This window comes from Amblyomma maculatum, chromosome 2, assembly GCF_055883805.1.
Source record: "Amblyomma maculatum isolate TAMU_Amacu chromosome 2, ASM5588380v1, whole genome shotgun sequence".
NCBI classification, from domain to species: Eukaryota; Metazoa; Arthropoda; class Arachnida; order Ixodida; family Ixodidae; genus Amblyomma; species Amblyomma maculatum.
This window is the reverse complement of record NC_139345.1, coordinates 15,319,677-15,463,855: the sequence shown is the minus strand read 5'-3', so window position 1 is coordinate 15,463,855 and position 144,179 is coordinate 15,319,677. Positions and strand designations below refer to the sequence as shown.

Genomic DNA, 144,179 nt, shown 5'->3' with positions numbered 1-144,179 from the left:
GCTCGTGTCGCAGAAAAGCCGGTGTCGTCGGCGTCCAGTGAGCGATAAATCCCGGCATGCACTTCATAAATAAACATGCACTTCATAAAAAAAGCAAGTTCCAATAATGGTAAAACTCGCAACAACCAGACTTCGGCTGTCACGAAAGGTTTAAAATTTTTTGAGGACAGCCAGTTCATCGAGCACACTGATCCAGTCAGGTGGATCAGAAAGCACCCGATACGTTTCTCTAAGGAGCAGCACACTCTCGATAAAGTTCTCGCGTACAGAACGCGTATTGACATCTGCATGTTGCACTTGCATCCTTGTTTTCCACAGGCTGTGGAGGCCCAAGACCATGACTAAATCCAAAGGAATACCCTCACTCTCGACTGGAAGGAACCGTATGCCATACGGATCTAACGGAAGGTCTTTCTTTAGTGTTCTCTGGAGAACATCCCAGTGAAAGACTGGGTCCCAGCAATCCAGAAAGACGTGCTCGATTGTCTCTGGTTTTTTGCAAAGGAGACAGTCTGTTGTCCAGGGAACGAATAAGCCTCTTTCATGTAACCAGGTTTTAACAGGTAACGTGTTGGAATGTAGCTTAAAGAAGAACGTTTTAACTGAAGGCCTAACTGGCATCTTTTTCACACGCTTTAAGACATCCTGTCCGGGGCCTCCACGGTGTGGTGCACGGTAAATCGGCAACGGTATCATCACATCCAGAAGATCTTTGTACAGCTTCTTCTTACACACTTTGCTCAAGTATTCCATTGAAAAACGCGCATGCAACATTCTGAAAGACAAGACAACTTCGCGCATGTACCCTTTTAAAGCGCCACTCATATTCTCACCAGAACAGACAACGTATTCTGGAAGCATTTTACACAGTCGTACTTGCATGACCGTCCTCAAGAATTTGTCGTTTTGATCGCGAAGGAACAAAAAACGCGAGACAACCTGTCGCAAAAAGAGATGCACAAGGCCCAAGCCCCCCGCCTTAACAGGAAGAAAGAGGTTGGTTCTGCTGCATTTTTCCCATGTTGATGCCCACATGAAAACGGCAGAGACACGATGAATTTTTTGAATGCTAACACGCGTCGCCGAAAGCACATTCATTACGTACCATATCTTTGCCACAAGGAAAACATTGCACACATAAGCGCGTGAGAACATTGACAACGGCTTGCCCTGCCATGAATCAGCTTTCTCTCTCGCTCTCTCTGCTTGGCCAGCCCAGAAAGGGGTGGGATCTCGGTACGATTCAAGCGGCACGCCTAAATACTGGGTCGGCAATTTTGACCATTGCAAACAAGAAAAGTATTCAGGCGTAACATCCCAGTCTCCATGCCAGAAACCGGCACTTTTTTCCCAATTTACTTCACAGCCTGTCTGTCGGCAGAATTTTTCAACAAGGGCAGTAACTTCTTGAATGCTTTCTCTGCTTGAACAGAATACAGCGATGTCATCTTCATATGCCAGCATTTTGACCTGTGCTGACTGCAGCATAAAACCAGTTATACGTTCATTGTTTATGATAGACCGGCAGAGAGGCTCGAGATAGGCCGCAAACAGTAGGGGTGACAGGGGGCAGCCTTGCCTCACTGACGACAGCACACGAATGCTGTCAGTGAGCTCTCCATTCACAATTATCCGTGTCGTGCAGTTCGCATACACCATTCGAACACCTTCCTCAATCACTCGCCCTATGTTTGAGTGTGTCAATACTTCGAACAAGGCATCGTGCGAAACGCGATCGAATGCTTTGGCGAGATCCAGCTGTATCATTGCCACTCGAGATCCAATCGCGTCACAACACTCCAAAACAGTTCGTACCACGTGCACATTAGTTGCGATGCTTCGACCTTTAATGCCGCACGTCTGGTGTGGCCCAACCAGACTCGGTATTACACTTTGAAGCCTTTTCGCCAGCACTTTCATGTATATTTTGTAATCCACGTTGGTGAGGCTTATCGGCCGATAAGAACCCACCAACAGGCGTTTTCCTGGCTCATCATACTTCGGAATCAAAACAATGTGCGAGGTAGAAAACGAAGGTGGGACCTGCTTACGTTCGTATGACTCATCTAGCACTTTAAGCAAAATCTGGGCTGTGTAATCTTTAAATGCTTTGTAGAAAGCAGCGCCAAGCCCGTCAGGTCCTGGCGACTTTCCCATTGGAAGGTCGTCTATCGCACTTTCTATTTCTGTCAAACTTATGAGTCGTTCTAGACGCGTTTTAACATCCTCATCGAGCTTTGGCATTTGGCGCAAAAATTCTGCCTGAAAGCCATTTTTGACTTCGCGTTTACGGCCAAGCAATTCATTGTAGTGTTCTATAAAGGTATTTTTGATAGTAGCAGGGTCACTAGTTACAGCACCTCGGTTGTCAATTTGCCGTATTTCCTTTTGATACGCGTGCCGTTTCTCATCTGACAGCGCTCGCTTAGTTGGCGTCTCCCCCGCCCAAAATTTTTCCGACCTTGCTCTTATCACTGCTGCCTTATACTTTTCAGTGTCAATGTTTTCAAGTTGTCGTTTCAAGGCTTTTGTTTCTTGTGCATATCTTCCCGGCTGGACGCTATCCATGCTAAGCAAAAACTCAAGCTCCTCGTGCATTTCTTTCTCTTTTCTTTTTTCCTCATATCGAATTGCGCTTGCAGTTTTGATAGCTAAAAGCTTTACTCTCTGCTTTAGCTCCTCCCACTCAACTATATAGCTTTCGGCCTGCGTCGAAAGTAATTTATCGAGTTCTTTCGTTGTCTCTCTTACAAAACTGTCGTCCTCTAAAAGCTTCACGTTAAATTTCCACAGGTGCCAGTTAAATCGTGACTTCCGCTGTTTCCTGCCAAATGTTCCAATTACTAGGCAATGGTCACTGAAGCTTAAGGGCTTAACGTCATACTATGTGCACAATGAAGCCAGTTCAACAGAGACATAAATTCGATCTAATCTGGCGTGGCTATCCCTTTGAAAATGCGTGTATTTAGGGTGTGCGTCGTAAGAGAACAAATAGCCAACGTCTTCGAGATTACACTCATTAATTAAAGAGTGTAGCAACTGAGCACTCTTATCCCTCACTGGCAAATTTTTTGCGCGGTCCTCAGCGAAACAAACACAGTTGAAGTCTCCTATCAATATTACTACCTTGTCGCACCTAAGATGCATTTCGAGACTTTCGAAAAATGTTCTGCGCTCGCTCACTGCGTTCGGAGCATAAACACAGACAACACGATAACTATAATTTGAAAACGAAAAGTCAACAACAAGAAGGCGACCGCATTGGGAAGCCACAACGGAAGCAACGTTGATGCCTAAACTTTTACGAATAAATAAAACGCAGCCACCCGACGCGCCGACGGAATGGCAGACGCATACGTCATACAAAGAAGAAAAGGACGACGCCATACGATCAGTTAGCTCTTCGCTTTCAATCTTAGTTTCTTGGATAGCGATTAGGTCAAGGTCATTTTCAGGAATTAGGCGTCGCAGCTGACTTTGTCGTCTTCTTGCTCCCAAACCCCGGACATTTAAAGATGCTAGACGAAGTGTTACATCGAGATTAACCGCCATGTTTAGTAACAAAAGCCCCGCTAATAAGAGTTCGTGGCGGGTAACAAAACACTAAACTCACAGTGCATAAAGCCTCCATGCAGCGTTCCCCAATCCAGTCTTTCGCAGGCGCCGTACAGATCACAGCCAGCACCGTCTTTACTGAGTCCACCTGGCCACACAGGCCAAAGGATTATGGAGGCGGTTTCACCGCCTGCCTTGGCTCGGACGGGACGTTCGGGTTCGGCCGCGATTTGACGGCCGGCCGTCTCCTCCCGGTTGTTTTTGATGGCGGCTCCCCGCTGCCACTGCCGTCCAGTTGCTCACTCTCGGTATCTTTCTGGTCACGCGGCCGCTTTCCGGGAAGTATACCGGCACCGACGCCAGCTGCTCCCTGAGTAACGTCCATTGCGGGTGCTTCGGCGCCCTCGATGTTCGATTCGTCGTCGTTCGTCGCGTTATCCAACGCAGATTCCTCTTGGTCGGTAACTATTTGTTTGCTCGGTGGGCTAGCGTGAACACTAGGCTTCTGCGGCACAAGGACTTGAAGATTAGGCTGCAATACTTCCTTGTCCGCTGGTCCTTTTCCTGCTTTCGAAGTCTCCTCAGCGTCCGCCTCATCCATGTACAGCTCGAACGCTTCATCGCTTTTGCCGGGACCGGTGACGCTTGCGTATGTGCGAGTGCACTGACTCTCTTCGTGTCCGAACCGACGGCAAGAGCTGCATCGCGGAATGCGGCACTCACGCCGTATGTGACCTGTACCTTGGCAGCGCAGGCAAAGCGGGGCCCTGCCAGGCACTACCACTAGAGCCAATTCGCCACTGACGCTCACCTGATGCGGAAGGTCGTCGAGCTTGACACCTGGATTCAACTTGAGTGTCACAAGTCTTGTTGTTGAACCCTTATCCGACACGCCCTGTGCTCTCCACTTCTCCTTTGCAACATCTGTCACCTTCCCGAAAGCAGCAAAGGCGAGCCGCACGTCTTCGTCTGGTACACTGTGCAGCAACCAGTGCACCTTCATTCGGACGTCTCGGTTAGCAGGATCGATGACGAGACACCGAGCACCTTTAACCTGCAGGTCTGCAAAGCGAAGTATCCTCTTCATCGAGTCAGCGTCCTTGAAGGTCACGGCCCAGACGTGGTTCATGCGGTACGCCCCCAGGGCGATAACATCCGGCATGAGCGAAAGCGGAGCAAGCGCATCACGAAAGTCTTCCACCCGGTATGGGCGGGCCCTGATGTCACCGTGCAAAAAAACAGTATTTTCAACAAATCGACCTGTAGGCAAACTTGGCAGTACAACCTGATAATCAGTCCGAAACAAAAAGCCTGTTTCCGCGGCCAGACATGACCGCTGTACCCGCTCCAACGGAGCCCAACATAACACGTCCGTTCGCTACGGCGGCCGGAAGTGGAGTCCCCACTCAGCCACTAGTTCGATGCTTGAAAGCGGTACAAAAGCGCTTCTAGTGAATGCGGTGTTGCCTTAGAAACATGCCGTAGAACGTTATACTGCAGTGTATATCGGTAATTATGAGCATGTTACTTACACAAGTCGCAGTTACACGAGTAGCGAAGTACGTTTCCGCTACATTTCTTCTGCGCTCTGCGCACATGCAGAGCCATCTTGCGGCAAACACAGAAGAACCCCTCCTCGCAATGTGCGGCTAGAGTGTACTAGAATTCTCTAGTGCGGCGCTGCCCCGACACGTGGCGCGCCACTCGCCCCTGACGTTTCGCCGTGCACCCTCACAGGTTGTAGAATCAAGCGTCTTTCCTTTCTTTAGATCACTATCTTCGCTCACCCGCTTCTCCCCTTCGGGCCGCGCGGGTACCGGTGCGAGGATGCCCCAATACCCTTGCGTTTAGCAAGTTTTCTCGACGAGGTGCAATAACGCTATCGCGTTCCACTCTTGAAGGCGAAGCTTAAGCGTCCTCCAAATTTTTTTTACTATAATTTGTAGCAATCGAAGGTCCGCTCCGGACCAGGTCCGCCTTCGACAGCATTCGAGCAGGGATGATAATAACACTAGAAATACCTTTCATAAAACAATATCCAGCCCCCCTGCTAACCGGCAATTCAGTGATGCTTGGACTTGAGATCGACCACTCCTGCTCAGACCTTGACAGCCAACGAACCAGTAATTTAATGCTAAAAACGCCCCTTTTGAAACAATGTAGAAATCCTTTCCATTCCGATCCTTTATATCTTAACGGTACTGCATTTTACAACTAAAGAAGTAATTGTGCTAAGCATATAGGAATTCACGAATAATAGCTCCAGCCCCCGCCGTAACGAAAATGCCTCATGTCTCTTCAATCCGCTAATGATGCGTCTCTAAAACAGTTCGCGTTCGGCCCGTAGTGGCGGGGCACCACAAGGACACCAGGACGCCCGTGATCACTGTTGAGACGGCCATCACTGTGAGGGAGGACATCCACACCATGACGACCGCCAACTCGGCATGTGAGTCGCCCCAGGACCAGAGCAGAACCGCCGTCGCCAGCAGACCTGTGAAAAATCATGAACGCGCCGGCGTGTTAGGGGCTCTGAGATATCAAGTGAGCCCAAAGATTAGAGCAGTACCCTATCTATGCATGCTTATGTATCATAAAGATTAGCTGAGAGATAGTGTAGCGAGTGCTGTTCCCGCATTGCGTGGGTTTTAGCACCTAAAAGGTATGCCGTTGCCCCTCTTTCTACCAAGGTTTCCACAAAGCCTACTCCTTCCACGAACTCGCACCAAATACCGCGAAGAGGTTACTCGTTCCCATACCTGTAAGGTCATTCTACGCCAAATGTACAAGCTTATGCCCGTTATTCCTTGCACTTGATCTCGAATGGCTTGAAGTCCTCAAGGCGCTACATGATGTAGGTTTTGGTGGAAGGGCCGGACACTTAAGTTAGTATTACAGTTGATTCTTAGTGATGGCGTTTATCACAGCTTATAGTCTGACGGGAAAAAATAGATTCCATGAGCTTCTTCACGGATGGCATTCGGGGGGCTGTTCGAACATTGGTAACTACCGGCGTAGTTCTTCCCGAACATCCTGAGGATAAGATTTCCCTTGTAATCATGCAGTGGCTTGTGGAAAGTACTTCGATTGCATGGTCTCTTGCACATCGAGGAAGTGGGCGCCCATGCTCACTTATATTTTAACTGCTGCTTTGCTGAACTAAGAAACGTTTCTCGGCATAGAAGGTGGCCAAGAATATTGTTTGTCTTCGACGCCGTGCATCAGCAACTTCTTTCTTTTCTTCGGTCATGTGAGTATGAGTGCGACGAAAGAGTTGCTTCATCTCTTCGACGTAGAGAGAGGGCGAGCTTGTTAGGAAATGGAAATTATGACTGAAGGAGGGACTGAGCTCTCTCTTTATTGGCGATGCGCTTAAAAGCGCACCAAAATATCTTGAACTCGTCTCACTTCGTCAAGGGAGTTTCATGATTTTCAAGCCATGCCCTAGCGGGTCCATAAAGTGCGAATAAAACTTACCTCAACTTCGCTACGTCATTCCACTCGCATAGTCTTGCCACACGTTCGAAGAGGTCAATCAATGTTTCCCCATACTCATCAGGCCGTCTCCTTGGAAGGTTCATGGGGCTGAGCGAAAACTGCAGGCGGTGACTGTAGAATTCAGCCTCTGTACCAAATATCCTATTATAATGACGGCTGTCTGGTAAGCAAGAGTGCGACGAACAGTTCTTAATCTTTTTTATATATTACCTAGCGCCCACGAAAAACTGCATCTTTCGTTGGCGATATATCCGTTGCAAATACTATTGAACCCCCCCCCCCCAAAAAAAAAATGCAAATAGCGTAGATACAAAATAATGCAGGCGCGTCTATAACGCCTCAAATTTTCGTCATCATCATCATCATTAGCCTGACTATACCCACTGCAGGGCGAAGGCTTCTCCTATATTCTTCCAATTAACCTGGTCATGTGCTAGCAGCCTCCACTTGACCCCTGCGAAATTATTTACTTCACCCGCCCATCTAACTTTCTAGCACCCCCTGCTGCGCTTTCTTTCCCTTGGAATTCAGTTTGTTAGTTTGTTACCCTAAGCGAACATCGGTTATCTCTCTTCGCACTATATATTCTGCCCATGCCCATTTATTCTTGATTTCCACTAGAATGTCAGTAACTTGAGTTATTTCTCTTACCCACCCAGCACGCTTTCTATCTCTTAACGTTACCCCTACCATTTTTTTTTTTGTTCCCTAGCCCTCTGCGTTGTCCTCAACTTAAGTAGAACCATCTTCGTTAGCCTCCATGTTTCAGCCCCATAGGTGAGTACAAGTGCATGCTTTCCTCTTTAGCGATACCGGTAAGCTGCTAGTCATAATCTGCGAGTACTTGCCGAATGCTCTCTATCCCAATCTTATTCGCCTTGTTATTTCCCTTTCATGGTCCAGATCTGCGGTTACTACCTGCCCTAACTAGGCACATTCGCCTACTACTTCCAGTACTTCGCTACCTAATGTAAACTGCTGTTCCTTCCGGAGGCTTGAATGGCTTGCCTAAATATTAGAAATAGTAGGGTCGGTTCACACACTAATTTGTACACAAACCTAAAGCTGTCAAAATTTTCTAATGATCCACTTCTAACTTGAAAGCGGCCTGTAAGCCGCGCCATACACAGCAGTGGGCATGGAAGCAGCAGGATAGAAAATGTGCTTTAGAAGACGAGCTTTTGAGGAAGCCGGTTGCATAGCTTCGACATAACTGCAGCGTAAAAAAGAACACAAACACATTGAAGAGCGTGTTCATGTATGTTTTTTTCCTATGTGGTTCGGTTTTTTTTTTTTCTTGCTCTGGCTATTATGAATAGATTGCCGACTGTCGAAGTTATCATGTTATGCAGGTTTGACTACCGTGTTCCCTCCGTACCAAGATACCAAGTATGTTAATGCAGTTATTTCCCTCTTGCATGTGCCATTGAAGTGTTTAAAGCGCCAGCAACAGCGAGTCAGGTGCGCCGCCCTTGGATGCTTTTGCACGAGGTAACTTCGAGAAAGATGATCTACCGCAGAGGTCTGGTTTTCATGCGACGCGAGTGGTGGGCACTCATAATTTAGAAGTCTCCCAGAGACCCTGCTTCAAAATAGTCTTGAGGCGCCATGTGTATCCGCTAGAAGAGAAGTACGGCTTTTTCGCGGAATCAATCACAACTGGCACTGCCACCAAGTGGCAGGCCAACATCAGTCGACGAGTCAAGGAACCGGAGAACACCCACGGGAGCAAGAGTATAAGGCAAAGTCGACCCTAGATGTTACACTATGCTCGATGGTAAACAACAACGCATGATCATAGTCGCCTCTGAAACATAATTGTCAGCAACCTCCTGTGTAAGGTCAAAGCAGGGTACCTGCACTCCGTCATTCTTCCGGCAGCTGGCCCTTCATCGTTGTTTTATCAGGTCAGTGAAGCCGGAGAAAAACCAGCATGCAGTTACTACCCAAAAATAGTTCCACTGGTAATGCGTTGCTTCTAGCGCTACTTTCGATGTTGGCATGGAGGAAGGAAAGAACTTCAGAGATGCCCTGATGTCTTTTTTTTTTTTTTTTTTTTTTTTTTTTAAGCCGGCGCGAATGCGCCGCGACCGGACGCTGCAACGTCTCTCCTCCTCTTTTACCCTCCACATTCTCTTTCTCCGCGACGCTCACGTACCTAGGGCCCTTAGCAACGCTGTTGCTAGTGGCCCGAGTTTTCATAGCAACAGCGATGCCGTTGCTAATGGCCCGACTTGGCTAACCCTAAACTTTGACGTCATTTCCGCCACACTTTCTCCAATGCATTGGGAATGGCAAGGGCCTCTCCTAAGTTCATGATGGAAAATAGCGCGAAAGTACACGAAGGACGGAAGGAAGTCCTTCCGTCCTTCGTGTACTTTCGCGCTATTTTCCATCATGAATGTTAACCAACTCGCCCAACTTTCGGCATTACCTCTCCTAAGTTGTTTCCTTCCTCCATGGCTGTTGGCATAAAACATTCGCTGCCCTTACATCGGTGGCGCTGCATACTTGCCTGAGAATGTGAACTGATGCCAAGGTTGCAGGACGTCCCCCGCAGTGGCCAAAGTGATCCCGAATGAGAGGAACATGTGTGTCGTGCAAAACTCACTCCGAATGGGCGTCACGTCGTGCAGTGCAACACCGAAAACGACTAAGCAGGCGAGAGCGCCGCCCCCTTTTAACGCCACGTTGGTAACGGTCCACGTCCGCAGTATGACCGCAAGGCTCACTGAGATGACCTCGATGATCTGCGAGGGCGCATGCATCACGCTATAACTAAAACTTGACTCAGTAAACACTCTACGATACCAAACTGGGCTCAGTGTGGGAGGGGTTGAGCACATTATCGACAACGTAAGTGCAAATTAATTTATAAAGCGCCATTTCCCTCCTCATGAAAACAAGCTTTTGTGGCCTGTAACTAGCAAAATTTTTGCACCATTCGCTTATTCTCATGCGTTAAACAATAGTCGAATTAACAATAGCAGGGGAAATTGAAGCTTATCTGCGATGTAAATTCAAAAATTATAGTCTAATTCATCGCAAATGTACGCGTTCAATGGATCAATGCAACGATTTTTGGTAATTTTACCTCATACCTTTTCTGGGCCGCCTCAAAACACAGTTAGATGGACTGAACACTTCAAACATGGCGGCGCCGCGAGGTGGAACAGACAACCAGCGCAGAGACGATCAGAATAGGCTCGGACATGATATCATATTAACCACTCAAAAATATTTTTCATTCCTGACGGAGTCAGCTACGCACTGAATCTACATGCACTCGACAGCAGGTGCCATGGTGGCACAGAGTTCGACGCTTCCATTTTGTCTCTTCGCACGAGGTTGGAGACTTCTTTAGGCACGGTGATCCGGCATGAAACAGCAGTTAGAATCGCCTTTTTTTGTCATAAAATCCGATATTTTCTGAGAGCAGTGGCTAATTAAGGGCTGTTGAAAAGGGCGGGTCATGCAGCAATAAGTTATCGTAAAGTATTGCCCCCCGCGCACCTTTGAAATATTTATTCATCAGCAGCCGGCACGCGGACTTATCACTGTAATTGTAGCGCGCTGAACGACCTTGTGCTTTTTGTTTGCTTCTACTTGATATCACGAAACGTTGCTTTATCACTTCTTCTGTAGTGCGAAATGCGTCGATCGATATTAGCCTAGAATGATTGCGGGCAAGAGCAACTGTTTCGACTTTATTCCAAACTATTCCAGTATCCATTAGCTGGTTTACGTTTCTGCTTCGACGTTAAATTGAGCGCTGCCAAATGCAAAGAGATTCGTAGTTGACCACCGAGCACTCTTGCTGCTAACGCCGCCACCAAATGCTTAGTTCTTTTGCTGCTGCGAGTCAACGCAATAAAGAATTCATTTAGTACAACGTTAGTCTCTTCGTTTGCTGCTTTCGGCATTGGCACCAAGATGGGACAATATTAAAACTGCCTTCCAATGAGCAAACACGTAATTACAATTTTTTTTAACCTATCCAGCAAATATAATATTAGTGATTCGTACTTTCCGTCGCGTAAATATGACGCAAATTGAACCGGATAATATAATAATTACTTTCCAGTCGAAATTTGTAAGTATAGTTTGCACAAATACAGGCAGGCAGGGATCAAAGAATAAGTCCAGGATTCAGGGATACATTTTAGTTGTGAGACAACTGTGGGATATTATACAGGATACTATTAGGCACATGTTGATTGGAATGGTCTAGGCTTCCAACACGGGACAGAAATTTCATTTTAAAATGTTCCTGCACTCGCAGCGAGTAGGTAACACAGCTTTGGAAAATAAATGAGCTACTATTTTGAAAATAATTTTGCGCCTCAGATTTGATTTGTGCTCACAAGGTCAGACTGTCATAGGAAGCCAATGGGGGACGTTTTTGAAAACAAAATTTATAGCCTAGAGCTAGAAGCCTGTTGAGGGGGAAGATGTGTGGATATGTTTATTGTTGGGATGTTAGGCGACACATGAAAAAAAAAAAGAAAATACGTTCAATACCCTTTCCCAGAAGACCTCCACAATTTCTGGCTACACTGCTTGTCCGTATTATCTATATATATTTTTCCTTTTCCGGTGCTCATCCCAGATCGACTAGCGACGTCCACGACACAATGAGTAGGCACAACCCATGCAGAGCATCTCATGCAGGTGCCCCCTGTGTTATCTCCAAACACTCTTACGTCAGCGCCACCACTCACCTGCCTGAAAAGGAAGACCACGGCGACGGAGGTGACCACTCTGCCGCAGGGGTACGGGTCGGCGAGGTCGAAGACTGCGCGATTCAGAACTCCCACAGCGTTCATCAGCAACCGGGCCGTGCTCGTCGCCAGCGTCTGGGGGTCTTCGAGTGATTCAGCGAGGCGGCAGAGCACCGTGTCCAACGTACGACTTACCTGGGCGGCGGCAGCGTTCACATTGAAAAAGCACTGCACCACGCAGCTCTATATCAACAGCTGTTGGACACAAAACGGTGTGCGCTTCAACGCGAGCTACAGGCATGGACGCGCGAATTTGTAGGGAGTCCTACTTGCGGCCTGAAGAGGACCACGCCGGCAGTCTCGTTGAAGTCCACGAACACGACCATCGCCGCGGCTAGGTAGAGCGCGGACGCCAGTGAGTATACGGACTCGATGCCTACGCCGTACACGTCCACCAGCACTCCCGTAGTTACCGAGGCAGAAATGGACACGTACGCCTGCAACATCGAAACACACTGTCATCACAGGGTGGCCGCGGGCAGTTTATTCGCAATGTCTCATCTCACAAAAATTTTCGTGTGCACTGTTACATACTTCAAGAATTTGTATTGTTTAGAAGAGAGATATTTGACTAGTAAATAACCGCTAACTGCTCAAGTCAATTCATCAAGAAGCACTGCGTTAATTGTTTACAAGAATAGGCATTTTGTGAGACGAACTCATATATCATCCTTTATCTGTCCTGCTTCACACTCGCAGGAGCTCCTAGCATCCTTCTTAGCAGATCCGCCACAGTTTGCGCCATTTTCTGAACTTCGACCTCGCACTGATTGTGCCGCCCATTTTTCCGTGCGCTCGTTTGTATTCTTTTATCTGCTTTATTATTTGACTCCCTCTTTCCCACCTTCTTCCCACTGACTGTTTCTCTTCTTCCTATTCCGAATACTCGATCGCCAAGGGTTATCACTTTGAAAAAATAGACCAACGTCTTTTGAAAATTCGGCTAGTTCAGATATGAGATAGCTAACCCTAGCAAACGTCCAAGCATTGTTCTGACAATCGCAAAAGAGTTCTTACTGATTATAAATTACCGAGACTTCTGTAACACAGAGAGCACAGTGCACGCACCTGGAGATGCCTGAGGAGAACGATGTGCTCCCTAAGATCCAATAACGAAGCAGCCATGGAAGGGCCCAGTCCCATGACGACCGCAGCTTGCCGGCACAGGCCGCTCCTTTTTGCCTCACAGGCAACCGCCGAAGCCAGAAGGCACAGAATTAGTGCGTTCCTGTCCCGCCCATTCGAGCCAGGCAAAGGGAAAATTAACAAGAAGTCGATGGGTACGTATACTGCTTCAATGGTCACTAGGTATATAGGGTACAAGAAACTAAGTGCTAAGGAAAATGGACTTGGATAGTGAGTAACGGGAACTAAATAGGGAAAGAGGAACTCTAAGTAATAGCTGTTGTCACACCTTATATGCCGCTAGTTAATTATAATTATCACTAATAACTAACAAGTAAATATCAATACTGAGTAGTAGTACGGCAGTGATGGTGATGATGATCCTCAAGTGCAGAAAATTATCTACATTATTAGACCTCCACTACGGCGTCTCTCATAGCCTGAGTTGCTTTGGGACGTTATTAATTTAACTCTCGCTCTCTAAAGCATGACACCCTCTGCCGACAGCTCTTGCTGACAACGATGAGAGCTTAAAGGCTTTCTCCTTAAAAGGTCAGAAGCAGCCATCATTATCCAGCCGCAACGAACACCCCTTTATTTTACACGAACACATCGACCACTAAGCAATCCCGGGGTTAAATTAGTGTGGATAAGAGAAAACGTATGTCCAATCGTCCGTTGTTTTAGAAATAGTATAGAGGTTTGTAAAAAATTAAAGAGCACTGCAAAATCTGCATTGGAGTAATGCGAAAGCGCGGATGCTGATGTTGGTTGCTTCTGGTTTCTTCTAGTTGCTTAATTCACTTCTTTGCCCATTTTAGTGTTTGGTACTTTCAAATTGCGCGCCAATTCCTTCTTATGCCCTTTTCGGCTATACTTCCGGTTGTGTCACATCACATCATCTACCTGACATTAATTTACGTCTTGTTTACTCATTTTAGTCTTTGGTACTTTTGGAATTGTGCGCAAATCCCTTCCTATACCCTTTTTTCGGCTGTACTTCAGGTTGCGTTAAGTCGCACCCATGACGTCATATTCACTACGGCATCCCTTTCTCTCTTTTCGCTTTCACTCCCATCTTCTTCCCTTCCCTTACGCGCGGTTCAGGAGTCCACAGAACGCGTGGCAGATACTGCGCCTTTCCTTCCTATGAACCAGTTGCTCTAATTATAAAGTAATCACGTTTTTGGCCTAATTATTTTTTCAGCAACATTACGTCTCCCTCTATCGATTGACACCACTCATTAACCTCTACCGCTTCTCAATTACTCACAACTCCTGCGGACACGATTTTGCGGACACGGTCCGCGGAAACGGTCTGCGGCAGGGGAGGTGGTGAAGGCTGGCTGTTCCTGGCCCTACGGGGCTGGGACGGTAGGTTAACGCCGCTTGTGGCGGGGGCTAGCCAGCCACCAAATTTTTATCTGTTGTAGGCCCTCATTGCACCCGCCACCTCTTAGGCGGTGGACGACGGCTGTTGCGGCGCTCGTCTTTCTCTCCCTCTTCTTTTCCTTTCTTCTCTACTTTCTCTATTCTGTCCGCACGAGGCAGCGGACCCGGGTTCGAACCCGACCTCGGCGGCTGCGTTTCGATGGAGGCGAAACGAAGAGGCAGCGCACGTTAAAGATCCCCAGGTGGTCGAAATTACTCCGTAGCCCTCCACTACGGCTCCTCTTTCTCTCTTTCCACTTTCACTCCCATCTTCCTCCCTTCCCTCACGGCGCGGTTGCGGTGTCCACAGAAATCAAGTGGGGCAGTTACCGCGTCTTTCCCTTCCTATAAATAAAATAAATCAGTGGCTCAGCTAAACAGCCAGTAACAGTCCCGTGCTTTTATTGCGAAAGCAATACTACTTTCACCTTTCAGCCCTTCGCGTAGCGAGGCGGTAGCTACCGTTGACCTTTAGCGTGACCTTTGGCGCGCGGCAAAGCACAGCTGCGCAAAAACAGGGGCCCCAACTTGAACCGTCAACTCGCGAGGCGGTAGCTACCAAACGCGGCCTAACTTCCGCTCCCTCCGTGAGGGAGCGCTACAGCCGGAGTGACGTTATCCCATCTGCCGCAAAAACAGGGGCCCCAACTCACGCCGTCAACTCGCGAGGCGGTAGCTACCAACCGCGGCCTAACTTCCGCTCCCTCCGTGAGGGAGCGCTACAGCCGGAGGGACGTCATCCCATCTGCCGCAAAAACAGGGCCCCCAACTCACGCCGTCAACTCGCGAGGCGGTAGCTACCAACTGCGGCCTAACTCCCGCTCCTACCGCAGCTACCGCCGGGGGTGCAACGGTGGATAATATAGGAGGTGGTCTATCGGCAGCTGGAACCAACGCAGTCTCCAGGGATGCTTTCATTTCTGCTGGCTTAAAGAATGCCGTTGCAGCCGGTGCCGGAGCGGCAGTTGTCCATTCTGCTCGCCGGGGGTGGGGGGGGGGGGGGTGCAGTGGTAAGACGCCCGACTACTGTCTGGAGTTCCCGGGTTCGAAACCGACCACGGCGGCTGCATTTCCATGGAGGCGAAACGAAGTGGAGTCCGTGTGCTGTGCGATGTCAGCGCACGTTCCCAAGTGGTCGAAATTACTCCGCAGCCCTCCACTGCGGCTCCCCTTTCTCTCTTTCCACTTTCAATCCCACCTTCATCCCTTCCCTTACGGCGCGGTTCAGATGTCCACATAGCGTGACAGATATTGCGCCTTTCCCTTCCTGTGAACCGATTATTATTATTATTATTATTATTATTATTATTATTATTATTATTATTATTATTATTATTATTATTATTATTATTATTATTATTATTATTATTATTATTATTAACCTCACCCACAACCAAGTATATCGTTACAGCCACGGCACTCCTTGCCTCGCTATTAGTTATACATAGAATAACCAGGTAGCACCCCGCAATAAACAATAGTTGAACCATATGCCGTGGCCAGAGTGAATCACTGCATAACCATAGGCATAACCACAAGCACCACAACCAGCTACACCACCAGCTGAACCTAGGCGTAGCCATAGCTATTGCTTTCGCAATTGCCAGGCTTAACCAAGCTAAGTCACTGCCAATTTTTTTCTTTTCCTTCTTCCTACAGCCACAACAACACACGGCCTGCGGACACGGTCTGCGGACACGGTCTGTGGACAGAAATCTGTGAACATAGCGAAATAATGCTTTCACATTAAAAAGCTCGCACACAACAAATTTCATTGTGCGGAGACGCTTACTTCGTCCTCAGTCAGACATACCAGCCCTACACTTCACAGCATGGACAAGAGAACAATTTGCATATGGTCGACTGTTCGGCCAAAAGTGGATTACCAGCTTCAAGCCTCGCAAGAGGCCTCCTTTCATTCAGTAAATTGGTCTGTTCCAGCATATTTGCATCAAATTTGTGATTTTTAAAGTACACTGCTTTTTATAGCTCGGTTTTGGACACACCTTACCTTGGTCTCATGATAGGCAGGGTGGACCTTTCGAAGCAGAGCCATACCAAGTAGGGTCCAAAGAGCACGGCCAATTGCTGCATGCCCAGGATGGTGTAGGTGTCTCGCCGTGCCAGTCCGCACTGTCCGTAGAACTGGTACTCGTACGGCCACTGGCACACTGACCCCGCGTACGTCAGCAGGTACGCTGCTGTCGCCACGCGCATCTGGAAAGGCCTTTGCGAAAAGAACGGAATTCCGCTTTGAAGTCTCCGACGTCGGCGCCAGAGACAGAGTTGGTGAATATTGTCTTATAATATTGTGCATTGAGGTCATCTGAATACGAGAAAATAGATTGGGTCATTTAGGCCGGCTCCGCCGTGGTGGTGGTGGCAAGACGCCCGACTACTGTGCCGGAGTACCCGGGTTCGATCCCACCCGCCGGCAGCTGCGTTTCGATGGAGGCGAAACGAAGTGGCGTCCATGTGCTGTGCGATGTCAGTGCAAATTAAAGATCCCCAGGTAGTCAAAATTACTCCAGAGCCCTCCACTATGGCAGTTATTTCTTTCCACTTACAATCCCACCTTCCTCCCTTCCCTTACGGCGCGGTTCAGGTGTCCACAGAAACAAGTGCAAGTGTGACAAATACTGCGCCTTTCCCTTCCTCTGAACCAATTATTGATGCGAAAGCATTACTTCGCTATGTTCATAGATTTCTGTCCGCAGACCGTGTCCGCAGGCCGTGTCTGCAAAATCGTGTCCGCAGCAGTTGTGAGGGGGAGGTGGTGAAGGATGGCTGTTCCTGGCCCTATGGGGCTGTGACGGTAGGTCAACGATGCTTGCGGCGGGGGCTAGCCAGCCACCGAGTTTTTATTTGTTGTAGGCCGTCATTGCACCTGCCACCGCTTAGGGGGTGGACGACGGCTGTTGCGGCGTGCGTCTTTCTCGCCTTCTTTTTCTTTCCTCTCTACTTTCTTCTGTCCGCAAGAGGCAGCTCAGCGCGCCCCGCCGGTGTGGTGCAGTGGTAAGACGCCCGACTACTGTGCCGGAGTACCAGGGTTCGAACCCGACCTCGGCGGCTGCGTTTCCATGGAGGCGAAACGAAGGGGCGTCCGTGTGCTGTGCGATATCAGCGCATGTTAAAGATCCCCAGGTGGTCGAAATTACTCCGTAGCCCTCCACTACGGCTCCTCTTTCTCTCTTTCCACTTTCACTCCCATCTTCCTCCCTTCCCTTATGGCGCGGTTGCGGTGTCCACAGAAAACAAGTGAGACAGTTACCGCGCCTTTCCCTTCCTATAAATAAATCAGTTAAAATCAGCTCAGCGCGCCCCGCCGGGGTGGTGCAGTGGTAAGACACCCGACCACTGTGCCGGAGTACTCGGGTTCGAACCCGACCTCGGCGGCTGCGTTTCGATGGAGGCGAAACGAAGAGGCGTCGTGTGCTGAGCGATGTCAGTGCACGTTAAAGATCCCCAGGTGGTCGAAATTACTGCGTAGCCCTTCACTACGGCTCCTCTTTCTCTCTTTCCACTTTCACTCACACCTTACTCCCTTCCCTTACGGCGTGGTTGAGGTGCCCAAAGAAAACAAGTGAGGCAGTTACCGCGCCTTTCCCTTCCTATAAATCAATCAGCTAGCGCACGGGCTGGTACAGGTCGAGAAGGTGTTTGTCACCGCCGCTTGCAGCGGAGGGCTAGCCTGGCACCGAATTTTAATCTGTTGTAGGCCGTCATTGCACACGCCACCGCTGGTGGTGAACGACGGCTGTTGTTGCGGCGCGCGTCTTTCTTTCCCTCTTCCTTTTCTTTTTTCTCTAAACTGATTTATTTATAGGAAGGGAAAGGCGCGGTAACTGTCTCACTTGTGTTCTGTGGACACCGCAACCGCGCCGTAAGGGAAGGGAGAAAGATGGGAGTGAAAGTGGAAAGATAGAAAGAGGAGCCGTAGTGAAGGGCTACAGAGTAATTTCGACCACCTGGGGATCTTTAACGTGTGCTGACATCGCACAGCACACGACGCCTCTTCGTTTCGCCTCCATCGAAACGCAGCCGCCGAGGTCGGGTTCGAAACCGGGTACTCCGGCACAGTAGTCGGGCGTCTTACCACTGCGCCACCTCGGCGGGGCTCTTATTTCTCTATATTCTCTTCTATCTGCACGAGGCAGCGGAGGTGGCTCAGCTACAGAGCCAGTAGCAGGCCCGTGCATTTTCTTTTCCTTCTTCCTACAGCCACAACTGCTCAGCGCACGTTAAAGATCCCCAGGTGGTCGAAATTACTCCGTAGCCCTCCACTACGGCTCCTCTATCTCTTTCCACTTTCACTCCCACCTTCCTCCCTTCCCTTACGGCGCAGTTAAGGTGTCCACGGAAAACAAGTGAGACAGTTACCGCGCACTTCCCTTCCTATAAATCAATCAGGTGAATCAATCAGCGGTGGTGGCTCAGTTACAGAGCCAGCAGGCCTGTGCATTTTCTGTTCCTTCTTCCTACAGCCACAACAACAACAGCAGTTGTAATTGAGAAGAGGTAGAGGTTAATGAGTGGTGTCAATCGATAGAGGATGGCGTAATGTTGTTGCCGAAACAATAATTAGGCCAATAAGTTAATTAGGTAATTAGAATAACTGGGTCGCAGGAAAGGAAAGGCACAGTATCTGCCACACTTGTTCTGTGGACACCTGAACCGCGTGTAAGGGAAGGGAGGAAGGTGGGAGTGAAAGCGGAAAGAGAGAAAGGGGTGCCGCAGTGGATATGACGTCAAGGATGTGACGTCATGCAACCGGAAGTAGAGCCGAAAAAAAAGGGCATAGAAAGGTTTGCTTTGGTTTGGTTTGTACGTCCCAAAGCAACTCAGGCTATGAGAGACGCCGTAGTGGAGGACTCCGGTTATTTCGGCCACCTGGGGTTCTTTAACGTGCACTGACACAATTTCAAAGTACCAAAGACTAAAATGAGCAAACAAGAAGTGAATTAAGCAACTAGAAGCAACTAGAAGCAACCAGAAGCGACCAACAGCAGTATCCGTGCTTTCGCATTACTCTAATGCAGATTCTGCAGTTCTCTTTAATTTATTATTATTATTATTATTATTATTATTATTATTATTATTATTATTATTATTATTATTATTATTATTATTATTATTATTATTATTATTATTATTATTATTATTATTATTATTATTATTATTAAACAATGCCGAACAATAGCGCTGCGGTACGTTCTTTAAGAGTGGTAGACGGTGTGAAACAACCCCCGCCGGGGTGGCGCAGTGCCATAAAGAAAGAAAAAAAAAGCCAGCGTGGCGCAGTGGTTACGTCGCTCGACTACTGTTCCCAGGGACGCGGGATCGACTCCCGGCCTCGGCGGCCGCTTTTCGATGGAGGCGAAAAGCAAGGCGCCCGTGTGCTGTGCGTTGTCAGTGCACGTTAAAGAACCCCAGGTGGTCGAAATTTCCGGAGTCCTCCACTACGGCGTCTCTCATAGCCTGAGTCGCTTTGAGACGTTAAACACCACAAACCAACCAACCGACCAGTTTCACAGCAACTTTTTTGCTTGGAGCTGGATGTACAGCATTTGTAAAAGCTTGAGTCTAACGAGTTTTGCATCTGTACCACATCTTGTGGCTCGTAATGCATTCCCAGTGTTCCAACTCTCATGAACGCAAGACGATTTTTGGTCTCAACCCATCCAGCGAGTGGGATTTTACGAACGGTAATGAGTCCCAGTACATATAGTTTAGATGAAAACCTCTGAGCTCTAAACTGACAAAGGCTACACCCCAGACTCTAGGTAATGCTTGTGCAGAATGAAAACCTGACTTGGAGGCGCATGCGGGCCATCATCTTGATATTCTTCCTGGATTTTATAAACAGGAGTAGTGCGTTGACGACATTCATTGAAAATGACCTATTCTCAACCAGTGAAAGCCTCTCTCTCCCTGCGCTGGACATGAATATGATCACGCAATGTGCCGACAGGATCGACGTCGACAACAGGTTCTGGTTGTCGTTGTCAACGCTTTTACCCGTTGCGTTGCTCCCAATTCTTTGCAATAACGCCGATGTTTGGCTCAGTTGGTGATTATTCATATTAAAACCCATTCGCAGCACGAATAAAACAACGACAAGAAAACACACAAGACAGGACAAATGCATCATTCGTCCTGTCTTCTTGTGTGTTTTCTTCTTGTCGATGTTTTATTAGTGCTGCGAATGAATTTTAATATGTCCCGATCCTTCCGAACTTCTCAAATGTTCGCGATTGTTCAAGGTCGCTTTTTTCTGCTGCGCATCAATGCGAACTGCTGTCGCGCCGTTGAGCGTTGTTCCTTCTAACGTCAGTCTCTCGTTGACTCTTTGGGATGCAACTCCAGCTGCGAACCGATCTCGTACCACTTCCTTCGAGCAGTCGCCGCCGTTTGCGATTTATTGAAAGCTAGTCACGTGTGCAGAAATAGATTTCTCAGGGTCCTGTCTCATCTGGTGAAATTTTTCACGTGCCACTGACCTCAAGAGGTATTTAAAGTAACTGTCATTTAATGGCTAAGGCCGCCTCTTATCCATCCCTCGCGTTGTCACCTGCTGTGCTCGTCGACGCTGTTAGCGCGTCTGTCCAAGCCATCGTCGCGTTCATCTATGTCATTGCAGCTGGTTACATTTTCTTAAATAATGCATACTGTTATCTTCGACTCCTTATGTGCTGCAGGATAAGTGATAGTTTGTGTTCCGCTGACAGGCTTGAAGGTTTTCTAGCGTCAGATGCATCTTGAATTTCTCTAGCCACTGTTCCCACAGCCCACGTCTTTCCGTCTTCTTCTTCGTCTTGAGTCTTTTCGCGCTGTGCGTTTCCTAGATGAACCAATACAACTTGCTCAATTGTCTATCCGTCTTCTTCTAAGGATGACTGGGCCGCGGAAGGAATGACAGTGGAGATCTAATATTAAATAGAATGTGCTATTGTGGCGTCATTTTCCACCTACTTTTGCAATGTTTGGCATTGAACGATTATTTTGTAAGCTGCTGTGCAGTTTTCAAGGACTTGCATTCAGTTATGCCAACTGACTGATCACTGACAGTCGAGCCACTATCAGCCCCGTTGGAGACACTGCGAAGCCTAGGAAAAATATGCATAAAACTCGGGGCACTTTAGTGCCGAGGTTGTCGACTCTTGGTGCGATGAAGCAGTGGAAGCGTAGGTGAAGGTGAACTCAGAACAACGCTTTAATCCTGGAAACATCTCTATATAGCAGTCAGTCACGCGACACAGTAGCATTCAACCTTGAAACACATACAACACATGAAAGTCACATAAGTTTGAAGCCCAAGCCAAACACACTCCTTCCAGTCCACTAAACATAACCATAACTAAAATACTACACAGACGAACTATGCAGGGTCCTCTAAAAGATGAACAATGAAAATCCGTGGAAGCGGTGTTGTTAAAGTGCAGGTTCACCGGTTATTGCGGCTGTAAGACAATCACTGAGATGAGAAAAAAAATTATTCAGATCATACCTTCTCTTTCGTTGCATGGTACACATCACATCCTGCGTGGTTTGGCGATGCATCACCAGGAGAAAAGAGTAGCCCTTGCTCACCAGCCTGCGCAAGGCCGCCCACGTCATCTCTAGCTGCCGGGTGCGTGCAGAACGCTTTAGTAGAGGCAGCGGTGGATATACTGAGCTGATTTGGCGCCCAGGTGATGGTGGCACCAAAATACTATGCGCTTGTAAGATTATATAGCAATCCACGGGAACGCCCTTCTTCTTGTTCTTCTTCTTCTTCTCCTCTCCCCAGTACTTATGGCACGTACCCACAGTGGGTATTTGGCCAGAGATAAGTGCAGGCACAAGAAAAGAATGCCTAATTCGTACTTAAGCTGCACTATATAAAAATTACGAATCAGTGTTGGTGAAAGATGTTTTGTTAAAAATGTTGAGGTAGTAGCTCTTCTCTTCTTGATTCCTCTTACTCTTCAATGAATTGCTTGCATGCTCCAAGATCGTTCTCGGATAATGTCCTGAGACACCAAGCAGCGGTAACGCAAACAGGTTCGGCAGAAAAGTACCGATAAAATAAATACGGTATGGTGCTTAAACTTGAGAAGTTGACGTGACAACATGCGTTCGTTTTTGTCCTCTACTTTTTTTTTTCGTTACGACCGACTACGCCGCAGTATGTTTTCTGTGGATAGTATGCGATTTCCTTAAAAATATATCTCCTCATTTTTAGCAGATAGAGTCCTATTCACTACCCCTAATAATCTCATACTTATTCAATGAGAGGAGGATGGGATGCATCGATGAAAGGTAATGACTGACGACTCAAGAAAAAAGATGCCTCCTGGCTTACTTGACATAAATAAAGGTGGTGTAGGTGCTAGGACGTTTTGCTCTTCTTTGACATAGTTTGGCTTTTGCTTACGTCGCTAGAAAATGTATATTTTGCGTTGCTGTTCGTCATGTATCCCATTTTTTTCCTAAAGTCATCTCCAGCGGGAGCAGGTTACGCTATCGAGTAAAAGTGGACGATGATTACGATACGCAGTAATTCGAAAGAAGCTTATATATATATATATATATATATATATATATATATATATATATATATATATATATATATATATATATATATATATATATATATATATATATATATATATATATATATAAGCGCATTTTCTCACGCCCTGAGGACTTTGCGGAAAACGCCAACCGTCTGCGGACGGTCCTTAAGAACCAACGCTATCCGGCGCCCATCATTAACGACGCTATTAATAAGGTTACCAAACTAAGTCGTGAGAATATTATTAGAAAACGTCGAATTGCACCTCCCAATCCTCACCCCTCCAACCTGATTCTAACTTTCACAAATAACGCCCCTAACATCAATAAAATTTTGAAGAAGCACTTTAATACCATTGAGCAGAGTGACCGACACTCCAAAATTTTCCCAAATCCTCCACGGGTAACCTACAGACGACAAAAATATACAAAATTACGTAGTTCACACTAAAGTAAACAAACCACCTCCCGCAGGTTACCTACCTTGTGGCAAAAGTCGATGCCAGTTGTGCAAACACATACAGACAACAAAACAGGCTAACAGCACACATGACATTAAAGAAAACCTGAACTGCGAATCGGGCCACATTCCAGTAGGCAACGTTGTATACCTACTGGAATGTGGCCGCTGCCAGATGCAATACATATGTCAAACCCACACTACCTTCAGAATCAGATTCAATAACCACCGGTGTTAAAAATGCGTTTTCGGAGGTCAAATTCTTTTGTGGTGCGAAATGATAAGGGGACACATAAAAGGGATCCGAATAGCAATTTAGCAGTATAATTAACTGCTATTTGTTATTAACCTTTTAATTATTGCTGTTACCTGTATAATTTCAATTTGGAGGTTATAGAGGACCAACAGTCAACCACATATCTATCATTATATTTACGAAAATAGAACTGCAGCGCTCAGAACCTCAGCTCTCCAGACGCGTGCAACAGGCTCAGTGCGGCAGTTGAGGACCACAAAGTGTTGACCCTTGTGTTGACGTCACTCACAGTACCAAACGTCATACGCACACCGCGCTTCATCTTCTGCCCGAAGTGCAGAGGTGGCATTTGGCATTTTTTATATTATTTTATGAGCGATATTTATTGTCTCAGGGCATCAGAGGGTTATGTAATGAAGGATGATGAAATGAATAAATTAATGGAAAGAGTTTTGCTGATTTTATGAAGTCCAGAATTGAACGATGAGGTGGTTCTTGAGTCCAGGAATATATGAAGTAGGATTCCTAGCTGAAAATCCGCTACCGTCAGTTGCCTGATACTTGTCGGTCTTAAAGTTGCTATATGCTTTGCCTAGTTACTATATCGGTAAAACCAACATAGTAACTCTAGTCGATCTCAGCACAGGGCAGTCCCACAGCAAGCGGTGTATGCCAGCTTCAGTAGTCTCACATTTGCATATCAGGCACACTGGGCGGTGATATAAATGCCGTTAATGAGGCCACGTCCGAGTAACGGCAGTAGTGAGGGCAAACCCGATCCGGATCCACCGAAGCGCAACCTCCTCTGCAAGGGTGAAACCGTGAAGGAGGGTTACCACACACGGAAAGATAAGAGCATGTGTACGGCGCCGGAAGTGCTCCTATATTGGTGAAAGGAGAGTATCATTATCCAAATTAAAGAGTCGAGGCAATGATGACCCTGTGGTCACGAGGCGAGACGCTAAACCTGTATATTGGATGGAAAAACAGCGCAAAAGACGAACACCACAGCAAAGGAACACAAGACGAGCACTGTCTGGTTCCAATATGTTCCACCAACTCTCCCGTTTGGCTATAGTGTTAAACCTGTATATGTTTGAGAGCGCAATAGGTTCCGTAGAACCCACTCAATACGTGTAGATACGCACCGTATGCTGGTGTATGTCCTGACATATTCCTGGGCAGCAGTCGACACGAGAGCGAGGTGTCGGACTAGCTGGCCTGTGTCTGTGGTTCTTCTTCGTTCGTGTTTCGTCTTGTTCCCAGCGCTGTTATTTAGATTAGGTAGCGGTTGACACGTCACAGCAGCCGGACTGGTTGCAGGCGCCAGTATACGGATAAGAACGTGGACCGCAGGAGGCATAGTTGCGGTAGCCACGGAGCGGAGTGCCTCTTGAACTGCAACGAGCTCAACACAAAATGATGTAGGCGGTTCCGTTATAGTTGGAACGTGGAGGTCTGATTAAGGCCAGGTCTGCATGGGCAGTAGACTGCTGTTCTTGCTTAGCAACATTGGATGCTGGCATCCACGTATACAACAATGCACCCTTAAGGCAGGTGAGCCTCTTTCTCTTCTAACCTCTTTCGAAGCGACAATGCTGAGTTGATAGACGTCGGTCTGCAATTATCTGTTGGCTTTTTTTCGCTTAGTTGCACAAGCTTCAAGGGAGGGAAAACTGGCGCTGGCGGCTGAAGAATAAGTGCGTAGGTGAATAAGGCATTAGTGTTTGCGCGGAGGGCTATAGACTGGCCTTAATTCTGCGAACATCTCGGCGCTGCTGCACCACCTCGTAGGTGGTCTTGAGCTGCAAACTCTCTTGCAAAGCCATCACCTGTGTGATGCGTGGAAGGCATGTGATGGTTCTCATAGCCTCTCGATTCACAGCCTCCAGGCGATCCCATCGTGCTCTTGTAATGTATTAAAACGGCACGATAAGCAATACGTGGCTGCAGAATTGCCCTCATTAATTGGCGTGCAACGGAAGAGCCAGAGCCGCCCTATTTAGGAGCAATCCTTCTAACCAATTGCAAAGTCTGAGTAGCTTGCTTTTTTGCCTGCGAAAGCCAAGCAGTCGTTGATCCTGATTGGTGAATCGTCAAACCCAGAATTTTTACACTCGGACTTTCCTTGTAGTGGGGTACCTGATAGACAGAGAGGAAATCGGCTTGTAAATTTACGACGTCCCCAGTGGTTGGCGACCGACGGGTATGTTGTTTTACTCCTCAAAAGGTGAAAGCCAATTGATGAACCGTAATATTAAAGGTAATGTCTGAGGCTGATTGCAGGCACCTCCTGAATGAACGAATTCGGTTAGTGCTCCAAACCGTGATATCATCCGTGTATTTTAAAAACTTTGTCAGGAGTTTCATGTAAGTGTCATGTTTACGGGATGAAAGAGATATTAAATATTATTGGTAACGACATCGATCCCTGGGGCACGCCCAGTAGCTAATGATCCAACCGCTTCACCGCTGAGGTGTATTGCAAATTTCCTCCATTATAAAATGGTTCGACAAAACTACACGCTCTGAAAGGGAGTTGGAGCATGTCAGTTGAATTCAGAATGCCAGTACGACTTCATGATGTTGTCGTACGTCTTTTAAATAACCATTGTTACAACGGTACGCGCATTGCGGCTGCGAGTAGATGACATACCTGCTGATGTATGAAAGAGCGCTGAACAAGGGTTGAGGGGGAGCCTCAGTTTGGAAACCGAAGCAACGTTTCGACAAGTGGACTTGTCTTCGTCTCGGCAGCGCGATAATTACCCGGAGGGGGGGGGGGGGGGGGGGATAAATAAACTTTAGCTTTCAAAGAAAAGCCAGAGTTGGGGAGAAAGAAACAAGGCAAGTAGTGAAAGAACGTTTCCTTTGGTATGAATTTGTGAGCCTGCAACGGCTGATCCCGTGGCCTGAAAAAGAGAATAAAAAAGCGGCAGCTGCAGGAAAACCCACAATGCGGCGGGGATGAGGAATCAGCAGTATTTTATTTTATTTTCTATTTTATTTTTAAGTCCCCAAGATCACCGGTTCCAGGCTCAAAAATCCATACCGAGGTAAACATTATTTCCCTCGTTGCCCTCTTTCTTTCTTCCCCGCCCTCCTCCCTCCCCTCTCTTTCTTTTTCGGAAGCAAAAGCTCTTTTAACACCCGCAAGTAATGATCGCGCTGCCCTGACGAAGACAAGTCCTCTTGTCGAAACGTTGGCTCGGCTTGCGAACTGAGCCTCCTCTTCAACCCTTGTTCACTGCTCTTTCATTCCGTCTAGCCATATTTCCCTCGTTCTACCCTATAACTGCTGGTGCCAAAACAGCCAACCCTTCCTCTGTATCTATAATGGACGAAAGCCACTTTGAACGGGGTTGTAGAAGCCGTGCTGCTCAAACCACCACGACAGTCGTGTAGCTAGCATTTTCTCTGCCAGCTTGCACATTGTTGGTGTTAGAGATAGGTCGTCTATAACACCTTTAAAAAAAATTACTTCAATTCTTCCTTTTGTAAGAAGCATTCATGCGTGGCATCATATTACTAACGAGTTTTTATCACAAGGCTAATTGCCCTTTTGAGCCTTATCTCTCTTTACGTAGTCAGTGATATAATTATGTCCTTCTGTTCTTATGTTGTTGTGCCGTACTTGAGCCGTTGCGTGTCATTTCAAGCAGCGAACAAGTTTATAGGTGTGTATCTCTTTACGTTGACCTTCCGTATTTTGTACATTTTTCGTTGTTTGTATCCACCCTTCTGAGGTCTCTGAAACAAGGCTGCAGTATTAGTAAATAAATTAATTAATTGAACCACATAGTTCACTCGCTTAACGGAACGCCTCAAATGCTCATTCTCCCTGCGTTTAACTGCCTATTCGGCAAAACGGAGAAAAAGTATGGAGCCGAGAGCGCCCTGAGGGGAATTTATTCACTTCTTGGCCAAACAGTACACTGCAGGTAGGGTTCGGTTGTTTCTTCTTTCGTTTTCTCTTCTCATATGTGTCCTTGTTCGGCCCAAGATGTCTGCAGACAAACTGATTGCCTCTTAGAAATAAACAGCCGCTGGTTTGTTACCAAGGCAGTACTCTCGTGGCAGGCACCGCGGGCACCGATCTTGGGGGAGCGGTTGCTTAAAGCATTGCGTATCGCATCTGGGACAAGGGTCTGAAAAGAGAAGGGAAGAAAAAAAAGTTTAGGTAAAATCGAAAACATGGTTCTGTTCCCATCAATAAAAATTGTCTCGCCAATTTTTTTTTTTTTTTTTTTTGTTTCCAGTCTATTATTGCTAGACCTTCTCCATCTGTCTGTGCAGACTCTTCCTATCGATTGTTTCGATTGCAACGAGCTGTACGGCTTAATGCAGATGCCTGTAAATAAATATAATTGCATCGTGGAAAAAAAATCCTCATAGCTGCATCGTTACGTGTCGCCGTGTCAGCAATTCCTTCCAGCATGACCACCAGAAGCAAGGCGATATGGGAGACTGTTTATGCCCCGTCCGACAGCATGGCTTCAACCCTCGCTAAGTTAATGCCAATTGCCATGAAATTGACACCACTCCGAAGCGGCCCGCGAATTCGTTCACAAAGGATTGACATGGGCAGAAGAGCACCCTTTGCTTTAATTATTGAGTGGTTCAGCGGCATCATCAATGCGATGATAGCATTAAAGGTGCCTTTCGAAAAAACCAAAAAAAAAAACGACGTGGTCTTTGCGTTTCGGCGTTACGAGTGGAAATCCGGGCTAATCGAGAGGGTCATGATGGCACAGCCACATGACTTCGCGTATGTATTTCAACCAGCCTGCAACCATCGCACAGAACAAGGATGATGACATCAGTATACAATTCTTCATTGGTCTAACAGGGTCACGACGTCGCGTAGAATTTAAATTCAATAAAACTAAAACATCATATTGCCACGTAATGAAGCCTGGTTACAATGACACCTGTAAATATAGGGTAATAGCATGGCTATAAGGTAAATATGGAATGCAAAAAATGTAAAGTTAATTGCACTGAAAAGAAAATTGCGGTTAGAGGGGAACCAAATTTGAGGTCTTCAGGCAATTGAGCCACCTTCAATATGGGCTTGGTTATAGGAAGGCCTTGTCTACAAGTGCAATAAACAAAAAAAAAAAAATAAATAAGAGGCATTGTACGCCTGTGAAATAATGAAAAGTGAATCCGCAGGCCGCTTTCATTTAGGTACTATAATTACAATTCGCTTATTATTACAGTCACAGTCTAGTTCTTGTGCACCAATATACGTTCTTCTATAGCTTGGTTCGCTCGTGGTACAGCGCGTAATTAGTATTGTCCTTAAACCAATTTGGCCAGTAATATCAGGCATTGCTTCGTTTGCAAGTGTGCAATGAGCCCTCACAAACTGTATATTATCGAATATTATTAAACCTGCAGTCTATTAATCAACTTGCACTCTATAAAGAGGATGAACCAGTTAAGAAGGTCAAGGACGAGAGGAGTGCAACTGTACTTAATTGAAAACAGCAACCTCCTAGTATGACTAACATAGTACGCGCAACGCAGTCAGCTGTTGATTAGTCACGAGGTCTTTGCCAATATAGTTACAATTAGTTTCGATGTCTTTTGCGATGTAATTGTCCGAATTATAACACTGATTGTGTTGCACATGCTCTGTTAGCCATGCTGGGAGGCTGCTGTTTTTATTAGAGCACGGTTACTATAGTTTAGTCGTCAATGTGTACGCCTCTCCTGTTGTCCTTGTCCTTACTTCTTCATAACGTACCAACTGGCCCAGATTTCCACTCTTTTGCACTCTATGTCAGATATCCAGCCGCATTATATTTTTCTGAAACCGTTCTAGGAGATAGTACAGAATGTACCAGCTGACGCTTCCAACTGTTGTAGTAAGACGTGGTATTGGTGCTGTCCTCGCTGATACACTCGCACACTCCGAACTGCCGGTGTACTATCGGCTTCATATGGACGTGTAGATATATGAGCTCATCGCGATTTGGTGCAAGCCCTGCGCGGATGTCGCAAAGTGACAGTATAAGAGATTAAAAGCACACAGGCCTGCAGCAATACTCACCACAGACGCATATGCCACACAGGCTGGGCGACACCATGCCGGTCTGGCAGTTGGGGGGACACGGCAGGAACGGGTTGCATTTTCCTGCGCACATTTCGACACAGCATTTCTGTTATTATAATTAGTGCGCATACTTTCAGGTGACAGAATACGACAGTGGCGCAAAGGAGTGCACATGATGTACATGCCTGCCGCCCGATAAATCATTTTGCCATCGTCACTATCTGATACGGTACTCCATTGTCTCCCATCATGGTAACCACGTGTAAAGAGCCCGAGTTTGACAGAACGTCTGCATTCCCGAAACCGCAAATTTACGCAACTGCTAGTTTGAACCTTATGTGTCAAGACGCAGTACAAGTTAACTACCCCCTGTAACAGTACAATTATTGGCAATACTTCGTGCTTTCCTTCGCGTTTTGATCAGCGCAGTGTGAGCCATTTTCTGTATCGTGCTCTCGAGTGTGACCACGTTGATCTTTTTTTTTTTTTTGCTTTTTAGTGCGCGCGGCTAGCAAATATATAAATGTGGCTCATGTGATAAAGACCTATATTGTTAACGGACCGTCCAGAAAAGAAAAAAAAAAAGTTTGTTTTTCGGGGCTCTCGTCTGCCGCGTTATTTTTTTTTTTTTTTACTTGAGATGGAGGAACCATTATGATCAAAGTTTTAATTAATATTTCAAATCAAACAATATTTAAGTTTATCGCCTTTTTTCTTTTCATTTAACGGGTCACGAATGTGAACATGCGTCTCGGCCTGTCTCGAGACCTTACCGATCCACATTTCTATTGCAGAGATAGGAAGTGAAAACGAATTAAGAGCTCTCTGCCCAGCGTCCTCTTGTTTATCGGTTGGAGAGTGCACAGTAAGGGCAGTCAACAGATATACAGTCATCGCGCGGATCTTCAGTCTCACAGACGAGGACAGCCACAGCGGCTCTATGTATGGTGAGCGTTATGAGCCGCTAGGCAGAACTTGCGACAGCGGAAGAAGTTTGCCTTCGGAATGCTGGAGCATGGACTACATTCTGTACAAGCCATCTTAATAAAATTAAGACAGCACAAGTGCTCGTGTCGTCTTCCTTCTTGGTCTCGGGTTATCTCTGCATACGAATTATTTATATCAACAAAGAGTCCCGCAGCTCATTCACAAGCAAAAAGCGTAGTGCCAAAACCCACGTCAGGCGGTGTGTCTCCTGCTGGCCGGCAGGTATCTCTTGGCATATATGGGGTGTGATTAATGACCTTCAGGAACTCTGTACAACAAATATTGACATAACATGACTAAAATCATGAACTAATCTACCAGCTTCAAAGTGAGAAATCGACAAAATAAAAGCCAAAATTAATATATATTTTGCTCGTGGTTATTGTGGCCTGCAAATGAAACTTTCCTCTCTTCTTTGTCCATATGAAGCAATTTTAATACACTTTATTTATTCCACTTCATCATTATTGCCATGTTGTATGTTGCGTGTTTATCCCTTAAAAAGAAAAAAACGAGGTATCGCTTAGAAACTGCTTGCAATCGGTGTAAAATGTTGAAGGCCTTACCATTTGCCATTACCACCAGGACAGCGGTAAGTAAAACGATGTAGATAGACTTCAGGTACATCGTAGCACACTGCAAAAAGGCAAGGTTAATTTATGTACATGCAACTGCAAAACTGGTCAGCTTCTCTCGATACCTCGTGCGCAGTAAGTGTCCTATATATTTTCGTTTTTAAAGCGTTTTTAAATTGACGCGTGAAGTCTTGATTGGTAGAAAGCAAAATGAGGAGAGAAAAACCTCAACCTCCACTTTCCGAAGCGAATGAAAATTAGAGAGTAAGAAATGAGAGAGGCTGTGAGAGGCGACGGGTTGCGAGAGGTGTGCATCATGTATTTTGAAGGAAGCTGCATTTACGCGATTGAGGAACCGCAAGAGGAGCCGGCAAACGGGACTCAAAAACGCTGTCGCATCGTACACCTAAAGGCGGGGCTAAAGTGCTCCTCTATTCTAAGCGTCCATCCTGTACTTTTAGCGACCGCCGTAGGAAGTGGTAGTTAAAAGTAAGGTGGACACTTGAAATAGAGGAGCTGTCCCGTCGTGCACCTAAAAGCGGCGACGGCTTTTTGGCGGAACTAGCTGTACTATAAGTTACCACGTAAAAGCACGGTATTATGATGTAACAGAGCAATGGTCTGTGAACATGTCTAATGTGACAGGTGAGTGCTCCGGTATCATATGTCACAAACGTCCCCTTTGCGCGAAACCAGGGCCCGCTTGCACAAAACAATCTTAAGACTATCTTAGCTAGGTCCAGACTTAACTCCAGTCTTAAGCGGCCATGCTAGTGGCCTATTCTTTAGACTCCAGTTAAGACTGGGCTTCAGTCCTGACTTGAATAAGTCGCTTGTATGATTACGACTCTTGTGCTGTCTTGGTTAAGACACAAGGACGCCAGGTGTCTAAGTAGAGAAATTAGGGAAATACAGGGATGCGCTGGCACTGTCCCTGCTGTAAGATGTACACATTCCGTCAATTTTGCGTTGTGTAAAATCCGTGCCATTGCTTTTTGCGGCTTAAGATTGTGTTACGAGGAAAAATGCCCCAAGTGGTTGCTGAGGCCGTTCTGCGAAGCCACTCTGGTGAACATGAACCCGAAGCGTTCGACGTTCGGAACCCGAGCCGTCTTAAATAAGCTTGGTCTTTCTAAAGACACCATTTAAGTCTGGACTTAGCTCGGACTTTATCGTGCAAGCCGGCCCAGGTTTTTACAGGTGAAGCTTTAAAAAGAACGTTTTTACGGCTGATTGAGCGCACATCTGTTGCAGTTAATTTAATACACTGTTGTCTTGAAAGGAACGGTAGCACAGAAAAATAGGTCGCAGTCAGAACTTTTGTCATCTGTCATTTGGAGAGACTGTATACAAGTGCTCTAAAACGTGCATTCAGTGAGGAAGGAAGGTGTGGCGCCTACTTCCTTAAGAAAGCCGCACCGAGGTAACTTACGTCTATGACCAGTGGCCTCAAGCGGAATAGGCAAATGGGCAGTTAACTGTCTCTTTAGCATAGCTGCCAGAAGGGGGTGGTTTGCCATTTTACAACAACAAACAAACAAAAAATCTTGAGGAAATTTGATGCTAGAGCGAGTGCTTACGACCAACACCCCTAGATACTAGAGGGAGAAACAAATTGTTTTGACGCATAGGCTTCCCTTGAGAGCGATACACAGATATTGCAAAAATTACATGTATCGCCCGTACCTTCCTCTTAGCACAATGCGACGCTTTCAGTAAATAAACTTCGCAACTCGGAAAAAGATACAAACTTGTGCTCGTGCAAACAAACATGTAAATGTCGAATATCCTGTTCAGATTGTACTGAAGTGCGAGTATAAATCTCGAGTGCGAATTTTATAAATTCTGGTGGCTTAAAATTTTTCATGTTTCTTATTATAGCCCATAAATCCCCTTCCCACATCTCCGGGAGATATGCAGAGTGCGCGCATGCGCGTTTCGGCTCATATTCAAACAGTTGGTCGCCCTGCGTTGCTCTCAGCTTCTCCGCTGCAGCGATAAAAGTTTCATTAAACTTATCACACAACTCTTGGTGGTTTTCTGATAAAAAATTTCGTTTCATGGTATCATCGACACCACCTCCTTTGGATCTGCCCATCAATTCATTCGCCGTTGCCCAAGTTTTTTTTTTCATGTCATTTTTGCTGCATGCAAATCTATGCATCATGTATTTTCTTTTTTCTTGCCTCAACTTTGCTGCCACTGCGTTTCGTAATATTCGGAATTCCGCTGTGTATTTTTCATTGCCAGGTTCCTTTCTGCATTTTTGCCATGCTCTATCCTTTTGAAAGCGCAACTCAAAAACTTCACGCGTAATCCATTTGTTATCAGGGTTCCTTTGCTTAATCACTACGATTTTAGTAGATTTTTGCATATATCGTATTGAAAGTTTCGATAAGCTTGGAATACAAGCTCACATGGTCTAAAACTAAAAGTGCATTCCAGTCAGTGTCCCTGACGTACTTGTCAACTTTTCCGTTATCTATAATCTATTTCTTTATTTTAGTACCACAGCCCTTATTGCCCTTATAAGACATAACTACAAGAGACGTAAAGTAATGATCGACTAGTTTGATCCTAATTACACCGCTTGTGTAACACTGCTCTTTCAGTCGGGATCAATACATGATATTGTTATCTTAGAGCCCAAGTCTTGTGCACTCGGTAATCACATTTAAGAGTCATATTCTGCGAGTAAACTAAGGTAGTCTGTCACAAATTTTTTGATACGTTCATTATGTCGATATTTAAGTCCCCAGTCAATATAAGCTGTGCTCATTCATGTACTTCTTTAATAGACAATTTAGCTCCTCTAAAAACGGATTTGTGTTCATGCTTGGTGGTCTGTATATCGCACATATGGTGTACGTAAAGTCTATTTTACTTATGGTGACAAGAATTACTTCTGCATAGTTGAATGTTGTCCCGATCTTATGAACCACCCAGTTATCTTTTATAAATATGAGTACTCCTACGCCTCTTCGAGTTGCCCTGCATAAAGCAATTTGAGAGTACTCAGCCAGCGTATACCTACTCAGTCTACTTTAGTCCATATTGATCTCTGTAATCACTATTACGTCAATGCTCACGAGCCTCGTGTGTAAGTACGCACACAACTGCTCCCAGTTCTTTTTTATGCTCCGCACATTTACATGTAATAAACCAAGGTCTACCTTTGTCTTGTTTTCAGCTGTGGTCTTGGAAACGTGAAAGTCCCAGTCGCAAAAAGTATTGAACGCAGCCATCTAAGACATTTTTGCTAGGTCATTCTCAGTGGAAATATTGATCACATTCACGCCTTCCGCTTTACGAAACGGCAAGATCCTGGCTTTACGAGCCAGGATCATGCCGTTTCGCGTCCAGATAAACTTATACCCCAGTTCTTTGCCGAGCTTTCTGCACTTCCAAAATATCTCTTTTTGTGCTTTTGTGAAACTTTCGTTCACGAAAATGTTTTCATTTCGAAGGGTGTGCTTCTTTATAAGCCACAAGTATCTTGTTTTCCGCTCTGCAAACCTTACAATTATAGATGCTATTCTCTCTGTCTGTGCCTTTAATCTGTGTACAGCTTCCACCGAGTGTTTCTCACTGCTAAGCTGCTGCTGCTGCAGCTTAGCAGTGAGAAACAGTCGGTGGAAGCTGTACCCCTGTAACCACTTGGAAGCTGTAACTACTTCACACCCTTACCATTTCTCCAAATCGTGCCCGGTGGCGGCCATTTTGGTAACGCTTCTATATAGCCATCTTCAACGCCGAACACCGAATACAGGGCGTCGCAACAATCTTTTCCGATAGCGTGGTACTAAAATGCACCATAAAGATATTTATTAAAGCGAAAACGAATCATGGTGCTCCAAAATGAAAGCTATTCAATGTGGAGAAATTTCGGTAAGTTGTTCAAGCAGTGAGCCATTACTTTTGGGTCTCCTTTGTGCAAGGATTTCCTGCAGTAGCCATAATCGATCCAAACGGAGTCAGCAGAGCCACAGACACAACTTCCTATTGCAACGCGCCGATTGCAACTTGTCTTGTCACTTGGTTAGTGCTCGGTCGGTTCTTGTCGTATCCTTAGGTGACGTGAGTAGACGGTGCACGCGAGCTCGTGTACATGCACACAACATTTTCAGGCGCAAATGCGAACCGATCACCTATGCGAATTATGAATATGAGAACAATGCATGATATGACAAAAATGCATGCAAACAGTGAGTGATCATGGCTATAATGGTAGCCTCATAGTAGATCTCGAAATGCACCCACGGCGGTGAAGATACCAACCAACGCTTCTCTCTATATATACCAGAAGCGATCTTTGCCACTATTACAATGTCCTCTTCGGTACATAATACATTTCAAATTCCATTAATAAAAAACAGTTCCATTTTCCTCCTCCAGGTCGCACTGGCTACCATTAAATCGTGCTGATCGGTTTGGATCAAGTACTTTTCTCATTTTTCTAGCACCTTCATAAATGATATGTTTTGTGACCACTATACTGCATAACTATTTTTGTTTTTGTTGCATTTCTTTCTTCTTTTTTTTTTGTGTGCGATCACAAGATAGGTTTTTTGAAATTTACGGGGCGTCTCAAAATTTATGCGAGCCACAAGTTTCCTGCACCAACTTTTTACTCCCCTCTACTACTTTCTCTGATAACCTGCCAAAAGCCGCCTCGATAGCGTAAGAGAAGAATGCATCCGATCGAATACTTACAGGGTGTAAAAAAAGCATATTCAGATAGCAAACAACTAACGAAGCAACTTACCGAGTGTTGGACGTAGACGTTCGAAGAGAAAAAAAGGGCGAAGACAGTGGGCCGCCGCAGTAGCTCTTTGATACCCTTGAGTGCTGCAACGTGTGGCAGGTCAGCGCCTTTTGTACACCCGCAGGCGTGTGAAAAGACTCATTTGTTTGCTGTTTAACGTCGCAAAGCAAGCGACGCAGGAGGGACAAGACAATAGCAGGAAGGAAAAAAATGAGAGACACAGTGCTCGTTTTCTCTTGTCACCAATGATCGTTATTGTCTTGCAATGCCTGTTTTACAATGGAAAACGAATAAACCCCAAAGTCAATAGCTTAAAAGGGATTTTCGAGTTTATCCCTGCGGTGCGAGAGATTGACTATCACTTGCCGAATAGTTGCCAGGTGTGCGACAATTCCTCATTTTCTTCCATCCCGTGGGTGAAAGTATGATATGTCAAAGAATCAACGCAGGCCTCTTGATGGACCAGCAAAATGTGTCCGTCGGCTCACGATGTGTCGTCTATTGTCGACTTTTTTTTTTTTTTTTCAGAAAAGGCGGTGAACGATATGATCTCACTTTTTTTTTTCTTGTTTTCTTGCTTAACCAGTTCGTCTATTGGTGGTTTCAGTAAAGGCATGAACGGTGGGAACAGAGCTAGAAAACTTTTTGGGGGGCTCTTCTTGTCGAGAAAAAAAGGAGCAACATAATAGGAAAGAAGAAAAACGAAAACATACGATTTCGCGCTAGTCTTCTCGGCTCAATAAAAATGCACAAACACTATAGCTCTTCGATGGTTCCTATATATTCAATTGTGACGGGTTGCGGGTTCGCTGTGAAAACATCTGTAAAGACTGAAGCTTTATTCCCAGTATATCCTGACACCGCAGCTAGCCGTGGCATCCTCTCCTGGGCTATTCTGCGCGTGTCTATACACTGACATAACACCTAGTTCCTCCTGCTGACATCCCATATATATCGGTTCCTTCCTTTGGCGCCCAACGGTGTCCTGCTTGAGATCATTCTTTTGAAGAATGGGTACTACCGCGGTGTTTCATTCTCTGGAGCTTTGTTTCGGCACTCTTCACGTCTCTTCCCTTAACTGTTTTCTCCCTTCCCTCGAACCATCCACGTAGAATAATGTTAATTTCTTCTCCCCTCTATTTCCTTTGCTGTAGACCAAGCGTGAGGGAGGAGAAGGTTGTTGTTTGTGATTTCTGCAGAAACCGCGATGAAATCCAGAGATCCATCCTCATGGGGGTAAGGCAAACGTAGCCTGAAGCGCGTGCAGGAGATAATGGTGTTCAGTTAAATGCGGTTTCACTACGAGAGCACTCGTACTGTCGTCAGAACCGAGCAACAATCTTGCGTGCGCCTCACTCCTGATTGGCCCGCTAGAGCGTGGTGTCATAGTCCATTTGTTCTGCGGCAGCGGACAAATGGAAATGTGAACTTTATAAAACCTCGCATAAGGACCGGGTATGGTATGCAGTTAATTCACTGGCAAATCCCTAACCTCTTGAACTGCTATCCTGACATATTTTATCTACTTGAAGAATCATCCTCCTCGTTAACATTAAAAAAAAAAATTAAGATGTACTTTTTGGAACATACGTGATTATTTGTTTCCTATTTCCGTTGTGTAATACCAATTACTGTTGACACTGTTACCTTGATGTATGTTACAGATTGAATTTTATGTATTTTGCCCCTGGTTTGTGTTTGTATTACATTCTCACATATGACTGACTATTTTGTGCTGCTCTGTGCCTGCTGCGTTGTGTTGCACATGTCATTTGTGGTGCCGAAGGCCCCGTCAGGTGACTAGTACGTCACCTTTAGCCTCGGTCCCACGGCAAAAATTGTATTTTTGCTACAAAGTGCAATAAATAAATAAAGGTTAGTGAAACGATGATTTCACACGATATCATCGGTCTAACCACACCGAAATGAGCCTAGCGAAATCCACTTCTTATGTTTTCATGATAATAAAAAATCGTCGGTGCGGAGCAGATTTTAACCCGCGAATTTCTCCTGGGAAACCTGTAAAAAACGTCATAGATTCTTCCTTCAGTTGACATGGCACATATGCACAATGGGGGATTGACCAGGGTTTAGTGCAGACACAATTAAGAAACGAATAATTCATCCTAACTTGCGCTGTACCGTACATAAGTTACGAATTAACTTTCAATGTTGCCTAAAATGGGAAGCATACCTCTGGCAAGAGAAGATATAATGATCATAGTTTTCACGTCATCTCATGACGAACAAACATTCGATGGAATGAATACAGAACGACATAATGATTGAGGCAAGGAATTCTGCCACGCAAGACGCCATGGAGATCTCACATTGCACGCCAAGGAAAATTTAGATGTTCGAATTCCGCAGTCACGAGGATCGACTCATGGCTCAGGGAGTGCAGAATATAGAACTTTTCAAAATGGGACATAATCTGCAGAGTAAATTTATAAGTACGGACCTGGCAACAGGCCCATAGAGAACTGAATTTGCTAAGAGATCGGCTCCTGTACCATAAGCAATGTCACAATGGCTGCAAAGTTCTGGAACCCACTGAAATAGTTATAAGCTATATTGAGCTGTACATTGCGTGTCCATCTGCGCAGCTTCAATCTGTGCGCAAAGGTTTCACGTGCAATCAATTTAGGTACGTCAAAACCCTGTCATTTTTTTTTATGTTTCTCACCGGTTTCGTGAAAAGCTAAGAGGTCCAGGATGCCACAACAAGGCACAGCGTGAAACATGGCATGGAGAGAAGTACAACAGTTAATGTATATAAAATCAAAATAAACTCAGAAAGTGTTAAAAATGAAGAAACGGGAAGCATATAGAGATTACGAGTCAGCACGGAAATAACTATGCTCTATTAAATAAACAAAACCATTAAGCCAAAACGCAAAAGGGGCTCGTGGGATTGTACGATGTCAGGAAACTTTGAAGCATATTATAGGTCGAAACTAATCCGGAGGCCTCCACTACGGAGTCCTTCAGGGTCAATATATCGCTTCAGAATATTATAACAAAGAAGAGAAATAAAACACCAACACATATTCGTCTCCAGGAACATACGACAGTACACTAATGACTGACGCGCAAGCTAAGAAAAGCAAGACAATCTTGAATTAGCAAAATAGTTTTAATGTCTTTTTTTATAGCCGGCAAAGTTCTTCGATATTTTTAAATCAGGAGAAAATAAGTGGAACACTAATTCGTATTTGCTACGACAATATGCTATCTCCTTGGCAAAATTAACAGTATGTCGCAGCTCTAAAGATGCCAAATCTAAGCAAAAATCCTAGATGGCACTTTGGACCACTAAAGTGCGGTGAGGCGAAAGCCATTATAACGCGGTGGATCGTAGTCCTCCACTATACGGCACCTACGGCTGGATCAGCCCCTCTATCTCCCTTTCTTCTTTCACTTCCACCTTCCCCCCTTCCTTTACGGCGTGGTACATGTGTCCTCGAATATTGTGATGAGGGTGGCAGTTCCAGGCCCAACGGGGCTGGGACGGTAGGTCAACGCCACTTGCGGCGGGGGCTAGCCAGCCACCGAATTTTATCTGTTGTAGACCGTCATTGCACCCGCCACTGCTTCGGTGGTGGACGAGGCCCTTTTCACCTTCAATAAAAATGGCTGCGCCGTAGCTCGGCTAAGCCCGGTTATGCAAACGAAAAATTGGTTGTGCTTGGTTACGCTGTTGGTAAGATAGCCGGGCCTGAACCAGCGAAAGCCCGATTAGGCATGGTCGGACACGATTTGCTGTGGTGTAATTCCTCCATGGTTGTCTACGAACGTCAAGGAAACGCAGCCGGAGCAGCGGTTTGAGCATGCGACTCCTCGATGGCTGTCTTCGAACCTCAAGGACTGCATCCGGGTCTAGACGACACAAAGGTGTCAAGGGTATTTTAAAGGGTGAGATACCAGGAAGCGAGCCAGATGGGCAGCGGTGGAGGTGGAGGGGCAGGGTAGGCAGATGACTGCAAGGCTGTGCGGCATTTTGCCAGGCAATGCTTTTTATTTGTTAAGAAATTGCTTGGTTTGGTTTTTAAGGTTTAACTTCCCAAAGCGACTCAGGCTATCAGAGACGCCTTGCGGAGGGCATCGGAAGTTTAGGCCACCTGGTTCTTCAACGTGTACTCGCATCTCACAGTACACGGGCACCTGGCTTTTCGCCACCACCGAAAAGCGGACACCGCGACCGAGATTCGATCCCGTGTCCTTGGGTTCTGCAGCCGAGCGCCGTAGCCATGCACTGAGCAACCACGACGAAGATTTGTGGAGATGTGTACCGGTAGGAGTAAAGATTGTCAGGTGTGTGAAGAAAAAGGACCAGGTGGTTGAAGTAGCAGAAGCGAAAGCCGCCGGCTCCGCGTGCCGCATGTGCGAAACGGGCGGCACAGGCTCCTCGCGCCGCACCTGAGGTAAAACACCGCGCCGGTGAATCTGGCTAGGCAAGGCTAGTAAAGCATTCGTTTGAAGTCTTTATCCGGGGAGTCAGAACGAATTCTTATCAAGACTGGAGCCAAAAAGAGGTGGAAATAATATGGGCGCCGATACACTCGGAGAACAGTGGAAACGAGTTGGCTCACAGTATAACTTGAGGTTATATGTCAGCCGAGCAGTAAACAAGATTGAATCCCCAATTTTTCGAGAGATGTAATCATATCGTTTCACCACTACACTGAGCACTAAGCTAGAAAGACAGATATATCCTCCACAAGCAAGAAGCTCGACAAGAGGCAGGAGGTAACCTGGCGTCGGCACCAGATGCGAGCCTTCTTTAGCCCTTCGAAACCAGCCTATATCTACCCAATACAATACAATGCAACTTTCAAAGAACGCGACGAGATAGTCCAATACGATCACTTACTATGGAGCTGAAAAAAAAAGCGCCGCCACTGACGGGCCGCGAACCTACTACTAGCCCCGTCTCTGGAATGGTGGCAGGCTATATTATTGGAGTGGTGGGAGGCTTATACCCGTTGACGAAAGTTCGGGCCACTGAGGGGACTCATAAGGTCGCCAAGAGTCAAGGACTCGAAGCCATCTTAGTATGTGTCCACATGTGGCTCAATGCTGACAATAAATGTTTTCCAATTCAATTCTCCATTGTCATCTTTAACCATCCTTGCGCAACGAATCTAAACACACCGCTGTCGTATTTCCCTCTTAAGGTGCGCATTAGAATTTTTTTTTTTTGCTATCTTCTATACTACTAGAGGACGAGTTCGAATTCTACAAATACAACACACCCTGAAAAATACAAAGGCAAAGTTCATTAACGCATTAGTTAAACAACGAACTATGAAAGCCTTTCTGTGTCTTACCTACACAATGCAGTCCTAGGGCTAAAAGAAATGTGAAGAACCTTCTCTTTCTGGAAAAATTTCGCACCCTTTAAGAGAAACACTCGGTATATTTATTCGAAGGAACTTCAAAAAGTATTATATGGACAATGGTCAGGGTATCACGTACACGCCCGTCCATGTTTCGTTGTAAATATTGTGCAAAGTGTTTAACATATATCGTATGTCTCAACTACCGCGGCCTGTACACATTACTAACCATTCGATCGGCAAGGATACTGTACGTTGAAAAGCAAGCTTTCAGACAGTACTTCGATTGTAATACTTAAACTCTCTCAACAATGCGGTATACACGGAATGATAGCTAGAACAGCAATTTAAAGAAAAAAGCTCGAACGCAGGCAGAAAGGGCAGGAGTAAATGAGCTAGGTGGTTAAAACATTTTTCAGCACCAGCATATATACTATGCACATTTAGACGAAGTTTTCTTCTATTCATCATCTCGTTGCTCACAACGACAGCAGCCAGGCGCTAGCGTCTATCGAAAGCCGAATTAGCACTCGAAGGCCGGCGATGACGGAGTGGTCCCACGACAAAATATGGCGACGCCCATGCACTCGCTATACAGTGAAATAGAACTCGCTACGCTCTGTTCACTATATTCTCGCGCTGTAAAGTATCTGAGGTCTTAGGCTCTTGGGCATTATTACATAATATAACGCTACTTAGGCGTGCGATGTCTTTAATAGGACAGAGCACCGGTGAAACGATCAAGCGGACAGCAGTTTCTAGAATCGTTTAATGAACTGGCTTCATCGACATCTGTGTGTCCACGTATATTTGCTGCAGTTGCAATTATTTGCCAAAATAATCTGATGTGCTAATCAAATGGCAGCGGTGCCTACGTCACCAGCTGAGAATGTATTAATTGTACCTAAAACTTTCCCTTCATTCGTGGGTACACAGGACTTCTTCAAAGCCGGTAATACTCACTGATGTAAGACACACCTCTTTAGTGGGTTCATAAACGATCCAGGCTTGCATCCGAAGGCTAACGCGAACTCCGGCATGTTCCTGAGTGGACCGTTGACCCGGAACCAGGCTGGGCTGTGCGGGCCCTGGGCAGCCATCTTGCTCAGAAACCGGCGGTTACTGTTTTCGCAGTAGTTGGCCGCGTAGTAGACAAAGAACAGCTGGCTGGCATCCCAGTGGTCTAGAAGCGCTACGCGGTAATCGGGATTAAGGCGGTGTGCGAACAATAGAAACGCATCCATCGCCGGTCTCAGCGCAAGGTTGTCCCATAGATCAGACCACGAGGTGCGCGTCGCGTCGAGCTGCATTCTGCGTTCAGCCCAGGCCAAAGCCGCGTACTGGCGCTCGAGGCAAACCCGCAACTGGTCCCAACTCCAAGTTAGGCTTCCGCCACCGGACTCTCTGTCATCACCGTTGGCGTGCTCGAAGTTAAAGGCCCAGTGATAGACAGCCCGAATAAGTGACCGGTAGATCTTGGGCGCTGCGCGTACCAGCTGCAGTGGACGCAGCGCAGTATCCTCGTTGAGGAAGAAATCGAACACGGGCAGCGGTATCTCGAGGCGGTCGTACGGTGGCGGCAGGCGGCTTTCGGCACTTAGAAAACCCTGCGTCCAGCCCGGGTAGCCGGCTGCGCGCGGGTTCATACGCGACATGAGCTTCTTCTCCAAGGTCTTTCGAAACCAGGTGTAAAAGAACTGCGGCGATGAGAGCGTCGGGTTACGTGTGTAGATGCCGTCTATGTATGCGGCCCTTATGGCGTCCGTATCCAAGGCTGGCGGCCTGAGAGGCTCCCACGAGACAGCGTTCAGTTTGTCTCGTAGGTGCGCCTCTAATATGCTACTCATGGGACCCAATCGTGCCTGAAGCGACTCGAAGAATGACGAGCGGAGCGTAGACACCATGTCAGCCACGGCACCCTCACCGCCCAAAAGCGACGTGGCCAAGTGACGAGACACGTAGAGCGGCAGGTTCGGCTCGAAGCGATCCAGTAAGCGTAAGCAGTACAGGGCTTGCGGCAACACCTGTGGAAATTCCGGGTGCCGTGCGAAGTTCAGCGAGGCAAGATGGTCACGCGCAGCTTGGTCATCGAGCAGCGGAGACAGAGCGAGGGTAACGCGGAATAAGAGATAGCCTATGAGCTCGCTCGCGAAACGCAACAAGTCGCTGCGTGTCAAGCGCACCAGATAGTCTGGCGAGCTGAGTTTAACATACGTTTTGGCTGTGACTGGCCGCAGACCTTTGCCAAACACGTCCTGCAGAAAGTTCGTCCATTCAATGTTCGGCAAGAATGGCAACTCGCGAACTTTGACCATGGTGCCATTAATAAGCGCTTGTGTGTCAAGTTGGGGGTGAGAGAGCATCAGGGCCAGGCGTTCCTCAAACTGCAGCACATCAGTGTCCGTGTAGTTCTTGAAAAAAGCCAATAGGGAAGCAAATGACCTTCGGACAACCTCGTACTCTTTTTTCTCCAAGGGCCCTGACAGCAACACCGTAGACGGTTCTCCCAGCCCGACGAAACGCTTGGCACCTGCGCTATCCAGGGCAACGAACGGCGTGAAGAGTGCGTCGACGCCCAGTTCACGGAACGCGGCGGCCAATTGGTGGGACACTTGTATGGCTGACGGTGTGCGGCGTGAGGACATCCGTGTCATCCAAGGCCGTAGCCGGATCGCTTCCAAGAACATGGCATGTAATTCTGGAAAGAGAGTCGGCTGCGGGTGCATACAGTTGTCTAGGAGGAAGCGCAACGCTGGGAACTTGGTGGCGTTGTCACGAAGCCCCCAGGCAAGAAGCTCGGCGTAGCCGTCTGCGAGGATAGTGTCCATGGATAGTCGCTCGGCTCCCGGAGGCAGTGGTCGAGTCACTGCCCAGTCCTCGCACACGTAGGCGTAGAAGTCGTCGCAGGGGTCGCGGCTGGTGTTGATCTGGCGAAGCAGTAACCGCGCTTGATCCATGCACGCAGTCGAGTCGCAGGTTCGGGCGCCCCGCTTGGGCACGGCTTTCAGGAAGCTGCTCCTGTTGCGCTGGGAGAAAGCAGGCGCCGATCGACCGACCGCAGCCGGCGGAGGATCACGGCTGGCCAGCAGGGTGGTAGAAACGAAAGCGGTGATCACCATCGACACAAGCAGTAACACAGCGGTGGTGATCGCGAGGCTCCAGACTGCTGCCGCCCAAGAAGCGCGGCGGGCCTGTGCGCTGCGTAGCAAGACCGGTGGGATTCTCAATGTAGGCGCCGACTCCGCAGACAGTATTTGGATGTTCCCTCTGAAGCCTTCGGTCATCGCCTGGCAGACCGAGCAGGCGCGAACAAGGCACGGTCAGTGCTGCCGTTCGGCTAAATTGGCGGCGCGTGCATGCATTTTCCTCATTTAAAAAAATGCTGCACTATTTTTGGGAATACATAGACGAAAATTTCACAACTGGGTTCGGTGGAAAAAGGAAAAATCGGGAAATGACGTGAAACAATTACGCCGGAATAGTAGATGAACTTAAGCACCACACCCATAATTGCAGGCTGACGTCACTTACTTTAGAAATAACATCAAGGAACTAAATAATAATAGATTTTAAACCTTTGAAAATTGATATAGAAAAGAGGCAAAACCGGCTGGGCACTCTGGAATTCTGATTCAGGTAGGCATTTATGGCATCTAAGGGGCAGAGTGCCATATTCGTGCTCAAAAAGAGAGGTGGAAAAAAGCATAGGGAAAAAAATGGCGGGTGCTTTTAAAACAGATTTGCTCAAATTTCTGATATCTCATTTCTTCAGTATGCAATCTACGAATCTGTAATCACCTGGTTACGACCTGGTCATGACCAATCCCCCTAGTGGGTGCGGGCTATTTTTATAAGGCAAAACAACGACAGTTTTTACTGCCTTGACATCATCTACTGGATTTACTCTGCGTCTAGGTTTTTGAACTCGCGCTTCCTCAAATACAATAAATTAGGCCTGGTGTGTTCCACTATAGATACTATGGAATTTTAGGAAATGAGCCTGCGGCGTACTTGCTTATTTCTCGACTGGGTCTGTCCTACCATTACTTCCAACAAATTATGTTGCTAAGCACTCAAATTCGTCTTTTCTGCCACTTAACGATTTTTGGCTTTGCAGCGTAATTAGAATCCAGGTTAGTGACTTCCACGAAAATGCGAGGTGCCCCTGACAATAGACGGATACCACCGACCGATCTGCGTATGCGCCGGCTTTCCGGAAGTTGTACCCCCACCATGTTGTAGAGGGCTGGTCAGCGCGCGCACACTTTGACCTTGACGCACATACGACTGCCTGTTGCAACTCCGCTCCACACGAGCTCAACACACATTTCCCCTACCTCACTGCCGAGAAAAATTCGTTGTCATTACTTCACAAATTTACATTCACTGTTACATGCAAAGCAAGCGTTCTAAGGGCCTTAAATTTTTTTTTTTTTTTTTTACCAGTAGCCTCGTTCAGTTATAAAGATCTTGTCGGAAATAATTTAGGGCTGCGTACAAATATGTGTCATGGTAATTTGTTATTCTGGTGATTGATGTTTGATTAGTGTGTGATAGGCGATGGCGAGGTAAAGAAATCATTGTAATTAATGAATTAAAGAAAAGGAAAATGATTAAATTGGATAAAGGGGGTTCAGAGGTGTCAAACTGCTTAGAATGAAAAGCCGATGCATGATAATGCTAATAGAAAATTTAGATTATATAACTGACCAATTAATTAGGTGAACTAATTGAAAAAATTAGAAATTGTAAAAAGGGGTTTCAAAGGTGTCAAAATGCTCACAATGAAAAGTCAATGCTTGATGATCTAATAAGGAAAATTTAAGTGTGTAATTGATCAAATAATTCAAATAATAATAAAAAAGAAAAATGGGGTTCAATGACGACTGCATAGAACGAAAAGTCAATGCTTGATATACTAATTAAGAAAATTTAAGGGTTAAACTGACCAATTATTTATTCGAGAAAAAACAAGACAAACTTAAAAATTCTGAAGAGGGGCCAAATATACACAATGAAAGGGAAATGCTTGATGATGATGATGAAAAAAAATTACAGTATAAGTGACCAACTAAAGATTTCAATGATTGTATGAAATGAAAAAAGTGCATTTCACGATGTCAAACTGATTTTGACACCTTTGAAACGACTCTTCTATTAGCACAATATTTTCAGTTATTTAAATAAAATATTTGATCAATTACACTCTAAATTTTCTTATTTAGCACCGTCTAGCATTAACCTTTCATCCCGGGTATTTTGACACCTTTGAACCTCCTTTTTCGAATTTTTCTTTCTTCAATTACTTCAGTTAATTACCCGATTACACCCTTTAATTTTTCTCAATTAGTTTGATCACGCGTTGGCATTTCATTCCGAGCATTTTGACACCTTTCAACCCCTTTTTTCTATTTCTTAATCTTGGAATGTTTCAATTACTTAATTGATCAATTACACAATCTAAATTTCCTTCGTTACAATCATCAACATTGGCTTTTTGGTCTCGGCTTTTAGCACCATTGAACGCCGCTTTTTTTCAATTTTCCACTTTTTCAATTGTTAAAATTATTTGATCAATACCAAACATTTTCTTTTCTAGCATAATCAAGCATTGCCTTTTCATGGTGACAATTTATTTTGACACCTTTGAGGCCAGATTTTTCAATTTTTTTATTTTTTTTAATGTAATTCCACATTCTAAATTTTCATAAACAGCACTATATCTGGCACTGACTTCATTCAGATAATAGGACACACAAGTTTTTATTTTTCAATTATTTATTAAGTGGCAAAATACACTAAATTTTCTAAGTCGGCATCATCAAATTAGCTGTTCATCTGTGCGTTTTGAGACTAATGAACCACCCATTATCATTTTATTTTATTTAGTCGATTAATCACATTGATTCCATTAGCTCATCGTCGCCTATCAAACACCAATCAATTATCAGTCAGTAGATGAACAAATTACCATGATACGGATTTTTGCGCAGCCCTCTTATTTCCGACATGCGGTGCTGACCACTATTACTTCTACTACACTCTACTTCTACTACTACAACAACGCCGACGGCTTTTCGGCCGAAGGAGCTGTATAAGCTATTGCCTAAATGCATAAAACTAGAGTAAAACCGAGTAGCGGCAGAAGATAGGAAAGCGGAGGAGCTAAGGTAGGCGGTGGCGTGGGTGTCGCGAGCAAAAAATCACGAGAATATATGTTTCTGGCATGCCATATGGATTGCAGACATGGACGTCGTATAGATTGCTACCCGAGTAATCAGGCTGCCAACTCAGCAGCTCGTCAGATGGGCAGGTGAGGTGGGAATCGATCTGGGACTCTTGGATTCCGGGTCAGGCGTGCAAATCCCAAGGCAACGTAGCGGCTTGGTTAACTACCTCCGGTGGTCATCCACATAGTGCGGCAGCTTACGACTGTACGCTACGCGTGTTTGAGATAACTCGATATTAGTGAGAAAGCACTCATACCATTCTGACTGATTAAGCTATTTCGCAAGGTAACAACCAAGTGGCCTCACGCACGCCAACAATCACGTAGCCTCATACTCAGTCCGGGATAGTGGGTCCAACGCGGGGAGTCTCTCGCCGGGTCTGATGGGGCTTGAGCGAGTAATGATTGACCATGATCTGCTGTAGTGCTTTCATACTAAAAGAGAACCATTGTAGTGGATTGTAACCGCTCGGGCTCAAAACCGGGTTAAGTATCTGAGCGTCTTCACTGCACCGCCGCGGAAATGGTTCCGCTCGTTATAACCAGAGGTAAATATCCGCCATTTGACTGGCGGCTCCGAGATGGTGCAACAAGTACAATTAAACTAAAACCAATTAAATTAGTCACAGTTCCAGTGACATTAAATTAAATGCGCGGCCTCCGCGATCAAGCATGTCGTCGTACAACAGCTGGAAGCGGAGGACATGTTCATTTTAAGCGGTGGCTTCCAGACGCCGTCACATGTACAGCTCAAAACTGCAGCGCACTAGAGGCAGGTATCATATGTAGAAAAAAAAAGACAGCAATTGTATAGTTCAAACCAGCAAGACCAAAAAAAAAAAAAAAAAAAAAAAAAAAAGGTTTTCGTACATTCGATTTAAATGCCAACCCCTGCCAATTTCATAGGTGCCAATTTCATCGGCGGAACTTCTCGCGGAGTTTCTTCCACCGCTTCTGGAGCATTTTTACAGCCTCTGTGATGAAAACACAAGAGCATACACATGAAATGTTTGATATACACGACGCATAGCGTCCGCTGATTGGTCGATGCTTGCACGCCGGAATACGGAGGCGCGCTGCCGCGAACAGCTCGGCTGTGGGCGGCGCGTCGCGCATGCGCAGACTTCCTCTGACCGGCGCTCGCGCATCCAAACGCGCAGGACGCGCGCGTCGAGGGCTCATGGAGTTGAGACAGCACGGCTTTATTGAAGCTCCGCTGTCTGGGTATCTGGCCTTGTCACAGCTTCACATTGTCCTGAAGCCTTAGTTACAATAAAGCGTTCGCTTCCACAAGCAGCAAAGCGAAAACTTTCATAATTTTAACTGACCTGTGATCACCTAGCTACTTAAATAAGTCTGGGAATTTTTCTATTGCTTTTCATTTCATGTACTACACGTTACTCACCCGGTGGTCCCTCCATCTTCTCTGTGTTAAAATGATCTTAGGTGCGTGTGCTTGGCGAACTGAGCAGTTATTTCGCGATTAGTACGATAACAGACTTTTGAAGCTGTTTTTTTCATTGCTAAAAGCAAAAGGACATCAACAAAAATGAAATGGCTGAACGTTTTTATTTGTTCCGAAAAAGCTCCGCAATGTGGGCGTGACACATGACAAAAACTACATAAGTACGACCATGCCGCACTGTTGTATTTGATGATTTCTTTTATCAGCGGATAAGAGTGAAGCATAGCCGCGTCGTCTCGAGGATCCTGGAAGTTGTTAAGAAAGTAAAGTTTCACTGGTGAACTCCGGCTGGTTGTAGATAAAAGATAGAAGTGTTTTTTTTTTTTTTTATGGCTAAATGATGCCAATCAATTAGCATATTTTCAAAAAAGAAAATTTGAACAGTTCTTGCTTCGCGACACAAGGGTACATTTAGAAGATTTATTCAAATTTTGCTAAAATGTTTTTGGGAAATAAATTGTTTGAGAACGCATTTCTTATTCAAACCTATATGTTAGAAAAGTGCATTTACATAGCTTTCATGTAGTGCATTTCGTAAAACTTTTAGACGTAATAGTCTTTACAGAAAAAGCTAGTGGAAGCCCAGGATCGTCCCAGCTCAGTTACCAAGAATGAGCTCATGTAGAATCAAATGATGTCAACCACAAGAACGGTGGTTAGCCAACTCCATCGTGGGCGACTGAGGCCTTAGAAGAAAGTGATCTTGCCGCCAAGTAAAGCCAACATGCAGATCACAGGGGTTTGGAAAGCTAGGGTTGTGCATAAGTTACTGCGTTTCTCAGCTGAGCCAGCTGCTTGATAAGAATCAGATGCCTCAGAAACAGACATGGGGGTGGATGGCAAAGAGAGGAAAGTGACTATGGGTACAGCAGTGAGCGTGGTCCCTACTGCACGTTTGCCTTTCGTTTTCATTGTCGCGTTTATTTCTACATTTCTGTGTGTCTGTTAGCGGCTTCGTGGTATGTGCGCAGTAATCACAAGTAAATCTCGTGAGCACCTAATTGCCATTGACTCCTTCAGTTCTAAAGAAAATAAATATGGATAGGTCAGTACGGCTGAGGAGACAGGGCTTTTGTTGTAAACCCCAAGTGGGAGGGAACTCGGGCGGTGGTACAAGCTGAACTGCTTCCCTGGCTGCTTGTACTGTCTGATGTCTGATTCACAGTGGCTTCAGTATTTGCAGAGTTCCGTTTCTTTTTTTTAGAGTATCGAGTATCTCTAATATACACGACACACTAAAAATGTATTTTCGATACCGATGCTCCGATACTTTCAGTTTCAGTACGCAATACCTAATACTGATACACAAAATGTATCTAAAGATGTATCGAAGATACATGTATCTTTGATACTGCTCATGATTGATGAACAGGAGCATAAATAGGAAAGGAAAGCCAAAGACGGAAACCACTGAGGAAATACAGACACCAAATTTTGGTGGCAATATTTTCTTGTTAATGATGCGAGGACATTCCTGTAAATTTATCACCATGCCGTTTTCGCCTCCGACAGCTAAATAATTTGAATTTATGGCTGTGACGTCACAATCAAGGCTATGTCACGTACGGCATAAAAACAGCAGCGATATAATCCGGACTCTTCACTTGTGATTCCTGTTCTTGAGGCAGGCTAGCCTTAGCGTTGTTCTCGATTCTAACCACAGAGGAATGATTATATGGCTGTTTCTTTCATCCCTGTCACCTAGACTTGACCGACGTCACAGCCAGTACTCGGCTGTTGAAACCGAAACAGTGAAAAAAAAAAAAAAATCATTAATTACTCAGCAGTTGTGGGCGAATATCACATGGCAATCGGTGTACAGTAATATGTAGTGCATCATTACAAAGGCTAAACATGAACCCAAAAATTAGGTGTCTATACCCCTTTAAAGCAGCCGCATGACGCCCTTAAAGGCAGAGCTTGAGGAATATACAAACTACCCGCGCTGAAATATGTTTGAGCAGAAGGGAAACATGCCCCCACGCTGATAGAGTCGAGGCAATCGACACAAGAAAGCATCTCCTTTATAATAATAAATTAAGAACTGGGAAATGAAAGATTGCCAGTTAAAGGATGGTTATTGGAGGCCATACAGAGCAGGCTAAAACTGTGTATATATACAAGAGCCTATCTTTCAAATTGTTTACCTCAGTACATTGCAGAACTAAAATCTGAGCAGAGCTGCACTCAAATTTTACTTTACCGAGTATAGCAATCAATAGTCATTTATATTATCAGTAGGATCTTTTTGTCTATCTTATCATATATATATATATATTTTTTTTTTCATTTACATCACGCAGTCTATTTTCTATTTTTCTCGCTTACATGTTTAGTCAAGAAACTTAACATGAAAGAACAGGTTGTTAAATATCTGCTTGCTTTACATACCTTGACCTACGTGATGCAGTACAATTTTTCCTTTAAAATTACAATACCAACATCAACTTCAGAATTCAAATCTCTGTAAATCCTATTGCAAATTCGTGGTAGCACACACACACAAATTACCATCTCTCTTAAAGCGAGCATCAAAATACACAAACTCCAGAAAACGCTCACAAATGATCAGCATGTTCCCACTCACCTCTACAAAGCAAATATTTTTAGGCCGTTTCTTTACATTGACTACATCCGCAATCAAAACTAATAATCCTCCCATCCCCTCTTCAGCTGAACACATGTACAAACAGGTCACTGCTTGACATAGGCATACTCAATGAGAGAGCACACCCAGATACATCAACGAGCAGAAGGCGGCTAAGAACACACGGCGAGATGTCGCCTTTATCGGTTGAGAAAAGCAATTTTCAAACATTTTTGTAAATTATAGGGGAGAAAACCTAGGCCATGGCGTGCTGCACCGCTCTGTGCATCAGCGACCTCAATGGAGACCCCGGCAAAACCTCCGCACAGCACAGCCGCGTCGTCTGCTCCCTGCTGCATTGAAAAGCACACTGTCGCTTCTTCTTGTAGGTACTGTGGGGTATTCTTGGGGAGGGGATACTGGACGCGGGTTATGACGACCTTATGTCGCGGCGGCATTCTTGGTATCCGGGAGATGAGGAGATGGGACGTGGGGAGGGGTGGGATGTCGCTGCTCCGTGCTGCATTCCAGCCACGCGCGTGGTTGTTTCTCTCCTCCTCCGGCCCAGTTCTGGCCGCCGTGGTGCTCCAACAAAGGGGGGTAAAAAAAAATTAAAAAAAAAATAAAAGAACCAGAATGAAAAAAATGACGGCGCACTTTTTCGCAAAACTTTGTGAAAACGGTAGCGGGATGGTTGTCAGCCTTTTTTTCTTTAGGCATTTCAGACCGCTCGTATCTCGCACCTCTGTTTGTAACTGGCGGTGCCGCCGTAGCCATCGCGGAACCGAGTTGGCCTCAAAAAACAGATATACGTAAATCGTTCTATCCTCATACCCGATCCTGCTTCGAGAGCTCAAAACTGCACACTCGCTAGAGGAGATAACTGAACTAGGAATTGTACAGAGTAGCTGTGGAATCAAGAAGGTTTCCATGGAGAGATGTCCCCATCTGCATGGAACGTTGTCATGTATTTCCTCGTTGTTCGTCTCGTGGAGAGAGGAAAAAATTCTGCTGCAAAAATGGCATTCCTCGGCTTTTCATCAATGACCCAGATTGTTAGAAACCCTCGTCGTTAAAGGTAGATAGGCCATTGATTTCGGATCGCAGCGCCGCAGCAGCGAACTTCCCCTGGCTGCTGTCGTCATGAACCAAAGTGTAAGGTGGTGTTTTTTGTGACATTGTAAGGAAAACATCAAAAATGCGCCGAAGACAGGCAACGCGCGGCGCTGGTATCCTGTCGGTAGCTGTATTCATCACCCTGCTGAAGCAAATGGGTCATCGTAGATGGCAACGCTTAGTTTCGTTGGCTTTGTCGGGGGGTTGACTAATATATCGGTCGTTAAAGAAGCTTGAGTGGGCCTTTTCCAAGTAAATGGCCACACTCATCGCTGTGTACACTCATGTCAATGAGTCTCCGCGAGAAGAATGCACTGTACCTTCCACAGAACAACGGAGACAGAGATTTCGGTGCTTTCGCATTGACAAAAAACAAAAAAGTTTAGAACTTTTCTAAGCTGAGGAACAAAAAAGAAAAAAAAAAAAAGAAAAATGAGTCCCCTCCCCACCACCACTTTCTTGGCCTTTAAAAAGAGCCGGGTTTGCATGCTCGGCCGCGCCGTGTGCTCCGTGCAGCATCTGAATGCTTGTCTGCTTGCGCGCGGTTGTTTTTCTCCTTGCCCAGTTTTCGTCGCAGATGATTTCCAAGAAAGGTGCAATATGATTAATTTATGATAAGCATCAATAAAAATCTATAATTTTGAAAGCTATTTTCGTGGCGCGAACTTCTCCACTCTCCCATAGCTTAACAACACAATAGATGCCGTCTCAAGTCCTTCAATATACCAGTCGCTTGCCTCTCGTCTTCAAGTAGCGGATTCGCGCTCATGTCTTCTTTTTTTTATGTCTGAGCGTGACAACAAGCGCTCTTTGAAAACAATGTTTGCGGCGATCAATTAATCATAATTTCTCGCTTTCGAAAGCACCAATAAAAAAACACATTTCCAGCCAGCCTCCTGCCCATTCTCCGCAGACAGCTGTGCGCTGCGCGGGCACGGCTGCGCGTTGGCACAACTGCCTCTATCGACGCGACGTGCGTATGCCGATCGAGGCGGCCGTGGTGTAGGTTTTGTAGTTTCGCTCTGCTAGAAACCGAGCGCTGGCATCGCGGAGCAAACTCCAGCTTGGGTTCCCTATAGGGAAAATGCTCGAATGCTTATAAAGACCATATGCACATATCTGTCCCATTGAAGTATTACAATAAATGTTGCCACATATATTCAGGGTCCTTTCAACATCAGTATGGAGCATGAAGGTGCTCTTGGTAAGGTTCACTTCGCCACAGGACTATAAATACAAAAACTTTACTGTTTTTTTTAATAATGTTTATTGCCTCAGGGCATAATGAAATATGTGAAAAAAAAAATATTTAAAGGGGTATTAAATGAAAGAAAAAAGGCTGGCTGTCCGAATAAAGTTCAAGAGAAAGTGATGATAAGACCCTTGCGTCCAAGCAATGTATGAAGATGAGTTGTTCCGCAAAAGGCCCACTGCGGTCAGGTGCCAAATTCTCGTCGGCTCAAGTGCTGGGCAAACCCACAACAAGTGGTGAATATCAGACAGGACATGCAGACAGGACATGCTGGACGTTGATATAGATATCGATATTGAGGCCATGTTCGTGTTACAGTAGGTGTGAGGGCAACCCTGACTCTTTTGTCCATGGGAACAACTGACACTATGTATAAAAAGTTGTTTTGCTCATTTGCACTCCAGTGCATAAGAAAAGCAGATTTCAGCAGTCATCCTTTTCACAGCTTACAGGTGGGGAATCCAAAAATAGTGCGGTCCAAAATGAAAAGGCTGGGAGGGTCACGCAGGTTAAATTGATTTTTTGTTTTTTAATACCCTCAAATGAAATGACATGCTAATCTTAACACATTCTTTGATTTGGTACCGCAGACACATCTAATGAATCCAGCAGCTAAGTAAAAACTCTGAAGATAATCAGAGGAAAGGACCCAGCATTTACCCTAGCTACATGATACAATAGAAAGCCAAAATTCTGAAGGAAAATTTTTTTGCACAAGTAGATAATAGAGATGCCGCACCCTTTGCTGTTTCAGAAAAAAAAAAAGCTCAACAATGAATTTTAAGTCATAGTTCATTTATTACAATTTTACAACAACATTGTTAAATACAGCTCTCGTACAGTACGGTTAGTCAGAACCCAATCACTAGACATATATACAAATGTCGTTTGCAGAAGTACACTGAAAGCATTATTACAATCTGTGCATGCCAAGGAAGCGCAAACATTTAATGCAATCTCTACATTGCTTGAAAACAGGTAAAATACCTTTGGCCTCTAGGACTTGAGCATTCAAACCATTAAACATTGCAGCACCCAGAATAAACTGTAGTACATACTCTGAGGAACAGTAAATACAATTGCCAAACAGTGTAAATACACCCCAAATAAGAGCGGCTCATTGCAAAAGAACCAAGTGGCACATTATCTTTCATCACACTACAATGCCACCTGTATTTGCACTTTGCTTTACTTTGGTGTGGTCGCTAAACCTAGGCAAGGCCACCTTTTTGTACATACAGCCATTGGCAGATATCATAGATGGAGTTGTGCAAGAGGTGCAAGAAAAAAACAAAAAACCTGAAAGACTGCGCAATATCAACAGCTATGCCTCCAAAGAGATGCTGGATCACAGTGCTTCTTTGTAAGTGCAACAGAAATGCTTTCACGAGAACATGGCATTGTCCAGACTGTCCCTCAGTCCACACACCTCAGCTAAAAAGGCAACCCTGCCATATCCGTCAACGAATCCACTATACAGCATGCAAAGCCCCGCTCTAACAAATGAATTTGTATGGAACAGCTGGCCAAATAAGTTCACGCTACAAGTAAATCCAGGTGTGAAGCATATTACAAGTAACAGTTTTCGAATTATTGATCTGTCTAACTGGCAAAACAGAGACATTTTAAAACCCAATTTGCACATTTCAATTTCTTGACGCTTCTCAGTTGTAGCTTTGATATATCTATACACAAAGTACTTGTAATTCACTGCCAAAGCAAAAAAGCAGCCAGAACTTGACACTACTCCTATCGATGTACAGATCATAACATCAAAGAGGTGCATAAAGTGAATTAAGAGGCTGGCAGAAAACATGTTCCACACTCAAAGGAAGGGAACCTAAACTCCATAATACTGATGAGTGGTTAAAGCAGCTACTAATTTGCAGTAGGTGTATTCTGCACAAGCTTTCACCCTATGCATCTGCTCCCTCATCTGCAAAAGAACATAACAGCTAACCATAGAAACACAACTAGACATTATTTTTCAACCCTAGTCACCTTCACTACCACAAAAAGGAGATATGCAGGGCTGGCTCTAAGCACGCATTGCATTGTAATGTTGCTAGTTCTGCATCATCCATTGGTGTATCACAAATGCATTGCAAGACAACATGCTACCAAACTGGCATTTAACACCTCTGCAGCAACACAGCCACAAGGTGCAAAGGGCTGCTTTTGAGAAAGCTAATTACCACAGCAGAAAGCTCCAACCAGAACCCTTCATTCTTAATTGGCCAACAACTTGAAACAGTGCAATAGGATTACTGGAAATCTCTATTTTTACAATGCATGACTGGAACATACTAGAGGGAGAAAAGTGTACAGACTATGTGAAATGTGCAAGAATTAATTTTTTCATAGCCAAGGAACAGAGCTGGAAGTTGAGATGCAAATTGCAGAGTTCACATGTAAGTGAAGACTACGCCTTTAATTTTAAAAATCTGAGCCAACGATGCAAGAGAAGTTATACCTCAACCCTGAAACCATTAATTGTAACTTAATGTTTTGTCTCTTCCTTATCAGATTAAGTACCTTTCTAGATGGTGACAGAAGTCATGGCAAAGATTGCATGCATTCTTTCATTTGTTCCAAGACACATTTCTACAAAAACAACCCATGACCATTACAGCCTTCATTTTAGCCATTATTCACTGCCTTTACCATGATACTAATTCATGAAGTTCAGAGACATTCGTGGATACACTGCTTTCTAAGGAGTTCAATAAATATATTTTTCACCAGTAGTGCTTAAGAGCACTGCAGTAGAATTCTGGGCAGTTCACCATAAGCCATGCCACTATGTAGCCCCATCTAGGGTGTTACCAATGTCAGCAATGAGCATAAATAACCGCTCAGTGATGTCTGGCTTACCCCAAATATTCCTCCACCCAGCAGTCCTCTGCACAGCCACCAGATGGTCAGCAATGAAGCGTGCAATGCTTCTCGAAAGCTCAGCATCACTGTACATATTGGAAAGAACAAAAGCATCGGCTGCCCTTTCCACAGTCAGGTTTGACCCCAGGTAGTCACCACAGAGCGTTTTCAGTTCACCCATAGAGTACTTGTCTGCTGCCACGTAGAGGTCTTCGGCAACCTTGTCCAGGTTAGGAACTTCTCCCGTGTAAATAAAGAGCAGCATCTCACGCATGGCATCAAAAGATTGGTCTGGCAGGTGGATTACCTGTTGAGCAAATTTGCACAGGGTCAGTCTCGTAAAATGAGAAAAAAATGCAAAATATATCTGCAACAAGGCCACAAGCACAACGAAGACCCTTTCTTGAAAATAACTAAATCACAAATTAATTAAGTTCAAGTGGGGAGGGGTTCTCCCTACCAGGAGCAGTTACCTTCACTACAATTGCCACCACCACTGTTTCTAGTTGCGCAGCCCTAACACTTGCCATCTCTGTTTTTTTTTACTCCACTCAACTCTGTCAGTGTGTTCTCTTTCTCGACAAGCTGCACCGTCCTCTTTCCATATACACAGCCATCTTCCCTGCTGCGCACTTTGCCTCAAGTTAATAGTGACTTCTCCTAGCGGCTTCTGATTCTGGTGGAGAGGTCACTTTAGCTATCATGAAGATATTGGGGATAGAAAAGGTCACACTAACAGTTCTGAATATAATGTGAGGTGCATTATGAAGCATAACTGGACGTGTCTCATGGGATTATTCATTCTCAATCTATGAAATTTAAAATTGTCTGCTGTAGAAATTTAGGGACCTTTGGTATGATGCACCCATGAAAAACATGAGCATCACTGTGAAGTATCTGAGACATTTTGGGTGTGTGCTATTGTGTTGATTATTTACTGCTCCTCTGGCACCTACCTTGTTGTGTTGTTATGCCTCATTGCGTTTTTAATTATGTAACCATTTTTTACAAGTCTGTTATTTGCTTATTTTCATTATGTGCCATCCAAGTGAATCCCCACGGGAACTTAAATAAATAAATACTTGCACATATAGAATGTCCTCATCACCAGTGAAACTATCCCAAGAGTGCTTCAGTTACCACTCTGCAAACTTTTGATGTTCAGTAAGACAATCAAAGATATCAAAGGAAGCTTCTGTGCTAAGCTGGGCGTGATAAAGGACAAACGAGGCAAGGACCTCACTGAAGCCTCAGAGATAAAGAAGAGGTGGCAGGAATACACAGAAGAACTGTACAAGAAGGACCCGGATGTGCAAACCCAACATAGGACGGTTGTGATTACTGATCTCGAGCCGGGCATCCTGAAGAGTGAAGTTGAATGGGCCTTAGCCAGCCTTGCTAAGAACAAAGCTAGCGGAATTGATGGTATTCCAGCTGAGTTGCTTCAAAACCTCAACCACGACGCTGTTAACACACTGCATACATTATGTCAAAAGATTTGGACAACCCTGCAGTGGCCACAGGATTGGAGGAGGTCAGTTTACATCCCCATTCCAAAGAAAGGTAGTGCCAAAGATTGTTCCAACTACCGCACGATCGCGCTTATTTCGCATGCTAGCAAGGTGATGTTAAAAATCCTGCAAGGTAGGCTGCAGCAGTATGTGGATCGGGAGCTTCCGGACGTGCAAGCTGGGTTTCGCAAGGGCAGAGGAACTAGAGACCAAATTGCCAACCTTCGCTGGATCATGGAAAAAGCAAGAGAGTTCCAGAAACCCATTTACTTCTGCTTTATTGATTATGCGAAAGCGTTTGACTGCGTAGATCACAGCAGATTGTGGCAAGCTCTCCAAGAGATGGGAGTTCCAATTCACCTCATCTGTCTCCTCAGGAACCTTTATGAAGGGCAAGAGGCCACAGTCAGAACTGGGCATGGTCTTACTGATTGGTTTCCGATTGAGAAAGGGGTGAGGCAAGGCTGCATACTGTCGCCCTGCCTATTTAACCTATATGCAGAGTGCATCATGAGGAAGGCCGGTCTAAACGAGTCTTCAGCTGGAGTGAAGATTGCTGGAAAACGTATCAACAACCTTAGATATGCGGATGATACCACTTTAATGGCAGAAAGTGAAGTGGAACTCAAGAGACTTCTGATGCGCGTACAAGAAGAGAGTGAGAAGTTTGGGCTTAAACTGAACATTAAAAAGACGAAGATCATGGCGTCTTGCCCTATCAAGTCCTGGAGCATCAATGGACAAGAAGTGGAAGCTGTGACAGATTTTCTGTTCTTGGGCGCCAAGATTACCTCGGAAGGAGACTGCAGCCATGAAATTAGGAGACGCCTGCTTCTGGGAAAGAGAGCAATGGTTAGCCTTGACCGCCTAGTAAAGAGCAGAGACATTAGTCTGCCAACCAAGATCCGTATAACCTGTGCTATGGTCTTTCCAGTTGTGATGTATGGATGCGAGAGTTGGACTGCGAAAAAGGCTGACCGCCGAAGAATTAACGCGTTTGAATTGTGGTGCTGGCGAAGACTCTTAAGAGTTCCTTGGACTGCCAGAAGATCAAATCAGTCGATATTGTCGACCATAAACCCTGACTGCTCATTGGAGGGTCAAATTCTAAAGTTAAAGCTCAGCTACTTTGGTCATCTGATGAGAAGAGAGGAGTCGCTGGAGAAAGATTTGATGTTGGGAAAGGTTGAGGGTCGCCGGAGAAGGGGTAGGCAGCGAACGCGATGGTTAGATGGCATTCTCGAGGCATTGCAGATGAAGCTATGTGATGTTAAGAAGATAGTGAGAGACCGGAAAGCGTGGCGTGACATGGTCCATAGGGTCACGAAGAGTCGGACACGACTGAACGCCTGAACTGAACTGAGACTTACCTGCTCCTGGGACTCCTTTGTAGGGTGCGAGAACATGGCACCAAACACAGGTGACGACAGCATCAGGACGTCACGATGGGCATACAGGTTTCGCTGCTGCACCGTTAACTGAACGTTGCCAAAACTCTTGTCCTCCAGTAAGCCTGCCAGGTTTTTGAGCAGCGGGCTGACGGGAATGTCAGTACGCTTGATTGGCGTGTTAGTGCTGTCTGCCAAGAACTCAACCTCAAAGAGAATGCTGAGAGCGTCACCATGGATGCAGTGGTTCTCAGGATTGTAGAGAAAAGCCTTGCACAGCTCAATCCCCAGGTAGTTTGTGCTGCCACGGTAAAGAGTGTGGAAGCCATTGTGGAAGTATCGCTGCACAGGTCGCCCTGACTCTCCCAAGAGAGTTAATGTGTAAACACAGTTGCGACCTTGCATCCCTTGTACGGGCACCACACAGATGGAAGCATAGTCCTTGGTCAGGTCCAGCCGAAGCTTGAGGCGCACCTGCAAACAAGCCACAGTGGCACAATCATTGATGTCATTAGAAAATAGTGCACGTAGTCAAAAAGAATGTCTGCAAACGCAGACTTTTCCTGTATTGGCTGTATGGTCTCAAAGTTCAGATAAAGTTGCAGCCAAACCTCTACCAAACTGGATAGTGCATAACCGACAGGTTTGCTCACTAAGATAACAGACATAACTAAATAAAGATGGTTCGGTTTATAAGGTTCAACGTCCCAAAGTAACTAAGGCTATGGAGACAACATAGTGGAGGGCTCCGAAAATTTTAACCACTTGGGGTTATTTACGGTGCACTGACATCCCACAGCACAAGGGTGCCTTGCTTTTCTCCATCGAAAAGTGGCCGCCATAGCCGGGATTAGATTCTGCACCCCTGGGCGCAGTAGTAGAGCACCCTAACCACTGCATCACTGCCGCAGGCACAACAAAATAAAGAGCAGTGGGGCATCACAGGCTTCAAAATATGTTTGACGAATAAAGAGTGGGACTCCAAGCCACCTAACACAATCTTGACAATTAAGGAATTACACACACACACTTCCTGGGTGCATTGCTTCTTCTTGTAATGAAGCTTAAGGGATTGCTACACATGGATTATCATGTGGTATTTGCCTAAAATCACTCAATTGTTGATACTTAAGACAGGACTTCACAGGAAGGCACTGGAACAACAGAAGCAGTGATGAACATGGTCCGCAGAAAGCTAGATCAAGCACCGAGCACATGTGGCAACAGCAATGCAGCTGAAGAGAATGTTAATCTTCATCTTTACATATAATCAAATTACTCTTTCATGCTGTTTCGATTTAAACAGCCAAACGACGGCTGTGATGTCAAAGGTAAGTAATGTACAACATGCAAGCATGGGCACTGCCATATTAGGTCACACGATTCCGCTGCCTGCTATGCCCCACCTATTCCCGCAGCTGCCACTTCACCTGTGCCATTAAAGCAAGGTAGTTTTCGAGCTCCTGCCATATATAAAAAACTGATAGGCAGTGAAAAAACGCTATATAGAGGCACGCTAGTGTGCGTTTGTGCTACTCAGTGCTATTTTTAGGCTTAAAATTAACTCATCTCCTTCTGGCTACTCTGGTCAGCCCGGAAGTTTTAATGAACAAATAGCCTGCTGTAAACGTTCATTTTTTTTTTTCACTGTTCAAAATGTAATGCTCACAGTGGCTTAGACGATATACTTTCAGGCTATGTAAATTATTAGCACAGTGCCACCGATAGCTTGCTTTCTAGAGCTCAGCATTTTGGCTACAAGGAGAAAAATAAATACAGAATTTCCTTGCTGGTTACCCATGTACAAAATTTACAACTCAGCATGCATGCTTACGTGATCACCCGCCTATGGCCCATATAATCTTTTATCTTTCATTAACCGTCCCAGCTTTCAAAAGAGCTGGGATGGTTAGCTCAAATTCAAGAAGGAGAATATAATAGTAAATATTTCTGGCAAAAGCAATAAAATGATTTCTAGTCTGATAAAAAAATTTCATGTAATTACATCAAGAACTTGAAGCTTCTTTGTTGAATGTTGAGTTGTTCCTTAAATGACCCAAATGCCTATTGTGGCAATTTGTAGCAAACCAAAATTCAACAAGAGATTATCCAGTGAATGGGTGCTTTTAAGCACATGATAACAACTAAGTCTGTCTTCAAGGATGCATAAAGTGTTAGTATTCTTTTGTGCTTTAAATCTCATTTAAAGAGCCACTGACCACCTTCATTTTGAAGCTTTCTAAGCTGGTTGTTGGCCTTTTGAAAGAGCGACCGCAAAGGTTTTTTTCAGATGACTCATTAATAGCAGAGTTACAGCCATCAAAATCAATCTCCAGCGCCATGCTCCTCTTCTTCCCTTCAGCTTCTGAAGAGTATCTCTCTCTTGCCTAGTCAACTAGCCTTCACAAATAATATTCACCTTCCTTCAATTTCAGCACGAGGCACGCAATGTGGTTGAGTGTCAGATGCCGATGTCATGACCCAACATTGGCAGTTTTTTTGTTCTTGCATTTTAGTATCAGAGAATTTCCAGGATGCGGAGGCAGGGGAAGTGGGGCAGCCAGGCGACCTTTTGTTTGAAAGTAAAGGAGGAGGCTTTCAGCAACATGCTAGTTCGCCCCCTCACCATATTGCCTGAGCTCAATGGGCAGCCGAATCATGAATGAGGAGCTCTTTGGTATTTTCTAAAAAATAAGGCCGGTGATGCATGAATATCTCTGTGTACTTCTGTGTGTCTGGGTCCTTTCAGTGTTCACCGTTGCACAAGTGTATGAGCAGCTTAGCAGACAGAACAGTCTGAAATAAATGGACTAGGACAAGAAATTAAAAGCCCTTTTTGTTGCGAGTGGTTGTATGCTTGTGTGAAAACAAAAAGCCGCAATGTAAAAGTGTGTGCGAGCCACAGAGAGATCGACTAATGGATACCGTCCTGGTTGGTATGTCATATCCAGGGCTCGACGGGCCAGCACAGAGAGCAAGGAGGTTGTATTTCCAAAAGGAAGCATGAGAGAGCTTTGGTTTGTACTTTTGCGGTTTTCTGGCATGCACATAGCTGTAGTATTTTGCAGAGACTATCTGCGGTACTGGATCGAAGCACTGGGCTTGCTTGTTTAGAATGGCTAGATCCCAGTCAGTGGCCCTTTGATGAAAGAATAGAGGAAGTCCTGCAAGTGCTTAGTCATGATCTCTAGCTCGCAGTCACACGTGTGCTACCTTTCGCCTTACACAGCCTGCTCACAGTGGTTCCATGCATTTATTAGAAAGTGATTAGAAAGTGCTGCTTGCTGAGAACACAGTGGTACCAAGATTAGAGGACAAGTTCATGCGTAGGTGAACAGACAGCACACATTCAATACATCACGAAATCCCAACATGGGGTGCCGAAGGTTTAAGTTGAAGGTCATGATTGCTGCAGCAGTTCTCCTCCTGCCTGAAAACATAGCTCAATGTAAAATTAGGATAAGAGGAACAAATCTGCCCATTGTCATGCTCATTAAAAAGCACATCTGAAGCTATCTAAACGCTCACATGCTCCAAGATCTTTTGCTACAGGTTCTTCTTTCCATTCTGGTCCCCGATTAAATATTGATAGCCAGCGAAGCTGCCCCAGAGGCAGCTACATACGTGTACATTTTTTGCATACCATGAGCTTTGAAGCACATACTAGAAGTTAGCAGTCCTTTTACAATGACGAATGTTTGTACAAGCTAACATTATCAGGCAGCCAAAGAAAAAAAATTGCTTCAAGCAAAATGTATTTTTCAAAATTTATTCTTATAATGAAACCAGGTGCAACAAGCAACCGTATGCTTGTAACCCTCTCAAATATATTTAACTGAAAGGTGAAAGCCTGAGAAAGTTGGTATTTTTCGTTTTCTTTACCAGTGACGAGTCCTTTGGGAACTCCTCGCTGAAACAGGTGCCGCTTTGGAAGAACTGGCACTTGCTAAAGTTCTCTATAGTCCAGTGATGGGAAATGCACTCGGTGTTGATGCGGCTGGTCGATGACGTCCGGCAGCTCAAGGAAGTTTTTGGGACCACTGCGACAGCACGGTCCTGAACAGAGCCCTGGCCTGAAAATGCATTGCGAAGGCACTCTCAAAACACATGAACAACAATGAAAACAATGAATCTTTTAGGCACTGCTCACTCTCCTTTCTCGTCTGGGTGGGGGCAGACAATGTTTCTATCAGCTCGTACGCTCCGCTGTAATACACGATTCTTCTTTGGTATAAGTTTGTTTTGGAATTGTTCAAGATACGTACAGATACAGCAGTATCTGCTAGCCGTGCGTACGGTTTTGTCCGAGTCACATACCTGGTTCCATTGGTTCCAGCGACGCACGAGATGGCAAATGCAATAAGTTTCGACGTCCAACAGTACGCAACTAGGAACAAAGTTCACAAAGTGAAAAGTCCGATGAGGCAGAGACCCTCCATCGCGCGCATCGATAGGGTACAAGATGTCTCTTTCCAGTCAAACAGCTCCTACGATAATTTTCCGGAGGCTGTGGAGCTCTGAATCTACACGTGCACTGAAACTCACACGATCGATATGAACAAGCGAGTACCTCCGCCTTAAGTGCAGAGCAAAAACAGAGGATATCAACAGTATCAACAAAGCTAGGACAGACAGCGACGGAGCGACGAACGACGCCAACGATGTCTCGCACCTACACAGATGGATGGCGCCACACTCGGTGATCGTTGTGATTCGTTCGTTTTTGTCGCAGCGGGGTAAAAGGTGGTGGAGAAAACGGTTCGGTAGTGCACAGCACAATGCGTGCGGGGATGTAGACGCGTGTTCGCGGTGCCGTGTTGCATACGAACAGAGCGAATGCGCGAGTGTTTCAAACATGACTATCCAAGTGAGCGTAAATTTGGATATGCATCCAACATGCGTGGACCTTGTGTTTCCGGATGGCGTTCCAAAAGGGGGAAGCGTGCAGCTCAATTTACTACGCGCTTCCTCCAGGTTTGCGTTCGTGAACGAACGCGAGTGTGTTCCCGTCGTCAGGCAGAGCGCAAGTGTTCTCGACCAGCGGTACCTGGAGGACAACATCACGATTTGCGCATTTCACGAGGACGATGGGCACCCGCTGTGTTTTCTGAAAGCAGCGGCCCGCGGTGCGGGAATTGCGTTTAGCGAGAGAGCAGCGACAGTCGCCGCACCGGATGAAGAGCCGTCAGTGTCACAACCGATTCCACCGGCGATTGTTGAAACACATCATGTTTCTAACGAAGATACCGCGGACGACATTGTCGAGGCTGTCCACGATGATTATGTCGCGCAAGAGGACACCGTGCTGGAAACTGTGGCGCACACCGAGACCGAAAAGAAATCGCCACGATCTCTCTTCCCGCCACCGACTACATACGTCTGTGCTGTCTGCCAGTTTCAGACGAAAAACAAGGAACAAGCACTGAATCACGTCAAGCGCCATGAAGTCGCTCCCGCCGCTCCCCGTGCCCCGGAAAGAGCTTCATCAGCAGGGAAGAGTACCGCTACACGCGACAAAATTATACCCAAAGGGCCTCGGTCAAAGAAGAAGGCTGTGTACAAATGCACAGAGTGCAGTAAGCAGTTTCCAGCTGACGGTCTTCTCCGGATTCACGTACGCATATACCACGGGGGCCCGCTGCAATGCAAGTACTGTTCATCTATGAAGTTCCGCAGCGAGCAAGATCTGGACAAACACATGCAGAGTGATCACCTCGACCGCGCGCCTTACCGTTGCTCGTACTGCACGAGTGCCTTTTTTAGCGCCGACCTGTTGGCAGTGCACGAGATCAAGTGCCCAGTCGCCAGGCAGCAGAGGCAGACGGTTGCGTGTCAGCTGTGTGACTTCACCACGTCTGAGGCCAGCAACCTCTGTCAGCACATTCAGGAGGCACACACGGAGAAAGTTATCTACACCTGCGAGCCATGCGGACACCTCTCGCTTGACTTCACTCTTCACAAGGAACACGTTAAGAGCCACGGGCCTGACGGGAAAGCTATACCACGAAGACCACAGCCATCATCCAGATCAGGGGATCCTGTACAGTGTCCTTTGTGCAAGAAAGACTTCAAGAACAACCGCACGCTCAAGGAGCACATAAAACGTCACCCGAGGGCTGTACGGCATGTATGTGAGCTCTGCGGCGAAGGAATTACAACAAATGTGGCTCTTATCAAGCACCTTAACCGCCACAACAAAGAGTTGGCACGGAAGTATCGCTGCCTATTTTGTAGCAAGTGCTTTCAGACAACCTTCAGTGTGAGCCGCCACATGAAGAACATCCATTTGTTTGATCATGAGCATGGTTGCGAGCTCTGCCCTCACAAATTTTCTACAGTCAAGGAAAAAGCTGACCATATGATCAAGGCACACGTGGTAGCCACACCAAAGGGCAAACGTGTCCACAAGTGTATGGATTGCAGTTTTGAGACTGAAAACTTGGGCCGGTTTGAGAGACACCGGGCGTCCCATACGGGTGTTTACCCCTACGAGTGTTCTGATTGCCCACGGCGTTTTGCAGCCAAAGAAGAGCTCAGCCGACACATGCATATCATCCACCCTAAGGGCCAGCAGAACTGTCCGCAGTGTCCTAGGCTGTTCCAGGCAAGATACGTTTTGTGTTTCACAGTAGCTTAGCATATTTTGCGCTATATTTTGATTCCATGTAAGCAGCATACTGCCTTGCACCACTTGTTGCCTGTGTAAATAAGTAACTTGAGTCTAAGCATTCAGTGGTAAACCATGTTTTGACTTCAAAACTGCATTTTGTGAACAGTGTTGTGAGGAGAAGAGTGATACTTCATATTTGTTGTTAAAAAAAAAAAAAAATATGCATACCCATCATCATGTTAGCTTAAAAGAGAGCGACCGGATTAGCTATAGCTGCAGTGCTCCTAACTTTGTTTCTGACAATGAAAGGAAAAGCTGTTTTTCACCTGCATCAAGAGGCTAAGCAGGGCTTGAGCACATGGGTTGAAGTTCATTATTAGCCCAATAACACGATGATGCCCAGCCTAGCGCATCTTTTTTTACTTGACGTAGAGGAGAGAACTTTGGACACTAACTGTGACCATTTACTGATCACAAACTGTGGTATACGGCCAACTGATGATGATGTTCTCTTCCTAGTCTTTCCTTTCCTCCTTTATTGTATCTTGGCACAATTCTAGGTTTCCTCCCAGCTAGTTTAGAACCAATATAAATGAGTCAAGGTCAGCCATCGGCATATTGATGGAGTTAAATGTCATATTGAAAAATTGAGTCCAGATTCAGGTACTGTTGCCACCAGTTTTTGTTGCCTCTATTGTATTGGGAGTGGTGGACCGGGGCTGTGACAGCATGCCCCAGCTCCAAATACTGAGGCTTCATACTCTGCACCTCCCATTTGCTGAGAACATCACACTTATGGCTAATTCAATGAAAGACAAGGTGCATCTTCACACACTCTCTTAGTTAACACAAAGTAGATACACTGTGCCATATTGGGGGATAGACATGTATGTACCCGTGTACCTTGTGGCACCATTGCTAGTAAAATGATGCCCAGATAGCGAATGCTTCATAGCTTGGAAGCATGAGTGAACTTATGGGGAAAACCAGGACTGCAAAGAGGGCATGGTCCATAAACTACTACGAACTTCCGCAGGACTCTTGTTGCAGCTGCTACGTAAGAGGTGCTTTACTTTTTTTTTTTTTTCAGAAGGTGGAGTAAAATGCAAATACAGGGAAGGCTGGGTAACTCTATCTTTTGCTGTATTAACTTGTGCTGCACCTTGAGAGAAAGGATGAAAAAAGGGAGAGAAGAGGAAGTACAAGTACACGCCACTCAGTGTTAGGATGTATGTGAGGATGCAACCTACCATGGTGTCTCAACTCACCATGCACCTGCGAAACTCTGCAAGTAATTTTTGTAGAACTTGCATTCTAAATGAAAAAAAAAAAAAAAAAAAGGACATATAAGGAAAAGCAGGACAACCAATGTACAGTCTTTGTCAAAGGTGTAGAGCCCAGAGGTCTGCTTCTGAGTCACTTCGTGTGGCTTGTAATGCATTTCCAGTGTGGCGAATCTCTTGATGGTAAGAAGATTTTTTGTCCTACCCTCTCCAGTGGGAAGTACCTATACTAATGCTAAATCAGCACCACTACACAGCTCAGAAGCAGACCCCCCTGGACTTTGCACTTTTGACAAAGGCTGTACACAGGACAAGCGTGCAGCAAAATGTTCACCATGCGGCAAAAGTGTGCAACAATGTTCAACCAACTAGACCTAATTGCTGCTTTGCTTCACTGCAAGATTTTTCTTTTTTTTTAGGAGCACTTTTAAAGCATGCAGAGAGATTAGTGAATTGCTGGAGGAACAGTTTAAAAGGACAATGCAGGAAAGCTTACAAAGACTTGTAGATAAAGCAAGGCATTTGGCATTTGTCACTCTGTATCAAGGTGCTGATCATTCCCACCTGATCACCACAGTACATCTCTAGACTGCCTGAGTATTTTTCAGATATTCACTGCCTACCTTGAGTTTATATATATGCCTTGTGAACGGTCAGCATGGGTATAACATACTGGGGTATATTTGTTTTTCCCTGTTCTGTGCATGTGATGCTGAGGCTGTAAAAACATGACACTCAGATCTGGTTCAAACTATGGAAACACAACAGTGGCATGAACAAAACATGTTCGCTGCCGAGCTGGAAACGTGTTCCCAAACAGCTTGTCTCACTGCACAAACAGCTGAGAAGCAAAGCAGGTTGCTTGGGTGTTTCCTCAGTATGACAGTCTTGGACAGCGAGAACTAAACACAAACAGCGTCTGTCTGCAGTGTTTAGATTGTTAGCTGGTTGGACGAAAATTGCGGTGACAACACACTACCACAGCATGATTTTAATGGTGATTGATCTATTTTTAATGGTTTCCATGCTTGCAAACAGCCCTTGAAGAAACAAGTCTCCCCTTCATCGCTTTATTTTGTGCCGTAGTACGGCGTCTTGCAAGCAATTGGGCAGGGTGCCATATTAAAACAGATGCGGCGGGGCCGCTTGCGTAAAAGTCGCCTGCGGAAAAGACCACACGAGCGGCTGTGATTGAGGGGCAGCGGAGTAGAAGCAGTAACAGGGTTGCCAACACTATGCGCTGTTGTCTGGCAGATTTGACCAACTGTTTCCGCAGTGTTCACCTGGGCTTCAGTGATGCAGAAATCCATTTGTTGAACTGCTGTGCAACATTAGAATGTAAAACTGTTCCTGTTACACTCAGTGCGTTGGATGTGTGTTAAGAAGGTTAGCCTACTGCAACTGTCTGGCTTAAAACTTACTTCTCAATAATAAAAAAATTATAAAATCTAGCTTTGGAGGCGAATAAACAATGTTTGTTATCTAAGACATCCTATCGTTAGGAAATGTTTGTCTCTTTTATTGTTTACTTTTTTTTACGCACAGAGAAAGGCTATTCAAAATTTTCTAGTTCTATGGCAGGACTCCTGTCTCGTGCCCAATCTTTCTGTATGCTTATGATCAGAATGAGTGCATTCACTTCACACTCGGCTATACTTGTGCTTCCAGTTCCCCGTGGTATTCCCAGCAGGCTTCTGCAAAATGAGATGTTCCTCAGTGGACTGGCTTTATGCACAACTATGCCCCGTTATTTTTTTTTTTTTCTCTTCCTGTTTTTTACTAATGGTTCCCAGAATCAGATGAACATGCTAGCGATTGTGCAGTGGTTAAGTTTAGGCACGTGCATCTCGAGTGTAGTTGGCAACAAAGTGCATGGAAACATCCACCTGGTCCTTATCTCACGTGCAGGATCAGCTGGAGTTTGACACGCATCTTCAATTGCATCATACTGGTCAGTCTCATCCATGCACTGAGTGTGGCCACCACTTCGAGAGTGCCGAGGCACTGCTCGAGCACAGCCAGAAGCGGCATGCCCTGGACCTTGCCTATGAGTGCCGCCTCTGCCACCAGCGCTTCTGCAACATTGGCCAGAGGGTGACACATGTTCGCAAGTGAGCATAGCATCACTGCTTGATAAGGGTGTGCGAATACTTGTAGAGCTACGGTGTTTATCGAAAGCAGAACCCAAGGGCTTTGCTCATGTAATGAGGCATTTGTACCATCTGTGGAAGTCATAGGTTTCGGAACGTAGGGGAAAAGCGTTGTTCTCACTTTTGTGAGATTTGGAACTTTGATGCAATGCAAAACAAGCTATTCAGGGTGGCCCAGAATCAAACACCTTGGTATTTATATACATACCGAATGCGCGAGCTATTTGAGAACACAGTATTGACTTCGGGTAAAGGGCCATATCTCTAGTAAAATGAAGTTCAGAAATGCAAGATGCCAGGCTAGTTGGTACTGCATAATGAAATAGAACAGTGCGAGGAACGGGACGAAACACAACGAAAAAGAAACACGGACACGGGCGCTGACTAACAACTGTTGTTAGTCAGCGCCCGTGTCCGTGTTTCTTTTCCTTCATGTTTCGTCCCGTTCCTTGCGCTGTTCTATTTCATTACTCTGGTAAAAATTTATGTATTTCCACCGAACTTTCAGAACTGCTGCTGTACTGTTTATTGCCAGAATTGCTCAATGAATCTGCCATTGGCAACAGTAACCAATTCAGTTTGGCTTCAGAAATGACCACATGCTCGGGTCAGGCAGTCCTTAGAGATGTGAAGTCATCAGTGGCTGCCTTCAGCGAGTCTTTTGTTATGTGATTGTTTGTTGGCCTCTGTCTCAGTGATGCCCCAGAGATAGTAGTCGAGTGAATTTAAATCTGGAGACCTAAGAGGCCACAAGTTTGGACTGATGTGGTCGTGGAAGTTGTTGGCCAGCTACTTCTGGGTATCACGCAGGCAGTGTGGACAGGAGACTGATCTTGCTGAAAGACAAAAGGTCTTCCTTTCGAAACAGTCTCTGTCCAGGGCTTTAAGCACCTCCATATACACAGCAGCATTAATGCGGAGTCCTTTTGCAAAATTGTATCATGCTATGACGTCCCCCTCGTTGCTGATAATGGCTAATACCATCACAAACAATGGAAATTTTGTGTGCATAGCTGTAGGCATATCATCAACGCTCACGCAAAACCACGACGGCGATGAACTTTTGGTCTTGCACAAGGTTCTTTTCACCTAAACGAAAAAAAAAAAAAGAAAACAAAGGAAAAACAGCATTCCAGTCTTTTTCGGCTTTTTTTATCTTTCCTAGCAAGCACTTGGACTCGGAACGAATATTACTAGAACCAGCTTCAGTTTGAAAACTCCCCGGCTCCGCTGTACGCGCCCGGCCGCTTTCCGGGGTAGGTGGCGTGGCGGTCAAAACCGGCTCCTGACTGACTCCTTGGAGCAGTAGCAAAAGCTAGCGTGTGATGGGCCAAGGACAACTTTTCGGAAGTATAAATTTGTCTGAAGCAACAATGTGAGCATTGTTTTTTTGTTTTTTTCAGTAGCTGCGACCTAATTAGTATTCACAAAACGGTTAGAAGCTAATGTAAAACCTTGCAGCAGCACGCATGGAATGTTTGATTGGTTTTCACCAACAGAGAAGACAATACGTTTTTGGTATATTTTGCGCGACTTGTGCGAACAATCAAACGCCACACGCTTGCTTGGCTGTGTGCGCACATTTTATTTAAGACAAGTTGTCTGTGTGTTAAAACGCTTCGAGAACGGGCTTTGCAATTTTTCCCCGCCAAACTTGGCACTTGGAATAGTGATCAAAATAGCAGCACGAGGGCCTGCCGGCCATGTAGTTTGGTAGAATCAATAGAGACTATCCAGGTATCGGTTAGTAATCTGAAATGAAATGAGCATGCATGCATATTGTCAATATGGGCAATTTTAATGAGCAGTATTACTTGTTTCTAACCCGCTGTGTACGGAATGTATTACAGAATATGTCTGCAGTGGCTGTGTATCGTATGTTGATATGATTGCACTGGAATAATTGTAGTTCTCCTTTGTTACCCGTTAATTAGTTAACTGTGAATGTATTGAACGCTACCTCAATAAGTATTATATTGTTGGATTGCTTTGTAAAGTATACTTTTGCTGGACTAACTGAAGGACTTATTGAGTTGTCATTGATTCGTTATCCATGATTAAAAGTTGAACTTCAAGCTACAGCATCAAATACTATATCATTTGATAGCTTATGATGAATATAACCACTTCTTTATTGGTTATCTTAATTAGCTAATTGTGATTAAATGCAAACATTATACTACAACATCAAATCATATATCTTTAGACGGCTTCTATCAAGTACGATTGCACTACACTAATTCTTAGTGCACTAATTGCACTACACATGCTGCCAGGTAAGTTGGTATTGCATTTTGCTGTAAACAGAAAGCGCAGCAACTTGGAGAGGAATGGAGGCGTAGTCAAACATAGAAGACTATGCTGCGTACGTCTTATTTTTCTTTTCAAACTATCATGCTAAGTTCTTCACACTGCGCACTGCTTTTTTTTTTTTTTTTTCCCAGAATTTTCTGAAAACAACGGGCCTCGTCAGCATGGCCCAGATCTTTGGGCGCGCGCTTTAGTCGTCCATTGGCTGACTGTGCATATTATCTTGGACAGGGACCTTCAAGCACTAAAAGGGCTCCTCTTACACACGCACGATTTTAAGATGAACTCGATAATAAAGTGGTTCATTTCCTATCCTTCTCACCACTGTTATTAGGTGCAGTGGTAACTTAGCACATTACACCACCCACATGAATGGAATCTGTTACTCAACTCAGTGAACTATGAAAAATAAAATAAAGGGAATAGGAATACTAAATTCCTCATATTTCTGGAGCCGCTATAGGTTCTGCGATGTCAAGTCAGCACTTTGAGCTCATGCGCACGCCACTGAAACGCCTGCAGCCGCCGGCAAATGAGCCAGCGCGATGAAGCTTGGTTCGATTGCAGTGCGACTCGCTGCGTAAGGGAGTGGCGGGGCCACGCGCTTCTCCGGAGTTTTTGAACTGAAGCTGGTTCTAGTAACACTGCCCGGAATAGACTATTCTCCTGAGTGCTATCAGGCATGAATAGTCCCCTCCTCATGACATAGGAATTGTACATCATGTCCCTGTGAATAGCAAGCCTGACATTTGACTCTGTAACTTGGAACTCCTTTGCAGTGGCCCTCCTTAACTTTCCTGGGTCATCACTCACGGTGACTTGCAGCCACTGGAGAAAAAACACATGCTCTGACGACATTAGATCCCTGACTGTGCTTTTTCCTTTTCATCATCAGATACCAAGCCACCGCCAGAGCACATCAGTCTTTTTGTAGCTTCTAAACAAAAGACTTCACTACTTCAGAAAGGTGGCAGTTTCCAAGTTCTCTGGTTTATGGCCAGAGAAACCAGGACTGCATGGCGTTTCATATCCTGTGTCAACCTGCATACTTTCATTTTGGAACAGACTGCACAGTATGAATGATAAAGTGTCAATAAACAAGAACTTCATGTCAAGATAGATGTGGTGAGATTGCTGATGAGTATGGAAATAGGGAATAGTGTCCTCAAATACCTCGCGCACCCCATAAAGTCAAAGCAAGGGCTCTGCATTCTTTATGTTTGAAGGACACGCATTGTAGAGGGCGATGATTATAAAAGCATTACGAAGAGATTTGGGAAAGGAACAAATACAAATTTGTGGTATCCTAGCTTGAATGTAGGTGAAGAAAATGTGCATCGGCACGGGTGACGATAAAACTTAGGTACCTTGACTTGGCTAGCACAGCTACGGGTTGAGAGAGGAAGACTTCTTACGAATTACCTTCACTAAAGAAAGCAGTTAGTTAAGCTTTCTTTTTGTCCACCAACATTGAAATACGTACGAACAAAAAGTAGTGCATGCATCACCAAAGCAGATTAGCTTTTAATTAAAAGCACTCATGACGTGCTGCAATGCATTTCAAGTTCACATTGTGCGTGAGTGGTGCCTAAAATTTAGATGGGAGTGTAGCAAACATTACCACCAACCTCTTATGGCTAGAGTGGCTTGCATGCTGGATCCCAATGCCAGCATCTGTTGTTGGTGCAGTTGTTTGCATTAAGCTCTGGGCAGATGCCAATGGTATTCCTGTGTCCTACTGAAAATTGGGATTAAACTATCTCAGCAAGGTCACGCCACTTCTCACCAGGGCTGTGCATGTCTGTTCTTATCCCTTTTGTGGGCATTGTTATACCTCGCAAAGGGACTCCGAGTGCAGTTCTGGCCAATGTTTAGTCGTTTCTGGATCTTTCTCATACACATACTTGTGGCAGAACAATGGGAAGTCTTCGTACATCCATTGGGCAGATGGGCTTGATGTCCCGCTTGCTCTTTGCCAGGTAGTGCATGCGTGACAGGAATACTCCATGTGTACTGCTTCAGGATGCTGTGCAGCCACGTGCCCCACCTCAGCAGCTTGTGCAGTGTCACACGCACGCGATCACTGCGCCACAAGATGCTATGTGCACATGGCTATGTGTGTACAGCCTATTTTTATCTTATGCGCCTCTCATAGCCCGCAGATGTATTCTTTACCAGGACCCTTTGGAATGCCTGTCTCTTTTCAAGAAAGGCATATCAGCATCGAACCTGCTTTAGTTGCTGATTCATCATCCACCTTGCATTGTAGTTTTTCCTGCTGCCGCTTTTTATTTTTTCTTTCAGGCCACGGGATCACTGGTTCCAGGCTCAAATTCATCTTGAAGGAAACATTTTTTTTACTCCTTGCCTTGCTTCTTTCGCCCCTTCCCTCCCCCATCCCTGTTTTTTCTCCTTTGGAAGCAAAAGCATATTTAATCCCCTGCCAGTGATCACCGCGCTGCCCCGACGAAGACAAGGCCTCTAGTTGAAATATTGTCTCGGCTTGCGAATTGAGGCTCCCCCTCAACCCTTGTCCAGTGCTCTTTCATATTCTCATAGCTTGAGCCTTTTTGGGACATTAAACACTATAAACCTAAGCCTGTCTTTATCTTGTGTAAATAACTGCAGTGGCCACCCTCACACAGTTACTTTTGCACAGCGCTTGAGCCCTAGAGCGTGAGCAATGCAAACATTTTTACCTTTCACCTTTTGTGAATAAGTGGACAAACCTCCCCTTGTCCTTTCTTCCAATTTTTCCCTTCTTTACTTCTCCTTGCCATTTTCTCCCTGCCCCTTTTTATTTCCACTAGCTGCAGCTTGGGTGCTTAAGATATTGGATAGCAATTTCTGCGGTTGGCAAAATTCTTTTCCTTTTGATTTTTTTTAATGAATCACTACCACTCCCACCTCTCTGGATATGTTAGCGTTTGTCCGGCAGTAAAAAAAAATAATTCATATTTTATGAAAAATTTTCTTTTAAAATTTTTCCGCCATTTAATTGAAACTCATGAAGTCTACATCTAAAAGGACAGCACCTTTTGCCATTCCAAATGAACAATAGCGTAGCTTATTTTCTGGGACCCATGCCTGAAAAGCCATGGTGACACGTTGCAGTTTACTTGCAGAACAAGCTAGTGGCGGCAATTCCTGTGTTTCGTTATTTGGTCTTTTATCTAGTTCATAAAAGTTCCAGCTTCAGTGAGAGTGGCCTCTTTGTGATTATAATGCAGTAACCTCTTGCTTTGGACCAACTTTCTGCTTCTTCTTTCATAAGGTCATTTTTGGCGTTTGTTCAACTGAACGTTACACAGTTGTAAGCACAGACGTTTGAGGAAGTACAGAGTCGTGGCTGGCCATCACGAATTCTAAGCACTTGCAACTCGCTAATTGGACTTGCATTCTGCTTGCAGGTACCACCCCCGAGTGTTGCTCAAGTCTCACGTATGCGACATATGTGGCTCTGCGTTCCGTTACCAAAGTGGCCTGTCGGTGCACAAGCTGGAGAAGCACACTGGACGCACTGAAGGACGCCTTTTTGAGTGCGATTACTGCGGAAAGGTGAGAAGCTGTGTCATGCAGTATTTTCCACTGTCTTGAGAGAGCAGTGCTCACCTAGTGCATCCCACCGGGAGCGAGACAACTCGTGTACAAACAGTAAACTGTTGCAGTCAGTCACTCAACTGTGTCAAAACAAAAGAGGTTGCTTAATTTTTACTGCTCACTTTTGATCAGCAGCATAAACATACCAGCATGTTTAGAGAACAGGAAAGGAAAACAAGTGGCTGCTTGTTGGGCTGATCGGTTATAAAGGAGCTGATGATGGAAGAGATGGTAGTGGCATTTACCAATAAGGATCAAATCTAGTGAAATTCTTTTGGTATCAGGCTGCTTGAAAAGTAGACATAGATGAAGAAAAATGTGAGACTGAGCTCGTATGTGCTGCTTACCTGCTGTGCAATTAAAGGACTATGCTGTCAGACAGTTAACACAGGGAAGTGCGCTCCTTCTGCTCCTCAATCATCATCATTATGTCTGGTTATGTGCTCAGCAAAAAAAGGTAACAGGCAGCACACCCATGTCTGTCAAGTAATATGCGATTGCCCGCCATAGTGGCCACAAGCAGTGTGAGAAGACATGTTTTGAAAGCAGTTTACAGTACGTTATAGCTAAAGCCTCGCTCTGAAATGCAGAAAGAGAAAATAGAATATGTATTGTATGTATTGTTGACGAGTGAACAGATTTCTGATTTCCCTCACATTCTGTCTTGCCCACGCACATTTTTTTTTTTTTTTTTTTTCTTATTTCTTTATTTCACATTGCCCAGACAACACACAGGATTCCATCAGTGCCTGTTTTGAATTTCATCAGCTCCAAAGCCATCCTGAGTTTTCAACATTGTGTTGCGCATATGTTTACAGGTGTTCGGGCGGAGCAATGTACTGGCCATGCACCTGCGCCTGCATACAAACGAACGCCCCTACCTGTGTCAGCACTGTGGCATGACCTTCCGCAACCCCACCAACCTCAAGTATCACACCGTGAACATGCACACCAAGAACTATGCCGTCTCCTGCCCCATCTGCTCTCGGGGCTTCGTTGTGCGGAGAAAGCTAGCCAAGCATCTCATGCAGGTGTGTCCTGACCTCCCAGCACCTTTTGTTATCTCCTGCTTTTTAATCATTATATGGTTGCTGATTGTGGAATAAAATTGATCGGAACTGAGGTCATACGGGAGGAATCACTAATTGCTATCCAACTCAAATGCGGTCATATGGCTGCAAACAAAAGCTATGCAGCTTTTCGAAGAGTATTGCTGTTCATATTTAACTGCATATTTACTCCACCTTTAGGGATTCCTTTAAATTACTTTCTAAAACTGGGGTTATTGTAACAAGAAAACTAAAAATCTGTTCATCACTAAGGCTGGCGATGTTGTTTTATAAAGATGTCCTGACTCTAAACTATAAACTTCCTGTCTGCATGCATTTGTGCAGTGAACAAATTCAGCCATAGGTGTTCCAAGACAGGCATAAAAATGATGTCATACATAACATGGCTTAGGATTTTTTTCATGTTTGTGCAGCATTACGTAACTATAAGCCAACCATTGCAATTGGCTCATATGCTTTCATTTAGTTTCTGCAATGATGGGCTGTAGCTGTTTTTCTGCTCATCACAGAATACATAAGTGGAATTTTGCCAAACAAGAGTCAAACATAAGCTAGCCATAGTGAATAAAAGGCACCTCGCTGTTGCGTGCTTTGAATAATTCAGCAGTGCATATTCCCTAGCTTGCTTGTAGCATGTTTCTTTAAAGCCTTATCAGCTATTCTCCCTGTGCTGTATTTTATTCTTACTGCTGGCACTCCCTACCCCTGGGAACCTTTGTGGAGGATGGGCTCACTACCAGCACTTGTGTTTGCGTCCTCTGCAGATGCTCTGGTGTCGTGTAGGGGCAGCTTTGCTACTCTTTTAAAGCCTACTTGCACAGATTTGGAGCCTGTAGATTGGCGGCAAAACACAGCTATTTTACAGCTTGTAGAAGCGCACATGCTGCTACATGTCGAAGAAATGGCATATTGTTAATCTTTCTTTGTGTGCATGTGTTCATCACATGTCTGTGCAAGGAAGTGGGGGGGGTCCTTCTATCAGTATAAAGGGCATATAAGTACACTGTTTAACTGTCAACATAAACAGAGTTATTGACTCCTAGCCATGGCTTCTTAGTGCCTAGGATTTCCTCTTTATTCATCCTTATTGTAGTCTTTCAGCATTTGGACTCAGGTCACGGATGAAGCTTCTAGTGGAGAGCAATCACACTTTTTCCCTTTGGCTCTTCGTGTGATTGGGTCCATTCAATTCATTCTTATTCCTGTTTCAGCGATTTCCTAAACCTGTTGCTGTTGTGCTAATAGTATACCCTGCCATGTGATGCCTTAGTGATTAAAGCACTTGGCTAACTGAGCTTGAGGACGCGAATTTGATCCCAGCCACGGTGGCAGAGTTTCATTGGAAGTGGAATGCAAGGTGCTCGCTTACTTTGTGATGCTGGTGCAAGTCAAGAATCCCATGCGTTCGAAATTATTCTGAGCCCTCCACTGCAGCCTCACTCCTAGCCCATGTTGCTTTGGGACATTAAATCCTGTATACCATGCCATTATGTGCTCATGTAAGCATGCAGATGAGCACAGACATGTAGCAGGCCTTGAAGAATGCAGTCATGGTAGTACAGGGGTGGACTGGTTTTGCTGGAGGATTTCTGTTATGCGCTCATCTCCAGTTGTATCATTAGTAGCTGAGAAATGGATAAGGGTTTTGACCGAACTCTACTTTTCAATTACCCTTCCTTTTACTGAAAAATTATTACTTTTCTGCCGTGCTATTGTGGCAGCACTCACATTGAGTTTTAAAGGGGCTTTACTCAGTCACCGAAACGCATATGCAACTTGTGCCTCTAGCGTTGGCAACTCGAGAAAGGCTCAATCAATGAGCGTTTTGTGTAACTTTGCTCACCCGTGTTGTCTTGCAGGTGCACAAAGTTGTTGGCGTTGTGAATACATCATCACGCAAGGGACGCGCCAAACCAGTCTACATTGAAAACACCACTGTGCCTGTGGTGTCAGCAGAGACTGGTGATGACATGGTGTTGAACGTGATGCAGATTGTGGACGCTGCGGCTCAAGAAACGACTGTGGCTGAACAAAACCAAGCAGTTGCAAGTCTTGACGGAGCCACCATGATGACCGATGACGATGCACATGCTGAGATTATGGAAGATTCATTAGCGGGGAATATTGTCGAGCAGACTGTGGAAATAATGGACATATCAAATGTTGAATTTGTTAGTGACGCAACAGTTGAATGTTATACCATCAGTTGACCACCCTCGACATACCTTCAGCTTGACATTTGTCCATTTTGCTCGTGGACGAATATTCATTATAAACTTGTGCTTGTTCTCATATGTCTTTTGTTTGAGGTATACATGTGTTGCTGTTGTCGTTTATTTTTTCTTTGGCTTGGATGGAATCTTCTTGAAATTGTGTACTGGGACAAGCGGCAAACATGGCTCTGCTCCAAGGGACAATCTCACACAACACACATTAACTCTTTCGCGATCATGAGGATGCAAGTGATTCTGAGGGGTCTTGTAAAGCTTTTTAAAACTAAAGCCTTCCAGCCCCATTACATGAAAATCCATCTGTCAGCATTGTTGTAGTCACATGGTGGTACCTATAAAAATAGCCTCACAACAGCTGTTCTTTAGCCACCAAAGCGGCGAGTGGGACGCCAGTATGCACAACAGATGCCCATGTGGAAGAGCCCCCCACTATATCCCCTCTGGCGCTGAATTTGCTCGTACAGCGTCACTAATGAACCTCCCTGTGGCGCCAGATTTCCCATCTGGTATCAGGATTGTGATGCAACTGTTCTTCCGGCAGCATTCCGGATGGTGTCATACATTTCGCTTGCCACTTAGCATATGTCTGCTAGCCAGTTTGGAGGCTATTTTGTGACAGGGATTCTACTGCCAGAGATGAATAAGACAAATTGACATATTTTGGTAGATTTCATCTCTTGGTGGCTGTAACAAAGGCAGAACTCTTAGTTTGAGCAGGAATGTATATTCCAAATTTGTCAGAAAAGTCTGGTATGAGTGGATAGTAGCACCATGCTGTGTCCTTTTGTTGTGCCTAATGAGGTAGCCCCCTGGAGCATCTCGGTGAATATGCTACATGTCATAACTGTGCCGCAGCGCTAATTCTACATAATCCACTTTTGAAATGCTTAGTAAAACATTTCCGGAGGTTTAACTCTGCTTAAGCAAATTAATATGCGCAAAAGCACTGTTTGGCATGACTTCGCATTGAAAGGCTGGCACAGAGTTTGAAAAGTATGCCTTCCCCAAAATGAAAATTGGGTGGTTTTGAGGAAAAGAAAGAAAGGTGCATTCTCTGTCTCAGTTATCAGTGGACACCTCAACGGCACTGTGGGAGAAGGAATGAAGGTGGAAGTGACAGAATATGTGCCGTAGTGAAGAGCTGTGGAATACTTTCGATAGCTGTAGATCTTTAACCCATGGATAGGTTAAACTTAGCATAGGCTCCACAGTTGCTATGGCTACCAGTGAAGCACAAGCACACAACACCATTAAAGGCTCCACTGTGCAGAAAATCTAGCATTGTCGGCGTTGTGAGAGCAAAATCACAGGCATCGATCTTGCATGTGGTAGTAGGCAGGTTACATGGCCAAGGAGCTGCCAACTTTGGTTGCTCCTTTGAAGTGGAAGGTTGCAATGTGAATAAACTTTACAGGGCTGTTGGATGTCTTGTCAGGTACGCTTCTCCTAGGCTATTCAGGCATGTTTGTATGGCTTATATAAAGCAGGGCTTTATATATCAACATCTGGTGGTGGTAGGTGGATAATGTGGTAGCTTAGGACAGTAAGCAAATAAGAATGTGTGATATATTAGAGGCACAAATTAAGCGATTGGTTATTAAGTGAGCACAGACTACATGAACGCAAACAAGGAACCACAGGGGGAGCTGCTGATGAGAGCAATTAACACTATTGCACCGTGCCCTTAAAGGCAAAGCTTAAGTGTCCCTCAAATTTTTTTTGCTGAGCTTTGACAATCGAATGAGTGCTATCAAGGTAAAAGAAATCACGAGGCCGAAGACGCTGGTCTATTTGTAGCGGCAATGCCACCGACAGTGCTACTACAAGCAAAAACTATGGTTGGCTTCAGAAACATGATAGATATTACCAGTTCTATTTAGTTCATTTATTCATGTTATTTTACCTAAACCACCCTAGCACTGTGAAATGTAGTTTAGGAAAATCTGTGCATCTCCGTTATTGTCATACATACTCAATACTGCCACTGCATGCGAGCTAGGTGACATGGCAGTCTTTGTGTCCACAGTATTGCACAGAGTTACTGTACTTATTGTGTGTTACCCCAGGACTGTAGAATAAAACAGGCAAATATGAGAAGTCCTGGAATAAATGTTCTTTTAAATGAAATATTTACACAATTCTGCTATAATGTATACGTAAATTCAGCTATTTAGGTGTTCTTTTGAATGCACTCAATATTTATTTATTTTCATACATGACACAAAAGAAAAATCTCACTCTGCAGACTTGCTGAAGAAACAGCCAAAAAGTAAAAAATTGGCATGAATATCAAAATAAAACAGTAAAAATAATTCAGAATATAAAACATAAGCTACACTGTCTCTTCTACCAGCTGTAAAAATTTGTGTGCATCTGCAGATTTATTTTTTTACTGCTGTTTGGGAGCAGTGGTCACCATTGAGTTACCATAGTGATTGTTCAGAGCCTGATGTACCCATTCTCCCACCTACAGCAATAAAATGCTGTAAAGCCAAATTGCCAAGGAACTAGTTTGTGATGTATTGAATCTATTTTGAAGGTGCGCTGTTCTCATAGCAGGGTTGATAAATTGCTTAAAATGCTTGTTTTCAACTGTGCCTTCCCCTGCTCATAACACAGCTTACAATTGTTGTTTTCGAACTTTTTTGTGGCTTATGGCCGGCATTTCTTTAGCCATATTTTTTAGAGGGCGGTGCAATGCGATCTAGTTTACCATCGAAATTGACAATTTACTCTAAAAGCTGTTTTTTGAAGCCTAGGTGCTGTACCCCACCCGAAGTGGCTTAAAAAACTTCATTCATACTTGTTAATATCATGGAGAAGCGACCTCGTATGCTGAAGCTTTCCTTGTTGCCAAAACCCTCGCATTGGTTGATAAAGTCACAGTGAATAGAAATAAAACAGTGGGAAAACAGACTGAGCATGTGTAACTGCCCATGAAAGTATGCTTTTTTTTTGGCTGGTATTTTATTTTTTCATCATCAGATCTAAAGTCAGAGCTCGGGAAGTTGTCTTTGGACTTTTCGCTATTGCTTTCATAAAAAAAATCTACAGTAGAAGCAGCAGAATTGCATTAATGGTGCAAAATTAATGGTGTGACCTGACACATGTGCGATGCCGTTTTTGTTAACATTTGAGACCACCCCATTCCAAATTATTTTTCACTACATTGTTGCTTGTCAAAAAAAAAAAATTCTACCCACGTGGAAACTAAAGTACAGTTGTCATACTCTCTGCTAGGTGGGGCTAGGTGCTCCAATACGTACTACATTGAAAGCCCCAGTGGTTAGGGCTTATGGGGCGGTCCCTAAAGATTTCACAATCAAGTAATGTGTGTTCTGGCATTCACTAAAAGACATTGCAGTGCGCATACTTTTTACACTTCTATCTAAATTTAATGTTACGCCAAAGATTTATGCATGCAGTGAAGTACAGGTTGTCTTTTCATATTTATTAATGATTTTCTCAGTCGACATCAGCCAAGTAGAGCTCAGTGTTTCACAAAGGCCTGTTCCAGTGATTTCAAATTACTGCTGTCTCTCACTAAATGCAGCCACTCATTTTCAACAAACTTTCTAACCCTATCACCCTGCATAAGCCTCTCCCATTTTGAGAGACTACCATTTATATCCATTCTGTTCAAAGCACATCCTCCATAGTTTCATTCCTTCTTTGAAATTTCTGTTATCAAAACTTGCATTCTCTAATCCATGGTTCTTATGGATTGTCAGTGTTCACCTTTCATCTTTTCATCAGCTGCTACATTGTTTTTAGTGTTAGTATTCTAAGCTTTTTAATTGCCCTCCAAGTTTCAGGAGTATAGCAGTGCAGTATGTCAGTAACTTTCCATCTGAGAGAGTGTTACTTATATGTCCATTATAAATCAAGAGCATCCATTCTTATTGTCCTCATAATTCTTTTCTCATGATTGGGTTTCGCTGTACCTTCTCATTACTTGCAGAGCATTACTATACACCTTGTTCTATTTTTGCACCCTTGAACATCACCTCAAATTGTTATTGTTTTTCACATTATTTGTTAACTCTAGCATTGTTTTTTTCTTTCTTTCTTTGCCTTTTGATGCCCGCAGTCATGCACTGCAATTCATCCCTTAGGTTGCTTAGATGGGCGATATCTTCAGCAAACGAAAGGTACTAAGTGTTCTAAAGTAACTATTACATGTATTTCTTCCAAATGCAGTGCTCCGAACAATTGCAGACATAGGGGTACTGTTAATAACTGTGGAGAGGCTGCGTTCCCATCTAGCACTGCATGTGACGGGTATATTGCCACTCTTCTCACTGAGGCAATGATTGCTTTGCAGTTCGTATATGCTCTCTGTGCCCTAGTTATGCAGGGCCCACATTACTGCTGGTATCTATATTGAATCAAGTCCTTTTCTCTAATCTATGAAAGCTTTGTGAGCACTTTGTGTGCAACCTGCATGGTTCAAATTGAATGTGGTTGTTTTTGCCATATTTTGGTATTTGATTTCAATTCAATACACACTGCATTTTCACATTCTTATATCAATAGTATAAGTGTGGTGTGAAGCTTGTTTTGATATTTGCTGCTGCCCAGCTATGAAAGTCAATTGTTCACTTGCATTTAATTATTAGACATTGTGCACACAGAATCAGTAGAAAATGTGATTAGAGTACCAAGGTGTTCGCTAGTTCGTTCGTGTTTTTTTTTTTTTTTTTTTTCATTTTTCATTTTCGGGTATGATAAGCAGTGTTAATAAAATAGATGAATCTGCTCATAAACCATCCTTTTCTATCATTGCATTGTGCTCTTATATGTATCACCTAATTGCTTCAGCCCCTGCCTAAATTGTTATAACTGATCAAAACGCTAACCAGAGCATTAAGGACTTGTCTTATACTTGGAGCCACACACTATTGCATGCATTCACTTTGAGTATGCTTGTTTTTGTACAATTCTTTGTGTATGCCATGTAAAAAAAAGGGCAATACGTAATCATATTCTGAAGGGAAAATTTGGAGTACAACATCAAGTTGTACTTTTGATGTACTAAAATAGGTGTGATGCATCGTCCCATTGTAGCATTTGATGCTGCTTTCCTGTCTCAATGACTTCAGAAATGCTACATATTTACCTTCTCCAACACTCTTAGAAGGTAATGTCATTAGGTTTCTATAGTTTTCTGCTATTGCCTGTGTCCTCCTTGTACTCTACTGGCGTGGTTCACTTGGCTGATGACTTAGGGCACTGTCACTTCTTGCCTGCTGCCTCACTTCTGTAGGCAGTCAGGTAAATAGATGAGTAAAGAGTGTTTATTATGCAACATAATACACCTTGACAGTCAAGACATTGTCCTTTGGATGCAATTTCATTTACCCATGGGCAATTTGATCTGGCCTATTAGATGCTCATGGTCTTGATATAGTCACAGTGGTGGTCCCACATGCCATGAGACCCTTCGTGCCGTAAACACGCCAAACTGTCACCGCCATGACCTGCAGATGACAACAGTGATGTTCATTCTGCATGCAGTACTCATCACATGCTTTCTATCACACTGTAGTGGGCACTATCAGGGTAACAAGAACATAACTTATCTGCTTGTGTCAGATTGCAGCTGTGAACACTTGTTTATTTAAGTGCCGAATTGACATTCCAGTGAAGTAGCTAAGATTGAGGTTGTCATTAAATCCATTTCTTACAGCAAGTGCCTGTACTGCTCTGGAAAAACTGCTAGCACTCGCCATATTTCTGTGTGTGGCACTTTTGAGGGATTTATAAGATTATATTTATGCTATCCAAAAGCATAGGTGCATTTTCATTTGTAATTGCAGCTATAGTGTCACACACACCTTTACGTCTTCAGCTTGCGCATGCATGTAGGATGCACATGTGAGTACCTTTTCTACCCTGTCAGCTGCACTGTTTCATGAAAAGTAAGCTAACCATCTGAGCCAAATTAGTATGCTTGAGCCAGGGTATTCCTAGCAAGATTTAGTGGGAGGAGGAGGGCTCGAGGATTGAGTCCAGCTCCTTTGATGTGTATGCAGGGGTGCAATGGGCTTACCGGTGGCAAGAAGCTGTACACATGCACAGGCACGGTGCCACGAATTAGCTGGCCCTCGGACACTGGGCAAGCGGTGCTGGCGGCCATAAGCTTGCAAGCATCCTTCTCGATGCCCGGGATGGGCAACTCGAGGCCAAGCAGACGCACGCGAGGGTCCAGATGCACGAAGGAGCTGTTCTGGTCTGAAATATATGTGCAACAAACATATACTTAACATTCTTTTCCACGCAGTTATAGGCCGCTAGAGAAAATAAACATTTTTTTTTTCAAAGGTTTCTGTCCTGGTCGTATTTTAATAAAGGTGAAACGCAAGGCACCCGTGTACTGTGCAATGTCAGTACGGGTTAAACAGCCCCTGGTGGAATCATCTGGAGCCTTCCAATATAGCATCCCTCAACATGAGCCACACATTTGGATGTTAAACTCAATTAATGTGCTGGTAGGGCTCGTGGCCAGCTGTGGCTCTACTGGTTATGACATAAAATTAGGAGTATGTTTAACCTTCCCTTAAGCTGTTCCGTTCTGTGAGGAATTGAAACACTAGCTGGAAAGCGGGAGCCATTAACGCTTTCCCATCGCACACATTCACCCTGGTTTTACGGCTACCATTTACGGCGGTGGCTTTTCAGCAGAACGAGATTATATGTATGCTATTGCATAATACTAACTGGTGCAATCTCTAATGCCTCATTTTTCATGTTCTGTTTCACCAATAGAAACTTTATGAAATATGTTGCCATGTTCACTAAACTAATTCATTTTCTAGTTAATCTCATGGTTAACTGTTACTTTCTCCAGCAGCTAGATTGTTTGATCAGTACAGCATGCAGCAAATGTGTATGGTTGTCGGCGAGCAATGCTGATCAAAGCTAGTTTTGAATGTGACTGGCTAACCAACTCACTGGAGAGTAGCTCGAAGTAAATGTTGATGCTGGAACCGGCTGGTACAACGCACGGGTCACTGTTGCACGGGCTCACCATGAGGGACCGGATGGCTTCGCCACCCTCTTTCGATCAAGTGATAGTCGTGCACCGTATATGCAATACAGGTGAATATGTCAGTTTCCGTGGGCTGTGGAAGCAGTTGGGAGAAGCTCTGCTAAAACTGCTCACATACTTTATGTGAGAATGACCCCTTAATGTGTACATGCACATATGTCTTCAGGAAACACTGACAAAATGGGTTCTAGAGGCAATCTGGTACTAGGGTCAATCAGTAAATGTTTTCTACCTATCTCTATGTGCCGCGCATGATCGGTCTCACGCAATCTCAGTCATGTCATAAGCTCGTAAATGAATAAGCGTGCCATTTCAGCAAGCGATAAAGCTAGCACCGCAGGTCACACTGCAGCTGGTCGAGGTAAACCAAGTAGCTGAAACAGTGAATTTGCAGACTGCTGCGGCAGCGTTTCGGTGAAGGCGACACGCAAGACGCCCGTGCACTGTGCGATGTCAGTTTACGTTAAAGAGCCCCAGGTGGTCTAAATTATACGCAGGCCTCACTACCGTGCCGGTACGTAGCTCCCTTTAGACCACACCTGAACAGTTACTGAAGCGGATATGTCGCTGGGCTACGGTCGGCGCGATGTAGTAAATACTCGTAAATAGAAATAAAATCACAGCGCAACACATTCCGGCATATAAATGCGGATATAAGAATTAAATTAATTCTCCGAAAGCAAGACCAGCGCGAACGGTGCTTCCGGTGCAACTAGCAGGACTTCACAGCGCGTGCAAAGCGCACGCGCTCGCGAGGCGGGAGGCCAGCACAGGATGACAAGGCCTTCGTGTGTCGCCGAATCGTCAGAAGGCAGCGTTGGCAGCGTTTCCAGAAATCTTGTTCGAATCACCAGCCGTTTAAATGTGCTTTTGCCGCAAACCAAGCACTTCCACGGAGTTTGCAATTCCAATACACGGCACGAGCGGTTTTGCGCTTTCGAATAGCCCGCTTTTGAAATGTTGTGGTAGGCAACAGTTTTAAATAAGTACAAGTGTTAAAGCACAAAAATATGCTAAATTATTGTGATAAGAACATTTTGCAATAAAATTTGAAAAACCTTTACTAGCTGCTAATTGTTTATTATCTATTTCTCGGAGCAAAGGTCTGATTGGGCCGCTTGGGCAAATCTTAAGACCCCGTCTCGTCTGACGCTATATAAACGAGCTCTTCAGTGGAGTGGCCAGGCGCCGAAACCATACCGAACGCATAAAAATGGCGGAGCGGCGTTTGGTGGTGTGACGCATCGCGATATTTGCTTGTGCGGATCAACATACCGGCGTTTGTTGTCAGATTAGCGGACTACGATGTCGCAGATCGTGACCTCCGACTCAAAGGCTCCCTTGCGGGAGGTGAAGAGGGTGCAGTTCGGCATCCTCAGCCCTGATGAAATAGTACGTAGTTGTGACTTTTCTTCTTGGGAAGTGCCAAGCTTGCTTGCGCGTGTCACACTTGTACTAAAGAAAAAAAAAGAAAAGAAAACAACAGCGATGATTTGTCTGCCGCATTTGATTGCACTTTGGTCGGCCAATAACAAATGCTTAAGTTGTCAATGTGCAGCGCGTAGTGAAAAGTTGTATAGCATTATCAAGTTGCTTAGGGCTTTGTAGGACGCATTCCAAGCGTCTCTGCAGTTGTCATACGAAACCCTATCCACAGTTTGTGATTTCCGCTCTGAAAATTGCCGAATCGACTGATTACTTCCGAAAGCGGTTTCATTCTTGGCACTTCACGTGCGAAATGCGCACGTTGTGTATTACTCCATGCAACAGCTGCTGGCCCAGTCGGACTGATCTTGGAAACGCGGCGTTCTTTTTTTTTTTTTTTCGTTGAGTTTTGCAAAAAGCGTGATGCTAGATAGGTTGTTTTCCATCTACTGAGGGTAGAACGTTCATTCTACGTCTCTCAGATTGTTGACACACTACTGTGCAATGTGCTTGACCATGTCCTTGAATTGTACAATCAAGTTACTACTTCATAACCCGTTGTGAAATAGCTGGCTAGTTTGCTGTGGTTACAAGAAAACTGTACGTCTTCAGCGCGATCAAATTTGTAGTTCGGTTGGATAAAGTAACAACAAACCGAGTTAGCTTGTTCAGTAAGCATTACCGCTTCGCAGTGCAGGAAGTGCTGCCGGTATTATTCGAACGATCGGGATGCACTTCGCTTGCCCTCTGGAATCTCAACGGATGCGATTATGCACGTTCCTCCTATGCACCCTTTCATTTGCGATGGATTGCTGTTTTAAATACCTCATGTTTGTGATAAATGCCAAGCCTGTGTTGCGCAATGTACGCATTAAAATGAGCTGCGATGTTTGAAATCAATTGTGATGTAGTCATTCTATGAATCATTCTTACCATACCTTGCCAGTTTGTGTACTGTCATTATTCATTTGTTCGTCGCTAATAGTTCAGTCATCTGTCACGGTGGGAATGTAGATAGATCGGAAAAAGTTTCGTGAACCAAATTAGTTAAACCCCCTCGAGTCCCTGGGCCAAAGAATAGTATTCATTCTTCCTTTTTTTTTTTTATTTTAGTGTCATCGGTATAGAATTTTTTAAAGTGAATACAACTGTCAAAAGCCTGTTCATGCTTGCAACATGCAGAAGTTATGCAACCACTTTGGTCAAAAAGCAACTTTCAGAAATAGTTGGATTGGTCGAAAAGTGACAGTTGCAGGCCATTCAAGCAATTCTCGTTTTTGAAGCCTTTCAACTGCTGGTAACCAATTAGTGGTGCAGCAAAAGTTTATGAAAGTTAGTTCTACATCCTGCTTCTCGTTGCTGAGGAACAGTCAATTGTAACAAATCTCAATATGAACGAGATCGATTCGATCGGGAATGCGTCCCGTCGTGGTAGTGCAGTGGTTAGAGCAACCGTCTGCTGAGCCTAAGTGCCACAGCAGCCACTTTTCGATGGAGGCGAAAAGCAAGGCTCCCGTGGGCTGTGTGCGATGGTCAGTGCACATGAAAGAACCACAGGTGGTAAAATTTCTGAAGCCATCCACTGCAGCATCTCTAATAGCCTGAGTCACTTTGGGACATTAAGTTACCCTATAAACCAAACCAATTCGGGGAAACAACATGTGGGTAGCCATTGCAAATGTGAATATCGGTCAAGCTGAGCGCCTCCCTGGTGGGATGCAACAGCTGGTCACCCACCCTTTGTGACACTGAAACACGCAAGTGTGAATGGGTCTCAAGTCTGTAGTTAATATACACTATGGGGCCAGTACTGTTGTGTAGAAACGAAATGTGCACAGTAGTGCACTCTCACTGAAATTAATATGGTTTCTACGCTTGAGAACAGATATGATTTATCAAGGCTGGCATCCATATACCAGCCACTCCTGATTTCAGAGTGGCAGTTTTACTTGTAGGATAGATATTTATTGAAGTGGTCGCATTTAAAATTGGTTTTGCCTGTTGTGACCATGGGAGTGGATTACTGGCTTTATAATCCATCACGAGTTTTCGATTGCTGCTGCTTGAACCTTACCATGAGGCAAAAAGTGAGGTGCCAGTGTGCTGTGCAATGTGAGTGCATGCTAAAGAACCCCAAGTGGTCGGAATCCCGGAGCCCTCCACTGTGACTTACCACAAAGCCTGAGCAGCTTTGGGACGTTAAGCCCTATAACCCATCCATACCTTTCCATGAGGGAAAGCTGCAGTGCAGTTTCATGCTGATGTCCTTTGCTTCGAAACCTCATGAATTTGACCCCTTATTAAGTTGTTCATTAGTGATATGAAATAGAACATTGCTAGCTGAAGGCGTCTGTTTTTCAATGCAATTTGAGCGACTGCAAGTTTGGGTTTAGCACGGGTCACTCATGATGTCGGAGGCTACATGATTTTGAGTGTTCAACATAGCTCCCACAGTGCATGCCGGAGCAGGCAATTGCTGTGCTTTTGGTCTCGGTGGCCACCAGGAGGTCAGCGCTGACTGTGTATATGCAGAGGGATGAAATCACTCTAGAAGCGTGTGCATAAGGCAGTTTGTTTGGAATCTTCAGCAATTTCTTCCCACTGCTTGGTATTTTCATGTTCCACTCATGCTGTCATGCGTTTCCCTTCATCCGCTTTCAGCGGCGCATGTCCGTGACGGAGGGGGGCATCAGGTACCCTGAGATCTATGAGGGTGGCCGTCCCAAGCTGGGGGGTCTCATGGATCCCCGGCAGGGGGTCATTGACCGCACCTCCCGCTGCCAGACATGTGCTGGCAACATGACTGAGTGCCCGGGCCACTTCGGACACATTGATCTGGCCAAGCCGGTCTTCCACTGTGGCTTTCTCACCAAGGCCATCAAGATCTTGCGTTGTGTCTGCTTTTACTGCTCCAAGCTACTCGTCAGCCCCGTATGTGTTAATCCTTAACTTGGCTTATGGCCTTAAAATTGAAAGTCACTTCATTAGCATAAGGCCCATTCAGTTTATTCACATTAACTGAACTACCTGATGGCAGTTCTGTGTTCGTCCAGTCATCTTCATAAACTGATAGCTTGCTTTGTCTGAAACAAATAGCATGTGCCACTTACTAACAGGGTAAAATGGAATGAAGTTATAAAATGCAGCTTTTCTTATATAATTTCAAAAGTCTGAATGAATTGAAAATGTCTTTGTGCTAATATTGATTAATACAAGCTGTGTTCTTGTAGAGTGGGCAGCATGGTGCATGCATTCTGAAGCTGCTGTAAGACACGTTAGTTCTTGGATTTTTCTAGGTCTGTCTTGACCATATTTAGTGCGGTAGAAATAAAAACTGGACATACGGGAAAAAGTAGGACCAGATTTGAGTGTTTTTCAACTATTGTAATTGCAGCAAAACTGAGCAGAAGAGTAGAGTCTTCTGTCAAATCTGGGCCATTTACTTTCTTTCTTTTTTTTGCCTAATTGTGAAGAAGCTTTAACCAACTGCAAGTTCTTTGGAAGAGTGAAACTCATATAATGCAAGGTGTTTTCCATGTTCATCATTGCCCCAAATTCTATGGGCAGAATTGATTGAGCCGTAGAGCATATTCAATTGAGTTGAATCATTGCCGTTATCTTTCAAATCATGGACATGTATTTGTTTGACAAGTTCTCAGTTATTCAATCCCTGAGAAGCAGTGTAAATATACATTATTTTAAGGGTCCCCTGAATGGCCATGTTCTTCTTGTGTACCTTCACTTTGCCAAGCTTCTGTATATTACTGTTCATTAAAGCGATCCAATGAGACACTTCAAAATGAAGTTATTTTTTGTAATGTGACACAGCTAAGGGGAAACTCGCATTGATGCCTCCTGCCTGAAAGGCGGTACATCTAATCATAACCTTGTCTGCATGTTCAGTTATGAATTTCAAACTTTAAATTCATTCTGGCTTGTGTGTTTCAAAATATTTGAAAATTGGTTTATCATGCTTTGAAGGAGTTGAGCAAAAGAAAGCCTTGCTGGGGAGACAGACTTCTAAACTGCCATATTTTATTCACTGCCCTTTGTTGGTCCCTGCAATGTTACGATGTGGCTTCTTTGTGGCAGTTGTTCATTGTTGTACCTCCTGTTTTCGTTGCTTACAGAACAACCCAAAAATCAAGGAGATTATAGGCAAGACGAAGGGACAGCCGAGAAAGCGTCTCGCGCATGTCTACGATCTCTGCAAGGGCAAGAACATTTGTGAAGGAGGCGACGAGATTGACACTAAGCTGGGGCCTGACAGTCAGGTCCAGGAAGATACCAACAAAAAGCAGGTTCGTCTTCTGCTACCTTTCTTGCATTTTCTTTTGAGGTGGTACAGAGGTACAGATGAATGTAAGTGCATCAGCTAAATTGTCTAGCTATCACTTGTGACAGGCCAACTTCTGCTTTTCATTATTAAGGCTGTGCAGCTCCGAAAACACTGAGAGGCTGCGGCAAAGGTTGGGGTTGACTTATGTATTCACATGGCTGTGGGAATTTCGCATTGGCCTTTTAGTTTAGTCCTCGTGGTTGTTGTCAGACTGCACAGTTTTGAAATAAACTTTTATGCTGTGATAATTCAAAGAATTTATTAAGAGCCTCGTGTGAGCAGAAAATATTTGACAGCCTTGCTTTAATGCTTAGCTTGTTATCTTGATGATTTGAAGAGAAAAGCAAAGCATATACATAAGTGACAAAAAATTGCGTCACTACTTCAGCTTTCTGCCAATTTACTGCTTGAGCACCCGTGCCACTTCCAGCGAATAACAAACATCAATTGTTTTTGATATAATTTCGGTGACAGTATATATCACTAGAAGTTTAAACTGAAATGGGCAGCCACTAATAAATATATAGTGCAATTGTGGTCTTGTTGAATTCCAGAAATGACTCTGCACAAGTTTTTGTACTTGCACTTCACTCTTTCTGAACAGCTACTTATGTGATGTTTCAATCTTGTTTTACGGAAAAGATAACATAGTAATGCTTGCATATCCTATGCTAGATGTGTCGGTTTGCGAGGTCGTCAGCGTAGCGTATATCATGTTCATGGGGTTCGACTTTTTGTGCATTCTGCTTAGGGCCATGGAGGATGTGGCCGGTACCAGCCAAGCATTCGTCGGAGTGGTCTTGACCTGACTGCAGAGTGGAAGCACGTCAACGAAGATTCGCAAGAGAAGAAAATTGCACTCACGGCAGAGCGAGTCTGGGAGATCTTCAAGCACATGTCTGAGGAGGAGTGCATGATCCTGGGCATGGATCCTCGCTATGCCAAGCCCGACTGGATGGTGGTCACAGTGCTGCCTGTGCCCCCGCTTGCCGTGCGACCTGCAGTCGTCATGTTTGGCTCTGCTCGGAACCAGGTGCACCTCCTCTTCTTCTTTGCTGTCACTGTTAATGCAGTGCTAATTGCAGAGTAGTTTTTTTGCAACAAGGTTGCTGCAATGCAAATGAATGTTAGCAGGAGGGGCATGAACGAGCATTGGATTGCCTTGCAGCTTTAAGCCCGGAATATGTGCAGCGTTTTTTCTGTGATTTTCGCGCGTCAAAAAGTGCCGCGCGGACGCGACGCCCAGCTCGAGATACATGGAACAACGGAGCGGCGCAAGCGTTGCCGCGGATCTCTCGATGCGAAAGCAAATGCACCAGCGAGCGAAAATAACCGTAGAGCGAGGTACGTGAGAGAAGCGACGCTGTCCCTTGTGTTGAAATCGTGAAATGGCTCATTCCAATGCTACTCTGCTAAATGTAGAAAGATTTCACTGACATACTGGGTATTAAATTGCTTTGCCGCGATGCATATGTGGTGCCAATTTGCAATAATTAAATTTGCCTAATCTCTTAGCCACAAGCTACGCCGATGGCTGTTGCTGGGCATTTAACTCGCTAGTCAGCAGACACCACCTAGCATTGCCACTTCTGCTTCAGTTCATTTGTCAATACTCTCAAAACTATACTCTGTGGCCATATGAATCCACTAAAACTTGTGACCTTGCTGTATGCCACCACTGGCAGCACGCACACACACACACACACCCGGACCCTGTCGAATCCCTAGGCTCACATATTTTTAATATGGATAAGGCATAAGAAGCTAGCCAGGTCGTAGTCTTATCAGCGTGAAGATTTCCCTCGGCCGGCGATTTTGGTGCAGCAGTGACAGCATCTACGGATCCGGTAACTAGCCATAGGTGCGACACCTGGCTAACATGTTTTTCAGCACCATTCACATCACAACAATTTACAGTGCCCGGGTTAGGAAACTTTCATAGAAGCCATTGTCTCCCCATTTGAGAAGCCAGGGCCAATTTCTTCCAAAGCGGCTGAAGCGAAGCCTACTAAGGTGTTGTATTGTTGTCCTGGCAATGGCGCTAAGCAGAAAAAGAATTTGGCTTCGAGTGCAGTTCACACCACTGCCAACGAGAAAAAGAGAGTTCGTCCGAATTCTGGCGCTTTAGACAACTCGGCCACCGCCATGACTCCCAACGCCGCCACGCATGCACTTCCCTCCCATTTCCTTCCAGTCATTAGATGGCGGGCTAGAGTAGTTTATCTAGTTTCCTACTCCTGACAGTACTGTGACATCACTAAGTTTTGCTGATTTGTTCCCAACTTCTTACTACGTCATTAACTGTGATGGTAGTAATAGGTCTCGATCATGTGAAAGAGCATTGAATGATTCTTTGAATCTGAGTTAAAAATACATTTCAAGCATTGTTGTGTCCAATACTTGACCGTGTGTGACCTTACATACAGAAGAAGGCCATAACAGGCCTTTTTTTTTTTTTTTTAAACAGGCTTTTTATGACATCAAAATTTAGTGCCTTAACCACATTAAGGCTGATAATGGTAGTTGATGTAAGCTAAATAATACCGTGAAAGGCAGCAGTTCATGGAGAGCTGATGTATGCTGAATGTCTCTCAAGAAAAATCAAATAATAGTTTGCAAGTCCAAGCCTGGTTGAATTTTTGCCCTTGCTTACCTGCTGCTGTCAACTTTAGTTTTTCTAAAACACTGAGATGCGCGTTAAAAAAAATTTATGAGTAGGAACATGTGCCAACCAACACATTTATTAATGTGAAAGCCTTTTTTGCCTCATGAGTGGCGCGTACAGCATCTGTTGGCACAGCATGTCATCAGAGCATATCTGCATAAACTGTCAATCATCCATTTTAGGGGTAATATATTGTGGGTTCGAGTGCCATAGAAGGTTGTTGGTGCGAGGCCCAAGAAAGCTCGTGGGGGTCAAGTATAGTCCAGGGTGTGAGTTCCAGTAATGCTCATGAGATCGGGTTCTAGGAAAAGATTGTGGGTTCAAGTATGATCAAAGGACTGAGAATCCCTCGCTCAGCAGCATTAAGTGAAATGCTTTCGCAGTACTGCATCTAACGAAACTTAAGCACCCCTGGAATTTTTTCATCTGGCAGTTTCTGGGTTTGCTGTAGAACTCCTAGTCTGCACTTGTGGATGTTATTTAAATAGACTCATGCTTTATGTACTGCTTTCTTTGTTTTAATGTGTTTAAAAACTCGGACTTTTTGATGTTGTTGTGCAGGATGACTTGACACACAAATTGGCTGACATTGTCAAGGCCAACAATGAGCTGATCCGCAATGAGCAAAGTGGGGCAGCTGCACACATCATTGCTGAGAACATCAAGATGCTTCAGTTCCATGTTGCAACGCTGGTTGACAACGAAATGCCTGGTTTGCCCAGGGTAGGTTTACTTGTAGTCTCCAACATGACCTTGCTGACTCTTTGCTCACTGTTGTTTTCTCGCTTTTTGGTTGTGACATGCACATCTTCTCGCTTTTTGGTTGTGACATGCACATCATTCATATTCTTTGTTTTCGTAAACATTTTACTAAGCAGTAAAGAGTCAGGGGTCCCTTTTGTTTTGATGATGGTGGCTTTAGCAAATAGGAATGATGCCACAAGAGTAGCAGGCAAACATACGAGTTGTAATGGGAAAGCGTAGATTAGAGCTCTGTAAGAGGACTGCTTGAAATATTGCTAAGGTACGTAGGTATGATATTTGCTTTCTTTCCTGCCATAGATCTTGCAGATCTTGCTGTTGTCTGTGATCAGTGTCTGAGCAGCTGTTGCTGAGGCTTTCTTAGTCTTCTGAAGAGTGCATGCATGTCTGTCTTTCAGGCCATGCAAAAATCTGGCCGTCCACTAAAATCCATCAAGCAACGACTCAAGAGTAAAGAAGGCCGCATCCGAGGAAACCTTATGGGCAAGCGAGTGGACTTCTCAGCCCGTACAGTTATCACACCAGATCCGAACTTGCGGATCAATGAAGTCGGTGTTCCCCGCTCCATTGCTCAGAATCTTACCTTCCCTGAAATTGTCACACCATTTAACATTGACAAGTGAGTATGCAGTGTACCATTTGCTTTTGATGCTGTTGATGATGTTATGTGAGAATAGAAATATGCAAAATAAGGAAGTACAGTTTCTACTGCATGGAATATCTGACTGCTTTTTTGTTGGGCTTGTATAATGTAGCATTCGTCTCAGTTCTTTGTGCATCCAAAGCAAATAAGTTTTTTTCAAACTGTCATTCCAAAGCTCATTTCCTTTCTGAGTGAAATCTGCTCTAATAAGCATCTGAGGATTCAGGAGGCAAGCACCAAGAATGATTACTGTGTGCATAAAATTATTCAAAACAAAACCGCAATGGCTGCTCGCACTTGTTGCAGTTGTGTTCACTACTTTCGTGTTCACAGTCACCACTTGTCTATGGTACCAAAATAGTACACAAAATCTTGAATAATATAGTCTGTAAATGAGGTTCATGTCAAACCAAAGTTGTCGCAAGCTTAAGGTCTCCTCGACTTAGTTGCACTTTCTGCACTAGTTCAGGCGGTGCGACACTCTCGCACTCGATTTGTCATTGCAGCTAGTGCCACCTCCACATTGGCACTCAGTTTGACACCGTGCTGCACGAATTCTATGTTTCTGCACTAGCCTCTCCTTCAGTTCTCTTCCCGTGCAAGTACTGAAAGTTGCTTGGCGCGCTGTGTGGAAGCCGACTCCACTGTCGTGCCTTTTTTAATAAATGGCGCTTTGCATGTTCGCCGCGTTTTCTGCTGCGGCCATGGTGGTCACGCATACATATAGCACGAAGAAGCTTGAAGGGGAAGGTGGGTGTCGTTGTGTTTTTAATATGTGGGTGATAAGACATTATTGATGATTTGCACTATGTGCACATTTCTTGCCTGGGTGGCTGCGCTCCGCATCAGCATTTAAGCATGTGGCAGCGTGAGCAGCACATATGTTTGCTTACAGTTGAAGGCTGGTTTTCAGGTCGCAGTCAGCCCACGCCTCAGTCTGTAACACGTTCACTCCACGGCCACTGCTTGCCAACATGCAGTGAGCGCGAGTTAAACAAGTTTAATTAAGTTAAGTTAAGTGATTAAGGCAAAGTTTCCGCTGCAACTGGGGGACATCTGGCGACGCATTTCGGGTAGAATGGAGCGGATACAGTTTCAATAACCTCATGACGGTCATCTTGCGCCACTGCACAACGTGGCAGAAGGGGCGGAGTCATTGCTGATAGAACTAGCAAAATCTCGCGCCCATGTCAACCTACGCGACACACACATTTGCAGCAGACGAACATTTCTGCACTCCTGCTGTCGATTTGGCCACTGCCCAGAGAGCACCAGTGCCAGGCCGCACTCACACCTCAAGGACTGGTTTGGCACCTGCACGACACTCCTGCGAACTAGTGCAGAAAGTGCTGCCAGATCAAGGAGGCCGCTTATTTGTTCGCATCTCAGTGGAGGAAAAATGAGGTGCACCTTAATATGCTCAGACTCCTGCATGAGAAGATTTAAATAGCTGTAGAGGTCTAGCTGTGCAAAATCTTTAACGGGTGTTGATTTGGGATGGTCGGGGCGACACAGTTTCCGGTGTTTGTTTTTGTTGAATTGTTGCCAATATGGGCCCCTGCACTCTAATCTGGAACATTGACTTCATTTTCCTGCACCTGTGAAATGTTGTGCCAGATAGGTCTTTCTTTGGTTTTTGGGTGGCTGAGTTATTTGTCAGAAAGGGGAGACATACCAACAGGTGCCGAGCACTGCGTCAATCACACCAACTTTTTTGCAGGATGCATGACCTAGTGAGACGAGGCAACAACCAGTACCCCGGTGCAAAGTATATTATTCGGGACAATGGTGAAAGAATCGACCTCCGGTTTCATCCGAAAGCCAGTGACCTGCATCTCCAGTGTGGCTACCGGGTCAGTCTCTGCAGAAAAATTCCATTTCATTGCAGTGTTTGGCCTTTGTCTCATCTTTACTTTGGTCCTGTTGCTTTTGATTGAACCAGGTGGAGCGGCACGTTCGAGATGGGGACATCATTGTGTTCAACCGTCAACCTACACTACACAAAATGTCCATGATGGGGCACAAAATCAAGGTGCTTCCCTGGTCCACATTTCGAATGAACCTCAGGTGAGTCTATTGGAACTTCTGACATTGTGGCTAGTTTAAACTTAGCCTACTCCGGCTGCAAGCAGACACCAAAGTCATGGTGCATATAAGAAAGTGAGGTTAGAATAGACCTAATCGCTAACTTGTAATGGCATGAAAAGTCAAAAGTTTTGCTAAAACTAATGGTGTTGCCTGAGCAGCAACCACACTACAGCATTTGCTGTCACAAGTTAATGTGTAACAAAACTTTTCTTCAGTATAACTTGACGTGCAAGAGAGTTATGGCAGGACAGTTATGATTGTGGCCTTGTAGTAAAACTGGCAGCCATGCCGGACAGCTGCAGCTAGGTTTTTTCTGTTGATATTGGCTAACTTTGATGCTGTAAATGTCTGTTGAACTGTACTTTCTTAGTTCCTAAATATTGTTCTTTTAATTGTAAGAAATAACAGGTTTGCTTGCCAGCTTATTTTTCGTGTTTGACCAGGTTTACATTATATATTAACTTTGGAAGAAAAATAACAATTCCAGCTCTTTTTCTTTTCTTTTTTTTTTTTTTTTAGAAAGGTAGGCTCGGAATTTTTGCAGCAAAACTAAATTCAGTTCAATAAGAATCTGATATCATTTCTAAAATATGTCAGTTTTCTTGTATATTGTATCAGCTTTCTCATTTTTTTTTTTTCTTTTTGTGGCAAGTTTGGCTAGCTGTAGCTTTGATGATGTAGTTTGCTGGAGATTTACCTTGTACATACATTTTGGACATTCTAGATTCTTTTTTTACATCATTTTTCTACTAGTAGTCAAAACTCGAGATCTCCCCAAAAGAAGTCTGATTTTTCTGAGAAAAAAAATTGTATTTTAGGGTATAATCATCCTCTTGAATGAAAGCTGCACAGATTTAGTACAAATTACTCTTAAATAAATAAAAAATGTTACCCTAGTGTTGGTTTCTAAGGCTAACGGTAAATATCTTGCTGTGAAAGCTGAGCACCATGACTGTTCAGCTGGTTCTAAGGGTCTCTCCAGCCACAGTATGCTTGTACTAGAAGGTGCTATTTCTTCTGTTCTGTACTTTGTATTAGTGTTAGTACTTCGGCCAGGGTATACAGTCATATGTCCACTTGCTGCACCAGGTATGGCCCTGTCTCATTTTTGTAAAGCTTGGGCTGGTTGGTACATTTATTGAGGCATAAATGAGGTGGTGCATAAGTCGCCCGTAAGCAATGGACTTGGCCAAGATCTCAAATTGTCTCAAAAGAGTGTCTTTTACTTAAAGGGCCACTGTCCAGGGAAGGACTTCTTAAGCGAAGGAGCCCAGTGTTTCGATCAGGTACCGGAGATAGTCTGTGCAAAATGCTACAGTGACACGTGCACCGCAAAACAACGAAAACACAAATCAAAGCTCTCTCATGCTCTCTTTTGGGAAGCCAGCTTCCCCGCTCCCTGTGCTGGCCCGTCGAGCCGCAGCTATGACGTATTTGTCGAAAACGACATCCATTGGTCCGTCTCGCTGTCTGAGGGTGAAGGATGGGTGTGTCAACCACTCGCTGCGTGCCTTTCCCTTGCCATGGCCCGACTGAATCCAGCGGCACATGCTCCCTCGCCCGTTGTGTGTATATGTGTTTTTTTTGTTGTTGTTTTTTTTTTTTTTTTTCACGCACGCGGAGTGCCACGCCCCACCTCCCGCCAAACATGGAGGAGGAAGGGGAATTTGTCTTTCGGAGGCTAGACGACCGGGCAGGAGAGTGAAAAACCTTTGCGAGGGAACGGAAGGAGAGAAACACGACAGAATCTGGTGATTGGGGTGGCTGTAACTGCGTTATTAGTTGCTTTTCTCAAAAACATTTTGCGGCCTTGCGTTCTGAGAGTGAAGTCTCACAGTCACCAGGGAAGAAAATGTTTTCGACCAGAAGGTGGACAGTGGGCCTTTAAGTAGTTATTGAGCTGTTAGTGTTCTTAGAGGTTCGGATTTCCTTTTCTTTCTGCCTTGGCACAGTGTCACAACCCCATACAACGCTGACTTCGATGGGGACGAAATGAACCTGCACGTACCGCAGTCACTGGAGACGCGTGCTGAAGTGGAGCAGCTGGCCATGGTACCACGGCAGATCATCACACCCCAGTCAAACAAACCTGTCATGGGCATTGTGCAAGACACACTCACTGCCGTCCGAAAGATGACAAAGAGGGACGTCTTCCTCGAAAAGGTTTATATCTTCTATTTATTACTGAGTGCCACTTTTCAGAAAATATTGACTGGAAATTGCAGAGCTGTTAGCTCAATGTTAGCTCTGCTATGATTGCGCACAGAAAGATGTTGCCCATGCGGGATGCCCATGCAGGGCCTCTTCCCTTACTGTCATGCTCATCTGCATGGACACAAAATGGCTGCAGTCGCAAGTGTTAATCTCACAAGCGTTTGCCCTGTTTGTTCCAGGAAAAAGTAGCAGGGCACAGAGCATAGATGTGTTGATACGGTAGCCACACAGATACGCACTACGGGAGCGCACCCTTGCAGCTTGTACAATGGGGGCTGTTTGAGATGATCACTGATAAAAGCGTTGCGGTGGGTAGAGCACCTGCCTTGCTTGCTGGAGCCCTTCTGTGGTGAAACGCTCAAGAAGGAAAGTCTTAGACCAAACATTAGCAGGTAGCACTTTACAATAACATCTAGCACCGTAAAAGGTTATTGGTTTGGTTTATGGGGTTTAACGTCCCAAAGTGACTCGAGCTATGAAAGACGCCGTAGTGGACGTCTCCGGAAATTTCAACCACCCAGGGTTCTTCAATGTGCACTGACATCGCACAGCTCACGGGCGCCTTGCTTTTCGCCTTCATAAAAGGTTATTATATTGGTGTAATTAGATATCATTAAAGTTTAGGGGGACACTTAAGCTCCACTCTTAAGGTTATTTTATTTGTTTGAGTAATCGAATATGTGGATAGTTGACTTATATCCGCACACCTCTCCTTATGAGCCATGACCTTCGAGGTCAGGCATGAAGGAAAATTTGCTAAACTTGCCTAACCTTTGCCGTGTCATCCAGTTTTAGAGGCCATGTATGATCATCATGAGTGTTGTCAAATGAATGGGCTGCGTAACAGCACTGAACCCTTCATCCCACTCATACTGATTGGTGCAGAATGATATGCAGCATCAGTGTGGGCCCTGTTTTTTGAGCAGTCATTGAAGAATGCTACAGTGACCCTTGTTTGAACCTCGGGCTTATTAATCAGAATGCTTTCTTAATGTTCCTAACATATGTAATTTGAATAATTTCCAGTATGCACTATTTGATTTGTTTGACAACCAAAATTGGTTATTAAATTTGCTATTAGAAATTTTTGAATATTTGCACCCTTTAAAGGGGTCCTGCCAACATAAGTTGAATGCATTGTTTTGCTTGTCGCAATTGTTGAGTTATAGCTATGCTATTAACACTGTTCATAACACGCTATTTCGATATCTTAATATTTCAATTTGATCGAGAACCAATATTATGGTACTGACGTCGGCACACATTGGTGGTTCTTTGCAGTGGATATGACTTTTCTGGCTACGTTTGACGATTGGACAAATAGCAAATGCACTGCAAATTGTGTCTATTAGGGAAAAAATTTGTTATGTCGTGTTGTTGCGTTTTATTTATTAAGTCAATGAATCCCACATGTTTGCTTGACTTAGAGGCACTGTAAAGCAAGTGACACAAAAAGCACCAAGTGCTGGGGACTACTTTGCACCAAAGACTTTCACAACCTACACACATGGACAGCTGCAGCCAAAGTTAGGCAGGAAAGAATTGAACCTCGCCAGTCGCTCCTCGCTATTATAGGATGTAGTCAAACCTCGTTATAACGAAGTCTCATTTTGCACGGAAATTCGTTCTATATATCCGATATTCGTTGTAAAAGTACACACAAATTCCTACAAAAAAAAATGCTGTTCATAAACCCAAGTAAAGGCTACCCTAAAATGGAAAGCACAGAGCTGAAAAAAAAGCATTTTTTTTTTTTCTTTAAAGCGTGGTATAAGCACGCGAAACCTTACCTTTCATTTTGCACTGCCAAGCAAAAATGAGCACACAAATCGGGATTTAGGCCACGCAGAACTGATTTATTTAAAAAACGACGTAATCTTCATTTGGCGGCACTTCACACTATTCGATAGAATAAATTTCTCAACGAAATCGACACTGTGCAGCGCTTTCCCAATGTCAGCTGATTTGGCCAAAGGTAGGTTCTCAAGGTACCTTCTCAATTTCCTCGCCATATTGGCGGCCTCAGTGCTGCTGAGAGCTCGCTCTTCGCCTTCTTCTTCACTCTCATCGCTGCTCGTAGCATCATCTGTAGGAAGCAGCTGATCGACAATTTCTTGGTCGGTCAATTCGGGCGCCACAGCCAAGTTGTCATCGGCAGCAATAAAGTCCTCGAACGTAACATTCGGAACCGCCAGTTGACGCCATGTCGTCTCGTTGAAATTGTCCGCTTCACCTTCAGAATCGTGGGCGTCGTTGGGCTCAGTCTCGCTGGTGGATAGGGCTAGGCCAGCATCAACAAAGCAATTTCTTATTGTCGACTGTGCCACTTCGACTGTGCGTTTCGGCGCCGCCATGCTGCGAGACGACGGCACGAAAGTGAGCACACGCGCGGGTCGGCAAAAAGTAGGGGCAGGGGCACGCGGGCGGTGGTTTGGTCACGTGCAGGTCACATGCCAGCCAGCCGTTGATGCTAGATTCACTCGCTGTCCCTAGATGGCGTGGTGTGTGAAAGCGCGGGTGATTCAAACACATTTTAGGTGGAGGCGACCCGGGCGGTGGTTCGATCACGTGCCGGTCACATGCCAGGCAGCCGTTGATGCTAGATTCATTCGCGGTCCCTAGATAGCTTGGCGTGCGAAAGCGCAGGTCATTCAAACACATTTTAGGTGGAGGCGATTGATAAAACCGCAATTTAGCGTTTTGAAAAATTTTTTTTTTTTGCTTCTTTGCGGATTTTGAGTCGTGTGAATACGAAATATGCTTCGTTATAACCGATTTAGTGTCAAATTTTCAGTTTTTCATTTCGTTATACAGATAGAACTCCCATAGAAATAAAGCACAGCCAACCAAACTTTGCTTTTACTTCGTTATATCCGATAATTCGTTGTATCCGTGTTCGTTATAACGAGGTTCGACTGTAGAAAGTCTGCGGATGGAGAGGGGTGCTCAAGTAGTGGGCTCAGAAGAGAAGTGCAATACTAGTTGGAGATGCGTGGTGACAAAGGAATGCCTCCTTCCCCGGCCTGCTCCCGGTCTCTTTGTTCCTCATTCTATTTCTGCAAGGCGCCCACGCGGTCTTAGCCGTTAAGGAGAGGTCGTCAACTTTAGCAAAACGTTTAGTTGGTTTGGTTTGTAGGATTTAACATCCCAAAAAACACTCAGACTATGAGAGACGCCTTTGTAAAGGTCTCCTGATATTTTGACCACCTGGGGGGTGAAGGGTTCAGTGCTGTTATGTGGTCCATTCATGTGACAACACTCATAATGGTCATACATGGCCTCTAAAACGACATCGCACAGCACACAGGCGCCTGGCTTTTCTTCGCTTCCATCGAAAAGCGGCAGCCGCGGCCGGGATTCGATCCCGCATACTTGGGCATATTCAAGCGCCCTAACCACTGCACCATCGCAGCGGGGTTTAGCAAAAACGTGTTACAGTGACCAGGAAACCATGAGAAGCTATCTTTCACAATGTTGTAGTGTAGCTCATGTAGGTTGTATCTTTCACAATGTTGTAGTGTAGCTCATATAGGCTGTTTCAATGAGTGAAATGGGAAAGCGAAGGACCGGAGAAATTGAGGGGAGGACAATATTCATTCCTTTTTAAAGGTCCCCTGAAAGGGGTCACAATGAAGGGTAAACAACGCCATGACACTGATAGTTATTGAACCACCCATCATTCTCCCGCAAAAATTTTCGATCTAGCTTCTGCAACACCAGAGATATCGGCGATTAAAAATGACCCTTCCAATTTTCCCTCTCAACTCGTACGCCGAAGGGAGCCATAAAAAAACAAAGAATACAAGCAAGTTCAAAGCTCCGCCCAGACATACGTCACTTCGACGAACTTCCGGTTGCCGCGCGCTCGCTCGCTGGCGTACTCGCGCCAACCCGTCCTCGCTCGCACACGCCTGAGGAGTTCGCCAGTTCGCGCAGCGACGGTTAGTGTAACCGCGAACCCGTGGTTATCCTATGTTACACTGCGGACCAAACCATGGTTGCACCACTAACCGCGGTTACCGCAAACCGAGCTTGAAGACCTCGGTTTGCGTCGTTAACCGAGGTTATGACGGCGTCTGTTGACGGAAGCTACTCGTCGGCACCCGAGTGCGCGAAACGTACGAGTGGGTCTGCTTCACAAAGTTATTCATTTGCCCACTGTATCACGTTTAAAGATCGATGTATAGATTATGGTGCCGCCCGACGTCTTCGATTACGGCCGACAGCGCAGTGACTGCGTACTGAAGCCTTGTCTTGCCTACAGTATCGTTTGAACGGCTTGTTGCTGAGCAGAACGTCAAAAAATACGCGGCCTTAGCTATGAAAGTACACGAGTTTGCAACGCTTGCAGCACGGGATGCGGCGAGCAGGCTGAGGTACGTTACACAATTACCGCGGGGGTGGAACGTGCGAGCGCGGCGAACGCCGGCGCCGTGCGTGAACGTCCCTAGTCGTCGCTAGGCCTATTGTTTCACTTCGAATCCGCGGCGGTCGACGCTTTGGAACATGATCAACGCTGTCGTAAATCGTCTACTTATGAAACTGCCTTATAGTGATTCCTATCCTGCCATAGTAAAATAATAATAGGATTAACTCTGCCGACGCATTAATCGCAGAGCTAGTACGAGCAGATCGGATCAGCCGAAATGCACCAGCGGCAGCTGGCTTGAGCAGAAACTAGCTTGTATCACGGCTATCGCTCTTACCAGCAATTTGCTGCTGGTCAGCGATCCTCATGAGGGCTTCATACTTGATATTCGGCTCAGTATTCCAGACGCCAACAAATTTTAGCACGCTTTATTTCGGACATCGGTGCTAACGATCCGCCGTGTCGTTCGCGAACGGTATGCGGGAGGAGGGGCCACAGCGGCGGTGTTTACGGCGGTCGAGGAGGTGCTGCCATCGTGCGGTGCTTGACCGTGCTGTTGACGCCTCGTCGGACGACACGACGACACTCCGATACTCCTGAAACCACGTTATATAAATAAGATATTTGTAAATGCAACTTCGTTCTGCCGATCCCTGCGTCGCTTCGGTTGTTGCACTTAATGGGCAATGGCCACCTAACCGATAAGGGCGGCGAGCTGTGTAACAGCCCGCACAGAGTTCGAGCAGCGCACGAGCAGACGACTTTCGCAGCTACCGGAAGTGTGTCCGTGACGTCATGGTTGCAGTGACCGCAGCGAATGGCAGCTTCTAGCAAGCCTTGCCAGTCAACCGACCCGTGACGTCACGGAACTAGGAAATGGTTCCATGCGACACCGCCAAGCGACATTCTTTCTGCCGGCGAATTTCAAAAAACGCTGTTTTTAAAAATTAATAATAAATCGCTGGCTTTGTTCCAATGAGTTATACTTTACGTTAATGCTCAGAAGGATGTGTTCTACACACTGAACACGTTTATCAGTGGTTTCTTGGGGGCCGTTTTCGTGGACCTTTAACGTCCGTTCTAGTTCGCCGATTCCTGTAATTATTTTTGATTCGATATCTGCTTGACATAAAGAATTCATCTAAAGCATAGCGAACTGGTGTTGCAGAGTTCCTTTAACTACCACAGTAAACAGTTCTATCCGCCTTTCTTGTGCAGTCTAGTAACCTTGTCCAGCATCCTGCTATGCCTGTATGTGATGCTAGAAAGTATTAGTTCACCCAGTTTACAGCTGTATTAGTTACAGCTGCCTCTTTATTGATACAACTTCCAGTGATCAGCTGCTGCCGACACTCAGCACATTGTCCCTGCTTTGTCTTTTCCCGCAATTTGCAGGACCAGATGATGACGATCCTAATGTTCCTGCCCATATGGGATGGCAAGATGCCCATGCCGGCCGTCCTCAAGCCTAAGCCCCTGTGGACGGGCAAGCAGATCTTCTCGCTTATCATCCCTGGCAATGTGAACCTCATCCGAACACACAGCGCTCACCCAGATGAGGAAGATGATGGGCCTTACAAGTGGATCTCTCCCGGTGATACCAAGGTGAGCTCTTTTTTTCGCATGAAGTCCACATCAGGATCCCAATATATTGCTTGCTAATGAAAGGTTCTGCACAACCTCAACCAGTGATTCACTTTTTTAATGAAGCTTATTTACTGTATTTACTCGAATATAATGCAAGTTTTTTTAAATATTTTTGGCTAGTCTACCCTCGCGTTATAATCAAATACAGCGATTCGGTTGGCCTAAAACAGCATCGGGTGCAGCCATATTGAGTCCGTCGCCACTTGATTTCGATTTCCATGTTTATGATGTTATGTTGGCAATGTGGGTACCAGGAAATCCAAATTAGCCCAATCTCAATCCATCCAAAGCCAAACTTATTGCTCGTAGACTCAGGATGACGTCACTTTTGCCCCGCTCTTGTCGCATCTTTCGCAGGATGAAACTGCGCCGTGCATGATATGACGCTCACTTCAAAAGAACAGCTTTTCTGATAAGAAGAAATCGGAAATTTTGTGGCAGCTCGACGGCTAGACGTTAACTAACCTACCATACATGGGTGGTGGATGCAGCGGGAGGTGTTTTAAATGAGAGCCTGACCACAAAGGCTTCCGAAGACAACATCGTCTGGGAGGACGAGAGCAAAAAGGAAGAGTCGGTTTCCGAGAACTCGGCCTCAGACGACGAATGAGCGTTTTTGATGAGACTGCAAAGGCCACAATGTCTATTGAAGGTGCTTTTGCAAGTGCTTATCTCGCATTACCTTCGTGGTTTTATTTTTCCCATTGGGCAAATGCATTGTCACCCCTCGTGTTAGATTTGAGTAGATACGATGGCACCATGTAGTCATGAGAGTGCCTGTCAAAAATTTTTCAAGTAAGGCCTGTAATGCAGCAGTTTGTGTCCTGAATTGTATCTTATTTAATGTGCTTGCAAATTTATTTTGTGTGACTGAGTGCCGTGCTCAAAGATTTATTAGTGTGTTTTGAGGACGAAGTTTTCTCAGTATAGTTGACGTGTGTGCCTTTGCATGCGGAGAGTGATAAAGTGCTCAAAGAGACTTACTGAATGCTCAGAGCAGCCGTAAGTGCAGTGTGTCTCGTTCCAATTCTTTGCCTCACATTTTCCTTCGCTGTTATCTCTGCTCCTTTTCTCTGTATTTCTCTCACTATATAATTGTTTATGATTTAATGCCATGACTGCTGGACAGCTGAGCAAAATGATGAGTCAGGAGTCAGGCTCATAACAGCCCATTTCCATGTTGCATGTGTGTTGCAGGTGCTGATTGAGCATGGAGAACTGATCAGTGGCATAGTGTGCAAAAAGACAGTTGGTGCCTCATCGGGCTCCCTGATGCACGTGGTGTTCGCTGAACTGGGCCACGAGGTGGCAGGCGCCTTCTATGGCCACATTCAGACGGTGGTCAACGCATGGCTACTGCTGGAGGGCCACACCATTGGTATTGGTGACACCATTGCCGACAAGCAGACTTTCATAGACATCAAGAACACCATTGAGAAGGCCAAGCATGATGTGATAGACGTCATTGAGAAGGCCCACAATGATGAGCTGGAGCCCTCACCTGGCAACACTCTCCGACAGACCTTCGAAAACCAGGTGAACGGTGCCACCATGATGAGCGAGTGACTGGTCTACAGTAACGGCTAACTGTTGTCATGGCGAAATTAATTTCTCACAATTGGCTATCAGTCCTTCGAACTTGAAGGAGACAAAGTTTTCTGTATAATGCGAGTTAATGTTAAAGGAGTATAGACGCCAAAATTTGGTTGCATTTTCGTTGTTAATGATGCATGAGACATTCCTGTATATAGACTGCCACATGGTTTTCACCGACTACCACTCTGTAATTTATTATTGAGTTTCTTTGCTGACCTGTTTCGGTTTCAGCATCTGACTGATGGCTGTCACATCAACATGAGGAATGAAAACATAGCGGTGCAGTCACTGATTCTTCACTTGTGATTTTTGTTTTTGAAGTTGGTTGGCCTTAGCATTGTGAATTAAAATGATAGGCGAATGTTTATGTTGCTATTTTTTCATCACGAACATGATCTAGACTTGACTTTGATGTCACAGCCATCGCTTGGCAGTTGAAACTGAAACAGGGGAGCAGAGAAATTCAGTTATATTTTGCGGTCTTAAGCAAACTTCACATGGTGATTCATGTACGGTAAGGTCTAATGCATAGTTACAAAGAATAAAACAGGAACCCAAAGTTTAGGTGTCTGTGCGAGGAAAGAGTGGTATTAAAGAAAAAACGTTTTTTTCTTACAAAGTTTTGTTTCGATGGAGTAGCTAAAATGCATGCCAGTGGCTTCTCTTGACATCAGTGAATGCACTTAGAGTAACCTTATCATCCTTCCCACATAGAACTTCAGTTTCGGTTTTGTGAAGTTGCCACTTCAGAAATAGGCATACTACAAACTTTCCCTGATTCTGATGTTGCAACAGCAAACCATGTTACTCGACTCCTCTGATAGGCAGAGTGTTAACTTATTCTTTTTGCGTTTCTTCATGTCAAGGAAAATCAATGGTATGCATTTTACTAACAAGTCTCCTGCCGAGAAATCTCTGAAAAGCTGTCGACAAAACTCAAAACTCACACCCGCTGCTAGAGCTCAGTGGTTAGAGCACTCAACCACACAGTGGCTGAGTGCCCTAACCACCGAGCTGGGTGATCCAGATTTGGTCCCAGCCGCTGCAGCCACTGGAGTCAAAGTACAAGGTGCCGTTGTACTGTGCGATGTCAGTGTCAGAGGCCAAAATCCCAGGTTAGAAATTATCTGCAGTTCCCAGCATCCCTCATAGTCTTACTTTGGGATGGTTAACCTAATGAAAAAAAAAAACAACCTTGCATAACATATTGTACGTAAGTGCAAAAGGGTTTGTTTTACATCAGATTTAATTGCATATATAGCCATAATCATATTCCATGAAGGTTTTATAATTGTGACTTCATTAATATTTCTTTTTCTAAGGCCCTCTTCTATGATGTTAATATCTTAATATCAAAAGGAGTGAAATTTCATATTGAATGCAATGAACTTTGGGTTGGGTGAATTCAAATTAACGACAGTTTTTTGTAGTTAAGCTTATTGGGGCTGGCATGACTCATAATCATGGGTTCAGAATTTTCCTTTGAATCTCTGCATCTTTTTTATGCAGGATAATACCTAGCAACCGTGTCATTATTGCCGTGCTGTGTGTTTTACATCGATAGTTGTGTGTGTTTCTGTGCAATGCCTTGTATAAGTGACAGCAATCATCTGGTGATAGGGGCCCAATTCTGTTACATTTTGCTTGTTCTGTGTGTTTTCTGGTTTCACCTTTGCTTCTGCTGTCAGTTTAAGAGAGAGTTGATTACAGTATGCATACACCACTGGGCAGAGGTGTTCTAATGACGGTTGTATCTGTTCAGGTCAACCGTATCTTGAATGATGCTCGTGACAAGACAGGTGCCAGTGCCCAGAAATCTCTGTCCGAGTTCAACAACTTCAAGGCTATGGTGGTCTCAGGAGCCAAGGGCTCCAAAATTAACATATCTCAGGTAAGTCCATTTGGGCTCTTTTCACATTGCGCCCTGCTGCGGTGGTGCAGTGGTTGACTACTGTGTCTAAAGATGCGGCATCGAATCCTGGCAGCGGCGTTTCGATGGAAGCAAAAAGCTAGGCGCCCGTGTGCTGGGCAGTGTCAGTGCATGTTAAAGAACGTCAGGTGGTCCACTACAGCGTCTCTCATAGCCTGCGTCAGTTTGCATGTTAAACCTTATAAACCAAACCAAACCATTTTTTCATATTCCTGTGTGGGAACACACTATCCTAGTTTTGCTGCAGAACAACGAAATTATGGCCTCTCGAGGCTGCGAAGATCACGGAGCAAGGCAAATGTTTGATATGCTTTAGCACCCCAACCCCAGAACTACCAGCTCAAAAAACCAGTCTGTGGTATGGCTTGTGGACCTTTCTTGAGGAAAACGACTATTATAAATTTGGCCGACATATATGAGGTATGTAAGGTAGGTTTGAACGAGTGCCAAGTAGTGTGTGCCCTGTGACGGCGCCTATTTTTGGCAGAATGCATGGGCCTCCTTGCATAAAAAAGTGTAGATAACACATAATCAAATTGACAATTCAGATTGTGCGTTGTTGCTTGGCTTGTTCGTGTTAGTGGTCACTCCTTTGGACGAGAAATAGATAGCATAAGAGCAACTTCTGACACTTGTCCTAAGGGCGTTCGCAGACCGTTGACTCTGAAACTACATGGCAGGGCAGATTTGCCACAAGCTATTCAGGCCACTTTCGAGTGTGGAAGAAAAGGCAGAGCACTGTTTCACTTTTGATCTCTGCTGGCATCATGGGAGATGTGTAATAGAGGTGTGTGAACATTGCAATTTTCTAATATCGAATATTTGATGAGTGGAAAAAAATGTTAAATTAAAAAGTAGCAAACATTATTTGTCTTTTTTATTTCAGAATTCACATGTATTTGCAAACAAAATTAAACTAGAATTGCACAGAAGTGTATACAGTAAAAGCTCGTTAATTCAAATTCCACGGGGCTGCCAGGCCAGTTCGAATTAACCAAAATTCGAACTAATGAAAGTGAGCAAAAATGAAGGCGTTTGATGCCCGGAGGGCACGAAAAACATTTATTTAGCAAAAAAGTCTGTTATCATCTTCTGCTTCTTCTCTCTGAGGGCTACCGTACTCACTCGGTCTTCTAGCATGCGAATGTGACGCAGGGAGTCTTCTTCCCCCTCTTCAAAGCTGAAGAAAAGGCGCGCGACATTCAGCGCTCCCATAACTTCTGCCGCGGATGGACGCACGGGCTCTTGCTCCTCGTCGTCGTCCTCGTCTTCTGCCTCTTCTGGGACAGACTGCTCCCCAACAATTTCAGCGACAATGTCCTCATCACTTAGGGCACCGCACACTGCTGCATCGCTGTCTACTCCAACGTAATCATCAAAACTGACGTCCTGCAGCACAGCACGCACAGCCGCAGGCAGAGGCTCCGGACTCCCATCGTCGCCACTTTCTTTCATACTTCCGGCAGCAAAGCCACAGTGGTGGAAGCAGTTTGCAATTGTGGACGGCGTGACCTGCTCCCATGCACGCACCAACATGTGCATTGCTGTGAGCAATGTGATGGTGCTGGTCTTCTGGTTTCCAGTGCACAAAGTCATGCGCTCGATCATGTGGCGCCTATAGAAACATTTGATGTTTCTGATCACCCCCTGATCCATCGGCTGCAAGGCCGCAGTCGTGTTGGCGGGCAAAAAGACGAGCCTTGTGCTTTCAGCTCGGCGTTGACTTTGTGTGCCGAGCAGTTATCCACAATGAGGAGAACTTGACGCTTCCCTAGCTCCATCCTCCGATCGAATTTCAAGAGCCATTTTTTAAACAATTCGCCCATCATCCACGCCTTGCTGTTGGCGGAGTATTCCGTCGGCAGCGTCCTAACGTTCTTGAAACATCTAGGCTTATGTGCCTTGCCGACAACAAAAAGAGGGACCTTCTCCGTCCCGGTCATATTAGCGGCGACCAGAACAGTAATCCGCTCTTTGCTTCGCTTGCCGCCAGCGCAGCTGTCCCCTTTAAATGTTACTGTTCTGTCGGGCTGGAGCTTATAAAACAAAGCCGTCTCATCAGCATTGAATATATCATGTGCCGAGTAGCTTTCTAAGTACTGCTGCAGAGCACCGCTTCGCCACGTGGCACAAGTTTCTGCATCCACTTCTTTGGCTTCTCCAGACAACACCCGGAAGACAAGATTATGTCTGTCTCTAAAGCGGTGAAACCATCCTTCGGAGGCAACAAAATCTTCCACATTCAAGCGCAGGGCGAAATCGGCCGCCTTCGCCGTGATAATTGGGCCGCTCAGTGGAATGTCAGCGCTTCTCATTTCTTTCACCCACGTGATCACAGCGGTCTCAATTTCCGGATACTTGGCTAACCGAAGCCTTTTTCTGTTGCTGGCGAAATCTTCGGCTTCATAGGCATCCTCGATGGCCTTCCTATTTCGGACGTACGTCGACAATGTGCTTGGTGGAATCCCGTGCTTTTTCGCGATTTCCACTTTGCTGGCCTTTCGTTCATCCACCTCGCGTAAAATAGCCACTTTCTCCTTCACCGTCTTGGCACAGTATTTCCCACGCGAACACATCTCGCGGACACAAGCTCACAACAAGCGGCGTGCAAAACGAGGGCTCACGAAATGCAACACGAAACCGTGGTCGATAACACTAAAACGTCGTTCCTCGAAGGAGTCGCGGCAGGAAAGACTGTTTAGTACTTGTTCCAGCACCCTAGCGGCGCCCCGATGGTTGTGCCATCTATCGTTCTGCCGTGAAAGCTTCCAACGATGGTTTTTAACAGCGCCGCTTGGCGGCGCGCAGTTCGAATTATGGGTGGCGGCGCCAATTTTTGAGTGAATTAACGAGCTGTTACGCGCATAGACTTCTATGCACTGCGGACCGGACCACGATGACTATTTCGAATTATCCAAAATTTCGAAATAACGAGTTGTGAATTAACGAGCTTTCACTGTACAGTAGAATCTCGATAAACGAAAATCGGTTAAACGGATTTACCGCTTAAACGGAACAAACGCCTCGCGATTGGTTGGTTTTGTATTAAGCCAATGTAAAAAAAATCTCGTTAATCGGAACTCAAATTTTGCGACCACCGCGTTAACGGAACCGAAAAACTCGAAACCGCAACTAGTTGGACAAGCGCAGTGCCATCGCGGTATGCATCAGTGCTCCCCTCCTTCTCCTCCCCGCGTCACCACTCCGGTTTCCATCTCCGGCGGTTTCCGGTTTGCTCGTACACTGCCCTCCGCATCGCTCGCTCGCGTTCACGGCGGTTGTGTTCAGTTAGGCGTAAGCCCTAGAGCCCTAGAGCTTTTGTTCGGTCCGATGGCAGCGCAAAAACGACCGCACAATGCACTTGCGTTGGAAAGGAAGATAGAGATCATCAACGACTTCGAGAGTGGTGGCTTCACGAAAACGGCGCTAGCGACGAAGTACGCCGTCCCCAAAAGCAGCCTAACAAGAATTCTTCAGGAATTCTTCAGGAAACTTTTTTCACTAGCCAATAAGTGGTAATTCCCACTCTTTTGACATTTTTTTTAAATTTCAGTACTAGTACTACTGGAACAAAAATTCACTGCCTACTTTTCTCTAATAAAGTTTGTTCTCATAGTGTACCGTTCTCCTTATTACCTAGATTTCGCAAATTGAGATCCGCTGAAACTGCCAACTGCGCGCGCGCGCGCCAGCCGCGTAGGGTTCACGCGGAAGCGGATTGCGCAATGCTGAACCTATTCTCTCTTTAAACGAAACTCCTGATAAACGGAACATATTTTCCCGGTCCCTTGAAGTTCCGTTTATCGAGACTCTACTGTAATATCCAATATAAATTTTATACACAATTCAGTAAACTAATTTTCTGTACATAAAAGCGGGCGGAGCTGTCGTATCCCTGTTGAATACAGTAAACTCTTCTTAATTCAGCCTTGAAGGAGTCAGAAAAAATGTCCATCGAATGGGCCTGAAAAAACTGCCGAAGAACATTTGCATCGCAGTAATTTTGTCTGATGAACACATCCGCGATGGTTGTTTTTACATTTGAGATGAAACCGAAGTGAGAACAATGTCTTTGCCGGTTTCGTCAAGTGCTTTGCTTTGATTACACTGTTGGGGAGGCCCTGTGTAGACAGCCTTTCCCGGCACTGCAAGTACACGCGGTCAAGCATTGCAGTGAAGCACACAGTGCAGTAAAATCGAACATTGTTGTCATATTCGGTAATTTTTGAAAATTCCAAATAGCAGTTTTTTCAAATATGAATCGAATAACAAACATATTAGATTTGTATTTGAGATTTTGAATATTTGCATTCCCTTTTTTATAATTTATTGTTTTCAGTTGCTTGCATTGCAATGTCATCCCATGGGAGACTACAGCACAAATTGCAATGGTAGAATAAAAGAGAGAAGGGCTTTTGCTGTACTCAGTTAATTCCTACATTTGTCATGGCACCAATGGCTTCAAATCGGTGAGGTTTTACTGTACTAATCATGCAAGTCAATATAGTCATATGGTAGAGCAGGACGAGGATTATGCTTTTACTGAGCACTAGAGTTACAAAATTAAGTCTTATTTGTTTTATACGCCGTCTGTGTTTCTGCTATGTAGTATCTACTTATTCCCTTTTCTTCTTACCCAAAGCTACGAAGCTAGCAGACCGTACAATTGACCATGGTCCTCACTGTGCTGCCGTACGTTGACTGTTGTCTTACATGGGGTGTTTGGCTTCACAGGTTATTGCCTGCGTGGGTCAGCAGAACGTAGAGGGCAAGCGGATCCCATTCGGCTTCCGCAAACGCACACTGCCCCACTTCATAAAGGATGACTATGGTCCCGAGAGTCGTGGTTTCGTTGAGAACTCCTACCTGGCCGGCTTGACCCCCTCAGAGTTCTTCTTCCACGCTATGGGAGGAAGAGAGGGTCTCATTGATACAGCTGTCAAGACAGCTGAAACAGGTTGGTCTTTGCCGTAAGACGGGAGGCTACTCCTGAGGGGGCGAACTATGCCCAGATGTTTTCATGGGCACTGCAAAATATTGTTAACTTAACTGTATGAATGCTCAGAAGGTAAACAGGTCTAAATTTCACTTTGGGTTCTTTATCGCACAAATTAGACTAATTGTTGCTTTGGTAGCCGATATATACAGTGCAGTACACTTATAACGATATTGATAAAACCGGAAAATTTGATAGTTATAATTGGTTATCATAATATCTGGACCGGCAAAAAAAAAAAAAGGAAAAACAAACAAAGAACATCCACCTACATATTTTTCATCTATGTAGGCTTGCCTACTTACCAGCGATGAGCAAATCTGGTTGAACAACGCTAATCATCGTAAAGAGCACTAAACATTTTATTACAAGGTACATCAACAGCCATAAAATAACTTAAGCGTACCTAAAAAAAAGTCGGACATTCTTACTCTCTTGAGGAGCAGCTGAAGCTTGACAATTGCTGTCAGCATCGCTTCCAGTAGCGCGTACGCTGGTGGCAGTCCTTTTCGCGTGCACCAGACCGATTAGCGTCTGGGATGAACTGCAGGACATCCTCAGCCTTGACGATTTAAAATCGTAAAGTGCAAAGGTCATTTGTTATGTATATATATTTTTTTTGTGTGTGTGTGTGTGTGTGTTAGGTTTCCAATCTTGAAATCTTGCTGTTTCATCTCGAGGGCTGTCGCGCCATTGTTGTGGTTGGCACCGTCTTCCACGGGCGCAATATCGGCAATGCCACTGACGGTACAGCTGCACCCTTTGCACGGTGACAGGCTGCGATTGCGATGATAATAGCGCTCATTTCACAGCATGCAATGGCCCTTGCGAATTTCTCCATGCCGGTCCATTTTTACTGCATATGTAGAGTTTTGACTTCGTTCTCTTAGTATTTTATTTTTTATAAAACATTCAGACAAATTTTCATGTCGCCGACCGTTTTTTCGGACTTGAAGGGACCCGAAAAATGGTCCGAATAATCGAACAGTCCGAAAAATCCGTGAAGCACAAAAAATCACTTTATTCAGAGGAAATCGGCTTAAAAAAGTCGCCGATTTTACCTTGCGGCAAATTTCTTTTGCTGGCGACGATTTGCGCTTGTATTTGCGCCAAAGTTGTCGTTTCGCTGTACACGCTAGACAGCAAGTTCACAGCGTTCGTAATTTGTGCAAGCGATGGCTGTGGTAGGCCGCCCGAGTCGTCGTCGGAGTTTTTCGCTAAAGCAGCTTTAAGCCAGAGTAGCAAGGCCTTCTCCAATTCGGGGTGGTCGCCTTTCCTGTCGTTCTTCTGGCTGCTGCTGTGGGACGCCTCAAAGGCGGAAAAAATCTTCTCCTTATTTTTCACGTAATCCGAAATAGTTTGCTTCGACAGTGCGAACTCCTTGGCCACGTCAGCTTGCGTTCGCCCACTCAGCACTAGCTTTATGATCGCTGCCTTTTTCTCAAGGGTCATGGTAGAATAGCTCCCACGCTTCTTTGACGGACCCGGCAGCACCGGCGGGGCCATGTCCACAGCCCGAGTGCGCACCACACCGCTCGTCAAACACGCAAAAATGAGGCACTTTTCGTTCAGAGCGGTGGAACCGCCGGACGCAATCACAAAACGGCCAAAGGATTGACGGCGCGCCACTCGGTTGACGCGGTCGGAGAAACTCGTGTGACAACACGGCGGACGTATGAGACAAAGCACAAAGAGATAGCTGCCCGTGTCAGCGTTGGCGACAAAAGCAGGTTGACGGCGATGACAATCCGACTGCCACCTCGAAGTGGCAGAGATTGCAGGGGCCTCTCCTGGCAAAAATGGGGCACCGAAACCTTGTCAAGCCAATCCAACTGCAGAGCCAATCCACCTCAATCCAAGATGGCGCTTGTTGCGCCGGCGAAAAGCCGATAAGATGGCAGATTTTGGCCTGCAGGGGACTGAAATTAGTCCGAAAAATCGAACTTTCGGACTTTTAAAGTCTGAAATATCCGTCGCGAATATGTATGCGCTTCTATGGGGTGACTGACGGTGCCTCACTGAAGTCCGAAATATCCTACAAGTCCGAATTATTGGAGTCCGAATTGCCCGTCGGCTACTAAACATCTACCAGGCGGTGATAAAGCTATAGCTGTATACAATATACTGCCAATAACCTGTCGCTATATCTGGTTTATTTTTACATAGCGGTAATGGGAAAACTGATAAATCCTAAGAATTCAATCGTTATAAGCGATATGTCATAATATCTGGTATCTTTATAAGTAGACTGCACTGTACTTGTTTAAGGACTAGCCCTTTGTAAGGGTCACATCTTCAGCATAGTAAAGTAATCTAGAAAACAAGAAAATTCAGCCAAAAGAAGTATTTCATGTTTGCATTTTTTTTTTTATTTTCATGTGATACTTTATACTTAAAACACATAAACAACAAAAATTCAGCAGACAGCTGTCTTTTTTTGTTTTTCTTTTATAGCAGCTTTTGCGAAATTATGGTTTTTGCAATTTTTATTTGGCTGATTTTTGCGGTGTGTGTAGTTGGATGTGTGTTTTTAGTAAATGCCACTGCTTTTGTGGCAAGGTGCCAGCTGCCACCAAGTTTTTTAAAGGACAGCATGTGCACATTGCTTACTTGAAATCACACCGAAGGGTTGGTGGATCATTTCGAGCTCGGTTATTGTAAGTGCGACAGCTTGTGCTGCCTAGCCTAGCCGATTCAGTAACTGGATTTGGGGGGGTCCTTGATTTCTATGTGTGTGTCCTTTGTGCAGGTTACATCCAGCGTCGTCTGATCAAAGCTATGGAGAGTGTGATGATTGCTTATGACGGCACGGTGCGCAACAGCAACGGCCAGGTGATTCAGCTGCGTTATGGAGAAGATGGCCTTGACGGAGGCAGTGTCGAGTTCCAGAGCATGCCCACTTTAAAGCCGTCAAACAAGTCCTTTGAGAAGAAGTTCCGCTTTGATGCTTGCAATGAGCGGTGAGTTCCCTTGCTCTGTTCTCAAACGCTTGGAATCTGGTATTACTGTTTCCTGCTGCGCAAACGTAGCTAGCTGCCTTGTAAAATATTGTGTCAGCTTCTCTCTTGCACAGTGTTGCGGAACACCAACGTTTATTTTATGCAGATATGTCTTTGAGTGCAGATAGACTGCGCCATAAGCGGTGTAGTATTCGATGTTGAAGAAAAAAAGAAAGTGGTAAAGTTGTCCTGTTGTCATTGCTCAGTTTCACATACTGTCGTTTGAATACACCATTAGAGAAATGAAGCTTTTATTTCTTAAATGGGCTCCTGGTTTATTCTTGTGTGTATTTTTCCAAGGCTTACAAATTGTGCCATGTGCCACGTTTTAAAAGGCAGTTATTGCTCTTCGCACGAATAGAAGTATTGCTTCGTTACATTAGAATAATTTGCCTGCGGCCTGTTAGTAGCTGAGACCTCGAGTTGTACAAGTATTCTGCTGCTGGGCTGCAGGTATCTTCGCAAAGTGTTCACTGAAGATGTGGTGCGTGAGCTGATGGGCAGTGCCACAGCTGTCTCTGAGCTGGAAAAGGAGTGGGAGCGGCTTAAAAAGGATCGTGAGATACTGCGAACCATTTTCCCAACTGGTGATAGCAAGGTAGGCACCTCTATTTATTTATTCATTTATTCATATCACCTCGCAGGCTCCAAGGAAGGAGTATTGTGTGAGGGGGGGGGGGATTACATAGATAGGAGTTATGGCAGGAGCATGAATAACATGTTTACACAGAACTAATTGACTGTTAGTACTGGTCACTGAAAAGTAGGAACATCACTATAGTACAATGCTCACTGACACGTTAGTAACTTGAGAAAATGTCCTCTATTTCTGTCCTAAAACGAGTTGAATCCTAAATATTTACGATGTGTTCCGGAAGGCCATTCCAGTGAATGATAGCCTGCGTCAGGGCAGATGAATTAAATGCAATGGTTCTACCAGAAATGTGTTGGAAGCTTAGATGGTTGTTTAAACGACGTGAGGTGCGGAATGGTTGTACAAGAAGCAGCGTTGAAGGGTAGGGACTGTAGACTATTCTGTAAATAGGTAGATTAGGGCGATTAATCTTCGTGATTGATATGTAGAGAGAGAGATTGAAGGTTTGATGTTTGTTACGCTTGATTGACGGTTGTAGTTCCTGGAAATGAAACTCGCAGTGCGATTCTGAACTGATTCAAGAGTATTGATTAAATAAACCTGATGAGGTGACCAGATGGGAGATGCATATTCGAGTTGTAAATGAAATGGTTGGTACGCGAGCTTATGGGTCGTGGCAGGAGTTTCGTGAAGACTGCGTTTTAGATAGATGAGTGGACCAGCAGAGGTTACTCGAGAAATGAACGCCGAGGTATTTGTATGAACATGCGTAGGACACTGGTAAGTAACTGAAGAAAGAGTTAATTTTTTCCAGCTGAGTGTTATCAATTTGCATTTTTCGGTGTTAAGTGACATTTGCGATGACTTGCACCAAGCGGTTATGCAATCGAGGTCTCTCTGAAGTTCTAGGTGATCAGTAGCTAAGCGAATTTTGCAGTAAATGATGCAATCATCTGCGAACAAGCGAATAGGTGAATTAATGTTAGATGACAGTTCGTTCGTGCAAATGAGGAAGAGCAATGGGCCCATGACGCTACCTTGAGGCACACCAGACAGGACGTCGCTAAGTGGAGATTCATGACTGTTAACAACCGTAAACTGCTTGCGAGATGACAAGAAATTTGTGATCTATGAGGTCGTTAATGAGTCTAGGTTAAGGCAGGTGATTTTAGCTATTAAACGTGAATGCGCGACACAATCAAATGCTTTAGAGGAGTCCAGGAATATGCAGTTTGTTCGAGAGTTCTCGTCCATATTATGTAGGAGTTCATTAGTAAATTTCAATAATTCAGCCTCACATGAAAAGCCTTTCCTGAACCCATACTGGTTAGTAAAAAAGAAGTTACTATCGAGATGCTGCGCAATGCCTGATACGATGATATGTTCAAGGATCTTGCATGGGACAGATGTCAGTGATATTGGGCGGTAATTGTGTGCATTTGTTTTGTCACCTGATTTGAAGATGGGGAGAATTTTGCCAATTTTCCAGTCCTCTGGAATTTCTCTGGATGACAGTGACTGATGAAATATAAGAAACAGAGTAGTGCTTGAAGGTATAACCCTGTTCTTTAGAACTTTTGTATTAATATTATCTACATCAGCAGAAATTGATATCTTGAGATAGTTAATTAGTGCTGCAATACCAGTGACACTTATTTCTATATGGCTCATGTATTGGTAATTTACATTTTCCAATGATGGAATACTATCATACTATCATACTCTCATACTATTTCTTGTATCATCTTGTGCTTTGGTCAATAGAAGTTACCTTGTTGCAAAAAGGGCTGGGGTGCACAATATGAATTTATGGCTTTACTGCTGCTAAATAAGTGCTGTGCTTGAGCATGAGGATGAACCTCAATGTGATTTTTTGAGTCGTAATAATAGTACTCGGGTATACAGTGGAAGTGGATTGGTGTTAGTGAAAGGACACGCTCATAAAACCCACTGGGTCTTCTGTGGTACTGATAGGAGCCACAAGTCGCAGAATGTTGCCTTTTCTCTGGGACATCCGCATCAGTCCACTGCGGTCAATCCCCTCCATTCTCTAAGTGAATTTAATGTTGCCATTGCAGGTTGTGTTGCCGTGCAACCTCCAAAGGATGCTCTGGAATGCCCAGAAGATTTTCAGGGTGAACCTGCGTGCACCCACGGACTTGTCTCCACTCAGGGTGGTGCAAGGTGGGGCCTGCCTTTGCATTTCATGACATTATCACATTTTTCCTTCTTTCTTTTATTTTCTTCCTTGCTTTCTTTTTGCATTCGTTTTATCTCATTATTTTGCTTCACTATTGTATATTGCTATGCATGAGTCGATGCATTTTTTACAGAGATGGCTGTACTTAATCATATATGCAGAGCTGACCAATTTGCATAGTTTCAGCAAAGCTGTGAATAGTGCACACCCGTCTTGCTCGTGCTGGTAGCCGCTTACCTGGGAAAACCATAGATAGCATGAGGGCAGACTTTGATGTACTTCTGGAATGTCTTGCATGCCAGAACCTAAAACTACAGGACCGTCGTCTCTTCCGTGTGCCACTATCAGGCTGGCCAGTCTGGCCGCACATCAGTGTGGAATGCAGGAAGGTGCGCCTTTTTATTGCTTTTGATTTCACATATGCTTTCAAGTGATAGTTTCATGATTGCTGCGTACCTGTCTGTTTCTTCAAGCTGTGAACAAGGAAATGCTCTAGACATGCATTTTCCTGCTTTGACTTCCATACATAGTGGGGCCGCATCAACTTATTGCAAAACCTCGGTGACGCAAACCTGTTTGATTTAAATTTCGAGACGATATGAATTCACAAAGTTCCCCTGCCAGGGAGCATTTTGTACTATGTGCAAAATTTCTGATGTTCCACTACAGCTGATACTAACACATGGGGCTCAACTCTGAGCACTACGTGCTATGCACAAATTGTTGACTCCACGATCACTAGCCGCGCTGTATACGTCGGGAGCAGTTTGCTTCAGCGTACAGCCCACACATCGTTGACTGTGTGATTTCTAGTTCCGTACACACGTAGATCAACTTGCGGGGGTGTGCGGCCTGTACATCGTTTATTCCGTGATAGCTGTCATGCTCTATGCCCGAGAAGCAGATCGTGGGAGGATGTGACCCACGCATCACCAAGGTCACGATCACCAGTACTGCTGTACACACTGCGAGTGGCTTGCGGCAGCCCGCAGTTTGCATACTTCGCGATTGCCAGTCTCATTGTACGCACCGCTTCCAGGTTGCAGCGGCGCACAGCCCACCTTTTAACCGGTGTCATACTGTACTCCACCCGATTAGAGACATAAATATGTCTCCTCCGCCGTAAGCAGATCACAGTGGATGAATTCCCGACTCTTCTGCATACCAATCTTGTTTGTTTTGGTGGTACTAATTTTCAGACGATACAAATTTATCTCAGCTCCTTGAGATTTGTGTCACTGAGATTCTACTGTATATTGGGGTGTCTTGATTTTTTTATGTCAGTGAGGGCTGCTAGTGGAGGGGATCAAATTACACGCGAGAATATACAATACCCCCTGCTCTTTTTTATCGCTGTACAAAAACTGGTAGGCAGTTGCAAACTTACTTAGTATAGGCCTGTACAGCTAGCTGCACTTTCACCTAAAATGTAGCCATGGTTGAAAACAGGTTCACCGTCACTTTAGTATACATTGAAACACAAAATAATAGGGTGCAGAGAACAGATAGAACAAAGGCAAGGACATATACAAAGTAAAAACTTAAAATTACACTGAATCAACTAAAGCAAATTTCTCACGAACAGTGAAAATAAGCAAGCATAGGTACATCAAAAAGCATACAGACGTATGAGGGGAAGCATTCTAAATCACTGGTAAAAGCAATGGTTTTTGCTTAATAATGGAAATATGGATGGGTGGCTGATTGGACTAACACTGTGCACTAGTTAGAGTGCATGGTTGTTATCACAAAATAGCAGCAGTGAATGTTAGTAAACTTTCTTCCATCTGCAGTGATTTCAGAGATCCTACAAATAAGTTCACAGCATTGCTCTTTCTTTCATGTTTTTGTCATTTTGTGCCAACATCTCTGCTGTGCACCAATGCATTGCAGGTGTGGAGGATCTTGTGAAAAAACTAGTCATTGTGCCGGGTGAGGACCACCTGAGCATCCAGGCGAACGAGAACGCCACATTCCTGTTCCGTGCTCTGCTACGTGCCACCCTGTGCTCCAAGCGAGTGGCCGAGGAGTTCCGCCTCTCCACTGAGTCCTTTGAGTGGCTGCTGGGAGAGATTGAGACACGCTTCCACCAGTCACAGGTTGGTTAGTGCTGCTGAGACCACTGCCTTGCCTTTTATTGTGTTGGTGCCGCCATTTCAAGCTGGAGCCAACAGCCTGAAACTAACAGTGGTTCCTCGCGCCTGGTGGCTGGTCCCATCGCCCAAATGCAACTTCGCCTCAGTTGTTTGAATTCCAAACCTTTCATCATTGACGTGCTACCTAGAAAATGTGTCTTGACATATTAATATATGTTTTGGTCAAGCAGGGTGCACTGTTGTAAGGCAAGAATTGACATTGTGCATGCTTAGAATTCACTTGATTGCTGCCCAGCTGCAAATGTGGGCATTTGTGGCTTAGTTGTTTGCTTGCCACAAAAAGTTTTGCATAATCAACTCTAATCGTTTGCAGTAATCACTCATTTTCAGCTTGTTTACATAGAAAACGAGAAAAATGATGTTTGTTTTCCCATACTGAAATTCGGCATGCATATCAGGCGTCACAGTACATCTAAAACCTAGAAATGAAAAAGCTTCGAAAGTACTATTGGGCATAATTGTTTGCAGGGTCAGCCTGGCGAGATGGTGGGTGCCCTGGCTGCACAGTCTCTGGGTGAGCCGGCTACTCAGATGACCCTGAACACTTTCCACTATGCTGGTGTGTCAGCCAAGAACGTCACGCTTGGTGTGCCTCGTCTGAAAGAGATCATTAACATTTCCAAGAAGCCCAAGACACCGTCGCTCACCGTCTTCCTTACGGGTGCTGCTGCCCGAGATGCCGAGAAGGCCAAGGTACGTTTTCTAAGAGGAATATGATTGTACTGGAGATGAAGATTGCCTTGGTCAGGAGGAAATACCCATGCACAACCAATCAGTGTTCAGCCTAATTTGGCATTGTTGTGGCGAAATAGGTAGCACCGGCCCTTGCACCTGAACAGTTGCAATAAGATAAAACCAACGTTTTCAACTTTATTGTCCGGAGGAGCAAGAAGCAGTCAAAGATTAGCAACTTTTTTCTATGAAATAAAATGCATCTCTAATTTGTGTGTATGTGAGCTAGGATTTGTAATGACTGCGTGCAGTATCTCAAACACATTTCTCTGTAATTAAATTTTTCATATATTGAGCAATTTTTTTTATGCCCTTTGAATTCGGTATATCTAGGTTCAAATGTAGTACCTGAGCAGCATTTATTTTTAGCTTCTTGTACAACTTTCGTTATGCAGCTGATATTTGTCTATTGCATGAGGTTTTTTTTTTTTTTTTTTTTTTTTGCTGCTGTGTAGTTCAGGAGCTTCTTTTGGTTTTAAGTGAAAATCTCTAGCATTGGCATACCTTGCTCCCCTGCATTAATGACTGACCATATATTGCAAAGGAAAGCATGAGTTTCTGATAATGCACTCCAAACTTCAGACTTTCATATGCATCCTCTCTTCCTGTGCCAGCGTAGACCTTTTTCATATTTGTGTGCAAGTCCGAGAGTTTTAATGCCTGTATTTCGGGACACCATTTTGTGGAAAGCCAGTCTTTAATGTAAAGTTCTCGCATGTTTGTGCAGGATGTGCTGTGTCGCTTGGAGCATACCACGCTTCGCAAGGTGACAGCCAACACAGCCATCTACTACGACCCTGACCCACAGAACACAGTCATTGCGGAGGACCAGGAGTTTGTCAACGTTTACTATGAGATGCCTGACTTTGACCCCACTCGCATATCACCCTGGTTGCTCCGTGTGGAGCTGGACCGGAAGCGTATGACAGACAAAAAGCTCACCATGGAGCAGATTGCTGAAAAGATAAATGCTGGCTTTGGCGATGATCTCAACTGCATCTTCAACGACGACAATGCAGAGAAGCTGGTTCTTCGGATACGAATAATGAACAGTGATGATGGCAAGTTCCAAGATGTGAGTTCTCATTTTTTTATGCTTCATTCTCTGAAATTTTGTGTGTTAAAACAAAACCCACTCTGCTTATTATGATTTTAGCAAAATGTGGCCATTAACTGAGGAAATTGGGGCACTGCTGAGAGATTTTGTGTTCAACGGGGTGGCCAATGTTGCCACCCCAGAGAGGTTCTTTTTGTTACTTATTATACCTACTACAGTCGAACCCGGAAAAGCTCGTTAATTCAAATTCCACGGGACCGCCAGGCCAGTTCGAATTAACCAAAATTCGAACTAATGAAAGTGAGCAAAAATGAAGGCGTTTGATGCCCGGAGGGCACGAAAAACATTTATTTAGCAAAAAAGTCTGTTATCATCTTCTGCTTCTTCTCTCTGAGGGCTACCGTACTCACTCGGTCTTCTAGCATGCGAATGCGGCGCAGGGAGTCTTCTTCCCCCTCTTCAAAGCTGAAGAAAAGGCGCGCGACATTCAGCGCTCCCATAACTTCTGCCGCGGATGGACGCACGGGCTCTTGCTCCTCCTCGTCGTCCTCGTCTTCTGCCTCTTCTGGGACAGACTGCTCCCCAACAATTTCAGCGACAATGTCCTCATCACTTAGGGCACCGCACACTGCTGCATCGCTGTCTACTCCAACGTAATCATCAAAACTGACGTCCTGCAGCACAGCACGCACAGCCGCAGGCAGAGGCTCCGGACTCCCATCGTCGCCACTTTCTTTCATACTTCCGGCAGCAAAGCCACAGTGGTGGAAGCAGTTTGCAATTGTGGACGGCGTGACCTGCTCCCATGCACGCACCAACATGTGCATTGCTGTGAGCAATGTGATGGTGCTGGTCTTCTGGTTTCCAGTGCACAAAGTCATGCGCTCGATCATGTGGCGCCTATAGAAACATTTGATGTTTCTGATCACCCCCTGATCCATCGGCTGCAAGGCCGCAGTCGTGTTGGCGGGCAAAAAGACGAGCCTTGTGCTTTCAGCTCGGCGTCGACTTTGTGTGCCGAGCAGTTATCCACAATGAGGAGAACTTGACGCTTCCCTAGCTCCATCCTCCGATCGAATTTCAAGAGCCATTTTTTAAACAATTCGCCCGTCATCCACGCCTTGCTGTTGGCGGAGTATTCCGTCGGCAGCGTCCTAATGTTCTTGAAACATCTAGGCTTATGTGCCTTGCCGACAACAAAAAGAGGGACCTTCTCCGTCCCGGTCATATTAGCGGCGACCAGAACAGTAATCCGCTCTTTGCTTCGCTTGCCGCCAGCGCAGCTGTCCCCTTTAAATGCTACTGTTCTGTCGGGCTGGAGCTTATAAAACAAAGCCGTCTCATTAGCATTGAATATATCATGTGCCGAGTAGCTTTCTAAGTACTGCTGCAGAGCACCGCTTCGCCACGTGGCACAAGTTTCTGCATCCACTTCTTTGGCTTCTCCAGACAACACCCGGAAGACAAGATTATGTCTGTCTCTAAAGCGGTGAAACCATCCTTCGGAGGCGACAAAATCTTCCACATTCAAGCGCAGGGCGAAATCGGCCGCCTTCGCCGTGATAATTGGGCTGCTCAGTGGAATGTCAGCGCTTCTCATTTCTTTCATTGAATATATCATGTGCCGAGTAGCTTTCTAAGTACTGCTGCAGAGCACCGCTTCGCCACGTGGCACAAGTTTCTGCATCCACTTCTTTGGCTTCTCCAGACAACACCCGGAAGACAAGATTATGTCTGTCTCTAAAGCGGTGAAACCATCCTTCGGAGGCGACAAAATCTTCCACATTCAAGCGCAGGGCGAAATCGGCCGCCTTCGCCGTGATAATTGGGCTGCTCAGTGGAATGTCAGCGCTTCTCATTTCTTTCACCCACGTGATCACAGCGGTCTCAATTTCCGGATACTTGGCTAACCGAAGCCTTTTTCTGTTGCTGGCGAAATCTTCGGCTTCATAGGCATCCTCGATGGCCTTCCTATTTCGGAAGTATGTCGACAACGTGCTTGGTGGAATCCCGTGCTTTTTCGCGATTTCCACTTTGCTGGCCTTCCGTTCATCCACCTCGCGTAAAATAGCCACTTTCTCCTTCACCGTCTTGGCACAGTATTTCCCACGCGAACACATCTCGCGGACACAAGCTCACAACAAGCGGCGTGCAAAACGAGGGCTCACGAAATGCAACACGAAACCGTGGTCGATAACACTAAAACGTCGTTCCTCGAAGGAGTCGCAGCAGGAAAGACTGTTTAGTACTTGTTCCAGCACCCTAGCGGCGCCCCGATGGTTGTGCCATCTATCGTTCTGCCGTGAAAGCTTCCAACGATGGTTTTTAACAGCGCCGCTTGGCGGCGCGCAGTTCGAATTATGGGTGGCGGCGCCAATTTTTGAGTGAATTAACGAGCTGTTACGCGCATAGACTTCTATGCACTGCGGACCGGACCACGATGACTATTTCGAATTATCCAAAATTTCGAATTAACGAGTTGTGAATTAACGAGCTTTCACTGTATATCGAACTCGAAGGGGATCGCGAAATGGTTAGATATATCGATAATTCGATATACAGAAATCGGCCTGGGACGGCACTTACGATGCGAAAAAACGATACTGTATTTGTCGCGTAATCAACACACTCGCATAATGAACCCACCCTCCACTTTTGCACTCGAAAATTTGGAAAAAAAAAAAAGCGTTAAGGCCAGCTCGCTTACATGCAAGCGATTAAGCGATCTCAGCGACGAGCCGCAGCGACAGAGCAAAAAATTACCAACTTGACAGAGCAAAACATTTCCAACTTGTTGGAACTGCGGGCGGCAGCTCAAAACAAGGTTTCTGTGTCGCCGTTGCCAGCGTTATCGCTTGCATGTAGCACTCCGTTTCGGTCGTCTCATCCACAGCTCGTTTCTTGGCAGCGTGCCAAGATGCTGCGCAGCGATAACGTTGCAGCGTGTTTATCTTTTGATAGCTCCTGCTGCGGCGGGGAGCGAACTTGGCAGACTGCCCGTGATGGCTTGATTGCTCAAGCCTGGTTCGATTTATCACGCCGCGCTTGGGGCGGGCGTTGTCTACTGCCACAAAACCATTGGAAAGCGTGATAAAGTAGCTGCAAATGCTGTTTGAAGTGAAAAATGCTAAAAGTCGGTGTCATGATCGCAGCTGATCGCGTGCTTTCGTTGATTCTTACATGCAAGGATAAACGACTACTGCAAAAAAAAAAAAAAAAAAAAAAAAAGCCACTTCGTAACGCCATATCTTACGCTACGCCGCGCGTACAGCACAACGATTAGAACAAACGACTCGCAAAAAAATAAAAAATAAAATAAAATAAAAAAACAAGATCTGCCGCTTCTTAACTTCCGCAGGCGCCATAGCCAGGTCAGCCGCCGCACGCAGAGGGTTCGCAACACACGTTGGAGAAAGCGTCTGACGTTCTGTCTAAAAATGGGCTGAGCTGGCTTGGCGCATGCGTACGTGCTACTGCGAACAAAGGCCGGGAAAGAGGAAGGAGAGAGATAGCTCGGCAAAAGAATGGGCACACCCTTGCGCTTCGCTCTATCGCGTTTTTTCCCCTCTCGTTCCCACCGGTTCTCTCTGGTTCATTCACACACATAGCTTGCAAACGTCACGTGCTGGCGCGCGGGAAACGATAACCGCAGATGCGCGCGCCTTTGGGGAATGGGCGCGGCGCTGCCATAGCCGAACTGTCCCCTCTCATTCTTTCCGCGCATGTGATCGTCTTTGGGGAAAGCACACTTTCCAGTGCGTGGTGCAGAGTTCGATATATCGAACGACCGGTGAAATTGAGTTCGATATATGACGCGGCTTTCCTATACTTTTACATGGGATTTTCAAGGGAATATTCCGTGAGTTCGATATAACCAAAATTCGATATATCCGGGTTCGACTGTATATGGGTTACGACATGTTTGTGGTCATATCAAATGCATTCAGTGAAAGGAAGGTCTATTTTGAGTCTATGGAATTCAACCAAATTGGGATTGTCAAGCTGATGGGCTTTTTTTTCTTTTCTTTTTTTTTTTTGGTCTATCATTCATGTACTTAGTCTTTTAGTAAGATGCTAACAGAAAAGTTCAGCCACATGAAGCTAGTTGCAAAGGTTACATAAATGATCAAAACATATCTATATGCCAAGGACATTGGGAAACCGTTGTAGCTGCTACTGGGCTGATGTCTCTGCCAACCACATTCGCCCTCAACAGGAGGAAGAGCAGGTGGACAAGATGGAGGATGATGTCTTCCTTCGTTGCATTGAGGCCAACATGCTCAGTGACATGACTCTGCAAGGCATTGAAGCCATTACAAAGGTTAGTCTGCGCTGCCTCAAACTTCTGCATTGCGGACCAGCAGTGCTGGTCTCCTGCATTCTGCATCCCTTGTTCACAATTAGCTACTGCAGTGCAATGTATGAAGCTGACAAAAAAACCTGACCTATATTTTTGAGCATCTATGTCCATGATTATTTCATTCTTGGGTACTCTGTGAATGGGTACATATTTGTGATAGCCACTGTGAAAAGTGAGACGAGGGCTGCCATTTACATCCTTAATTTTCAGTCTTTGGATTCTGTGATTGTCATGCTGAAAATATAGAGGCTTTCTTACCTTACTGTGGAGCTTTGAGAGAGCTAGGTAGCTGAGCCAGAGAGTAGTTAGTTCAGAGACTTGACTGAACTAGAGTGAAATCTTAGTGACATAATTTCGGCAGAAAAGAATTCCATTATGGTGACGAATTCATAAAATTCGTAAGGGTGCATGCATTCACTTCTTGGCTGCAGGTAGAACATAGTGTAGGTTGTGTTTGCTATTCACATGGATGGCTGTGTAGGTAACCCCCCCCCCTTTCTTTTTTTCGAGAACTTGGTGCATTTTCTTGACTACATTTTACTTGATGCCGTTCCCTTTTGTTTCAGGTGTACATGCACCTGCCTACTACAGACAACAAGAAGCGCATTGTACTCACTGAGACTGGAGAGTTCAAAGCCATCGCAGAGTGGCTGCTGGAAACTGATGGTACCAGCCTGATGAGGGTGTTGAGCGAGCGGGACGTCGACCCTGTCCGAACATACTCCAATGACATTTGCGAGATCTTTGCTGTAAGTGGACCCAGCTCCGTTAGGCCAGCTTCTTTTCTTGCAGTATTGCAATAATTGTGTATCCAAGATAAGGTAAATTTATGAGGTGGTAGACCATCAGGTGGGCAAATAAAATTAGGAATCCTCCAAGCCTGACTTACTGTGTTAATTAGAGGTCGATGGGAGAGGCCATTGTCCTGCATCTGGTAGTAGAGCTGGGCTGATGGTAATCATAATGGTGATGGTGATGATGTTGCACAGGGGTGCAATAGCTGTGCCAATTGCGCAATATAACTGGAGATAGTACATGTGGAATTTATTTTGGGCGCCAGCAGGTCTGGAAACACACACCAGTCTTAGCTACTGAATTACATAACTCAGCAGTGGAGCCCAAGATTGCCAAAATTGACATTTGCAGATGGTGGAACATCGAAATAGTACTATAAAGTCTGCTCTGTGCACAAAGTATATAACCTAATATCCCGAGTCATCGCCCACCTTCCCTTAATCAAAATATAGAGTCAAAATCACCTAATCATTGCCAGTTTGCTTACAACTTGCTTTATCTGCTTTCGCTGTTTGCCTTTTTGCCTTTTCGTTGCTGTTTTTCTTTTCTTTTTGTCTTTTTTCTGTGTTTGCTTTTGAATCAACATTGTTTTTGTACTGCACTTCGCTTTTGGGTATAGGCTGATCACAGTCACGGCTTTGAATTAGGGTCTTCTAGCGCTGTTTTCGCACAACACGAGCTGAAGGTCTTATGATAGTAAAACATTTTTTTATGATCCTTGCAAGCAAGGTAAGATCCCGTAATTAAAATTGTCACACCACAGTAAATGCAAAAAAGAAATGCGTATTTTCTACCTTTTTCATTTTTATTTGGTCGCTGAAGTTTAACATCCTCGGTTTTATGGCTCACATTCTTCTTTTTCTTTTTTTTTTTTAAGTATAATAGCATGCCTTGCAGTTCTTAACACTTTTATATACAAAAATAGATACACGCAGTGCCAGTGATAGGGGGCCCTTGCTAGATTTCCTTTGGATCACATTCATACGGTCTGATATTTACAGCTCTTCAGTTTTTGTGCCAAAAGTAAGTTTTCTTCCCTATTTAACTGCTCCAAAATTTGAATTCTTGCTGCAAAGTGCAGTCCTTTTTTCCTGTGAGCTTCTCCAAATATATATTTTACTGCTCCAAAAATTGCTACAAATCCTACTTGAGCTGTTGCATCCCTGAATGCAGAGTTCCATTACTGGTGCTTTCTATTACTGGCGTTATTGATGGGACCATGCAGACACAGGAACATTTTTATGGGGCGAAGTTCACACGTCAACATGTTCCTAATGGGCAACATATGCTGTGCAGGTACTGGGCATAGAAGCTGTCCGTAAAGCTGTGGAGAAAGAGATGAACCACGTCATCTCCTTTGACGGTTCATATGTGAACTACCGACACTTGGCCTTGTTGTGCGATGTGATGACAGCCAAGGGACATCTGATGGCCATCACTCGTCACGGCATCAACCGACAAGATACAGGGGCCCTTATGCGCTGCTCCTTTGAAGAGACCGTAAGTTTAAGGCCTGATATGTCCTTTCTAGTTTTAGCTGAAGTGTTCACACTGCAGTGTTCTCAAGGCAGCTCCAGTAAGCATAGCATTATCGGGGTCTGTGCGAATCCTTGAAAAGAGTTTGGGAATTTTTGTGGGAGCCTTGAAAAAATCCTCGAATTCAGTTGCTCTAAAGGAAGGGGTGTGCCAAAAAAAAAAAAAACACCAGTACCCTGTAAATTTTATTTATTTATTTATTTTCACGGAAGTTCTTGCTTTGTTGAGAACTTCATAACTCGACCATTATAGTTTTGGTTGCCATTACTTCGCCAAGTGTTGCGTAAAAGCAGACACAACTTCATTTCTTCCGCTCAACACCATGCAAAGCTAGGCTGCTGCCATCGCCTACACCGCCAATAAGAGCAGTTGCACGAATGCTACCTAGCCCAGTGGACATAATGTTTGCACCCAAAAGTCGACACTGCCAATAAGAACAATTGCCTGTGACATTCAAAGCATGTCTGTTCAGGTGCCAAACTTTCTGCAGTGATGTCGACCCTAGGTGCGCACGACAACTGTGCTGGTGCCTGCCAACAGTAGCCTAGCCTGTTTCGCATCAAAACCGCAACGGCCAGCTCTAAATAAAGAGCCTACTCTCGGTACTGTTGACTTGTCAAATATGCTGATACAGACTTGCCAACTCTTCTAAATTTTTCTTAAAATTTACAATTAGGGGCTACTTTATGATTTTGTGAATGTTGCCCCAAATTTTATGTAAGATAAACTTTACTTGCAAAAAGTGTCTAAATTTCGTTCTGACCACAGGTTGGCGATGGTTCCTTGTTTCACCACAAAAAGGCAGTTAGAAGCATCTATAGAACCTCTGTCAGCAGCCGTAACATTGTAATGACTTTCACTGTCGGTCACTGGGGGCATCAATTCACGTCTAAATTTTGGTGGCCACCTTCACTGACTTGCTGCAGTGTTTCTATTACCCTATCTGGGCCTGTCGCTTTTACTATGTCTTTGTTCGTTAATTTTGCTTTTAGCCTTAGCTTTGCTTTTTGGGGGGGGGGGGGGGGGTGACTAGCTGCTGCGTCCATAGAAGTGGAACTCATGTGAGTTTTACAGTTGAAGCTGCCTTGCAGTGCGATGATGTGTTTGAAACTGTACACATCAAAATTTGTGTTCGTCATGTTGTGTAAGAAAGTCACACTTTGTATATTTGTGATGTTAACATTTCACATGGTGGTAAAAATGGCAAGCTGCAGACAGTTAGTCAGACCTGGTATTGGCGGTTTTGAAATCGTCAGCAAGGTTGTAACAAAAGCCAATTCCTTCAAAAGTTTAACCCCCCCCTCCTCTGGGAAAGATTTTACGAATAGTATCGTGTAACAAAATAAAGTCCTTCAGCAGCAACAACGTTTGATGATGAAAGTAGCCATATCTGTGGGCCAGTGGAGCTGCAGTCTTCTCTAGTTGAGGGCTTTCCTCACTGGACCTACGGCAAATTTGCTTGGAGCCTGCTAAATGCATGGAAGGCCTTAAATATTTTTGTAGTAGGGGATTGCAGCAAAATAGATAACGGAAACTGTGAGAGATGCTGCCTTTTTTTGAATACACTCTCATGCTCGCTCTCATGCTTTCAGAAGCAGAAAGTGTGCTAACGCAACTTTATAGTCTCAGACAAGATTTTTTTTTTTTCCTCCGAACTCCTGAATGTAGCTTCATATTACAGGGAACTCTAGAAAGTGGTTAAATTATGGCTTATTTTCAAACTCTGGGAGGGAAGTGTGGAGCAAGGAGTCACCGTGAATTCGACTAATGACATACAGAACCTGAAAAAAATTTCTTGCATACCCAGCTGACTTTGTGTGACGTTGGAGAAAGAGCAGGTGGCATTGTTAATCTGCAGATCACAAAGGAATTGTGGACGTCCGTGGCTTCTGCAAGATTGACAGTTCCTTTCTGGAGGCTAAAAAAAAGCAGGAAGCTGAAAATGCCAAGTAGCAGCTGACTATAAACAAGGTTTCGCCAAGGGTTGCTGAGTTGATTTTGTTCAGTAGTCACTTGTGCTAAGAAATTAGAAGCTATGAATTACAAAATGTGGGTCATTAAGTCAATGTGCTATTTTGGCAAAGCCTGAAGCACAAAAAAGGCAGGGACGTGAAACAAAGGACAAAGCGTTACTTTTTTTCCCTGTCTATTTTGCACTTCATGCATCACCAAAATGAGTAAACTCTACCAACTAGCCCAAGCAACAGGCCTGCTGAGCTTTATTTTTAACAATTTGTTTGAGGAAGGCAGCTAAAGAAAAAAAAATGCAAAAGGATGTTGCCAGCATCAGTGCTGAGATTGGAAAAAAGCTCAGCTTTCGTAAACGGTCGAACTAATTGAAAATTCGCTACTATAACTGACTTTGCAGGGACATTTAAGACAGAGTGAAACCCACTAATCTCAAATGTGACTGGCTTTCGAGTTGCATGAAAAATGGCTGGTTATTTACTTCGCTTCATTTTTTCTAGCAGTTCTAGTAAACATGTCACAGTTGTGGTTATTTGTTTGCCTTTAAGGCCTATCTAAAGCTCTTTGGGACTCTTGTTTGGGCTAGTTGGTACATTTTTATTAAAAAATAATCTCCTTGGAATTACAAAGTTTCAAACTGCCTCATTGCAATTACTGAATGCTGTTAAAATGAATGATTTTATCCTCCTGGATAATGAAATGGAATAGGTGAGCGATGTGCGTTTCTAGTAGTCGGGTCTAATCTGCTGCTAAGAAGAATGGTATCTTGATGCACATGTTGTGTATCCAGTGTTGCAGTGTCTTTTAATGGAAGCTATGCATTTTAGCATGTGTCAAAAATGATGGCATGGTGACAAGAGTGTGAGCATCAGATTGCATCGTATTGGAAGAGCTTCCAACTGTGGCAACCATGTCCTGTTCTGACATCCTGTTCTGTTGTGCAGGTTGATGTGCTCCTGGATGCGGCTTCACATGCTGAGGTTGACTACCTGAAGGGTGTCTCTGAAAACATCATCATGGGACAGCTGGCACGGATGGGAACAGGTGCATTTGACCTGATGCTTGATGCCGAAAAGTGCAAGTACGGCATTGAGATTCCCATGAACCTGCCAGGAATGATGGGATCCCTTTGTGAGTATGCCCTGGATGAATTGGGCTTTTCTGTGCTTGATGGCAGTTCAGATTCTGCCTGGTCTGGTACAGGCCATTGGTGTTATTCTTTGCTTGGCAGATGGTGAAAAGTGTGAAAGTTGTACGTTTGACACTTGTTAATTCGGAAATCTGTATAACTTGAACTGCCAACATGGTCCGTCTCAGCCAGTGTCTAATAGAGGGCTGTGGCGTTTGATGCTACGAGTGTTGCACTGGAAACGGCATACTGGGTTACAACAACCACAGGACTACATGGCTTTCGTGATTGCCATATCGAATGTGAGCCACTGTTCTCTTCATGGCATAAAATTCTATGATGGAGCATGTCGGCGCGAACCAGCACTGAGCACATTAAGATGCGTGCCCCTTTTCGATGCCTGGTGTAAGATGGTGTTGAACATGCGAGTGCAGGACGCATAAGGCTTGCAGGGCAGTCGTGGAATGCAAAGCAAACGAAGTACTTCTTTCACCATATGACACCAAACTCCCTGGCGGCCTTGTAGGAAGAAGCCTTGCTTCGAACATTGTGCCTTCGTGTCACCCTCACCCCCACAGTAACGTGATTGTGGCTGGCACAGTACATAGCATGCCCTATTCGAAGACACCTGCCCCTTCTGTCCTGCTCCTGTCTACAAGGCAGACACTGCCCATTTTCTGTGGATGTGCCCCTCTACATGTCATCTGGCAGAAACACCTGCTATAATGTGGGCCTCCCCCATGCTGACCACCAGATGTGGATGCCTTGGTATTTGGTCATTACCGTGCCTTACTAGATCTCCTTAAAGCCTGTACCTATATTAGTAGATAATACCTTAAGTTGCAAAGCATACTATGACAATGAAAAAAGAAAAACTTTTCTGTGTCACTGGACAGCAGGCTGGGCCCTGGATTGGCAGGTTCTGCCTTTGGAGCCGCTGTCAGGGCGAGGCCGGTCAAGTCCACTGGTAGGCCATCCGTCCTCCACATGGGTCCGCATTCTGGAATTGCCGCAATTGCTGCTGGAGAGATGGAGTAGGCACACATTTCAAAGACTGGAATCATGCTGTGCTGCTTGCTTCAGGCAGCGCCGATGCTGTTCGATTGTAAACCAGGGCAGCAGACAAGGCTTGTTAGTTTTGGCCTCCAGCTAGGGTTGAACTGGCGTGCCTAAGTCCACCAACTCCCAGACTGCGGTAGAAGAGTTCAGAGTCTTTCCATGGGTTATTCGTTTTGAGCTCGACTGCAAGCTGCTCCAAGAGCCACTGTGCACTGGTGCCAGTAGAGACTGCTCTTGGCTTCGCTCACCTCTGCACTCTTCTGAATGAGTGATGGTTCGGCTTCCATAGCAGCTTCCCTCTGGAAATACTACCTCTCCCATGTGAATGGGTTCGCTGATTCAGCTGACTTCAGGTCTTCAACCGGTAAATCAACCTGGAAAGTTTCTCTTCAGTCACAGAGGGCACTACCCATCGAGGCAGAGCACAAAGCTAGCCACGAATCCTGCATTTGCATCACTGACAATGTGATTTTGCATGAGAACCGTGTCTCCCAGCCGGAAGTCAAGGCACCTGTGAGGTTGGTCGTACTTGGCCTTCTGTCTTGTCCTGGCTTTCTCACAGCTGTGGCTTGCCTGCTTAATGGCATTGGCTGAACGCTATCGTGATTACCTTACATAGTTGTTGACATTGATCGCGACATTGCAGACAGTCGTCTAGCCTCTGGATCAAGATTGAGCTTGTTCATGTGTTCAGCTCCCTGCTAAACATGAGAAAACCCAGTGTGAAGGCAGTCGAGCGATTTACACTCGTGCGCAGAATGAAGGATATGGCATCCAAGTGTGCATCCTAATCATGCGACCTCGAATATGTACTCAAGAGCGGCTTGATATCTTGATTTCGGCGCTCGTACACGTTGGACTTGGGATGATTTGCTCATTAATGGGCTTGTGTTCATGTGCCTAACACATTTTATATTTTTTCCTGTCATGCAGGTGGCCCTGGCGTCTTTTTTGGCAGTGCAGCCACTCCAATGGCTGGAATGTCTCCACAGATGACACCGTGGGCCACAGGTGCCACTCCAGCTTATGGCAGTGGCTGGTCACCTAACGTGGGAAGTGGCATGACACCGGGAGGTGCTGGCTTCTCGCCCTCGGCATCAAGTGATGCTAGTGGATTCAGTCCTGGTGCCTGCAGCCCTGCATGGTCACCACAGCCAGGGTCGCCAGCCTCATCGCCTGCCTCCCCATACATACCCAGCCCCAGTTCTCCGAACTACTCGCCTTCATCACCTGCTTATGCACCTTCCTCTCCCTCTCTCACTCCTGCTTCTCCAACTTATTCACCAACCTCGCCCTCCTATTCCCCCACATCACCATCTTACTCACCGACGTCGCCAACATATTCTCCCACTTCCCCCAACTACTCACCTACCTCTCCAAGCTACTCTCCGACATCTCCTTCGTACTCCCCAACCAGCCCAAGCTACTCTCCAACATCGCCCTCCTACTCTCCAACCTCGCCTTCTTATTCTCCCACGAGTCCTAGCTACTCGCCTACGTCCCCATCCTATTCTCCAACTTCTCCATCTTACTCCCCTACATCCCCTTCTTATTCCCCGACTTCTCCATCCTATTCTCCAACAAGTCCGAGCTATTCCCCAAGCTCTCCAAATTACACTCCTGCTTCACCCTCCTACTCTCCAACCTCACCGTCCTACTCCCCAACCTCACCATCCTACTCCCCAACTTCTCCATCCTATTCCCCAACCAGTCCGTCCTACTCACCCAGCTCTCCCAACTACTCACCCCAGAGCCCAAGCTACTCGCCTGGCAGCCCAAGCTACTCTCCAAGCAGCCCGAAGTATTCACCCACTTCGCCATCCTATTCTCCAACAAGTCCAAGCTATTCTCCTGGCTCACCGCAGTACACGCCATCGTCTCCGAAGTACTCTCCGACCTCGCCTACCTATTCTCCGACTTCACCGTCGTATTCTCCATCGAGCCCGAAGTATTCCCCGACAAGTCCGAAGTACTCGCCAACAAGTCCTACATATACACCATCATCTCCGAAGTACAGCCCTACTTCGCCCCAGTACAGTCCAACATCACCGCAGTACAGCCCTACATCACCGAAGTACTCGCCGACGTCTCCGAAGTATTCACCAACGTCGCCAACATATTCCCCGACGTCACCGAAGTACTCCCCTACTTCGCCTACTTATTCTCCCACAAGTCCGAAGGGTTCAAGTTACTCCCCAACAAGTCCAGGTTATTCCCCATCTTCACCCACTTACAGCCCCACCAGCCCCAACATGGAGGAAGACAGCGACAATGATTAATTTAGCTAGCACTTGGGTCAGAGTTGCTGGCCTCTGTACATAAAAGGGCTCAAGGCCCTATTCCACTTTTTTATGTTTATGACTGATGTCTAGACACTTTGCCTTTATAAAGGATATATCGGCACTCCTGCAAATAAGCAGTCATGGAAGAAATGTATCGCATTGTTGTTTTAAATAAAGGTTGTTTTTGGAACTGCAAGTGTTCTGCGTATCACTTACGTACACTACCATCTATAAATATAGAAAGTTGAAGCAACTACATTTTACACTTCATCACACAGTGAAGAGCTATAGTTGGTCAAGGTTAGCCTGTTTTCCACTAAGACAATTTCTTTCTGCATATATGCCATTTATCTGTTAGAAGTACCAAAAAGCCATAGACAGATGTTGAGTGCGTAATTGTCTCTTCTTCTTTTTTTTTTCTCTCGGATCAGCTACGTAAGCCTCATGCTGCATGCTATGGTGCGAGATGGTGAACTTAATCCTAGCACCAGTCACCCTTAATAATCCCCAATTAATGCATCTTTACACAAGAAGGTGTTTTCATGAAAACAGCATGTGTGATTGGTGAAAAGTGGCTCTTGAATCGAATGACGGATGTAATCAAGGAAACAAACATTGAACAGAATATGATAAATATAGTCAACGACATGCTGAAATGCTCAAATTCTCGCGCAAGAAAAAGCATCTGCTGCACATGATCTGTGGATACGTGATCTGAAATGCGACCTTGTACACCACAAGCCACCATACTGTTGCAAGGTTTGAAACCAAATACAAGTGTTGCAGGCCCTCAAGGCGCTACACAAAGGAAAGTGGAAAGGGTGTAATGCACCCCCCCCCCTCGTCTAATAAACCCCCCGTTCCTAGTCTAATAATTGTTTCGAAGGACGCTGGCAGAGATGCCTTCCACACCTTGGGCAAAGAGAGTCATCAGATTTGCTTGAAAACGGGATTGTCCCACTTGTGGCTGCAACGTGATGTGACTGCACACTTGTACACCATAGTTTGCCTGCATAGGTGTACAGTGAAATCAGTATTGCACTGAATAATATAGTCGTACTGTACGTGCCAGGAAATTTCAGTTTTGCCCAAATATGCAAAAGGGTCATGCCAGCTGCTAACTGGACCTCCAAGATACTGCTGGATTTCATCAATTTTGTCTGATGAACACTTGTGCTTCAGGCAGTTTACTAGTAATGTTGACGAAGTAGATGAATACTCGGCAACAAAATTGCGAGTCAAATGATTGGGCAGCTTGCTTTTTGATTTCTTTTAGGTTATCCAAGTATTCTCACACCCACAGAAAACAGTGCTAAGTGTAGGGAATGTGTTTATTACACAAAAAGACAATAGACCAGCTCAAGGTGATAAAAATCTTGAAGGAAATTGTGTTGCTGCCCTTGCAAGATGACATACATATTGTTGGTCACTCGTAGGGGGATTCAAATGCTAGCTGCTCTTGTGCCGTAATCAGAGGTATTTGGTATGAGGTTTAACATCGCAAAGCAACTTGTACTATGAGGGAAGCCGTGAGTAATTATTACTTGTCCACATTCAAGCATGTTGCATTCTTTCAGAACCCAAGTCACAATTCAGCATATAAAATGAATGGTTATTGAAGCCCCGTTCCACTTACACTTTTGCTTCACCGACTGGAAATGCTCAGCTAATTGAACCAATAAATGTTTCCAACTGGTTTTCTTGGATCCAGTGGAACTGCAGTGGTTCCAAATTGTCCAATTAGGTAATCTAATTGGGAATTAAGAAACATTTGCAGCTTCGGAAGCCAAATGGTTCCCATATATTGGGATAGCAGAAAGCATCGGAATGGAACGGCAAAATAAATGGACTACCAACTGAATTTATTTGGCTGACCTCTATTGGCTGGCTCCCAGACGATTCAAAAAAACACCTGCTTGAACCCATTAGTTTTTTACTAAGATTGGTTTCTTCGCTCGCAACTGGGATCTAATTGAAACCAGTTGCATTGAAAGGTCAGAAACTTGGCATAACCATGTCAAATCAAGTACTTTCACATGTCTTTACTTGTTTAAGAAAGTTAAACCAATCATGGAGTGACAAACAAGTAGCACTAATAGCAGTGATATTGCCCAGCAAAAGAATCATTTTAGCCCATTGGAATCTGAGTGGTACCAATAGGACAAAGTTCCAGTCAGAATTCTTTAAAGGACTCTCCAATGGGTTCTATTTGAAATAAAAATTCCAACCAGAACACATTGTAGAGTCCAGTTGAAAGTCAAACTGGGTAGTACAATGTGAATTCCATTTCCAAATGGATAGTCCAGTTGGTTGCATTTGGAATTCTTGTTCCAGTTGGACAATCCAACAATTGGTTTGGCCAGTTGGACTTAAAAGCTAGTAATGCAGTCTATTGACTGCCATTTGTACATAACTGTAGTATTAATTGGGTTTTCAATTTCCAAACGAATATTCAGTTGGGCAAATCTTTGCCACTGGTAAGCCCAATTGGTACCAGTTACCCATTAAATACAATTAGTCTTATGCCCAGTGCATTATAGTGGGTCAGTACTGCACTCATTGTATTCATATGTCAACATTGGAATATCTCGCAAAGCAGAACTAATGCTTGATTCATAATTTCGTCTATTGGTAGCTTAACCTACTGAACCGTATATTCATCTACACTAACAAAGCTGAATGAATTAACTGTGTTCAATTTGGCAAAATTTGCTCGTGCCAGCCTGTTGAGGGTGTAATTAATTTGGTTATATGTTGAAAGTGTCTGACTGTATATTGCATTTCTTGTGTGATGTATGCTTGCCTGAAATTTGATCTCAATTAAGCATGTATTATCAGTTTGCGCATGATAGTAAACATGTAAATTGGCAGTTTTCCATTTGTCCCATTTGGTATATGTTCCATTGGACCCACTATATGCAGTGGGCGTGATATCATTGTATTGGTACATCGCGCGTGCTGCGCCCATCACATATGTTGAATCCTATTGTCATACTCCATTGGACCCATTGGACGCAATTGGTCTCACCCAATAGGACTCCCATCTAAAGGCACCCCCATTACCTTCTGCAATTCGCTCCAAAATTTTGGTACCCCTCTTCCCAAAAACATGAACCCAGAACGAGATGGGAAACGTAGAACAGCCAGGGCGCAAGAATTACACAGATAATATGGAGAAGACCCCAGTGTAGCATATGTAGATGCAGCCACCTATGCAAACACCCATCGTAATTGGTACTAGCAGTTACTAACAATTATGCAAAACTTCTCTCTGCTTGCTCAATTCTCACCGATTCTACAACAGAGGCTGAGGAGGCATGCCATTGCGCTAGCCATGACATCCACACCCGCTGCGAAATTTCGGATTCCAAAACAGTTATCCTGAACTTTGCCAATGGTTTAGTGTCATCCAACACCCACCGCCTTTTGCGTTTTTGGCAACCCTGACAATCTGTCACCCTTAATTATTTGGACACCCAGCCGCGCATGCGGGCCTTCCCGGTAATGAGGAGGCTCACTCCCTAGCCCGAGGTCTCGACTTTCCAGGCTGGGGAGGAACAGTCTTGCTCAGATGCCGGGGAGTGCCTGCTGTCCTTTCGTGACATCCTTACCTACCACCGCGAAAATAGGAGGACTTACGCACCCCCTGCCCCGAATCTTACAATAACGCAAGCTGTCCATTGGCGCAAGCTACAGCGCACAGCCCCATACCCCATATCCTTCTCCACGCCCGCTTTCCTGACCAGTTTTCTTCTTCCTGCAAGCTGTGGCAAACCTGGCGACTTTCTACACATATTACTCACCTGCCCCTCATTTCCTCATCCTCCTTCACCAGAGGTGGCCCTGGGAGAAGCTACTCACCAGTACCTTCTATATAAGGACCAGCGCAAGATCATTACATGCGCTCTCGCGCGGATAGCCCTCGAAGGGCTTTCTTTTGCTTTGTAAGAGGGCCCTCCGTACATGGAGGGGGCTCTCAAATGCCATGTAGGGGGCAACGCCCCCATCCTCTGTAATATTGGCAGTAAATGTTTCTACCACCACCACCACCCATTGGCTGTAATGGGTTGTGTCCAAAACAGCGTTTGTTTCATTGGAAATTTTTAACTGGTACCTATTTTTTTTTTTTTTTTTACTAGGTGGGTGTGGAAGAAGAAATAGAGAAGCGCCCTACAAGGCAAAATTGGTTTATAATCATGACTCATCTGTATATGCGAAAATAAAACAGGTAAAAAAGGTGGCAAATGCTGGAAAGGAAACAGTCCACGAAGCAATTGTAATAGAAATCGGGACACCATCGAACGATAACCCGTGTGGCTTCCAGAAACACGGAATGGTAAAGGCGGCGCCGTTTTTTTTTTTCTTTTTCTTTTTTTGCAAAGGAGTAGACACGTACCTATTTTTTGGGCTCGTGTTTTGTCCATGGTGATAATACATAACGCATTGCTGTACACGGATCACCACGTGATATCCACCCACAAACTCTGAATTATGATCTTTTTTTTTTCTCACCCGTTTCGGTTTCAACAGCCGAGCGATTACTGTCAAGTTTAGGTCACTAAAAAAAAAAACAAAAAAAAACACGATATAATTGTGTCGTTTGAATTCACTACAACGTAAAGCCAGCCTGCGCATCAAGAACAGGAATTACAAGTGAAGAGTCAGCGATTATCCCTCGGTTTTTTTTTTATTATTATTTATTTATGTCGTACGTAACATCTTGATCGTGACGTCAAAGCCATCTCTCGGCTGCTGAAACCGAAACTGGCGAGAAAAGAAAATTCAATTAAAAGTTATTTAACGGCCGTAGGCGAAAACCGCGCGTGGTGATATACGCATACAGGAATGCCTTACGTTTCATACCAAGAATAAAAATGCCGCCAAAATTTGGTGACTGTACTCCTTCAAGATAAAATAGACGAGAAATCTTATCCAGACAAATAATGTATCCATCCTCGTCCAAGGAAAACAGCTGCACTAGCTGATTGCTGAATGACTGAAGTTTGCGGTGCAACTAAAAGTAGCTAGGCCAAGAAAATTTTGGAGCCATATATAAGCGATTCATATATTGTGAGCCTTCCACGGATCTTCTTTCATTTGTTTTACCATAATCTTCTTCTTTCTTTTGTACATACCATCGTCATCGCCCCACGGCGCCGGCTCCAGCACGCGCCTGAGTTATACCTGAGTTCACGATCAGATTAAAACCATTAAAACGCTGACACGGCGTACCTTGCCTTGCCTTCACGACTTTGGCGTCTCGACCTGGCCTTCTTTCACAATAAAAAGTACACAACAAACCAGGAGAGCATTTTGGCGGGCTAGTTGGTGCATAATAAAGGTGAACAAACCAGGAACTGATTAGAGGCTTTACAAAAGTTAGCGCCATCTAGTGAAAGAAACAGAAACTGCGAGCGGCGGCCATGTTTTGTTCAGTCCGCCCGAGCCTCCCATCGAGAACGCTGTCAACGTGCGCCTTCGTGGAACCCGTGCATGCACCGAAAGGTACATTGGAATGCTCACAAGTGATTGTTCCATTTTTTATCACAGCAGTCGCTGTTAGCACCAAGCTCTATTCGGAATGATGTCAGCATGTTGCTGCGTGCCTTTCTGCAGCACGCCACCGTCGTAGACGCGCACGGAATCAAGGTATACGCGTGTATGCGACCGCTCGTTTGCAATCCTAATCTGCTTTACAAGTGTCACTTGCATCATGTAAAGCATTACTGCACGTCCCTCTGACTGGGAGCTAGCTCACAGAACGTGCTATCACCTAAAACAGCAAGGTTGTTTCGCGTGCTATGGAGCCTTGTGAACTTGAAGGAGAAGCTTATGCTGCAATGGAGAACACGGGAGAAGGAGCATCTATAACGAATGCTATAGTCCAGATACGTTCTTTGAAACATTTTGTACGTATTTGATTTAAGACACGGGCATGATTACCGAAACTACTTTTCACAGTCGTACGAAATGGTAGTGCTTGGTGCAGAGAGCAATACGGTTGTCTAGTGCGCCCGAGGTATGTTTTTCACGCTGCAAAAGCAAGCGGCTGCCAAACCCGCGGCGTCTAGTAAAGCAGGAAAAGATGACATCCCACTAGTGTGTTGTAATATGATCACGTGCAGCCCGTTTCGACCGGTCCACGTCCAGAGCGCGCAGCTCAGGTTCGCATTCTGTGTCTTATACCTGCCAGCGCGGCCGATAAAATAACGAAGCGTGCGCTTCACTTTTGTGTGTTTTGTCGAGCCACCCGATAGTTCGCTGATTGACAGCTACCTGAAATTCAGTGGATTTTGTAAATATGCCGATTTCTTGTTTATTCCCTCTGTCAGATAGTAGAGATTTGAAGCTGTAACCTCATATGAAAGCGCTGACATGGGAAGCTTCGAGGAACTTTGAGGAAGAGGAACTCGGCTGAAACGAAAAGAAATTTGAAAAGTCAACTTACATTACTGCGAAGTGTTTGTGTTTAGAGGAACTGGCTGTGTTCATAAAGTCAGATTTATATTATATCATAT

At 45.0% G+C, this 144,179-nt stretch overlaps 5 protein-coding genes across 5 annotated transcripts; 2 read left to right on the top strand and 3 right to left on the bottom strand.

Moving 5' to 3' along the window:
* Nucleotides 1-42,191: 42,191 nt before the first annotated feature.
* On the bottom strand, nt 42,192-44,673 carry LOC146198019 (neprilysin-1-like). The gene has a single exon (XM_084591834.1). The coding sequence runs from the start codon at nt 44,671-44,673 to the stop codon at nt 42,349-42,351; it is 2,325 nt and encodes a 774-aa protein (XP_084447960.1). The 3' UTR covers nt 42,192-42,348.
* Nucleotides 44,674-54,797: 10,124 nt separating this feature from the next.
* LOC146198018 (speckle-type POZ protein-like) lies at nt 54,798-64,537 on the bottom strand. The gene is made up of 4 exons (XM_084593336.1): nt 64,132-64,537; nt 63,697-63,887; nt 59,797-60,288; nt 54,798-57,222 (listed from the first exon to the last, which is right to left on the bottom strand). The coding sequence occupies exons 1-4, from the start codon at nt 64,139-64,141 to the stop codon at nt 56,839-56,841; spliced, it is 1,077 nt and encodes a 358-aa protein (XP_084449462.1). The 5' UTR covers nt 64,142-64,537; the 3' UTR covers nt 54,798-56,838.
* A 12-nt stretch (nt 64,538-64,549) lies between these two features.
* On the top strand, nt 64,550-81,165 carry LOC146198017 (uncharacterized). Its single transcript, XM_084593335.1, has 5 exons — nt 64,550-66,418; nt 69,616-69,818; nt 75,578-75,725; nt 76,586-76,798; nt 78,697-81,165. The coding sequence occupies exons 1-5, from the start codon at nt 64,670-64,672 to the stop codon at nt 79,045-79,047; spliced, it is 2,664 nt and encodes an 887-aa protein (XP_084449461.1). The 5' UTR covers nt 64,550-64,669; the 3' UTR covers nt 79,048-81,165.
* Nucleotides 81,166-84,345: 3,180 nt separating this feature from the next.
* On the bottom strand, nt 84,346-86,640 carry LOC146198016 (mite group 2 allergen-like Ixo r 2). The gene is made up of 3 exons (XM_084593337.1): nt 86,023-86,640; nt 85,121-85,302; nt 84,346-84,548 (listed from the first exon to the last, which is right to left on the bottom strand). The coding sequence occupies exons 1-3, from the start codon at nt 86,099-86,101 to the stop codon at nt 84,462-84,464; spliced, it is 348 nt and encodes a 115-aa protein (XP_084449463.1). The 5' UTR covers nt 86,102-86,640; the 3' UTR covers nt 84,346-84,461.
* Nucleotides 86,641-87,286: 646 nt separating this feature from the next.
* Polr2A (RNA polymerase II subunit RpII215) lies at nt 87,287-137,857 on the top strand. The gene is made up of 24 exons (XM_084593334.1): nt 87,287-87,511; nt 90,206-90,475; nt 91,675-91,845; nt 92,635-92,916; nt 95,110-95,271; nt 95,709-95,929; nt 97,674-97,806; nt 97,896-98,020; nt 99,994-100,204; nt 106,020-106,229; nt 107,469-107,807; nt 109,630-109,758; nt 114,532-114,754; nt 117,543-117,753; nt 118,246-118,390; nt 120,466-120,571; nt 122,481-122,686; nt 123,212-123,436; nt 124,203-124,550; nt 128,749-128,853; nt 129,459-129,641; nt 130,984-131,187; nt 134,136-134,322; nt 136,313-137,857. Exons 1-24 carry the CDS (start codon nt 87,425-87,427, stop codon nt 137,656-137,658), a joined length of 5,829 nt encoding a protein of 1,942 aa, XP_084449460.1. The 5' UTR covers nt 87,287-87,424; the 3' UTR covers nt 137,659-137,857.
* The last annotated feature ends 6,322 nt before the right edge of the window (nt 137,858-144,179 follow it).

Coding starts and splice junctions, on each gene's coding strand:
- LOC146198017 (XM_084593335.1), top strand. CDS start 64,670: ATGACTATCCAAGTGAGCGTAAATTTGGATATGCATCCAACATGCGTG. Junction 69,819..75,577: donor AGGGTGACACATGTTCGCAA/GTGAGCATAGCA, acceptor TTCTGCTTGCAG/GTACCACCCCCGAGTGTTGC. Junction 75,726..76,585: donor AGTGCGATTACTGCGGAAAG/GTGAGAAGCTGT, acceptor ATATGTTTACAG/GTGTTCGGGCGGAGCAATGT.
- LOC146198018 (XM_084593336.1), bottom strand. Junction 60,289..63,696: donor TCCCAAAGGACTCGTCACTG/GTAAAGAAAACG, acceptor GCTTGTTTGCAG/GTGCGCCTCAAGCTTCGGCT. Junction 57,223..59,796: donor CAAAGGAGTCCCAGGAGCAG/GTAAGTCTCAGT, acceptor TTTGCTCAACAG/GTAATCCACCTGCCAGACCA.
- LOC146198019 (XM_084591834.1), bottom strand. CDS start 44,673: ATGACCGAAGGCTTCAGAGGGAACATCCAAATACTGTCTGCGGAGTCG.
- Polr2A (XM_084593334.1), top strand. CDS start 87,425: ATGTCGCAGATCGTGACCTCCGACTCAAAGGCTCCCTTGCGGGAGGTG. Junction 95,272..95,708: donor AAATGCCTGGTTTGCCCAGG/GTAGGTTTACTT, acceptor TCTGTCTTTCAG/GCCATGCAAAAATCTGGCCG. Junction 106,230..107,468: donor TCTCTCCCGGTGATACCAAG/GTGAGCTCTTTT, acceptor TGTGTGTTGCAG/GTGCTGATTGAGCATGGAGA.
- LOC146198016 (XM_084593337.1), bottom strand. CDS start 86,101: ATGGTGAGCCCGTGCAACAGTGACCCGTGCGTTGTACCAGCCGGTTCC. Junction 85,303..86,022: donor TTACTTCGAGCTACTCTCCA/GTGAGTTGGTTA, acceptor CATATATTTCAG/ACCAGAACAGCTCCTTCGTG. Junction 84,549..85,120: donor TGTACAGCTTCTTGCCACCG/GTAAGCCCATTG, acceptor TGTCATCTGCAG/GTCATGGCGGTGACAGTTTG.